The 144,179-nt window shown below is 38.3% G+C and overlaps 4 protein-coding genes across 4 annotated transcripts in view; all 4 read right to left on the bottom strand.

Moving 5' to 3' along the window:
* Positions 1-31,742, bottom strand: part of LOC134848725 (uncharacterized) — a 79,923-nt gene extending 48,181 nt beyond the window's left edge. Inside the window, exon 1 of the mRNA XM_063866237.1 lies at positions 31,585-31,742. Within this exon, the coding sequence (XP_063722307.1) occupies positions 31,585-31,742 (158 nt within the window). The remainder of the gene's footprint in view (positions 1-31,584) is intronic.
* Positions 31,743-59,590: 27,848 nt separating this feature from the next.
* On the bottom strand, positions 59,591-106,713 carry LOC134848174 (protein diaphanous homolog 1-like). Its single transcript, XM_063865538.1, has 25 exons — positions 106,690-106,713; positions 90,836-90,961; positions 90,202-90,417; positions 89,790-89,931; positions 89,234-89,411; positions 88,914-88,967; positions 88,389-88,739; positions 87,928-88,186; positions 87,331-87,450; positions 86,765-87,004; positions 85,864-86,018; positions 83,945-84,101; positions 83,018-83,095; positions 82,740-82,823; positions 82,608-82,659; positions 72,564-73,042; positions 71,664-71,805; positions 71,237-71,332; positions 70,722-70,882; positions 70,228-70,362; positions 69,592-69,747; positions 68,752-68,893; positions 63,885-64,105; positions 60,557-60,752; positions 59,591-60,242 (listed from the first exon to the last, which is right to left on the bottom strand). The coding sequence occupies exons 2-25, from the start codon at positions 90,857-90,859 to the stop codon at positions 60,037-60,039; spliced, it is 4,044 nt and encodes a 1,347-aa protein (XP_063721608.1). The 5' UTR covers positions 90,860-90,961; positions 106,690-106,713; the 3' UTR covers positions 59,591-60,036.
* Positions 106,714-110,253: 3,540 nt separating this feature from the next.
* Positions 110,254-116,282, bottom strand: LOC134847947 (uncharacterized). The gene is made up of 3 exons (XM_063865248.1): positions 115,898-116,282; positions 114,806-115,680; positions 110,254-111,453 (listed from the first exon to the last, which is right to left on the bottom strand). The coding sequence occupies exons 1-3, from the start codon at positions 116,262-116,264 to the stop codon at positions 110,341-110,343; spliced, it is 2,355 nt and encodes a 784-aa protein (XP_063721318.1). The 5' UTR covers positions 116,265-116,282; the 3' UTR covers positions 110,254-110,340.
* A 97-nt stretch (positions 116,283-116,379) lies between these two features.
* Positions 116,380-118,527, bottom strand: LOC134847860 (thioredoxin-related transmembrane protein 2 homolog). Its single transcript, XM_063865111.1, has one exon. The coding sequence runs from the start codon at positions 117,274-117,276 to the stop codon at positions 116,473-116,475; it is 804 nt and encodes a 267-aa protein (XP_063721181.1). The 5' UTR covers positions 117,277-118,527; the 3' UTR covers positions 116,380-116,472.
* Between the last annotated feature and the right edge of the window lie 25,652 nt (positions 118,528-144,179).

Raw genomic sequence — 144,179 nt, 5'->3', positions numbered from 1 at the left:
GATAGAAAAGGAAAGTTACAACCAAGACAAGCTGTAGTAGCAATTTTTAGAATGAGAAATTTAAATTCGTTAAGTGATAGCAAACAGGTTTGCTTAGTACCGAATCCAAATAGTCAGATTTCGGTGATTTTAGGCCGGAGTTTCTCGGTAACGCGAAACGGACTGTGTGTCAGTGTGTTATTGAACACACTGGACACCACGGTTTCAATCCAGCGTGGAAAGAAGCTTGGTTACGCTTTGCTGATGAGGACCGACTATGAGGAGACACAAAACTTGAAGAAACTTAGTGTGAAAGGCTGTTCTTATCATGCCAATAAAGATAAAATTTTAAAGAGGATTAATGAATTAAAATCTATTCATAAATTGTTTTCAATGAAATCCGAAACGGACAACGGCTTATCGAGCTGCTCGAATTTTCCGGAACGCCCCTCGTCATATGAACTAGAATCTGACAAACCGGTTTTGCCAGAGATAGAACATTTGAAAGGAAAAATAGGTGAGGGAGATTTCGAAAAATTGCGGGACCTCCTAGATCGGAACGCCGAAGTATTTTCAAAACATAAGGCGGACATCGGTTGCTGTAATTTCGTAGAACACGAAATCGAACTAGAAGAGGGCGCCGTTCCCCATAGGGAAGGCGCAAGGCGAATGACGCCACATAAATCGGAAGCGTGCCGAGCGGAAATAGAAATGTTGCTTGAATACGACATGATAGAACCCTCGAAATCACCGTGGGCTTGCGGGGTAGTCATGGCGAAAAAGAAAGGGGGGCAGCTTAGATTTTGTTGCGACTTTCGTTACTTGAACGCGGTAACGATTAAAGATGCGTACCCGATACCGCGAATAGACGAGAGCCTATCCAAACTTGGTGATGCAAAGTTCTTCACCACATTGGACTTGGGTTCTGCCTTCTGGCAGGTTCCTCTGCGAAAGAAGGACAGAGAGAAAACCGGTTTCGCGTGCGAATTGGGGTTGTACCAGTGGAAGAGGATGCCCTTTGGCTTGTGCAATGCAACAGCAACTTTTCAAAGGCTGATGGCTCAGGCTTTGACAGGAGTGACCAAAAAGTACGGGAATCTCTTGATGTGCTACGTGGATGATGTAGTCATAGCGACACCGACCCTGGAGGATCACATTGATCGGCTCGATGAGGTCTTCGGATGTATGAAAAGAGCAGGCTTGAAATGCAAACCATCGAAATGTGAAATCCTTAGGGATTCGATCAAGTACCTGGGAAGAATGGTGGACAGGCATGGTGTGAGGCCAGATCCAGAAGCAGTAGAGGCTGTGCTGACATGGAAGGCTCCGAGGACGGACACACAGCTAATGAGCTTCCTGGGGTTTGCCAATTATTACCGTGAATTCATTAAAGGATATGCGGACAAGGTGTACCCGATACAGAAGCTGATGCGCAACAAAGGGAAAAAGTTCGAATGGAACGATGAGGCACAGGTTGCTTTCGAGAACATAAAGCGGGAACTGTGCGAAGCGCCAGTGCTGGGCATGCCTACAGAAAAGGGCATGTATGTTCTCGACACAGACGCATCGGTGGTGGCCATCTCAGGAATCTTGCATCAAGAGCAAGAATGGAACGGAAGAACAGTTCTCCGTCCCATTGCATACGGCAGCAAGGTCTTGAGTGACACAGAGATGAAATATGGCGCACCAAAAGCAGAAATGTTTGCAGTAGTCACCTTCGTGCATACTTGGGGAGCGCTCCCTTCAAGTTACGCGTGGACAACAGAGCGTTATCCTGGTTGAAGACCTACTCGATGGATCAGAGTTATATTGGTAGATGGATAGTAAGACTGGATGGCTACCATATGATAATCGAACATAGGATGCGTGATAAACACCAGAATGCTGACAGCCTCAGTAAGAAAACTGAGTTCTATGAAAGATTGGAGCAGAAGCAGGCCAATCAGGCGGAAGTAAAGGAGGGATTCTCGTTTCTGGACAAAGAAACTTATGAAGCGCTTCCCTTAACGAGATGGTTGGATAAATCAGGACATCCAATTCCAGGGCACCCTGAGTTACCTGTAGAGAAAGCAGCCGAGATAAAGATCCTGTCCAAGGAGGATCCGGTCCCCTTGGATTTGTTGCTGCGCTCGAACCTGGTCCAGCAAGAACTCTCTCGCATGAAAATAAACAGCCTCTCATTATTGGATAAAACGGTGCAAGTCACACCACAAGTAATGCGGATGCTGGGTGGATTGTTAGAAAGAGAAGTGACCAGAGATGACCCCGAGTGGACAGTAGCAGTGGCATCGCTAACAGTCAGTGAGAAGGTGAAGATCATGCCGTCCAGACGACAGCACGAAGAGAACGAAAGGGATTGTAGGACAATAGTTCAGCAACTAGTATCCTCAATACCCCAGGAGATTTTAACCAGTACTTCTTACGGACAGAAAGGACAGGAGAGCGGCAAGCAAAAGAAAACTGTCACCTTTGTAGACCGGGATAAAGAGGGTGAAGTTGTAGAACAAAATCGGCTGCAAGACTATTTGTCCGGGGAGAAGGATAAGGAGAAAAACCAGCGATCACAAGATCAACACCCGGGACAAGTGAATTTGTCCGGGGAGTCCGAGATAGACGAGAAAGTTCCTGATGAGAAACAGGACCTAGAGAACAAGGTTTTGTCCGGGGAGTTCAGATGGATGCGAAGGAAATACAGACATGATCTGGAGGAGCGTGCAGTCTCCAGCACAACACCTTTGACGGGTGATGATTCCCGAAACTCAGGAATGGATACCTATTCCGACAGGAATTCGACCTCGGGATCAGAACTGTCAGAACTAGCGATACACACGCTACTAGTGGAAACTCGGGCAAGGGACCTGGACAGAGAAGTGTACCAGGATCCTGACAGTGATCGCTACCTAATACCAAGCGAAAGAGTCTTTGACAACGCAGCGGATGACTTAGAAACAATAGCAGTATCAAAGCGATCGATGAGCTTATTGCCACAGAAAGAGGCAGTCAGGACTGATCTTCAACCGTTTCAGCAAGAAACACAACCGTTGGCGAAGATTTGGTGCGTTAAGATGGAAGAAGACACACATCAGCCCAACGAGCTGAATAGTCAGATGAGGGTCATGAAGACGTACTTGAAGGCGAGATACAGACTCTCGGACCTTCTAAGGGCGCAGAGAAATGATCGCATGACAAGCAACCTAAAAAGGTGGATGGAAAACGGTGCACCTGACAAAGGTGACCTGGAAGAAGACAGCTATAGGATCCTGAGACAATACTTCATGCAGAAGGAGGGGAGATTATATCTGAACAAGGACGGGATCGTGGCTTGCAGGAGAAGAGAAGAAGACAAAGTCTTATACAAATATAACGCGATAGTGTTGCCGCAACTCTATCAGACAGAACTATTATTCAGGTCGCATGATCAGATGGGCCATCAAGGGATCGACAAAGTGTATCAGAGGATCCTGAAGCGCTTTGAGTGCCCTGGGATGAAAAAGGCATGCGAGAAATGGGTGACAGCGTGCCTGTCATGCCAACAGGTCAAGGATCCAAGGAAATTACGATTTCCTTTACAATCGATTGAGTCGTCTGAATTCAACGAGGTGGTGCAGATAGATCACCAGAAGATATGCATGACAGACAGCGGTTACAACCAAGTCTTGGTCATGATAGATCACTTCACGAAGTATGCAGAGGCTGTGCCCTGCATAACTGCCTCGGCGGAAGAGACATGCGACCACCTGATCAACACGTGGATAGCAAGACATGGTTGTCCGATGACGTTTCAATCGGATAATGGAACAGCTTTCGTAGGAGAGCTTACGAAAGAGCTTATGAGACGCTCACAGGTCGCTCAGGCTCACTCCACGACATACCACCCTCAAACGAATGGCCTAGTGGAAAGACAGAATAGGACGTTAGTGTCGATGCTGAGGGTATATTGTTCCAGGTACATGACCGATTGGGACAGATACCTTCCACAGGTGATGGGAGCTTATAATAGCACGCAACACTCCACCACTGGAGTCAGTCCACACATGATGCTGACGGGACACGAGAAGTCTTTACCCTTAACCTTCTTCTACCCAGAATATGAGGGAAAGAAAACGTCCCCACAGGTTTACGTGAGGGATGTGATCAAACGCCAACAGGAGTTGAACGATTTGTGTAGACGAAATACTCAGCAAGCACAGGCAAGGCAAAAGAAAAGATTCGACAAGAAAGCAGCTGGCGCAAAAGCTTACTCGGTGGGAGACTATGTATGGGTATTTCAGAACGTTATACCACCGAAAGGGACAAAGAAACTTCTAAAGAAATGGAGGGGACCCTTCATGATTACGGAGGTACACCAGGAGGGACGCTTTTATAGACTGAGTACTGGCCGAGCCGCCCACTACGAGAACATCAAGCCACACAATCCATCGACAGAAGACTGGTGTATACCTGCAGACATGAAAGAAGGGGATTATCTAATGATGGATCCTGCTTGTGAGGTCAATGAAAAAGGCACCAGGGAGAAGAACGATGGAAACGAAATCGTAGAGGAAGGTACGGATACACCGCTGGACCTGGATCCAAACGAAAAGATCGAAGCGGACGATGAAACCTTACCCTACGCAGAAGAGGATTGGCAGGATCCCGAACAGACAGAGGTTCCCAAGAACTTGGAACCAGATCTTCCGTTCACGATGCAGACTCGTCAGAAGGACGGGACGAGACCAAGAAAGAAATACAATCCTTACGGTGACGACTTTGTAGTGGATGGGATAGATCTAAAGAAAATAGTGGAAGAAGTAGTGGGTTTAGAAGAAATAACTATGTCACAAGACATTGACATAGTCGATGATCATAACGATGAGTGGGTTGACGACTGGTCGAAACCCGAGGTAGAATTTGACGATGAGCAACAGCAGTCATATGAACAAGACCAGACGAACCTGCGTGTCTTAGAGTGGCTGAACGAAATGACATCAGACCCTAAAGAGACCAGCGTTACGATTCAAGACGTAGATCGTGAAAGCGCGAAATACATTAAGACCGAACGAGATGATCCTTCCTGGGCTGCCCAGGAAGGACGACTACTCATTCCAGCTTCTAATCTTGACTTAATACCCGGTATGCGATCGACGGGGACGCCGATGGATATTTTTGTCCGGGGAGTGGGGGTAGGACTTACCCACACTGAAAAATTGATAATAAAAAAATTGAGAATAGCGAGAGAAACAGGAGACTTAGAAGCAGAAACAGGCGAAGAACCTAAGAAACCTGACATAGGCAGGGTAGTTGAGTCATATTTTAATTTACCAAATGAATATTCCAGTAACATAATACTAACAGACAGTGATTTCATACTCACAAACAGAACATGTGCGATAGCAATCACCGCAGACATGAGTTTTAGGACAGCGCTAGTGGCAGATTTTAAGAGGGAATACAAAAACGTGGAATTCCTTTGGAAGCAAAGACCAGGGATAGGGGGCGTAGCAGCCTTACCTCCGGCGGTGTCGCAGATACCGGGAAAGTACTTGTGCTTCTTGGTAACGAGGGCGACGGAGAAGCAGCACGTGGACCCAGAAAACCTAGTCTTGTCTTTGACGAGGCTGAGGGACTTCCTTGTGGAAATGGACGTGAAGGAGCTTTCGCTTCCAGTGTACGATCCAAATAGAGGAAGACTGCATCCACGGGAATTGTACGCGCTTGTACACGTGATATTCTCTGATACGAACATACAAGTATATCTACATAAGAAATATTATTTAAGTATAGGCTGAGTGATGTGCGAAAGAGTGTTAGGCCAAAGACCAAGTTGCATGTAATATGTGATATGTGTGTTATGTTATGTTATGTTATGTGTTAGGTTATTAAGATCATGGGTAAGTAGGGGTTAGTGACCATGAACAACTAATGACAATCTTAGGAATAGATCCAAAGTTTGGACTGTCCAATCTTAGGTCGAATTCCAAAATTTTAGAAACCAATTGATTTTAATAAATTTTAGGATAAATATCTTTTTATCTGAACTGTTTTAAGCAAATTTTAACGATATATGTTAAGGTGAAACTGACAAGTGTGACATTCGTGATTTCTTTTCTAGATCCTGATTGATCATTTAAATTACTCACTTGAGTCAAAGAATCGAATCAAACTTGAAAAGAATAGAATGGACAACTTCAACCTGGATGAATTGATGGACCTGGCAGAGGCATACGTAGGACCGATGGTAGATGCGATCTATCGTCGGCTGATCGAACGAGACTTCGCTCTGGAGGACCCAGAGGTGGTCATGTTGCTGACCGCCCTGATCAACATCTTGGGGCACGACAACCGTGGGGACCGCCCCACGGAAGTCCTGTTGATGGCAGCATATGGAGAAAGAGGAGTACTAGACCGCCCAAACATGAGAGTGATGAGGTGGAGAAACGGGGCTCTCTCAGGGAGTGACTTGGCGAATGAGCCTGGATTGGGAAGTTCTAGGACTTACCAACCAGGTGAGATGCCAATGCCCTCCAAGCCTAAACCTGGGCTGACGAGAATGCATCGGGAGATGAACAGCGAGGCGACCTCGTCTGGTTCACAACTGAGAGCAGCTGTGCCACCAAAAAGGGCGAAAGTAACACAGAAGGTTCAGACGAACCAAACCATACAAGATCTGGACGAGATGAACGATCAGCTGAGAAGTACGAAGAAGGAGTTAGACGATATGACGAAAACCATGCTGGCGATGGAGGAAGACCGGGACATGTGGAGAAAGTTGTTTGAAGACTGCAACAAAAAGCAGGGTCAAGAGATCGAACGCTTAAGGCAGGAATACAAAGAGCGATCGGAGCAGGTGGCGTTGACAACGGCCGTGGTGAAAGTAATACCTGCAAGGGATATTCCTCGTGGGCAGTCCCCGATGGAGCTCTTGATGCCTCGAGAAATGAGTCAAACAACGGAGACACGACCTCCAGTAGAGACAAATCGAGTAACGATCCCGGATCCTAGCGACACCTTGGGTGACCCCGTCGTAGAACAGACAGTGAGAAAACTGATAGAGACAGCTGGACGATTGGTCGCTAACAAGAATGCACCAGGTTCCGGGGTGACTGCACCCTATGGAACGATTGACGATACGGGCAGAGTACAACTCTCCCAGACAGTAATCAGACAAGGGATGAGTAAAGTGACACCACTCATGGGGAACTCGAGAATCCCAGAGAGGAAAGTAAGGAAGATGCCAGCGAAGAAAGTGTCTCGTGTAATAGACGTGCAGAAGAATAATCAATTGAAGTATAATTTCACGGGAGTTCCGGAGACAGATCCGAGGGCCTGCTTCAATCGAGCTACTTGGAGCCCGGCTGTGAACCTGCAGCAACCACCCCTCGGGACATCTCACCTGATGTTGGGAGACAGCTTAGTCAGAGTGCTGTCGAATTTGAGGACCTCTTGGGTCACCACGGTGATGGCCTTTGGAGGCGCGACGATTGCCCAATTATATCGCATGGTGGAGCTGATGAATCCGGGGAAGATACCCAATGTGATGATCTTAGTTGGGACGAATGATATCTCCAGAGGATCAGATGAGCAGGAAGCACTGTGGGAATCAATGATGGTGTGTTTGTTCACTACTCTCTGGTAGAAGTTCAGTTGCGCGGTACTGACCGTTTGCACGGTGCCAATGAACGCAAGAAGCCTGACAGCATCAGGAAGAAGGCACAACGAGGGAGTCATGAGATGGAATAACATCTTGAGAAACCTAGCAAATCGAAATGCCGGAAGAATGATCCTCATGGACATTGAACATGAATTGAGAGCCATGGATCAAGCCAGACTGACCACAGATGGCATCCACTTCGACAGTGTCGAAGGACAAGCTTGGTTGAATCGAGTCTTCCAAGAACGGTTGGATGAGCTGGAAGCAGAACTCTTTGACACAGGAGTGCTGAAGGAAGAGGGAACGGTGAGTGATACGGTGATCACCACCTTTGTGCCTCCTAACCTGGAAACACGCTTGGGTACGGTCCCAGCCGTCACAAATTACCGGCAACAAAGCTCCGGTGAACCAGGTCGAAGAACAGACGTACAGGATCGGTTGGGAGAAGCACCGATGAGGAGGACAATTCATCCTAGGAGAAGGATAGGACCTGTCAACCAACCAATCGAAGAAGTAGCAGGCACATCTAGATCGGACACTAGATCGGAGACGACGAGTACCAGTCGAGAGGAGAGACCGAGCAGAGGCTCATTGATGTGGTCGCGATCCATACCGTCTCCTTGGCATATATACAAAGACGAACTAATGAAGCTGGACCTACAGAGAGTGAGTTTCATCGAAGATGCAAGGAGGATGCTGAATGGAGCGACGCTATCCGTCAGCAGATTGTACTCGATAACCGGCGTAGACAGGTTGATAGCCGCTAGCATAAATTTCAGTTCCACGACGGCCTTGAGATTTGCCGACTTGGAGGGACTGCCCTCCAACAACACAATGGGACCTGTGAATGCAAGACCGTTGCAAGATGTGAGATTGAACCATGATGAGAGGAATCGTGAAGAAAGACCAGGAAGATTCCTGACGGCGAGAGCGCCGATTGGACAACACGTGAAGATATTTAGGCAACTGACGACACCACCTGGTCATGTGAAGGAGAGGCTGTACCCAAAACTAGTGAACCAAGATGGTGATGCCCAGAGATATGACGGATTGACAGCGATAAAGAAAGATGAGACCATCTTCGCCGCCTACGACAAAGCAGAGATGAGAAAGGCCAAAATCATGGTAGTAGCGAATTCAGAGTTCGTGTACACCTCTAAGTCTTTGTTTTGGCCGGACGTCATAATGCTGGCCGCAGTTGACCTAGACCTATTGCAATCAGTGTCATTGGCTATAGGGGTACAAAGGCAGACAGAAATGAACCCGATAACGATTGTGTTTGCTGGCATCAATGACCATCTGCACAGTAGAGGTTTTCTGAGCAGGCTCAGAGATTCTGCAACAGCAGAAAACGCAGTATGGCCAGCGATAAAAGACATCCTGGAGTCGATGGGTGAAGTGGTGGACGTGACGAAGGAGGGATCATTCAATAAAGTGACGTTGAGAGTAGTATTTGCGTTGTCTCCGGGATATGCACATCTCCCGGATGGACTGAAATTTGTGTATGCAATGGTAGCCTTACTTTCGGAGGGAAAATATGATGTGATCATATCAGCCCCGAATCGCATGATAGAAATGGAGAACCTGAGGCCACTTAAGGCTGAACTGCCTGCAGTATGGTCAGATATCTCAAACGCGATGAGAGGGTTCAAGGACCACGCGCTACACATGTTAGTGTTGGACGAAGTGCTGGGGTTGGAACTGTCCAACTTCAGTCGGCAACTCAAACTGAAACCAGGAATAGATGACGACCATCGAGTGATCACGGCAATGTCCAACGACTTGTGGTTCCGAGCAATGGAAGTGGCGAGTGAAGACACGAGAAGAAAGAATTCACTGGAGACGAGAGCTCATCTGGAAGCGATGGTGCTGAGAACCAAGCCGGAAGCAAACCAGTGGCTACACCTGAATCCTAGAGTAGCGGCATCGGGTGCAGATGCTTTTCAGCAAGGCCCAGTAATGATCACTAAGATACACGCCTACTTGTTGAAGGAGGTGAACCTGGCGGAAAATGCCGGAGAAAAGACAGCTGAGTTCGTGAACAGAATGTGTCAGATTACTCTGGAAACCTTCTGGACCCAGGAAGTGAAGGGACAGGAGGGATTTGAAAGGACAGACAGCATGCTAGAAGGGTTGGGAGCCGGATGGCCCCACGGAAGTCCTGTTGATGGCAGCATATGGAGAAAGAGGAGTACTAGACCGCCCAAACATGAGAGTGATGAGGTGGAGAAACGGGGCTCTCTCAGGGAGTGACTTGGCGAATGAGCCTGGATTGGGAAGTTCTAGGACTTACCAACCAGGTGAGATGCCAATGCCCTCCAAGCCTAAACCTGGGCTGACGAGAATGCATCGGGAGATGAACAGCGAGGCGACCTCGTCTGGTTCACAACTGAGAGCAGCTGTGCCACCAAAAAGGGCGAAAGTAACACAGAAGGTTCAGACGAACCAAACCATACAAGATCTGGACGAGATGAACGATCAGCTGAGAAGTACGAAGAAGGAGTTAGACGATATGACGAAAACCATGCTGGCGATGGAGGAAGACCGGGACATGTGGAGAAAGTTGTTTGAAGACTGCAACAAAAAGCAGGGTCAAGAGATCGAACGCTTAAGGCAGGAATACAAAGAGCGATCGGAGCAGGTGGCGTTGACAACGGCCGTGGAGAAAGTAATACCTGCAAGGGATATTCCTCGTGGGCAGTCCCCGATGGAGCTCTTGATGCCTCGAGAAATGAGTCAAACAACGGAGACACGACCTCCAGTAGAGACAAATCGAGTAACGATCCCGGATCCTAGCGACACCTTGGGTGACCCCGTCGTAGAACAGACAGTGAGAAAACTGATAGAGACAGCTGGACGATTGGTCGCTAACAAGAATGCACCAGGTTCCGGGGTGACTGCACCCTATGGAACGATTGACGATACGGGCAGAGTACAACTCTCCCAGACAGTAATCAGACAAGGGATGAGTAAAGTGACACCACTCATGGGGAACTCGAGAATCCCAGAGAGGAAAGTAAGGAAGATGCCAGCGAAGAAAGTGTCTCGTGTAATAGACGTGCAGAAGAATAATCAATTGAAGTATAATTTCACGGGAGTTCCGGAGACAGATCCGAGGGCCTGCTTCAATCGAGCTACTTGGAGCCCGGCTGTGAACCTGCAGCAACCACCCCTCGGGACATCTCACCTGATGTTGGGAGACAGCTTAGTCAGAGTGCTGTCGAATTTGAGGACCTCTTGGGTCACCACGGTGATGGCCTTTGGAGGCGCGACGATTGCCCAATTATATCGCATGGTGGAGCTGATGAATCCGGGGAAGATACCCAATGTGATGATCTTAGTTGGGACGAATGATATCTCCAGAGGATCAGATGAGCAGGAAGCACTGTGGGAATCAATGATGGTGTGTTTGTTCACTACTCTCTGGCAGAAGTTCAGTTGCGCGGTACTGACCGTTTGCACGGTGCCAATGAACGCAAGAAGCCTGACAGCATCAGGAAGAAGGCACAACGAGGGAGTCATGAGATGGAATAACATCTTGAGAAACCTAGCAAATCGAAATGCCGGAAGAATGATCCTCATGGACATTGAACATGAATTGAGAGCCATGGATCAAGCCAGACTGACCACAGATGGCATCCACTTCGACAGTGTCGAAGGACAAGCTTGGTTGAATCGAGTCTTCCAAGAACGGTTGGATGAGCTGGAAGCAGAACTCTTTGACACAGGAGTGCTGAAGGAAGAGGGAACGGTGAGTGATACGGTGATCACCACCTTTGTGCCTCCTAACCTGGAAACACGCTTGGGTACGGTCCCAGCCGTCACAAATTACCGGCAACAAAGCTCCGGTGAACCAGGTCGAAGAACAGACGTACAGGATCGGTTGGGAGAAGCACCGATGAGGAGGACAATTCATCCTAGGAGAAGGATAGGACCTGTCAACCAACCAATCGAAGAAGTAGCAGGCACATCTAGATCGGACACTAGATCGGAGACGACGAGTACCAGTCGAGAGGAGAGACCGAGCAGAGGCTCATTGATGTGGTCGCGATCCATACCGTCTCCTTGGCATATATACAAAGACGAACTAATGAAGCTGGACCTACAGAGAGTGAGTTTCATCGAAGATGCAAGGAGGATGCTGAATGGAGCGACGCTATCCGTCAGCAGATTGTACTCGATAACCGGCGTAGACAGGTTGATAGCCGCTAGCATAAATTTCAGTTCCACGACGGCCTTGAGATTTGCCGACTTGGAGGGACTGCCCTCCAACAACACAATGGGACCTGTGAATGCAAGACCGTTGCAAGATGTGAGATTGAACCATGATGAGAGGAATCGTGAAGAAAGACCAGGAAGATTCCTGACGGCGAGAGCGCCGATTGGACAACACGTGAAGATATTTAGGCAACTGACGACACCACCTGGTCATGTGAAGGAGAGGCTGTACCCAAAACTAGTGAACCAAGATGGTGATGCCCAGAGATATGACGGATTGACAGCGATAAAGAAAGATGAGACCATCTTCGCCGCCTACGACAAAGCAGAGATGAGAAAGGCCAAAATCATGGTAGTAGCGAATTCAGAGTTCGTGTACACCTCTAAGTCTTTGTTTTGGCCGGACGTCATAATGCTGGCCGCAGTTGACCTAGACCTATTGCAATCAGTGTCATTGGCTATAGGGGTACAAAGGCAGACAGAAATGAACCCGATAACGATTGTGTTTGCTGGCATCAATGACCATCTGCACAGTAGAGGTTTTCTGAGCAGGCTCAGAGATTCTGCAACAGCAGAAAACGCAGTATGGCCAGCGATAAAAGACATCCTGGAGTCGATGGGTGAAGTGGTGGACGCGACGAAGGAGGGATCATTCAATAAAGTGACGTTGAGAGTAGTATTTGCGTTGTCTCCGGGATATGCACATCTCCCGGATGGACTGAAATTTGTGTATGCAATGGTAGCCTTACTTTCGGAGGGAAAATATGATGTGATCATATCAGCCCCGAATCGCATGATAGAAATGGAGAACCTGAGGCCACTTAAGGCTGAACTGCCTGCAGTATGGTCAGATATCTCAAACGCGATGAGAGGGTTCAAGGACCACGCGCTACACATGTTAGTGTTGGACGAAGTGCTGGGGTTGGAACTGTCCAACTTCAGTCGGCAACTCAAACTGAAACCAGGAATAGATGACGACCATCGAGTGATCACGGCAATGTCCAACGACTTGTGGTTCCGAGCAATGGAAGTGGCAAGTGAAGACACGAGAAGAAAGAATTCACTGGAGACGAGAGCTCATCTGGAAGCGATGGTGCTGAGAACCAAGCCGGAAGCAAACCAGTGGCTACACCTGAATCCTAGAGTAGCGGCATCGGGTGCAGATGCTTTTCAGCAAGGCCCAGTAATGATCACTAAGATACACGCCTACTTGTTGAAGGAGGTGAACCTGGCGGAAAATGCCGGAGAAAAGACAGCTGAGTTCGTGAACAGAATGTGTCAGATTACTCTGGAAACCTTCTGGACCCAGGAAGTGAAGGGACAGGAGGGATTTGAAAGGACAGACAGCATGCTAGAAGGGTTGGGAGCCGGATGGACCGCGTCCTTCTTGGCAAAAGTTTACCCGAAAGTCTCGCACTATTTGATAAAGGAATTCCTCCAAGCAGTAGTGAAAGTATCGATAGTGGAATTAATAGCCTTGTTCGTGACATTCGGAGCGGAGAGTTTCGTGAAAGGACCGGCGATACTGCTTACGGATGGAATACAGAACCTGCGACTAGATGGACTTCTGACATTGATCGCAATAACCCACGGAAACTTGGGAGGACTGATGAAACTGGCACGTTGTCCAGAGCAGATGAAAGAGAGAGTGAGGAATCTGGATATGAAGAAATCCACAGACTCGTGGAACAAAATAAGAGACCTGAGACACACTCTTATCCAGTATCTCTTGCAGCAAAATCGCTTTGGAACCGGAGAAGACGAGACAATTGAAAGAGAGGAAGATGTTAGACGACATGTTGGAGGCATGCCGCTATTAACAGATTTGAGCTTAGCTATGAGAATCGATCTCTTGGCGCTGATCAGAGGAGTCACGGAGTTCGTGACAGTGATCTATGGACCAGCAGTCACCTTTGCGTTCCCTGACGTTAAAGTGGAAGCATATAGGAGGTCGGTGCTGCACCTGAACCTCATATCGGCAGTGGACGGTAGTACACTGAACTGGTGCGAGCAGCACGCATTGCGAGAGCTCATGAGTGAAGATCTGTTATTTGCGAAGATATCGGAGCCAGAGATGACAGTCATCAATTTTGACGATCACTTCTGTGACCGCATGGGAGAAGTAGAAAGAGGGCACATCGAGGTGTTTCCAAAGCTTTGGAATCTGAGGCCCTATGACAAAACGAATGGTGAAATGACCAGAGTGCCTCGTCTCACAGCAGCCTATCACAAAGTGAGAGAAGAGACGAAGGACTGGGGCGATTACAAGAAGCTACCGGAGGCAATCCCTGAATTCCCTCTGATAAGAAGGATGCTGCTCGGAGCAGTCTCCGTAGTACAAACTCCTAGATTGAGAGCATTCGAAACCAATGAAAGGAGAGTAGGGAATTTCATGGGAACGATGGATCCATACTTCGTTGGGAGAAATGCCGCCGTGTTACAGTACACACGATTTGCATACACGGATCAAGCGACGAGAAGGCGAATAAGCAACGCCGCTACTCCCAAGCCTGGAAGATTTGACGAGGAATGGAAAGGACTAGGCTTAGCTCCGATGAGAATGAGAGGCAGGACAGAATTGCCTGAAGCCTCATTGATCCTGACCAGTGTGAGGAAGGAGATGAAAGTTGGATGAGTATTGCAGACGAGAACTTTCCTAGCACCCTTCGGCTGCGAAGAAATCAAAGTGGTCCATGGAGAAGAGGAAGATAAATCGGCCGGTACATTGCTCATACCGAGATTCCATGAAGAAGCCGACAATGACGAACAAGGACCATCGAACTCGAATAAGGATAAGTCAGAAGGAGACGACGGACAGGGTGGAAGCCGTCAGACTGAAGAACCCATGCAACAAGATCAAGCTGGTGGGGAAGACGACAGGGCATCGACAGGAGGAACATCCAGCCTGGATTTCAATATCTTCAGTGATCTTGAGAATAATGCAGACACGTTGGAAACGACTGAGCCAGCGGATGAAGGCATCTCGACACTGGAACCTCCGTCAGCCTTTGAGGAAATGAAACGGAATTTGCCGGAGAGCAGCTCTCCTGGCAATTCAAGAAATAACGACCAGAGAATCCTCACGGAATCACCTCGGAGGAGAAGAATAGAGGCCTCAGCCAGAGTACCTTTCTTGGGAACGCTGCCCGAAGAAGAATGGGAAGTAGATCACCGAGACCACGAGAGTAGGACGGGATGTAAGCTGGACAGAGTGGCGTTCATGGAAGAAGTCTGGACTGTGATTCAGAGCTATGGAACCCAGTCCATCCTCAAAAGAGGTCTCAATCAACCCTTGATGAGAGAAGTACTTGACAAGCTTGATGAGTGTGAAGGGAGACTGAGTGAGTTGGTGATCGACTCAGCCACTGATGAGAGTGAAGCGAATTCTCCCATCAAGATGACACCGCAGGACGATGAAGGAGAGGTGGTGTACCTGTCAAGGACCAGGAGAGGAACGATGCGATCGAAAATGGTGATTGATAAAATCAATGCGATGAAAATGAAGTTAGGCAGCAGAGTGATGCCGAGGAGAATTGGAAAGACAAAAGTGGATTCAGAAATATCGATGAAAGCTGGTAACTCAGCGAAAAGGAAGCGAGTCGAAGAAGTCATGGATTTGGGGCAAGGTGATTATCAATTGTCTGGCACAGATAGAATATTAACTGATATAGCGATGGTGCCACCCATTCTCATGGCGGGAATAAAGTCAACCGGTTATAAATCCAAAAGGAGTGACCGCACTCTGACTGGAGCAACTTTAGAAATGGAAATACTCAGTCAATGTGGAGAGAGTAAAATGAGGGACTTCAAACCATCTCCCATGAATCATGGAAAGGGAAGTGTTGCAGGACAACTAACACCAGTGGAATACAACAGACTAACAGTGTCTGAGACAGTGTCGATAGATGAACCCACCGGTGGATACATGGAGATGTTGGAATACCGAAACTCGGCTAGAGGGTATGTAATGGCCCTGGAAGAAGAAAAAGCCATGGAGGGTTATCTGGAAACAATGTTGCAAGGCACCACCCTCAAGCAGAAGGCGTATGGAACTTTGGCGTCGTCTGACGTGCAGGCGGAGACGATCGAGCAGTTAGTGAGCCTTCCATGGAAAGCAGTAGTATTCAGGTATTTCGAAGAAGAAATGAGGACTACACCAAGAATACATGCTCTCGTGGCAGTACCTTACGTAAGGACAGAGTTACAACTCAGGTTCGCCTGGTGCATGATGGGACTGACTCGCGAAGAATATGACTCAGAGGAAAGAAAAAGGTCAAAAGAAGAAAAGGTGTTCCTTATGACGAATCTGAGGGATCTGATAGTCCAGGAGGGAGCAGCAGTAGCGTGTGCGAAGCGGAGAGATGCTCTCTGTTTTATTAGATTCCTGATAGAGCAGATTTCAGTACCTGCATTAAACACTTGTGTTAAAATCTTGAGGGAAGGCGATGAGCGAACGAAAGCCTTGTTCTTGCTAGCACTGCTGGACATGCAGCAAAGTAAACCGATGAGGGTGAACATGAAAGAACCTGAAGAATTGGAACCGATGAAAAAGATAGATGAGATCAGAAGATTCTCAAACAAGGAGCTGAGACTCACTAAAGAATCTATGGGAGCATTGCCGAAGTCCAGTGAATACTGTGGACCGATCAAAAAGAAGTCATATAGCTATGTATCTGGGATCATAGGGATAGCGTACAATCCTTTCCTGAGTGAAGACATACGTGATTGCTTCTTTGATTACGAGCAGGCGGTGTTACTAAGATTCTGGACGTCCAGAATTGTAACGATTAAAAGCGTCAACAATCCACAGGCCAAATTGGGACTGGTCTTGGAAGAAGAGGTGACTGCACCTTCAGTACCAAAATCCGACAAGAGAGTGGAGTTTGGGTTGGGATTCTCAGATGAGTTACTGAGAACGAGCTTGATGGCAGTGTGGGAATTTATGAGGCCATCATGGTGTCCTAGTCCCAACGCTGACTCAATATTACGGGCGACACAAGACGTACAGAGGGAACTGAATGCAGACTGTAACCTGCGTGACCTCAACATCATATATAATGTGATGATAACAGCCTCTAAGAGCAACGGAGAAGATAAAGTGGAGTTGCCTCGCTGGGGACCAGAAGACTGGGTCAAACCTGGTAGCTGTCTGGCGGGAGTCTGTGGACTAGAGGGTCACGTTTGTGGAAGTCTAGACTGTGTGAAAACCCTGGAGAAACAACACAAGCAGTTGACAGTATTGTTTGGAAATGTAGTGATGAAAGCAAGAACGGAAACGGAACTGATAGCAGATCGCCATGGAGGAACCGATGTGAATCTAGTGACTGCACTAGGATTCTACAGCATGTTTGGTTCTTTAGAGTCACTATTGAATCTAGAACAGAAACATGAGATGGTCACAGCCATCAGCGTAGAAGTATTCCCAGGAGTTCTGCAGACTGAGCAGAAGTATATAGGAAAATGGAGGGAAGCAATCGAAACAGAGATGAACATCAGACACAGCGAAACTTATTGTGGACCATCAGGAGCACGATATTTGGTGGGCTCAACGTTGGCTCCAATGTGCAAGAGCAGATATCCTGTACATTTCGTAGCTGTGGACGTAAAGAGTACAAGAACGATTGTGGATCAAGCCTTCTCAGTGCCGAAGTGTGTGAGATTAGCGAGGATGTCTGAAAAGTCTTACGAGTTACTATGTAAGATGTTCTCAGCAATTCCAGAGAGAACCATTGTTGGAGTTGGAGTCAATACCAGAGTTGGAGTCAATACTAGGAAAGAAGTTCATGGGATATGTGAGCGGGAATTTCAGTGACTTCGAAAAACAGAAACAGGGAGGATCAACTGTCACAGAATACAATGCAGTAGATGAGAATGATGAAATCCACCGAGTGATGATGGAAGTGGAACCATTGCTGGAAGCTTCGGGAAAACGTAATTGGAGGAGCATCATGTTGACGCATGATGAGTTTCCTTGCCACTGCTTGCTGCAGACCTGGTGGTATCCCAAGCGTAGTAATCTGATGTTGATCTGGGACTCTGGAGAGCTGCTCTCCATGGGTTTACCAGATTCATCACAGCCCGTAACAATAGTGATAGTGGGAGTTATGATGGCAATACAATGGCTGGAAGCTCATGTGAGAGAAAATAATAGACAGGAGGCACCGACGAGAGAACAATTGCGGAAATTAGATTGTCTAAAATATTTAGATCTTTTTGAGACAATGTGCAAAGTTCTAAACATTCCGATGGAAGTGAAGAAGATATGGGCAAGAAAACGATTGATGCCATGGTTCAGAGCTAACATGACTGCATGGTTGTACGAGTATGCGAAAAAGCATATGTCGAAACATGGCAGAGTGTACAGTGAATATCAGCTGGACATTGGGGCAGTAGATTTCAAGCGAGCTTTCGTGACTCATCGGAATGCAGTGACCACCGCTGTGAAAAGAATTTCCAGGACGAGCGAGCGTAGTGGAAATGAGAAGGCAGAGATGCTGAAAGAAGATTTGGAGAGAAACGTGACGTTGTGTCTCCACAACAGCTTCTGTAGAAACAGAGAATCAAACGTGGATCCCCTACCTTGCTGTAAACAGAGGGTGGAAGAGCAGAAGTGTTGGAGGACGGCTTCCAACAGCGTCAGGATAGTCAATGACGTGCTACAAGACACGGAAACCGAAAGTGCGGAGTCAGTGTCACAGGAGGAGGAAATGGAGCATTGACGAATGGTCGAGAAAACTAGAGGCAGCAAGAAAGAAAATTAGAAGAATTTAGAAGTTTTAGAACTTCTAAACGACGAAAAAAGAAGAGAACAAAGGGATGATGAAGAAAAGTCAAAACTCAGAAATGTTTTGTGTGTGTGAAAAACTCAAGTGAGAAACCAAGCAACCAAGTTGTAATTGAAAACTGAAACATTTAGTTGAGTTTTGAAATTGTTGCATTTATAAATTTGCATTTTGGTTTTAGTTGAAGTGGCTTTAGAGACACTCACTTATTATTTATTTAGAAAGGCTTGAGGGAAGAGTATATTTAAATATTCCAGCCTGCATGATTGTTTTTAATCACTTAGGAAGACTGATCACTTTCTGGTCATGTGGAAGGCTTGAGTAATCTCTCGAAGAGGGAGATTGTTGCATTGTTCTTTCTAACCACAAAGTTTCTTAGTTTTAATATTCAGGACAATAAACAAGCAAGATTTCCGAAGGGAAGGAGCATAGTAGGAAAATTTTAGCTTGTTGGTTGGCAGGACTGTCCTGCAAGCCAACACCTTTTAAATCTAAGAGAAAAAGTTTCAATTGGGACATTGACACTGGAAGTCAGAAAATATGTTTTATCTTAAGTCATATCCTCAATGTGCAGATTAATGAAAGAATTTGAAGGCTATAATGATGTAGTATGATGCCATTTATATTCTGCAGTGAGTCGATGTGACGTAGATAAAAGTAATTTCGTGCATTTTGTAAATTCTGTTCGATGACACTGTAACCATTTAGAACATTGCGCGATTCAATGAGGACATTGACCGGACTGTCCGGGGAGTATGTGACATTCGACCAGAATGTGAAAAATGCAATCTCTGCAGAATTCGGAATTTTAGCAGTAAGCCTTCCGGATTGGTGGTTTTTATGAACTAAGGGCGTTATTGGAACGTTTAGCCAAACGGTGAAGGCTAGAATATTCTAGTATTTTAAAATTTCAAAAATCCGAATGATGACGTCACATTTCTGAGAAATGCTGAAACGGCCATTTTTAACAAAAACGAGTGAAAAAACACAACAACAACGTTAGTTGCGCTGACGAGAACAACTTTATCGAAATTGAAGAAGTCGAAATTGAAGAAAAACAGCAGCAGAGTGCAGAGAACGTTCCGAGTTGCAACTATTGTGCTGCTACAATAGTTGCAAGGCCGTTGCGAACAACGGTGAAGGGTAAGAAACCAGCCTTCCGTGTTGTCGTGAAATCGAACTTAAGGAGCTTGATTCACCGGATTCAAGAATCCGGAAGGGTCTCGGGACGGAAAACTTTTATTGACTCATATGAACTTTTAGCATCCTGTCATGTCCTGACTTGAATTTAATTGATATTTGGATTAGTTTTGACAGGGATGAGGTGCTAAGAGTTGGGGGAAAGGGTTGATCCATCTTCGATGGAGATGATGATTTTTATCTACTGAACAAAAACAATATTAATATAATAAATAGTAGCCCTGTTTTTAGGAGTGACCTCGTGGTCTGGGGATACTGAGACCCAGCCATGAGCTCACTATTTTTGCATGTAATTCAGTTAATTTGAGCGTTCTGGTCGAAGCCGGAGAACAGTAACGTTTTTGTCGACCCGATGTAAGAAAGACCACCGAAAAGTACTGGCTTGGTAGAGACGGTGAAAAACATGCAAAGCTCTGTTTAGACGCTAGCCAGTCGTCTTAAGACTTAGTTTTGTTATCCGTCGATATGTATCTTCCGGGCGAATGTTACAGTGCTCAAATCGTGTATTTTATCATATACTAGTAGATTTGCTGCTAGGCATCCTGATGGCTTTATTTGTATTTGCGGCGACTTTAATTCCCCAGATATCTGTCGGACGTCTTATAACGCTTGTTCAGACTATTCAAATTCAATCATTGATTTGTTTGAACAGTTTAATCGCGTTCAATTAGTCAAGAACAGTACTCATATAAACGGCAAATTTTTAGACATTTTTGTTACTAACTGTCCAAATCTTTGCTCTGTATCTGTCCTTTCGAGCACTTTTTGTTCAGATCATTATCCAATTTCTATCAACATTCACATTAATTACTAAGAACGGACATCCAGTTCCTGCGATGTTCCCGTTTACTCTAAAGGCAGTTTTAATCTTTCTAATTTTGACCTTGGTCTGATGTATTTCAACAATTTTCTTCCGTACTATTATCAAATAGATGCTCAACCTTTTTTAATAGTTAGTACAACATCCTAATAAATGCAGTTTACATGTCTGTTAATGTGAAGCGCAAGAAAAGGCAGCTTTTACCCTTTTATTTTTCTAGCCACTCTGTTCACGTCACTAATATGGTTGCTATTGAGAAGAGACGGTTAAAGTCTGTTGGGTTACTTAGCTCTCACAAGCTTGGTGATTTGCAGGCTACCCTTATGGAGTCCGTTGAGCTTGACAAATTAACATTAGTATCTAATTTTGAAACTCTTGATATAAATAATTGTTACAAACTTCTTAAAATTTATTTTGGTGATGGTATGCTACCTGCTGAAATTACTTACATGTCAGTAAAAGCGTCAAACGACCATGGCAAAGCGAATTTATTCAATACGTTTTTATCTTCGGTTTTTAAACAGGAGTGATTTTTCTACGCCGATGCCTGAAGTGAGCGAAGACACTGGTATTAAACTAGATGAAGTCAATTTTAGTTCCAGTGATGTTGAACTGCTCTTAAAGAAAATTCTGGACACTGCGTCGGTTGCAGCTGATGGTATCCCCCCCTTCATTATTAGAAAGAGTGCCAATAATTTTAGTGCCGCTCGTTTACGTTCTTTTTACTTGCATTATTTCTACGCGTCTCTGGCCAAATATTTGGAAACAAGCGTATGTTATACCTTTTTTCAAATCTGGCAGTAAAATTGATGTGTGTAACTACAGAGGCATCAGTATTTTACCTCGATTGTCTCTTGTTCCAGAAAAAAATCCTCTTTCATTTTATTTACAACCGTGTTCGTGACGAACTCTCAAATGCACAAGTAGTAGATGTTGGAGCTGATCAGGGGGAGGGGACCCTGAAGACCCACATGTATTAAGATAGGGAATAGAGCATCCGGTCTTCAAGCTATGTATTAAGATTGGGTATAGAGTCTACAATGTATTAAAATAGGGAATACCGATGGTAAGGTTTCAGTGTGATGGTAAGAGAAAGAAAAACGAAAATTTTTTGGTTTTTGTTCATTTTTTTCGCAAAGTTTTTGGAGCGCGTTATCTAATTGGGAACAGTTAATTGTTAATTACGTGTAGAATAAAGGTTATGTATTTAGTTTTTTGGTGCATGGTAAGTCAATGGTAAGAGTTTTTGTGCAAAAACTTGGAAATTTTATCAAAAAAAATTTTTCGAAAAAATTCAAAACACGATAAGGTTAGCTATTATTTGACCTAATTTATTAAATAATCTTACTTTCTATCTAACTGAAACAATGCTGAAACCTACTGAAATTTCGAAAAAATTCATATTTTTTGAGAAAAAATTTGCAAAAATTTCAAGTATTTGGAAAAAATTGCAAAAATTTCAAGTATTTGGAAAAAATTGCAAAAATTTCAAGTATTTGGAAAAAATTGCAAAAATTTCAAGTATTTGGAAAAAATTGCAAAAATTTCAAGTATTTGGAAAAAATTGCAGAAATCTCATAATTTTGGCTAATGTATTGTTGCTTTTGATCTAATTTTAAACATACTTTTACGTATAGATTTTAAAAATAAGCTAAGACTGTATGTTAATTGGCATTATGTTGAGACAATGATACAAAATTTTGAATAAAAAAATGTCTTTTTCAACAAATTTTTCTCAAAATATTGAAATACGATGAAATTTACCTTAATTTGAGCTAAATATTTGGTTATACAATGCTCTAAACACTGAAAAGAAGGTTCATAGTAGCAGAATCAATATTGAAACTTCCGGAAAACAGTGAAATTAGTCGTAATTTTCGAGAAGGTAAAATAAAAATTAATCAAATTTACATGAAATTTTCCATTTCGAACCTTTACTTTGGTTTTTAACTGTTTTTTTTGTCCAGTTCAGGGAGTATTTTTAGGAATCTCAATTCAAATGAACATTAAGGGTAATATCCTATGAAATTTCTAAATCAAACTCCATGATTCAACTCCTCCTCATTTTTTTCTCATTGAATTACCCAAAGTTGTACAAAAATTACAACTTGTGAGCAATTTTTCATGTTAAAAATTAGCAATTTCTGATTATTGATAAAAATGAACAGTTTATTGCTAAATTTGTTTAAAATGGGATAAATGTTTCTTAAAAATTTATTCGATATTGGCTCAAATTCAACAAAAACTTCTTCATAACTGATGATTATCTCTCTGTTGCTTCTGCAACATAACTTTCAAGATTTTCCGTAGAGTTTTCCATGTTTTAAAGTTATCCTTGCTTTCTGTTTAAAACATGTTTTCGCTATTGAACACACTTTACTAGAAAATTTAGTCAAAACTGGAGAATTTAGGAGGAAAATAGTATCAATTGAACGAACAATTTGCTAGCAGAGATGAAATTAGAACTGATACCGTATGATTATTACAATAAAAAATGTTAATATCTTCCTCGAAGTTCCCCTGTTCAGTTGCTATTGTAAACTATTTAAGCAAAAATACACATTTTGGAATCATTAACTATCACTTTTCTTGCAAAATAGTTATTAACTCGCTTTTTTTCTTAATTTATGACGGAAATTTTCTCAAAAATATCCAAGTGAGAAAGAATTGGTGCTAGTTAAAGCATTCAAAAATATATGTACACAGTGAGAATATAAAGGTGTATTTTTACGATCTAAGAACAAATTAGGAGCAGCTCTATTAGTTATAATCTGAAAATTTCCGGAAATACGCAAGAGAACCTAGTTCCTAACATCTACAATATAAAAACTTCTGAAAGAGCGAGTCTCAAAAAATTGATTTAGCAAAGCAAAGCAAGGTGCAAACTGGAACAATTGTGTAATTTTCTGATTTTTATTAAGAAAAAAAAAACTCTATGTAGTAAAAATGTAGTAATGTATTGTATATAGTGTTGTATATTCTATGTAGTATTGTGTAGCAAGGAAAAGTAGATCTTGAAAGCAAGTTTTCGATTTATGCTTTATGTATTTTCTTCCAAAAGATGTCGAATTGGGTTTGCTTTTCAAAAATTATCTTCAAAACATTTGATCTTTCATATAAAGTACCAAATATTTCATATAAAGTACCAAAAGTACCAAGGACTTTGAGAATTTTTATGTCGGATTTTTTCACAAGATATACTTTATAAGCTAAATTTTAGTAAAAGAATGTAAATCTCTTAAGGATTAAATTGAGTTTCTATCTCATTTTAGCATTTTCTCAGTTTCTGCTTCATCTACTATCTACCAAATGAATCCAATTTGAGCAAATTTTTACTTGAAAATTGAATTTTAGATGGAAAAATGTATCGTTTCAACGAACGATCAATAATCCGAAGCTGAATTAAAACCATAAACCCTTTACTGATAAGCTTTAAAGGATTTTCTCAAGCTCATAACTGTATAATGCTGTTTTAAATCTGAATTTCTATTTTAGACTAAATTTTTAGTTGGAATGATGTATATCATTATCTTGAAACTTTCAAAGTTTAGCAAAATATACATTTTTCCAGGTCATTTATCAATTTCTTTTCTGAAATCATCAAAAGATCAATAGAAAAACATAATTCTTAATAAGTCAAACCACATTATCTGCTTAAAAAGCTCTGCTCTATGAACACTTTTACAAGCACTAAACAAGGAAAACTTTAAAATAGCAACTACAAAAAACCTTTCAATTAGTTGATGTTTTCCAAATATCCAAGTTTTACAATTTTTAGGCGAATACTTAAACACTCATTAGCAGATGTTATGCACTTTACTTCAAATTTATCACAACAAATCTCCGCAAGCTTGCAACCAAGGGAGTTTTTACTGTTGATTAAAAGTTTTCGGATCGAGTTCCATGGAAAGCTTCACGACGATTTGAACTTTTAAAATATCAACCAATCAGAATCGAGCAATAATTACAAGGAAACTTTTATCTTTTCTGATATCAACCAATCAGAATTGAGCTTCAATAGTCATGTGATTTTTGACAAATTCAATGTCCACCAATCAGAATTGAGCTTCAAAAGTCATGTAATTTTCAACAAATTCAATGTCAACCTATCAGAATTGAGCTGCAAAAGTCATGAAATTTTCAAGAAGTTTAAAGTCAACCAATCAGAGTTGAGCTCTTCTTCTCATGAAGTTTTCAACAATTTATTTAAAATTTGTAGATTTTGAGGATACTTTCACAGTCATTATTTGTGTTAATAACCAATCAGAATGAAGTAATCACAGATTTTGAACACTTTGTAGATCAGAACCAGACTATGTTTATGAAATTTCTTAATCAATACATTTTATTGAATTTTTCCAACATAACTAAGATTTAAAGTTTGATACCATAGTGGGATAAATGAGACTTCTTGTCTAGTTTATATTGTTTTTTCGATATTCAATTCAAATTTTGAAATTTCGATCAAAACTTTTCCGATTTGTTCTATTTCTAACCAGTGAAAAAAAAAATTACCAAAATATACGTTTTTATCGTTTTCTTTTTGGTATATTGTAGTATAAACAACCGGAAGTCTATTAAATTTGGATAAACGATCAAAAGATATTCTGACAAATCTGGAATTTGTATTTGTATCAAATTCAAAACAGTAATCGAATTGATGTTCCTTATCTCCAATTTCTGTTTCATAGGCTCTTCCCTTGTTTTGTTTTTTACTGATCGACCACCCAATCTGAGTTAACTCTTCTAAAAAAAACATTGTTGATAAATATGACAGTACTCTTCTTTTTTGTAATCTCCTCTCCATCTTTTTAACAAAACTATTGAAATTTCTGTGTGTCTATACAAATTAAAACTAATACAATCTCCATCAATTTCATCTGACCACCACTCTTGTAGTTTTTTGTAGTAGTTAAATTTTAAAATCTGATAAATGTTCAATTCAGACATTGAAAACGCTTTTGATGGAAACATTTTTCTTACTGAAATATATGAAGAAACTTAAAAAACTCGAATTGTTTTATCATTTTTAAAGTATTTTGAAATAACAGTCACCGTAAATATTTTTTGATTATTTAGAGTCTAATTAGTTTCAAGGAAATTCATGTAGCCAATAAAAACCTCAAACTAAGGCAGAAAAAAATTGAAAACAACCAATGAAATTCAAAAAATCTAAGAAAAATAATGACAATGTTTTCAACTAAATATACATTCTTGTTTGTAATTTTCTTAATTTGAGGCAAAATTTAGCTAAACTTTGATGAAAACAGTTATTAAATACATTTATCTGTAATTTCATAAATAAATACTGGAAAATCATTTCATAATTGGTTAGTGTTTTATGTCAATTTCGATAAAATTGTATGTTTTGTCTGACTTTTCCTCAGTTATTATAGCTCTAAATATACACTTTAGTAAGAAAAATAGTTTTGAACCAATAATATCTCAATTACTAAACATGCAAAACATCACAAAGCTTTACTGAGGTTTACAATTATCAACAAACATAAAATCTCCCAATAATTGGGACAGTTCTTTGAATTCATTCAAAGTATAGTTGACATATGCAACTTGCTTCAAGTCTTCATTTTCCTTTGCAGTGAAGAGTCGAATCTGAATGTAGGGTGGCTTGCTCATGTTGTACTTCTTGATTGTGACACACACCCTCCTCATGTTGTACATTGCTATTTCATATACTCTATTACAGATGTCGAGCTCCTGATCCATAGTTGATTCTCTGCCAGATTTGGCTTCATATATAGGTACGAGTCCAAGATTTTCAGCATCATGAATAATAGTATTCCGTATTGCGGATATTGCTTCGCCTTCTTTTTCACTAAGATAGACTTGTTGAGACTTTTCAAATTGTCCCAAATCATTTATTTTTAATAGTTGAAAGCACGGTTCCAAGCATATTTTTCCCTTGTAGGATTTTTGGAACCAAACAAATCTCCCAATTCTTTTTTGATTTTTTGAAAATTCAATATAGTTGGAACTATCAACTTTTCTCGAGTACATTTTGAAGAACAAACTGATCAGATGAGGAGAAATGAGAGAAATGACTTTGAGTTTAAATGAAAATGGAAGTAAGCAGTATGAGTCATCGCCATTTCCATATATGGAAGTAGTACCAAATATGGAAGGATTTCCCTATATGGAAGCTGCGTAGGCGTTACTACTACTATATAACTCCACCATTTTCTGCGAAAATCATTTTTCCCAATGGCAGCTGCTATGTGTCAAGCTCTTCCCAGCTTTTATTCAGATTATAATAGTAAATCATTGTTTATTTCTGTTTCCAACAATTTTTACGAAAAATACATAGTAACCCAAGATTATTGCGTCTCTACTCACAATTCTTTCTGTTCCTTGGGAAATTGCAAATTTCATATAATTTTAATTGGAACTTCCCTTAGCCAAATTCTTCAGAGATTAGACAAATATCAATAAATTTATCAAGAAATTGATTGTCTTTACACTTTGAACAAGCACAGATTCTTTTCGAGTATTGTCACATCAAGTGGGGAAGTCTTCAATCAGCTTAGTTGTGGAGTGCAGCATAATTTACGATGGAAAGGAGCAGAAAAAACACCAAGCGTATCAAGGAAACGACTTGTTCGCAAAAAGTTCAAAAAAACATTATCTAAGTTCTAATCAAAAACTTGCATCTACGCAAACTCTTGGCTCAGCATTTTTAGACAGAATTCGTAAAGTACAAAACTCAATATATGAACATGATTTGTTAAAAATAATAGACTGTTTTATTGATGGTTATGGATTTGTAAATAGTGATCATGTCAATTTTTCAATAAAAAACTTCTGATATTCCATCTATTTTCTCTCATATGTTTAAAAAGTTTTCACTAATTACCGAAACAAAAATCACCGTTGTCAAAAACATTTGCAAAAAAATTTTTCAAACATGTAAGAAAGATGTAATATTTCTTTTGATTTTCAAAAAGTTACCAAAAAACATTTCAATTTTTTTAACAAGTTGTAAAAAGTGTTTTAATTTTTTTTGACATAATGCGAAAAATGTTTCAACTTTTTTGAGAAGATGCGAAAAGTGTTTTACTTTTTTTAACAAGATGCAAAAAGTGTTTCGCTTTTTCACTACAAATGCGAAAAATATTTCAATTTTTTTCGACAAAATGCGAAAAGTGTTTTACTTTTTTCGATAAAATGCGAAAAGTGTTTCAATTTTTTCGATAAAATGCGAAAAGTGTTTTACTTTTTTCGATATAATGCAAAAAGTGTTTTATTTTTTCGACAAAATGCGAAAAGTGTTTTACTTTTTTTCGACAGAATGCGAAAAGTGTTTCAATTTTTTTTACACAAGGCTAAAAGTGTGTTCATCGATGAGGTAATTTTTTACTTGTGTACAGTTTTTCTAGTGTTTTTCCGAATTTTTGTACAAAAATTAATCAAATTTTTTAACATGTGTGCGAGTTCGGAGCACTTAACTAAGTTCTAATTGTTTTTCAATGGTTTACCTTGAACCTTTCATCTATTCTCATAATTAAAATGAAATTGAAGAAATTAATTACAGAAAACGAAGTCAAAACCAAACAACCTTTATTTACAAAAACATTTAATCAAAGTACTGTCGAGCAGCAGAAGAGTTCTGGAGGTTCTCTATAGAACGCAGAGCTGGACGAGGTTCCATTGCTGGTGGTTGTTGTGGAACTGGAGGCGTCATTGTTTCTGAGAAACCCTCATCTTCATCTATTGTGATGGGGTTTTCGACTGATCCTGCCTCCTCCCAAGGAAAAAGGAAGTCGTCGACTGGTTGAGCTACAAATCTTGAGTCAGGAATCTCGGGGTAGTTCATTCCCACATGCTCAGACGATTCCGCCATCATTTGCATGGTTCCAAGTTGGTTTTCTGTGATGGGAACTTGCATCATATGATGCTCGCTGAAATCCCTTCGCATCACTTCCACCATGTGCCAGACTTGGATTGGGATGTCCATTCGAGCCAGAAAAACTCCAGAGACTGTTTCTCGCACTTGAATTTGTACTAGATCAGGCGAAAATTCTACAGAGTACTTGAGGTTGCTGTTTTGCACTGAGAAGATCATTTTGAGCAATAAGATGACTAAAAGAGCAAAAACAAGAAAGAACTGAGAGGAGGGGGAACCTTAAAAAAATAAGTTGAAATTAGGATGTTTAGAGCTGAGAGAGTAGGTAGTTGATGGTAGTTAAGTTGAAAATGAAATGATTTTTAGTTAGGAGTGAGGGGTATCTTCAACTGGAATGTTTAGGTTCAACCTATCAGAATGGATTTTCCTTATTTGGATTGTAGTCGTGTCCAATCAGATTTTAGTTTCCTTTTATGGAATTCTTATAGAAAACTCGTGTCCAATTGGAAACAAAGCTCCATTTTACACATTGTCGTTTCCAATCACAAAAATGTTCATTTTTGTTCAAGTTGTCGTATCCAATCAGAGGAACCTTTCAAGGACTTAAGTCTTCCAAATAAGTAAAAATATACACGAAAACAATCGCAAAAATAAATGACCAAAAGTTGTGTGCTGTCAAAATAAGAAATATTGCCGATACAAGTAACAAAAGAAGGAAAATTAATAAAAGTAGCCTCTCTGCAATTTTTTCATTTCTGATCAGGAACTTGCGTCCACTCAGACTCTTGAATCAGCTTTTTTGGAAAGGATTCGAAAAGTTCAAAACTCAAAGTATGAGACTGATTTGTTGAAAATTGTTGATTGTTTCATTGATGGTTTTGGTACTGTAAATAGTAGCGTATCAATTTTTCTATAAATAGTTGAATATTTGTTTGAAAAAATCTTGTCAAAATTGTTTTTATTTAAATCAAAAAATGTTTCAACGAAAAAATATGCAATTTTCAACACGTGTGCAAAAATTAACTTAGAGTTTTTTTGCAAGATGCAAATTTTGGTTTGATTTTTTCAACACGTTTGCAAAAATTTAATTAAACTTTTATACAAGATGCAAAAACTGTTTTTGTTTTTTCAACAAGTGTGCAAAAATTTTCAACAAAATTTTGTGTTAGATGTAAGTTTTTTCGTAGTTTTTTTGAAAACAAATCCAAAAATCTAACTTATTTTTTCGTATTTATATTCAAAAACTGCAAAATTTTATTGTAAAAAACTTGTTAAACTAATGCTAAAATTTTTTCATAATTGCTGACTTTGAGTACTATTCCCTATCTTAAAACATTGTTTTTCCAGTATTTTTGATCAATATACATGCAAAGAGGAAATTTTTTTAATGATCGAAATTAAAACAAAGATTTTCATTTTATTTAATTATTAACAGTGCAAGAAAATCCTCTGTCTGTTTTCTTTAAAAAGCGAAAAAATTTAATGAAATTTTTCTTAATTTGCGAGATTTTCTTTGATTTTTTTAACAACTGTGCAAAAAAAAAATTATGAAAAGTTTTGCATGGTGCAAAAATTAATGTAAAGTTTTTAACAGGCTTGCAAAAATTGGTTTAATTTTTTTGCCATCTTTCTAAAAAAATTCTATAAAAGTATTTACCAGATGCATAATTAGTTTCATTTTTAACAAATTTTTACCATTGAAATTTCCTAATAAACTTTTCTATGATCTCTTTGTTCCTATCTCTTGAAAATAAATTTACTAGATGTAAAACAATTAAATTACAAAGCAAAAGACAGTAGCCAATTTATTTACAAATCAAAGAGCTGTCGAGCAGCTGAGTTCTCAAAACTTTGCAAGTTCTCAATGGAGCGCAAAGCTGGTCTTGCCTCCATCACTGGTGGTTCGCTGACTGGAGTTCTTGGCTCAGAGAACCCCTCATCCTCTTCGATTGTAATTGGGTTGTCCACAGATCCCTCTTCCCAAGGAAAAAGGAAATCGTCGAACGGTTGAGCCACATATCTAGAGTCAGGAATTTCGGGGTAGTTCATTCCCACATGCTCGGCCACTTCCACCATCATTTGCATCTGATGGTGGAAGTGGCCGCCATCAGATGCAAATTTTTTTCGCAAGATGCAAATTTTGGTTTGATTTTTTCAACACGTTTGCAAAAATTTAATTAAACTTTTATACAAGATGCAAAAACTGTTTTTGTTTTTTCAACAAGTGTGCAAAAATTTTCAACAAAATTTTGTGTTAGATGTAAGTTTTTTCGTAGTTTTTTTGAAAACAAATCCAAAAATCTAACTTATTTTTTCGTATTTATATTCAAAAACTGCAAAATTTTATTGTAAAAAACTTGTTAAACTAATGCTAAAATTTTTTCATAATTGCTGACTTTGAGTACTATTCCCTATCTTAAAACATTGTTTTTCCAGTATTTTTGATCAATATACATGCAAAGAGGAAATTTTTTTAATGATCGAAATTAAAACAAAGATTTTCATTTTATTTAATTATTAACAGTGCAAGAAAATCCTCTGTCTGTTTTCTTTAAAAGGCGAAAAAATTTAATGAAATTTTTCTTAATTTGCGAGATTTTCTTTGATTTTTTTAACAACTGTGCAAAAAAAAAATTATGAAAAATTTTGCATGGTGCAAAAATTAATGTAAAGTTTTTAACAGGCTTGCAAAAATTGGTTTAATTTTTTTGCCATCTTTCTAAAAAAATTCTATAAAAGTATTTACCAGATGCATAATTAGTTTCATTTTTAACAAATTTTTACCGTTGAAATTTCCTAATAAACTTTTCTATGATCTCTTTGTTCCTATCTCTTGAAAATAAATTTACTAGATGTAAAACAATTAAATTACAAAGCAAAAGACAGTAGCCAATTTATTTACAAATCAAAGAACTGTCGAGCAGCTGAGTTCTCAAAACTTTGCAAGTTCTCAATGGAGCGCAAAGCTGGTCTTGCCTCCATCACTGGTGGTTCGCTGACTGGAGTTCTTGGCTCAGAGAACCCCTCATCCTCTTCGATTGTAATTGGGTTGTCCACAGATCCCTCTTCCCAAGGAAAGAGGAAATCGTCGAACGGTTGAGCCACATATCTAGAGTCAGGAATTTCGGGGTAGTTCATTCCCACATGCTCGGCCACTTCCACCATCATTTGCATCTCTCCAAGTTGATTCTCTGTAGGGGGTACTTGAGTTATATGATGTTCGTTGAAATCCCTTCGCATCTTTTCCACCATATGCCAGACTTGGATTGGGATGTCCATTCGTGCCAGAAAAACTCCACAAACTGTTTCTCGCACTTGGATTTGTACTAAATCAGCCGAAAATTCCACCGAGAACATAAGGTTGTTGTTTTGTACTGAGAAGATCATTTTGAGCAATAAGTTGAGTAAATGATTAAAAACAAGATTTACAGTTGAGAGGGAGAAAATTGCCGGTAGTTATGTTGAAATTATTGTATTTAGAGCTGAGAGAGGAGGTAGTTGACGGTAGTGAAGTTGAAAATAAAATGATTTTTTAATTATGAGAGAGGGGTACCTTCAACTGGAATGTGTGGGTTTAACCAATCAGAATGAATTTTCCTTATTTGGATTGTAGTCGTGTCCAATCAGATTTTAGTTTCCTTTTATGGAATTCGTATAGAAAACTCGTGTCCAATTGGAAACAAAGCTCCATTTTACACATTGTCGTTTCCAATCACAAAAATGTTCATTTTTGTTCAAATTGTCGTATCCAATCAGAGGAACCTTTCAAGGACTTAAGTCTTCCAAATAAGTAAAAATATACACAAAAACAATCGCAAAAATAAATGACCAAAAGTTGTGTGCTGTAAAAATAAGAAATATTGCCGATATAAGTAACAAAAGAAGAAAAATTAATAAAAGTAGCATCTCTGCAAGTCTTCTCATCAAGTTAACTGAACTTTTTGTTTAAAATCGATGAGAAATTGCTGATTTTTCAGCAGATATTCAAGTTCTTTAATTTTGATGTAAATTTGAGATGATAACTCAAATTTGATGAATTTTTCAAAGCAAATCTCTGGAAATCTGATACCAAACCTGATCATGCAAGATTTTGAACTTTGAAAGTCCTTAAAAACATGGAGGAATAAAGAACTTTGCTGGGGAGTTTTAACAAATTTGGGAGTTGGATATGGAATAAAAAGAGTCTTTGAAATATTATCGTACGATTTTTTTATCAACTTCAAATTTTCTAAAATAAATAAAATTTCCTTTCTAGTCAAGTGTAACTCAGCTGTAAGTTTATAGCTTTGATACGCAATACGCTTAGTCGGAGAACTCTATTTTGGACAACATAAACGTCCAAAAAGTTGTGAAAAAAGTAAGAATCTACATCTATTTCATCAATAAGGAAATCACACGGAATATTTTCTTTTTTCTTGTAGAGTAATTCGAGGAAGTTCAAATGCTTTTTGATTGACATTCTTCAAAAATGAATATTTTGGATCCAAAGTTATGTCTAGGAACTGCTTAGTTCTGATTGGTTGAAAATTTTTCTGGAAAATTCTAGAACTTTCAAAGCAATGACGTCATTACCATAAAAGGAAAATTGCGTGGGTGTTGACGTCATTTCTATTTATAGAATGACGTCATTATCATAAAAGGAACATTGCGTGGGTGGTGACGTCACTTCTAAATATAGAATGACGTCATTACTATAAAAGGAAAATTGCGTAGGCGGTGACGTCACTTCTATTCAAAGAATGACGTCATTACCGTAAAAGGATTATTACGTAGGCGTCATTGATAGTATAAATACACTTATTTTATTGAGTGAAATCATTCATTTTGTTTACACATCAGAAACAGTCAATTGAATTTTACTTCAAATTTTACATTTCGTTACTTCACCAAAAGTAAGTATTTTTATTCAATTGGTACTTTAAGTTTTTAAATTTGGAACATTTCAAAAGTCCCAATTTTTTTAGATAATGCACGCCCTTAACGGAAACGAGAAAGTAAAGTGTGGAGACTGTGGAAATATGTTTACTCGTCAAAACACAGCTCGACACCGGAAAAATTGTTCTAAAAGAGTTATTTCTTGCCCTGATTGTAAGTATTTGACTTATTATCAACAAGAAATGAGCTATCATATGGCTAAGAAGCATGCTCAACCAAGTTCGAAGCAGTCGACGGTTTGTTCTTCTTGTGAACAAGAGTTCCCCAGTTACTACTCTCTCCAACAACATCGGAGAAAGGATCATGGAGCAAAACAACGGAAACCCAGTGATACGGTGGCCGACTTGAACAAGATTGTGGAGGAAGAAGGGGAAGATGGTGAAAAACCAAAGGAAGAACTTAGTGCTTGTCAACATTTTCTGGTGGATACGGAGATGGAAAATGGGAGACATAAGGTATTTAACTTCCAAATGTCCAAGTTAGATAATAAAATCATTGACGAGAAACTTGAAGAAGTCTTCAACAAGCTCGATTTTGCAGCCAAAATCAACATTGCTCTGGGTTTTGTTCTTCGAAATATTGAGACTGGTGAATATCGTTATTTCTACGCTCATGAAAACAATACTCTGTTTGAAAAATCCCACTTACTTTGTACGAAAGCGGATTTGATAACAATCTAAGGAAAAATAGTAAAATTTGATATTGTGGAGCAATGTACCCAAGAACGTCAAGACACAAAATGGAGATTCAAGTTAATTACTTACGTCACATTTTTCGCTGCTTTGCTGAAAAATATCCCCATGGGATGTCCGGACTCTGTCTTACCCGAACCTCTACTGAAAAACCATTCTGTTAACTGTCTTTTATCTAACAAGGACAAGGAACCTTACAAAGATCATTTGTGTCTTTTCCGCGCATTGGCAATGTACATGAACGGAAACAGAGATCTCGACTCTCACACTTCTAGATACTTTACAGATTTTATATCAAAATCTAGTTATGATCCTAAAAATTTTCGTGGAGTTTCTGTAGAAGACTTACCTGTTGTCGAGGAAATTGTGCAAAGAAACATTTTTATATACGATTTCGAAATCCAAGATGGAGAATATGTAGGAGAACTAGCTCGACGAAGTATCGGAAGATTTGATGAAACAGTTAAGCTACTGAGATTTAACAATCATATCAATCATACAAATGATATTGATTCTTTCTTCAAGTGTTTCCGTTGTTCTAGTTGTGACACTTTTTTTTAATAAATCCGACAATTTTAACAAACATCTTCTGAGATGCAAGGACCGAGTGAAACATATTTACCCAAAAAACATCTATGAGCTTCGCGAAACCTTGTTTGAAAAGCTAGAAGGTTTCAATCTTCCAGTTTCTGAAGATAACAAACTTTTTAATAACCTAGCAACTTTCGATTTTGAATCGATTTGTGTTCCTACAGAGGAACTAAAAGAGACGCAGACTACTACCTGGATTGGAAAACATGTCCCCATTTCAGTCTCTATATCATCAAATCTGATTGATGAACCCATCTTTTTGTACAACAAGGAACCACAGAACTTGATTATTGATTTTGTAAGCAAACTCGCGCTGTTGGCTGAGAAAAGTAAGCTGGAGATGAGAACAAAATTTCAAGATATTGAAGTAGCTGTCAATGAAAGAATGAAGAAGATCTTTGATCAGCTAAACGAACGTGGTAAAAATTATTCAAGTAACAAATTCGAGTACGAAGACGAATGCATTGAAGATTCGGAAGAAGCAGATATGTCAACACAATTTTTGCGAATTCAGAAAAATCAACTCATCGATTTAAAACAACATCTGGAGAGATATATAAATACTCTACCTGTTTTTGGATTTAACAGTGGTAGATATGACTTAAATTTGATCAAGTCCTACTTAATCCCTTATTTGATTCGCGATAAAGAGCAAGAAACATCCGTTATCAAAAAAGCAAATGATTTTATATCTTTCAAGTTTGGAGATGTACAATTTCTTGACATTATGAAGTTTCTGGGTGGAGCAACAACTCTGGACTCATTTCTCAAAGCTTATGAAGCTAATGAAACAAAAGGATTCTTTCCTTATGAGTGGTTTGACAACCCTGACAAACTTGATTTTCCAGGACTGCCCCCATATGAAGCATTTTTCAGTAAACTTAGAAACAACAATCCTCTAGACAAAGACTTTACTGATTATGAAAAACTGAGGAAGAGTGGACTTGATGAACAGCAAGCGCTGAAAAAGCTTCAAATAAAGACTGTACCCCCATCTCGTCTAGATAATTACAGTTACTTACAGCAAACTTGGCAGAAAAACGGAATGACTGTGTTCAAAGACTTTTTGCAGTGGAACAACAACAAAGATGTAGTTCCAACCCTGGAAGCAATGCAAAAAATGATTCAGTTTTATCATAACAAGGGGATAGATATGTTGAAACTTGGATGCACACTTCCAAATCTAGCAAACATATGTCTACACAAACCTACAAATTACAAGTTTTATCCAATTTGCGAAAGTGATAAAGATTTGTGTGAAAAAATACGAGAAGACATGACTTGTGGGCCTTCGATTGTGTTCACTCGAAAAGCTGTAGTTGATGAAACATACATCAGAAGTTCATCAAATGTTTGTAAATCAATCGTTGGAATTGATGCAAGCCAGCTTTACCCCTATTCAATGTGTCAAGATATGCCAACAGGATTGTATACGAGATGGGAGTTTGACACTGATATGCAAAAATTCAAGGCTAGACATAATCGAACTCGCAACTTTGAGAATATGGTCATATCTTTCTATCAAGAATCAAGACCAGAATGTAAAATTGAGAGCTTTTTTACATCTGGAAAACAGAAGAAAATTGTGATCACTGTAAAACAGTATTCGAAGCAATGGGATGTTACTACCACTTCTGTTCCTGTCAAGAAGCTCGTCCCTCCTTAACAAAACAGGATATCGAGCGAGGAAACAAGGAGAGAGAAATGGATGATATGCGACGAGAATACATTCAAGAGAAAGGATACAAAGTTGAAGAAATGTGGAAGTGTGAGTGGTGGCAAAATTTCAAAACCAATGACAAGATAAAAAATCATGTTCGAACCCTCTTTCCCAACAAAAGACCCCTTTCTACAGACTCTCTTCTAGCAAAGATAAAAGATGGATCTCTTTTTGGTTACGTTCAGTGTGACTTAGTTGTTCCAGATGAACTGAAATCGAAATTTGCGAATTTTCCTCCAATTTTCAAAAATACTGAGGTCGGAAGAGATGATATTGGAGATTACATGAAAAACTATGCGATCGAGAACGAAATGTTAAAGCATCCTCAGAGAATGCTGATATCTAGTTTCAAGCTGGAAAATGGAACAGTTATAACTCCTCTCTTCAACTTTTATATGGAACTTGGATTACAGTGCACCAAAATTTACCGATTGCTTCAATATTCTCCTCGGAAGTGTTTCAATAATTTCGTTCAATCGGTGGTTGATGCAAGAAGAGAAGGAGATGAAAACCCTTTGTCAGGAGTTGTAGCAGAAACAATGAAGCTCTTGGGCAATTCCTCCTATGGATATCAGATCATGGATAGATCGAGACATACAATCACAAAATATCTCAACGATGAAAAAACTCATAAGGCAATCAATGAACCACTGTTTAAAAGACTTAACACAGTTGAGAAGGACTTATATGAGGTGGAGTTATTGAAGTCAACCATTGAGCACAGAGAACCCATCATTGTTGGTTTTTTCATACTTCAGTATGCAAAATTGAGAATGTTGGAACTCTACTATAACTTCTTTGACAAGTTCTGTGATGTGAATAAATTTGAAGAGTTGGAGATGAATACAGACTCATTTTACTTGGCACTTGCAGAAGAAAATTTGTACGATTGCATCCAACCGGATAAGAGAGCTGCTTGGGAAAAAATGAGGGAGAGTGATTGCAGAAATTCCTTCAAGGCGGATGCAAAATCTAATTTCTTTCCTCGAACGTGTTGTAGTATCCATAATAAACATAATAAGCGGGAGCCGGGACTTTTCAAAGAAGAATTTAGGTGCACAGAAATGCTCTGTTTATGTAGTAAGACATATTGCTATGACAACAAGTCAGACAAATTCAAATTTAGCAGCAAAGGATTGAATAAGCGGGTTCTAGAAGATTCTGGAGATGGACCTTTAGCAAAGTATAGGTGAGTACTCGATGAAGTTATCAACTTAACATCTACTAATAGAGGATTCAGAACTATAAATCATATGGTTGCTACATATGAACTGACAAAGAAAATACTAAGTTATTTTTATCCTAAAAGACAAGTGCAAGATGCTGGAATTCATACAAAACCATTATATTTATAAGAACCCTTCTGATGTATTAAATTATATACGATGTCATATTATTATTGTTTCATGATAATAAAATGTAAATTATGGCAGTAAGTTTACTATACGATGCAGTGATTTATATACTTTCTTTGTAATTTAATTTTTTTCTCTCAAAAAATTCGATTTTTTTTTCGATGTCTCTATAGGTTCAGAATAGATTCAAATAGGTAGAAAGTAAAAGTATCTAATAAATTTTTATTATATCAAATTAAACAAAATCTTATCGTGTTTTGAATTTTTTCGAAAAAATTTTTTTGATAAAAATTCCAAGTTTTTGCACAAAAACTCTTACCATTGACATACCATGCACCAAAAAACTAACTACATAACCTTTATTCTACACGTAATTAACAATTAACTGTTCCCAATTAGATAACGCGCGCCAAAAACTTTGCGAAAAAAATTAACAAAAACCAAAAAATTTTCGTTTCTCTTTCTCTTACCATCACACTGAAACCTTACCATCGGTATTCCCTATCTTAATACATTGTAGACTCTATACCCAATCTTAATACATAGCTTGAAGACCGGATGCTCTATTACCTATCTTAATACATGTGGGTCTTCAGGGTCCCCCCCCCCCCCCCCCCCCCTGATCAGCTCCAACATCTACTACTTGCACAGCACGGTTTTAGATGCCGGCGCAGTACGTTTACTCAGTTTTTAGACTACATTGATAAAGTGTACAGCTCTTGTGATGGTACTATTGATTATTATTCTGTTTATTTTAATGTTTAAAAAGCATTTGACACTGTGTCGCACAAGAAAATGTTATTCAAACTACGCGCTTTTGGTTTTGATGATGCGTTTATTGAGTTGTTTTCTTCGTATTTTTCAGGTCGCACTCAGAGAGTCCGCATAGATACTTCTCTTTCATCCTGTTCTGATGTTCCCAGTGGTGTACCACAGGGCAATATTTTGGGCCCTTTGTTATTTTTAATTTTTATTAATGATTTACCTGATTGTGTGAAGTCGTCCAGTTGTTATCTTTTTGCATTTAAAGCTTTTCTCAAAGTATAGTCCAGAGTTATTCCAAAATGATATTAGCTCAGTTGCAAATTGGGTCAAGGATAATAGTTTAACTTTTCACCCCAGCAAAACTTCGTTACTCACAAAAGTCACAAACAGTTAGTTTTTTCTTAATGATACTGCCATAACTATGTCCAATTCGGTTAAAGATTTGGGTGTCAATTTATGTCCAGGCCTTAATTGGAACAACCATATCAATAATAAATACGGCAAAAGCATGCGGAGCTTTTATTATATCAAACGGACTGTTCCTTTTAGCGCCCCGACGAAGACGAAATTATGTTGCCTGTGTTCAAAGTATTCTTTTGTATAACTCATGTGTCTGGAACCCAAATGAACTTTGCTCAAAAAATGGAAAAACTTCACAAGAAAGCTGTAAAATGGGTTTCTAGGAGAGATAATTATGTTGCTGCCCTTTTGACTTTACGTATTTTAGCCATTTGCTATCAAATTATCCCGAACGACCTTGTTCTTTTCAGTAAACTTCTGCAAAACCGTTATGATTTTAAAATTTTAAATCATGTTTCCTTTTTTTACTCACGAGCGGGTAATCGGTCCAGCGATAGAACTGTGTTTGCGCTACCGAAAGTCCGCAAGATCACCTCATGGGGAAGCTATTTTTATCGGAGTGTGGAGAACGCAAACTATGTTTAAGGAACGGGGATCAACCTGTTGCAGAACCCATCAACTGTGAAAAAAAACTTCCAGCAACACTGTTATTCAACAAACTGACGGATTTTAGTTTGAACTCTTCATGTTCCTTTCTTTAAAAGTGTAAATGCGCGACTTGTCGCGCTTAGTGCTGTTTTTACTTTTTTATTTTGTCATTGCCCATTATCAGGGAATAAAGTCTTTTAGTAGTAGTAGTAGTAGTAGTAGTAGTAGTAGTAGTAGTAGTAGTAGTAGTAGTAGTAGTAGTAGTAGTAGTAGTAATAAGAAACAATCGAGCTGAATTTTAAAAACTCACACTGATTACCCAACTTTCTCGCTGAGAATATTTCTTGTCTGATGTAACATTCGCCTGGAAACTTTACATCGACGGATAGTAGATAAAGTCCCTATAGAAGACTGACAGATACGGACCAGATATCCTAGTAACACGCGTGACCAGCATACTGGACGGTGCATTCGAGCAGCACACCGACCTGAAGCTTGGACACGGAATCCTGGTTCCCCTCCAGAAACCCGAAAAAAAAGAAGGGAATCGTCAAGAACCTCTGACCAGTTAAACTGTTTCCATCAATCCGCAAACTGCTGTCACTGATTACACTGAATCGAATCCGCTCGACCACTGAACAATACATCTCCGACTCTCAGAGTTCAAGCCGACAGGACAATTAGGAAAAATCATTAAATGTGAATTCGAACGTCTTCGATACTATGTCTATCGTCATGTTAATAAAATTGATAAAAAATTATTTAGAGACGTTAAAACATCATAAAGAGATAATGAAAGGCTGTAAACAAAAAATAAAATCTTTCCACCAATCAAATTTTAGTATGATTACATTACGTAAGAATTTTGTAGCCTTCACTTTTGCTAAATTTTTTCAGATTTTAAACCTTACTTAGCGTTTTCTTACACTACCTTTTCGATTGACACGTTCGATATTCTGAGCCAAAAATATTTTTGGACAAAAATCAAAGTGATAGCTCCATAATCCTGAACTCATCCCGCGTGTTGATCTCTGGCCTCAACTTCGTAATGGGCAGCGCTTCCAATGTTAAGAGTTTCATTGCGTTGTTTGAATGATCTATTGCCTCCCAATTCAATTGTGCTGTGGTCGCTTCCTCCCCACACTGACGTATGCGAATGCCTACGGGCGAGTCTTTTTTTTTGTGTTCCTCAATCCTTGTGGCCAAATGTCGAACATAGGGGGAATTACATCTACAACAAGACAGTTTGTAGACCATAATGTAATTCAGATCACAGGAGAATGACGACTGATAAGAGAGAAGAGCAGTTTTCGATATCCGGGATTTACACACAATTTGTGCGTTGCTGATGCTCCGCACCTTGTTTGAAAACAGTTGACGTTGATTTCCTCGAAATAGAAGCTCGAGCATTGGGGGTTTCTCGCCTCGCTTGTCATTGGTTGCCCGAGTTTCTGTCTTAGTTGATATTGATTTTGCTTCCGACTCAGCTTTCCGACTCATCTTTGGATGACCACTACTCTGGGTACTGATTTACCTTCCATTGCCGTATATTGATCACCAGTGCTTCTTAGTGAAGTTACCATGTAGATGGGCTCCTATAAATCGTGTGCACAGTACCCTCTTTATATTTCTCTTAAACTGCAATGGTGCGCAACTTCTGAAGTTCAGAAGCGTGCCAGTATCCGTTGGTTTTTGGTACCATCTACATTTAACTTGCCTGTTGCCATCTATATTGATATAAATGTCTAAAAAAGTCAAGTCACCTTTGTCATCTGGTGTTTCAAGTGTGTAATGCAAGTTAGGGTGCAATTTGTTGGCAGCTGCCAATACCACTCTCGTGTCGCCTTTAACAGCCATTAAAAAATCATCTACATATCCTTAGAAAAGATTCACACCTGTTATGTTTGTCAGTTCACCTTAACGCTTCTCATTGCACAATTTGCAGAGCCCAACTTTTTCTGTTATGCCTCCGTAATCCTCATTCGAAATACCACCACGAATCAAAAGCATTTTAAACGTTCACCGTTTGTGAAGGCGGGTATTCGAATAACTGTGCAAAAAATTTTTTCCTGACGATGGTAATTTTTCTTCAATCCTTGAGTTGCAATTTCTAACAACATTTGGAGAAGTCGAAAAAACCCATGGAGATTTAACCTAACGCAAAGATAAAAGTCTAGAAAGAGGAAGACCAAACGAAATAAGAAAAAAAGACAACCAAAAAACAGGTGAAAAGTAGAAATGTGTTTTTGTAAGTTTTGAGGTTTTAATTACACTGGAGCGGCGAAACGGATTTCTGTTTCACCACTTTTGCCCTAGTTGGAGACATCCATTTTGCTGTTTTAATTTTTGCGGTTTTCCTAGACTCAAAATGATAACATCCGTTAGTAACATAGAATCTGAATGGAAAAGTTTGAGGGGCAATGAAACGTTCGGGAACTCTGCTGACATGGCAGAATCATGCCAGAATCTCAACATGCCAGAATCAGCATATAATTACATGTGCCAGCCAAACGGTCTTTGGTGCTGTACTGATTGTTACCATCGAATGAAAATTCTTATAAACAATGAAGGAAAGAGATCAGAAACGGAACCTTATACTATAAAGATCTGGCAAGGTTTTGATACAACGATGAATAACATAAACAAAATAATGTTTTGAATCTGCAAACAAGATTAATGATTTTTTACAACGACGGAAGGAAATTCTACATCAACGGAGACTAGATAAAATCCCTATTGACGACTGACTGACGTCATATACCTTATTTCTACGTGTTGATCATCAGCGTCAATTAATTTTAGTCTCCTTAGGGGTCAACGAACGTTTTACGTTCAGTACATCAGCTGAAAGAATCTTACTTAGCTTTCTACAACGGATGACAAAAAAAGTCGTTACTTTTGAGGATAGAAATTTCACCAAGCTACAGAAATATGTCAAGAGTACCCGTAACACAACGAGATTACCACCAAATTTATACTGGGACAACAAAATAGCCTATAACGACAAAGATATTGCAAATCTATTCAAACAGTACTTACGAAGCGTGTTCAATAAACCAAATGAAAAAATTTGGAATTTGAATCAAACCAATATTAGCTTCATTGAGAGTATTTATTTCATGGAAGTAGAAATCAAAAGAACTATGTTGAACCTAAAACGAAAAAAGTTATGGGGTCCACTAAATTTGAAACCAAAATCTTAACAATTTTTGTATTATGCAGCGCTTCCAATAATAAGAGTTTCATTGCGTTGTTTGGTTGATCTATTACCTCCCAATTCAACTGTGCTGTGGTTGCTTACTCCCCACAGTGAAAGCTGAATCAAACCAATATTAGCGTCATGAGAGTATTTATTTCATAGAAGTAGAAATCAAAAGAATTATGGTGAACCTAAAAAAGAAAAAGTTATAAGCTTGGAAACCATATACTGATTAATTTTGGCAAACGGACTCAAAAAATTGTTGAGACTTCTTTTCGTTACAATTGCAAACAAATCAACTTATCCTACCATGTGGAAACGTAGCGAGATATGTCCAATTTACAATTACGGTGACAAGCAATCGGTAATTAGTTATTGACCAATAAGTCTGCTCTTCTCGGTCTCCAGAGTACTCGAAAGACTCATTTTCGACAAAACGTCATATCAAATTTTCAAATAGGTTCACGAAAGCCAGTTTGGTTTTCGACCAAAAAGGTTGAAAACAAATCAAATGAACAAATACCTAGACAAAGTCTATTGCCTCGTAGACGAAAGTGAGGACAAAATAAATCCATGCGGCAGACACTGATTTTGAAAAGCCCTTAGACAAGGTCGAACATGATTTTCTGTTCTGCAAATTTTCAAATTTTGGGACTGGTGGTAACCTGATAGAGTTATTTAAAAGCTATCTGCAGAATCGCAAGCAGAATGTTCGAATCAAAAATGAGCTCAATAATTGGCTTGATATTACTAGCGGAGTTCCGCAAGGTTCAATAATGGGCCCGTTACTTTTTCTTTGCTTCATAAACGATCTACCTAGTGGCTTGAAATACAGTTGCTTTGACTATGCGGACCACTACAAGCTGTTATCAAAAAATTCTAAAGGTCTACAAACAGAAATAAATCTTCTCAGTAAGTGGTGCTGTGATAACAACATGAGTTTAAATCTATCAAAATGTCATTATTTAATCTTCAAATCAGATTGTACATCGCATAAAATTCATATAGGTGAATGAGAGTTTTCAGAGCCTGATACCGAGAAAGATCTAAGAATCAGAGTATGGAGAGGAGAAGGTGAGGAGAACACATCTGGAGACGATCACAAGTTTCGGTTATTGTGTGAACAAAGTCCTTCAACCAAAAAGTTTTAGTAACCCATTGTAATAATTGCTTATCGCCGGTAGTCAACAGAACAAGAAGAATATGAACCGATGGTCTGTTAATAGCTGAGAAGTTCGTTTTCGAGCCAAAATTCTGCTTTCAATTGTTTTGGTTTCGATGCTTTTTTCACATCTCCGTCGATCTTCGAATCCGAAATTATTAATTCCATCACTTGTCAAAAAAAGCGTAAATTTTCTCCTGTGGGTCCTTGATCCTTTCTCTTTGTAACGCTTTTTTTTCACTTGTGGCTTTCTTTTTGACCCCCTGATACATCATGACAATCACTCAATCTAAATCTAACTTAACAAAAAAACAGGCGTTTAATAACAATACATATCAATGTAAAAATTTTTAAGTACCAACTTTAATATGAAGATTTAAAACATTTTGTTTGGAAAACTTGTAAATTCAAAACAACCACTTGGTTAAACATGCATGTTGCTAATAAGTGAAATCATCATATTTAACAAGTGCACCGTCGGCATGCAAAAATACAGCTAAAACATAGTATAAAAGTGAGTAAACCAATATTAAAATTAGATATGTAAAATCACCAAAAAAAACCCAATGGATCTACCAATGAAATTTGTTTCGTGTATATCTATCAAAAACTTAAGTTCAAAATTAAATTTCAGCGTGTAGATTTGAAATGTTTCAGCTTCAGGCCTAAGACTATTAAACGATGTTTGATTTTGAGCATGAATTTTTTTAATCTGTGGACGAAAAAGAATTATAAAAGAAGGGAAAAAATTTGTTCGACTATTTTGAAAAACATTGAAGTTTCCTAATTGAGACACAGATTTTAAACTTGAGAGGGATTTTTGTAAACCCTGAATTTGAGCAGAATTTGAGACTTTCTTTCAGACCTTTATCTTCAAACACAAAATTCGCATTAAAAGAACGCAAAGAAAAACCCTTTGAACCAGGTTTAATGAACTCAACAAAGAAGAGACAAAGTTTAGAAATAAAAAATGAAATCGTAACTTAAATTCGTTCAGCGGGGCTGGAAAAAATGAAAAACTTTCAAACCCATTTTAAACAAAGAAAACAAAGATTATAACAGAGGAACGTTAAGGAACGTTGCCATTGTATCAAAGTTGGTACATGATTTTAACTTCATTTTATGAGTTAAAGGAAAAGTGGCTATGCCAGAAAATGGCGAAGATTTTTTCATGAAAGCTTGAAAATAGTCTGGCCAATCAATATTCAGTATTCTAGAACTGAGAAAATTTATGCGTAAGCTCGGTCGGTTGTGGACCGTTTGAAGGGCGCCAAGTGGCTGAATATGTTTGAGCTTTCGGTTGTGAGAAAAACCCCTGTTCCGCAATACTTACAGGTGGTCTTGTCGTTTGAATTTTTTCCCACAAAGCAGACAGACAAACTTGCGAACGTGACTGTGAATGACCTTATGCTTAGTGAGCGCAGAAGAAGATCCGAACTGCTTCTGACAAAAATGACATGGAAATCGATTGGATGTGCCAGGTTTAATCTTTTGATCAACATGAACAGGCGTTGAAGTCGGCTGATGGCGGCTTAACGCATAAGAGCGACCAATAACTAATTTTTATTCTAAAATGTAAGAACTGTGAGATTAGGGGGTTGGAAGAGAGTAGTATTTTCAAGCTAATTTCAACACATACTGACGATGGTAAAGACACCACACAGGATTGAATTCATCGCACAAGAGTGCTCAGCGTTTCGCTTCTTTCTTCACTATTTGTTAAGATACACATGTACTTTTGATTTTTCTCAATAAAAAATGTGCCCTTCACTCAGTTAACAAGCACGCGGCCCAAAGTAGCCCTGGAAACGTCCCATTTTTCATTTTTTCACCAGAAAGGCAGCGGTACCAGCAATCAATTGAAAGGCGAGGAGAGGAGGGGAGGGGAGGGGAAAAGCTCTGTAAAAGAAATGATTTGAGAAAAGTTTTTTAAACCTTTTGATTTTTAGAAGTTTTTGAAATTTTTTGCCTTTTTTGGAGAACAAGAACCTAAAACTTTTTCCAAATAATTTTGTAGAGTTGGTTAAAAAAAGGTTTAATTTAAATTTTTAAAAGTTGGAGTGACTCTTCGTCAATACCGCGATGAATTAGTATCAAAAAAGGAAGCTTTCAAACCCTGTTTTCTACAACAATGAAAACAGTATTATTTGAAGAGCCTGCAATTGCTGAAAAACCCATTTCTAGGCCATAGTTAATCTTCATCAAAACGAGTTCGGAACAGTAATATAAAACCCCCGCATCCCCAAGTCGCAAAAATTCGGGTTGGAAAATTGACTTATTTTTTGCACCCTAATACGGTATCTAAGGTTATCTATAAGTATAATATAAACACTTTGGTCACCCTAAAGCATTGTCCGCATTTCCCAAAGTCCGTGATTGTCTTTCGGCTGTTTGAAAATGGAGGGCTCTTCGGATCAACTGCTGAGCATGAAAAACTGAGGTTGCGTATTTCAGTTGCAGTAGGTGCAGGTCGACACCGCTTTCAAACGAGGTCTGGTTCCAGGGTGCTGACAGTCCTAAAAAAGGACAGCAATCCTTAAAATATCTGCAGAAAAATGGGTTTGGTGATTTCTTTGTAAAAACGGAAATCTATGCTAAAAGTCGATGATTAAGACCAGTATCGATTAGAGAAAGTCTCGACTTCGTTCACTTTCCGCCTCCCTATAATACGAAAAAAAAATTCCCACTCATACAGTAGCGGCCCCCCTTCAGGAATTAATGAATTAGGAAATCATAAATTCGACCCCCTGCCGACCCAAAGGGTCCCCCTTTTATACTATTTTGAGATATCCATTTTTGGCTGACTTAATTTTTCTATAGGCGCCTTGAGCGACAATCTGTACTAACTTTGAGGGCTGAGCGCGCGCCAAAAATACACAACTTTTTGGTCGAAATATTCCAAAAAGTGCCTAAAAACGTCTTATTTGGCCAGTTTTTTCAAAGTTTTGCCTGCGGCGCAGAAAACTTTGTCAAATTAGGGTCTTCATAGTGGTTTGGGAGAGCTCAGAAAATCAATTTGGTCGACCTAAAAAAGGGAATCCTTTTTGAAAATCCGCCAACCTCGAGAAATTCCTAGATCCGCGCCTGCACTCATATAAAAGAATTTTTTACGGCTCAGCAAAAGCAAAAGAGATTACAATTGAGACAAAAAAAAACAAAAACAAATTTAAAAAATTAAGAAAATTCGGCACTGCCAAAAAAATTAAACGTATCAAAATGAACAAAAATGGTGTTATTAAATTACTGTTTTGAAAAAAACACAAACCGAAACAACAGAATGTGATAAATTTAGAAGTTGAAAAAAGTTTACCAAGCAGTAACAAAGCCGAAAACACCTTAGCAGAAAACTTTTAAATTGAAAAAAAAAACATCAAGACTTATAAAAATTATTGAGTCCGACTCTTTCTCTAAACATACAAACACACACCACACACACACACAACACAAAACTTTATATGCTGGTCAAAAGAAGCATAATGAGGTCACTAGGCCGCCATGATATAGGTCGAAACCTATTAAGCCAAATAAAAAAGCCAAAAAAGTTCAGCAATTTTTAGAACTATTAAAAATCCCTTCACCCCAAAAATAAGCAAACACGCAGATACATTTTTTTGCTCCTTGATAGACGCAATATGAGGCCATGAACTTGAACAACTAAAGGCGGAAACCTATCAAGCGGAACAAAAAGGAAAAGACAAAAACAAAGCCAGAAAAAGTGTTGCCATGATAAGATTTCGAGCATTTCATGCAATTCAGAGTCGAGCATTGAAGTTATGTTTACCTTAAAACAACTTTAAAAAAGTCAGTAAGGCGATAAAATAAGCCGATATCATTCGGGCAGAACAAAGATTTTAAACAAAAAAAAATAAAGAAAAAAATACAAAAGCAAGGTTAATCAAAACACTAAAAGCAACTCAATGTAACTTGAGTACAGCAATAAAACAATTCTAAGATGCGACAACAAAACCCTGCAAAGCCGACAAAACATAAGCAGACCAGTAAAAAGCCGCCAATTTTTTTTGGAACCGAATATTCTTCGTTTGAAAAAAAAAGAGGTCCTGTCAGAATCGAATCAATGAATTTTGCCAAGTGTAATTGTTACTTCCTGACCAAAAAAGACGAGACGCAAAAATGTTTGATTTTTTATGAACTGAATCCAAATTTACCATTTATATTTTAACCATTCTGTGGAAAAAGTTATTTACGGGACGAAAATCTACTACCCGATTGCAAAATCCTTTCTTAACGCAAGGTTGAAAAACCGGCAGCCCAAAAAACACCCAAAGCAATTCGACAAACAGGTTTTGTCTAAAAAAGCGTAAATTTTGTCTTGTGGGGCCTCGACCCTTTCTCTTTGTAACGCTTTTTTTGCACTTGTGGCTTTCTTTTTGACCCCCTGATACATCATGACAATCACTCAATCTAAATCTAACTTAACAAAAAAACAGGCGTTTAATAACAATACATAACAATGTAAAAATTTTTAAGTACCAACTTTTACATGAAGGTATAAACATTTTGTTTGGGAAACTTGTAAATTCAAAAAAAACATGCATGTTGCTACTAAGTGAGATCATCATATTTAACAAGTGCACCGTCGGCATGCAAAAATACAGCTAAAACATAGTATAAAAGCGTGTAAACCAATATTAAAATTAGATATGTAAAATCACGAAAAAAAACTCATTGGATCTACCAATGAAATTTGTTTCGTGTATATCTATCAAAAACTTAAGTTCAAATTTAAATTTCAGCGTGTAGATTTGAAATATTTCAGCTTCTGGCCTAAGACTATTAAACGTTGTTTGATTTTGATCATGATTTTTTTTCATCTGTAGACGAGAAAGAATTATAAAAAAAGGGAAAAATTTGTTCGACTATTCTTAAAAACATTGAAGTTTCCTAATTGAGACACAGATTTTAAACTTGAGAGGGATTTTTGCAAACCCTGAATATGAGCAGAATTTGAGACTTTCTTTCAGACCTCTATCTTCAAACACAAAATTCTCATTAAAAGAACGCAAAGCAAAACCCTTTGACCCACGTTTAATGAACTCAACAAAGAAGAGACAAAGCTCAGAAATAAAAAAGAAAATCGTAAATTAAATTTGTTCAGCGGGGCTGGAAAAAATGAAAAACGTTCAAACCCATTTTAAACAAAGAAAACAAAGATTATAACAGAGGAACGTTAAGGAATTAGGGGAATATTAACTTGTTTGTAGGAAATCAATTATTTTTGACATTTTCAAGAAAAAAACGCAAAAATTTTCAGAAAAAAAATCGAAACAAATTTTTTAAGCTATTTTATCAATTTAAAAGAATGTAGGGCACGGTGAACCCCCGTATAGCTCCAAACAAAACAGAGTACGACAAATCAGTCAATTTGAACACAAAAAGCATTTGTTGACAATTTATCAATTTATTCAAGTATTCTGAACAAAAAACTCAAAAACTCTGCTATAAAAATTAACAAAAAAGAGCCGGTAGCCCAATAAACAATTAGGAAAGTTTCGACTAAGGTTATCCTTGTCAAACTTATTCCTTAAACAATTAAGAAAAATTAATTTAAGAAAATTGAAAACGTCATCTTTATTTTAAGTAGATTTTAAATAAAAATCGTATTCAAGAGGTACCTCCTCTCAAAAATGTCTTGTAAGAATTTGAATGTAACCACTCTCAAACGGTTTCACTCAACACAAAAAAAAACAAATAGATAATTTTGCTGGCATAGTTAAAATTAGCAACCAATCAGAAAAAATTATGTCAAATTTTTTGGCAATTAAAAGTTTGGTTGTTGGAACGCAAACCGAAAGGCAAGTAGCAAAATTTCATGAACTCAGTTGCAACTGATTTCAAGTAAAAGAAGTGATTATTCTGAAAGAAATGATTTTGATAAAAATTTTGCTCAACTATTGCGATAGACAAGTTAGTTTTTCATGTGAAAAATAAAAAACAAATATGACACAAAACTTAAGCAATGGCAACTTTTTTGAGGATTTTGCTTCAAAATGTTCGTAAATTTAAATGTCTTCCGCACAAATAACATCATGCAAAAAATTTATTGCAGACTGATTTTACTTGAAACGAAGCAAAAATTTGGTGCAGTAAAAGAGTGGCTAAAATCGAAATTTAGTTTAACAGTGCTAAAAATTAATTTGAATACCATTTTACTCATCTCAAATCTCTTGAATTAATTATATTCAAATGGATGGTAGTTTAAAACGCGTCCAGACAATTCGGCCAAAGACAATTCAACTGATTTGAAATTCAGACAATTCAGCCAAAAGTAAGCACACAATTCAGCCAAAATAGGGACCACCGCAGTCGCGCCAACGTGTTGCGAGCTTGCTAACAGACGGTAGGCCTCTATACGAAATTTAGAGCCGGTTACCCACCGGCGACCTTAAACCGAGAAACAACTTCAATTCCGATTTTTTCTGCCGAATCTAGCGTTTCGTAAAACTAGTTGAATTGTCTCAGGCTGAATTGTTTGTATGCTTTTGGCTGAATTGTCTGAATTTCAAATTGGCTGAATTGTCTTTGGCCGAGCTGTCTGTGCGCCAGTTTAAAAGACAAAAATGGCTTTTTCAATTAGTGCCGCTTGTTAAACAAACAAAAATTCCACAAGCTTGGGGTCATAAGCAAAAAATTAACTCAGCAAAATGTGATTGTTTTTCTCGCTTTCACTTCAAACAAAACAGTATTCAAACAAATTGCCGACAATTTGTATCAGAACTCAACATTTTCAATGTTCCTCAGTTTTCAGTACAGTTGAACACAATTTCAGTTTTGGCACTAATGTACTTCAGCACTGTTGTACTTCGGCACTGTTGAACGTCCCTAAACGTTTCTTTTTGAGTAAAGCATCAATTGATGATATAGCAGATACAACTTTTGAGTTTTTTGTACAAAAACATTTATAGAAAAAACAACTGCAACAAACAACCCGTAAATATTTTAGCTTCATTACGATACAGTTGTTGGGCGACAGTTCTTGAGGTCGCGCAGTTTGAAACAGGCCACATTTACAAATAAGCAACAATAATAGAGCGCCTGGATCAGTATATGTCGCGTATTGATAGGAAAGACCCCGCCTATGGCGAATTGTCGCCTGTTACAATTGTCACTTTTCACTACATTTCGTCTCAATTGATACAATTTTTACCGTTTTTAGAGTGTTATTATTTTTTAAATGGCGCTTATCGTTCATCCTTCGAATAAAAACAAATTGTGTAATTATAGTGTAACAGACAAAGTAGAGAAAACAAAAAGCATACTCGAAGACAAAAGAAAACCGTTTTAAGGCCGTTTTTTTTAGGTTTTGGTATATAAAGAGAGAGAGCCCTTTTTATAGCCAATAGGCTAACAAATGCAGTTAGAAAAACTTCAAAAGTTTTTTGTTGAAAATGATCCCCCCACTCGCTACTTTGCTGATCGCAAAAAATGTGATAATTTTTGCGTTTGGCAAAGTATTAAATAGAACAAAGAGCATGCCTCAATCCAATTTAAAGCAATCTATGAGACAGATTAAATCCCGCTTATGCGTTCATGCGTTCATAGCACGAAATAGATCGCGTGTTAATTGTTTAAAATTGCCAAAACTAAATTACGAAAAATGAACACAGGCATACTAAACTTTTTAAATTTGAGCTCAAGACAAGGAAAGTTTTCGAATGATTTGAAAAATTTTTGCCAAAATTTGTTAGTTAAAAGGTCAACATTTTTTGGAGAAAAAACCCCACCGAGCACAAATATTCCGTCATTTTCATCAAAAACTGTCACCTAAAAGATTATTTACAGAAATTTATATAAAGAAAGTTTTTTCACTCGACAAGTAAAATCCATGATTGCTACTATCAGCCTAGAAATTGATTCAAATATTTAGGTGGAATGGTTATTAACAGGCTTATTTTTAATGGGGCTTTCAACAGTACCAAAACTGAAAATATGTTCAACATTGTCAAAAATTGATGATATTCGAAAATTTTGAGTTCTGTTTATAAGTTGATGGCAGTTTTGTTTTAAAACTGTTTTGTTTTAGAGCGAAACCGAGAAAATTGACAGTTTTTTGAGATAATTATTTGTTCAGAACTATTTTTGACTCCGCGCTTCGGGACTTTTTGCTTAATTAGCAAACGGCACTAATTAAAAGAGGCAGTTTTTTCTTTTCAACTACCGTCCATGTGAATATTATAAATTAACAGAGATTTCAGATGACCAAAATAGTATTCAAAATAATTTTTGGCACTGTTAAACTAAATTTAAATTTTTGGCACAGTTTTGCCTCGTTTTATTAATCAAGTTTCACTAAACGCATAATATAAATAAGATCAAGCACTGTCGATTGATTTCAAAACTAAAAAAATTCAGTACAAAATGCATGATAATTGTAAAACTAGAAAGACAATATCAAACCCAATAATCAACTTTGCTTATTGGTCTATGTCTATTAGTTACATAGCAAAATGAAAACAAAACAAAAAGTAGACAAACCAGAAACCAGACACGTCATAAAGTAGACAAATACTGTATTAACCCATCATAATCGAACAAATAAAGTAAATAAAAAATTCTTGTCCGAGTTTGCTTTTCTATCTCCATTCTGATTGGTCAATACTTGTATTTGTCTATCTTTCGAGCAGTTTGAAACAAAGGTCTCTTTTTTGGCAGCAATCCGTCTCTATCGTTGTTCTTTTTCGAACAGTTTACAAAAATCAATCAATCAATCCGCTTCTTCCCGATAATTTTCTTATTACTTTGCTTTGCCCAAAAAAATTTGAATTACACTAGACGCAAAAATGCAGCACAAAATAGACAAATTTTCTCAGTGGGAACTTATTATTGCCATCTGAAGTTGGAGAAAACGAAAAATCACACAGAGGCGACGCCGAGCTTTGCACCACTTGCGATACAACCGAGTCATAAACAAAACCTTACTAAACAATTAAAAAGTTGAAAAAACTAAGTGAACCAAAATTTCCACATGAATTTTGTCTCGATGAAGACATCTAGGGCTCAGCTAAAGCTAGAAGTACATGTTTGAACTTTTTTGAGTTTGTTATACTGATGTGGGACAAATTGCGTAATTTCAAAAATTGATTTTTGCAAAACCTTTGTTGTTTTTCTAATAAAAAAGAGAAGAGTAAAAATTTTCGAATATGAATTTTTTTCAAAGACATAAACTTTCTCTTACAATGACTAAGGAGTAGTCGATTCAGCAGAAAAAAATTGGGCAACCATTTCTTTTGATTGAAATTTTTATCTCAGATTTGATAGGGTAGTTTTTTAGTAGAAAAAGTTCTCTAATGAACACTTAACTTGATAAATGGCACGGTAATTTTTGAGTGGAGTCAAAAAATTTCCAAAAAAACGGTCAAAATAATCACTTCTTCGAAGGACAAAACTAATTAAAAAACTGAGTGTAGCTGGGTGTAGCAATTTATAAAATTAATCTTCCAACAACCTGTTGTGTCGATTGAGCAGGATAATTCAGATTTGGCAGGGTAATTATCGAAAAAAGTCGAAAAGCTGTCAACAAATCAGAAAAATGAATTTTTCGATAATTATAGCTTTTCCTTTGGCAAAAATCGTCCGAGCGACTTACGCCGAAGAAAGTCACCTAAATTGTAATTTCAATTGAACCCAAAAACCCAGGTTTGGCAGGGTAGCGAGAACAAAATTATTTTGTCAAATGAGTTATAAACCTGAAAAAATTATATAATTTCCAATTTAATAATGTCTTATCTCCGCAAGCGTTGAAAAATTCAAAAATCAAAAGGCAAAAAATCAAATTTGCCGATACAAAAAGATATTTTTTGTGAAAAATACCGTAGCAAAAATCATAATGACCTATAATAGCTTCTTCACTACGTTTATTGACGCGTAGTCAAGTTTCGAGTTTCAAAGAAAATTTATGTTTTTAAATTTTTTTTGAATTTCTTGAACCATTTATCATGGACACCTTTTTGAGAAAATTAGCCCAATCTGAGAGATCTGGGTCAAAATGTCTATTTTTAGTCCGCTGAATATAAAATTCCACTTTAGAAACTAGAAGTCGTTCACGTATTGTTGCACCAATTCTACTTGCCTAAATGAAGAGCGTACTGGGTCAAACAAGGAGACAATTTTTTTGAATTTGAGCGATCAAAAAGACATATATAGATATTTCGAGACAATTAAAAAACCGAAAAAAAATCCTAAAAACAATATTTTTGTTTCTATCAGAGCAGATTGAATTTTCATTATGGTTTGATAGGTTTGTATTTTTTCTCAAAATCTGTGATATGAGGTTTCGCAGGATAGTTATCGGGAAAAGTCCAAAAAACGGTCAACAAATCAGAAGGATAACATTTCTGAGAATCATAGCTTTATGTTTAGAACATGGGTCTAGCTGCTAATGCAGAGAAAATTCATCGAAGATGTAAATTCGGATGAACGCTTAAACCCAGGTCTGGATGGGTATTTTTCGAGAAAAAAAATAAAAAATTTTACAGTACCCGTTCAAAAATTTTTTATGTAGTTCAAAATGTTCTGGTGTAACAAAATTTGGGCATAATTGCGTGTTCAAAAAAAATCCCACAACCCGTTCTTTGGATTGAATTCAAAGTCCCAGACAAGGGAGGGTATTTTATTGTAAATTTACAAAATTTAGAAGAAAAATGCTCCAAAAATCAGAACATTGAGTTTTCCGAGGACGATAACTTTTTGCGTATAAAATGTGCGTGGCCACTAAGATACGGGGATTTCCACTGCCTGTTATCTCCATTGAATCAGCAACCTTGGGTTTGGAAAGTTAGTTTCGAAAAATTAGGACCTTAGGTTTGGAATGTTAGGGCATTAGGTTTGGAAAAAAGATAAAATTTGACTTTTCCGAGAGCCATAATTTTATGTGTAAATAGCTTGGTGGTAGCCGCCTATTAAGGGGAGCTTTTCAAATTAGCAACTAAACAAACTTGCGAAGCGGAAAGAAGGCAGACAATCTTCGACCAGACACCAGTTTGACAAAAAAAACGGATTTTGTAAAAACTTTAAAAAGTTTTAAGTCTCCCTGAAACTACCATGTAGTAACTACTACCCACCCAGTAGTTGAAATTGAAACTTCAAGAAACTGAGCATGTCAACAGCATAGCAGCATCATAAGTGATAGCAGCATCATAAGAGATTCAACTGATTTTGTTAAGCTACTTGTTGACCTGAAAAAATTCTGCATTCCGATTTGATAACGCTTGTAGTCGCAAGCGTAATAGTAATGTCAAACAGGTGAATTACTTTGTGAACAATCATAATTTTTAATCGGGTATTTTGTATTATTTTGTTTGCTAATTCAATTTTTGAACTCAGGATTACTATCTTAATTTAAGATATGAGATTCTATATTTATTCATTTTTGGTTTTAGTTTAAATGTAGTTTTTTTTTAAAAATACGTTTGGTTCTACGTCCTCTTCATGCTGCTGTTACTTATTTGGAACGACTTATTTGAAATGTACTGCCCTTTTGTGAACTCCTCTGAGTGCGCGTCAGTCGTTAACGTGCAATTAGCAAGAACGCTAATAAAAAACTTGTTTGGAGACCAGCCTATTAGCATGTGTATCGTAAAAGGTGCCGAATGTTAAATAGATCTATTCAAAATAATATTTTCTGATAGTAAGAATTAATTTTTACCCATTTTTTTTAAAAAAATTATTAATTTAGTAGGAAAATTACCTTCGATGAAATTCTTTTTTGATGGTATTGACTATCTGGGCTAGTTTTTCAGTGGGCACATTGTCAGCCTTTTATCTACCCTCTAATGCCTAACAATAAATTTTTTTAACTCATAAATTTATCTCATAACTGACCTCGTCAATACTGAAAGAAATGTCTTATTTCTCTCCTCTTATGATATTTTTTCTAGTGTTTGGTTGACGGCAACTATCGACTGAACATACAAAATTGAGAGATTTGATATGATTTAGTAATCATCCTGACTTTTAATCTTTAAATTAACAGTGAACTAAACTCTAATTGGCTTTAGATCAAACGATTTTTTATTCAGCAGATATCTTTCAAAAACGAAATAAAACATAGCCAGCAAACAAAACGAAAAATGTCAACGATCCTAGTAAAAAAAAGTAAAAATATGTCTTCTTCGGTTTTTAGTTCATTTCATAAAAGTTACGTAAAATCATGTGTCACTGCAAAGACCCTGTTTTGACCAAAAATTCTGCGCCGCATGCAAAGTTTTTTAAAAAAAACTGATTTTTTTAGGCTTTTTTGCAAAAAGGGCGTTTATCGGCACTTTTTAGAAAATTTTGACCAAAAAATCGCGTTCTTGGCGCGTGTTTTCCACTCAAAATTAGTAAATATTGGCGCCTTTAGAAAAATTTAGGGCCCGTTTCTAAAAATGGATACCTTAAAATAGTACAAAGGGGGTACCCTTTGGGTCCGCAGGGTCGAATCACTGAGGGGAGGGGGGTCTGCTCCCCCTAAATCCTCCCCTGCATATAACCCTTGCTAATCGCAAGTTTAATCAACTCACATTCAGTCTTGATTCAAGAATTTGTATTTTGTGTATTTGAATGGAAATAAAACCTTATTTGCTACATAACACAATGCTTTTTCGCTTGCTTGTTGTGTAAACAAAGAATTGGGATTCTCGATAACCGCAATTAACCTGAAAACCTAAACAATAGTTTTTAAGGTTAACTAAGCTTAGTAATTTATTTTTTACTTTTTTGTTTTCAATTATTTCCATAGAAAACCGCGCTCGGAAAACTCGATCCTACTAGCACAAAAACAATTTTTGTTTTTCAAGTTGTATTGCAGTGCTACGGCTTCAAAAACCCCGTTTTTTTCTTAAAACATACTTTAAAAACCAAATCAAATAGCATCTGAAAATTATTCTGATTATTCAGAAAAGCGAGGCTTTAAGCAATTTTACGTAAAATGCTTTCGTAATCCAAATAACACCAAAATCTTTTTGAAGTTGGTACTTAGATGCTACGCTGGAACTTTGCCGATGCAAGCAAGAAAACAGCAAAAAGCAGCTTGAAAGCAAATACAAGCACAAACTTAGCATGTAAAAACTAAGAATGTAATAAAATTCAGGCAACACAATTATCTGACATGTAATGGATTGGAACGCATAAAATTAAATTGTGCATAAACTATGCATTTCAAAAATATTGCAAAATTTATTTAGAACATTTTTGAATTGGGGATTTATTTTCACACTGGAGCATGAAACTAATTGATCCATTTGATGAATTAAGATTTAACCAACAGATAGATGGAGAAAAATTCAACGAATTCAAAGAAACTAAAACATAATTCATTTTTTCTTGTAAAATTTCAAAAAATTATATGACCTTAAAGCTCTTTTGATTTACAAAAATCTCTGAAAGACAACTATTTTGATAAAATAAGCCCAATTTTAGATACAGAGGCAAAGCTTCGCAAACACTCGCGAGAACACGACAAAAAGCAGCTCTATAAAACGCAATAACAAAAAAATAGAAATAAGCTTCGAATTAGTAAAAATTCGGCTACCTCTGAGATTCGAACCTGCGACCTAGAGATTAAGGTTCTCATGCATTAACCAATCACGCTAATCGCACGCTAATCGCAAGTTTAATCAACTCACATTCAGTCTTGATTCAAGAATTTGTATTTTGTGTATTTGAATGGAAATAAAACCTTATTTGCTACATAACACAATGCTTTTTCGCTTGCTTGTTGTGTAAACAAAGAATTGGGATTCTCGATAACCGCAATTAACCTGAAAACCTAAACAATAGTTTTTAAGGTTAACTAAGCTTAGTAATTTATTTTTTACTTTTTTGTTTTCAATTATTTCCATAGAAAACCGCGCTCGGAAAACTCGATCCTACTAGCACAAAAACAATTTTTGTTTTTCAAGTTGTATTGCAGTGCTACGGCTTCAAAAACCCCGTTTTTTTCTTAAAACATACTTTAAAAACCAAATCAAATAGCATCTGAAAATTATTCTGATTATTCAGAAAAGCGAGGCTTTAAGCAATTTTACGTAAAATGCTTTCGTAATCCAAATAACACCAAAATCTTTTTGAAGTTGGTACTTAGATGCTACGCTGGAACTTTGCCGATGCAAGCCAGAAAACAGCAAAAAGCAGCTTGAAAGCAAATACAAGCACAAACTTAGCATGTAAAAACTAAGAATGTAATAAAATTCAGGCAACACAATTATCTGACATGTAATGGATTGGAACGCATAAAATTAAATTGTGCATAAACTATGCATTTCAAAAATATTGCAAAATTTATTTAGAACATTTTTGAATTGGGGATTTATTTTCACACTGGAGCATGAAACTAATTGATCCATTTGATGAATTAAGATTTAACCAACAGATAGATGGAGAAAAATTCAACGAATTCAAAGAAACTAAAACATAATTCATTTTTTCTTGTAAAATTTCAAAAAATTATATGACCTTAAAGCTCTTTTGATTTACAAAAATCTCTGAAAGACAACTATTTTGATAAAATAAGCCCAATTTTAGATACAGAGGCAAAGCTTCGCAAACACTCGCGAGAACACGACAAAAAGCAGCTCTATAAAACGCAATAACAAAAAAATAGAAATAAGCTTCGAATTAGTAAAAATTCGGCTACCTCTGAGATTCGAACCTGCGACCTAGAGATTAAGGTTCTCACGCATTAACCAATCAGCCACGGAAGTTTAGTAGACACCAAACACTAGCCACAAATAAAGCAGCAAACAGATGCTATGCAATTTCCAATGCTACGGTGAAACTTTCAAATAAGTGAATACTTTTATTTGCAAGTTAGGTTAGAAATGCAGAAAGTTCGTAATAAAACACTACGCTGATCGCAAGTGTAATCAGATTTCACAGCATTTGATATTAAATTGACAAGGCCACATCAGCGATTAAATTGCCACCAAAACTTAGAGCACTTATATTTTCTTGTAAAAGTGGCATTGTAGTATCATTGTCAATGATACTACAAGGTATCGCTAGTGTTATATCTTGCAATCACCGGTCCCAAGTTTCATTCGGGTAAAAGAAATCCCCCAAAATAATTCACAGACTAGCTTTTAGTTAATTTACATCACTTTCGCGAATGACTCACTTACCTGCAAAGTTCTCAAAATTGATAGAGGGTAGGTTCTGCAAGCCGGAGAAACCGGACAACAACAAAGCTGTTAGCTCTTTCTTATTTTGAAGCCACTGGCTCATTTTTTCTTTAAGATATTGTTCTGTCTAATTTTATTACGCTGCTCAAGCTGAAATTTGCATATTTTCAGACCGATAAGTCAACACAAAAGGTGTTTGAATAATTAAGATCTCATCTGGATGAGAAAACCACTGGATCTGGTATTTCTGGTAGTCACAATTACTTTCTGTCCTTCCCCTTCTCGAAATACGTTCATTAATTTTTGATTGGAGGCATTTCCGAAACGGCATAAAAAAGGTGCCAGAGATTTGCAGGTGCACAGAAGTCGGACAGTCCCACAAGAGTTATTGCTCCGTTAAGTTTAACTTTTTTAGAGTTGACATTCTCTGGAGCAAAATTCCGTCCAAGATCCAGTTTTTAATTTTATTTTTGCAGCTGTATTTACAAAAAATCTATCGGGATTGTTTCAGTGGATATTTTTGCAATTCATGTAACTCTTGGATTTCACGGTTCCTAATAAAAAATCCTAATATTTTCACTTAGTAATTTAAGCTTTGCAGACTGAGTAAAAACGAATAGATTGAAAATAAATGTATTTTTACAACATTTGTGCCATGAGAGCCAGTAGTTTATTCAAATGGAAGATTGATTTAAATTATTAGAAATAGAGTTTTACTAATCCCATCTAGCAACTGTATAAACAAGCTCATTAATAAAGAATAATCTACGACAATGAAACCAAACAATGAAACGAAAAGCTATGGAAATGTGTCTGATCATATGAGCCTTCAATTGGTCAATTTAAATGTCGGAAATACAAGGTTTCAACACGAAATAGTAAAATAGTCTTATTATTTTTGAAATTAAATGATAAATTCATCTGATCTACAGAGAACATTCCGATGTGTCATTAATATGATGACGTCACGTGATCCTAGTGAGTACCAGGGGGTTATTCATTGAGGTCATGTCCCCTGGAAGCGAGGGGGTAATTCCTCGTTAATACCCAGGATATGTTATCCTCAGCTCGCCATGACCATTTGTTTGCTGCCTCCCGGAGACATTCCTAGCTGGCTCTGTCGACGGGTCAGCACGGCCCTCTTGTTCGCCGCACTTCTGCCGCCCCCTGCCCCTCCCCCACCACCTGACCTCTGGGCTCTCTTGGCTCTGGCCTGGGGCACATTGCTGAGCACGTTATCCAGAATACCAGTCTCGCTGTCGCCCATAGCTGAAAAATAAATGAAAAATAATAACTAATTAACAAATCGACCATTTGGAATCGATTAAAAATGATGTTTAAAATTTGCTTAGACCAAAGATAGCCATCAGACAGTTGCATAAGTAAGGAACTCAAGGCTACCGAAAAAAACACTGATATTCGTTGAAAAATTGTTCCTTTGATATTTATAGAATAAATTCATCACCTTGATGATCTTTCACAAATAAACAAATAGCTATGGTTGCAGGGGTTAAGAAATCAGATAAAATACAGCAATGAACGAAGTGGATATTGACCACATAGTTTATGACTAATCAACTGACCGTCAATGTCGTTAAGGTTTTTCTTCTCTGCCTTCTTCTCCTCTTTGCGCTTCTTCTCCTGTTCGGCCTTCTTCTGCTTGGCCTCCTCCCTCGCAGCCGCCGCCCTCTCCTCCTCCAAGTCCTTCTTGCAATGCTTCAGACTAGTCAGGAACTGGCTCACATCACGCACATTTTCGATCGACACATTCGTCCCTTCCTAAATAAAACGATTTTTTTTTCTAATTTTGATGCAAGTTTGACAGTTTGGTCCCTAGAAAAACCAAGTAAGCAATTTGGGTCCCACCAACAGTTATATGAAATACTAAAAATTCTGAAGATTTGAAGGCAAATAAATATTTCTGCAGAGCCCATCTTCATTTATGAGAAACAAATATCATACTTGTTCCCTATTTTCACTTCAGTTTACGATAAAAAAATCGGTTTTGGTTCGTTTCACTAATAAAATTGCTCAATTCGATAATAACTTAAATCATGCATTTATTTTTTGACCACATGGTCGCGGAGTAACTTTCGGCGTCAACTTTTCGTCACGAATCTAGATGAGACCATGAAACTTCAGGTCAGATCGAGTGATATCTAATAGTTTTGTTTTAAGTTTTGCGAAAAAAGGTTCGAAGCATCTGCCTTTTAGACAGTTGGAAAAAATTGCTTCGAATTTCATATAATAAAAAAACATATCACCTTTTTTCGATATAATTAACCAATTTGAGGAAACGGAAATTTGAAAATAAAATCTACTTTCGAAATTAAAATTCGATTACATTTGCAGTTTAATAATGGAGTTTTAACAAAAGAAATTAACTGAACAAGGAAAAAAAACAGAAATCAAACCACGAAAAAAAGATATAGCGTGAACAAAATTATGAACAAAAAACATCATGGCCTTTGTAAGAGTGTTCACAGCGTTCATTGACTCTTAATAGACAATTAACTGACAAAATAAAACAAAAATGAATTTCGACCCATAACAGACCGTTCAAACAGTATAAATCAACTCATTGAAAAAACGCCGGAAAAATCTTTGAATTTGCCATGAAAAGCTAGAGGTTTTTGAAACGACTGATGCTTTCCGATGCAATAAATTACTGTTTCTGCGAAACAAAAAACCAAATATTTCTGAAACATTTTCAATTATTTTGAGTAAAAACGTTATTTCTTCGATTAAATTATCCAATTGGAGAAACATGGATCAATTCCAAGAACTCGGATAAACACTGTTTTAATAGAGAAAACTGTTTCAATAGTTAAAATTTTATCGCTTGATTATCTAAACATAGCCAACTGACAGTTGGAAAAGAGTAATGAACGCAAGTAAACAGGAAAAAAACACTGACTTTGTTGGAAAAAACTCAATCTTCGAATTTCCAAGGAAAAAATAGATACGATTTAAGCTCTTTTAATTTCTAGCAAAATTTATGATTGGCGGTTTTTGATAATAATAAACCAACTTGAGAACACTGGATCACACAGAGACGAAGCCGCGCTTCGCAAACACTTGAGAGAACACGACCAAAAATTAGCTCTATCAAGTGACATAAGAAAAAGAAGAAATATAAGCCTCGAATTTGCAAAAACTCGTGGCTTAGCAAAAACTCGAATTACCTAAATCTGCGACCTAGCAAATTTGAGACTCACGCACTAACATTGCAGCCACGGATGCTTAAAATCCCTAAAAACTAGCCATCAAAATTACAACTTCATATGCTAAAAAATTGACAATTCGATGCAGCAAAAGTAGCATCAAATACAAAAAGATACAATTTCGCAAGTAAAAAATCGAAAATCATAAAGCCACATTATGGATAAATTATGCATTTCAAAAAATTGCGAGAAACATTGAGTAAGAACATTTCTGAAAGATTTTATTATTGTTATGTTTTTTGAAACAAATAGCTTTCTTCGGTTCACTTGATGACTGTGTAAACTTATAACTATTAGATTAAAATGTAGAAGCACATGTTATCAATAAGCTGTAAAGGTTCAACTAAAAATCAAAGGTGCAACAAAATATCTTATTGCCAATTCGATGCAGCAAATAATGTTGTTTTAAGTTGCAACAATAATTGCGAATTAGTCGCAACAAAAGCCGCAACAATATTGCGACTTAGGTTGGAAAAAAAAAGAAAGTTCTTACAATAACACATTGCTTCGCAAGTGTAAATAGGTAAAGTTTTTATTCCGCTAGAAATCTAAAAATTATGTTCCACTACAAATCGTTCACGTTTTTTCGCGCCATTTCCACAGTTGTATTTGGAGTGTGCTATTTACCTCACTTTCAGATGAATTTCAATTTAACTCAACCAATGAATATATACCTAAGTGTATTCATAAATGTATGAATGCATATCTGTAGTCATTAGAACATTTTCCTGGAAAAAAAACACCAAAAAAATCACCAAGACCTATATAACAGTCTTCACTACGTCCATTACTCTTAATAAGTACACATTTCAAAATTAAAGTAATTCAAGTTTTTTTTTCGCACGATATCCTGTCTAAATTGGGAATCAAAAGTTGCCTTCTTTCTAGCAAATAAATTTAAATTGAACCTAAAAAGAACTCAAAATCAAGCAACGAAAATTCAAATTTAAGCGTGACCCAAGTTTGAACATTTTTGCTGGAAAAAACATGCGACCTCAATCAATGTCTTCATTGCATTCAACAAATCTTAAAAATATAAGTTGATGCTAATAGGAAAACGAATTGGGCAAACTTGGACTAATTAACTGAGCTGAAAAATATTCCGCGTTTTTGCGTTGAACATCAAAAAAAGTACAAAAACTGCATAATTTGATCCAGCGAAAGGAAAATTGTCCACTTTCAAACTCCCCAAACTTAACGAGAAAACATAGCCAACAGACAGTTGTGATTGACACTTTTTTGATAAAAAAAAGAACCTAATTTGAAAAAAAAAACTGGATGAAAAGATAAATGTTTTTTTTTTTACTCCGCTGGGAAACCCTAAAATCGAAACCAACTTTCTAAGTCGACCATGTTTTTCATGACCCTTACAGTTGTGCTGTTCGATAGTGGAATTTGTTTTCTTTTTAACAAAGGAAATGAACAGAACTTCAAAAGAAATCGAAGGTCAAGCTACCTGAAAAAAAATTTAAAAAAAGTTATCGACTCAGTTGCATAGTAAATATCTCTTAAAAATTGAGCTAAACTGTTTTAATAGTTAAAGGGCCCTCAAAAACTATAACTCTGATAAACTGCACAAAAATTTAGCAGTAAAATGTGCTACTTTGGTTTGAAAAAGAAGTGAACTGACAGTAAACATCAGCTAAAACCACAAAATGCAGCTCCAGTACATTAAGTGAGAACTGACCTCGAAGAACTGGAGTCGCATGGTGTCCAGTTCCTTCTTGTACTTGTCAATCATGCTCTCCACTAGTTTCAACTGCTTGCACGCATCCTTGTGGAACTTATTGAACACAGGAATAAACGCATCCTTGTCATTGATTACCTTCTTCTTCTCTAGAGTCTTTCCCAGTTTCTCACTCTTCTTCTTCAGGCCACCCATGCGAGAGTCAATTGAAGCCTCGTCCACTGAAATAGAACTCTCATCACTATCACGTAATAACAAGTTAAGAGACAACATTAAGTTCAGCACATTTAACCGCGATAAAAAGGACCAAAATAGGATACCAGTAACACCAGGCACCAATGCCAATTGTTCAACATTTATGATTGATCATTTGGAACTAAGACAATATGTCAACTGTTTCGACTATCGAAGAAAATGAGGAATATATATAGCGGTTTTTTTTCATTCAGACTAATTTTACAAGGAACGTTTTGACAGCTTGGGAGCAACTGGAATCCTCTTGGGAGCATCTTGAATAGTGACTAGAACTTCTCCTTCCGTTTATAATGCCTTCCAGCTTGGGATCATCTGAAACTGTGGCTAGAACTTCTCTTTCCGTTTATAATGCCTTCACACAAGCGAAGCTGCGTTTCGCAAAGACTAGCAAGAAAACGACAAAAAAGCAGCTCCATAAAATGAAGTAAAAAGTAGAAAAAAGTAATAACTTAGATACGTCTCGTTCCGAACCAGTGATCTTGAGAATTGAAGTCTCACGTCCTTCCCTCTCAGCAACGGACGTTTAAGGATCAGCAAATGCAAGACACAAACAAAGCAGAGAACAAATGCTATCAAGTTTCCAATGCTACAGATCGTGATTATAGTACAAGTGCCACCAAATGAGCATTTTATTTGCGAGCTAGGTGAAGAAAAAAGTGTGTCCCACTCTTTAAATCCACGTTATTTAACCCTCTCTTTTTACACCCCCTACTTTAAAACCCCGTAACAAGATAACCCCACATTAATTCAACTCCCTTCAAATACCGATAATTTGTTTCAAATTTACTCCTTTAATAATCATAGTAGTATTCCAATTAAGTTAAAAATTGAGACCAGAAAGGCCATTAAAAACAGAAAGGCCATTCTTAATTCACTTGATGCCTCCAGCATCTCAAAGTTAATTGCATTTCGATCAAAGATAGAAATAAGCCCTCACTCACGCGTTTAATACATAGTGTTTATTAAAGGCGAATTTAAAGAATTTTACATTAAATCATACTTCCTTACACTTAAACTATTGGTCTATCATTCTCTGAGCGATTATGTTTGAAGCGTCCTCGCATTTTACTTTCAAAGACAAACAAATAAAAATGGTATCAGGCATATAAGTGGATTTTCCTGTAAAAATATCATGTGTGTGTTCATAAGTTCCAATAAAATTTTCGCTCGGCAGGATAATACTTGAGGCTTGATACCACTAATATTTGTTTGTCTTTAAAAGATAAACCTGCCAAGCGACTCATAAATGCCGAGCAACAGCAATAACGACAGATGGCGAATATTTTATTGAAACTATTGGCGAGCATGATCATGACATTTCTACGGCAAAATCCGATGCTCGACTACAGAAAAAAGAACGAGGACTTGAGCTAGCGAGTATTACGCTGACTGTCGCAGTCGTAACATCAATTCAGCACATAACACGATATTGCTACTAAATTAGTCGTGCCAATTAAAGAAAACCTAGTGCGAACTGCACAACGCATGTTCAAGCAACGAGAACAGATTTCTACCAGTCTCCCCAGCAACCAGAACCTTCGAAACACCCGAGCTATTCAAAAATTTTGTAAGATTTGACCAAAAAATGATCACGAAAGAATTATTTTATTCAGTGAGCCGGGAATGATACGTGTGCCGGAAATGCTACGGAAATCTCAAAAAAATGGCAAAAACTGCGAAACTCGGATTAAGAAATGTGACAGAAACAAGCCACGGGTTTTTATTGGCACTTGAAATATAACCCTCAATGGCTTTTGAAGAATAAGGAAATTTGTACGATAAAATAGCCCAGGAAAATCAAATAAAATGCTATCGCTCGCACCATAACAGACTCGGAAAAAATTGCTAAAGCGTAAGAGCTCTGCCTTTATTTCGGATCAATTACATAAAAAGTCTGGTACCAAATCGAGAACTCCAATTCCTCCCTTTCGCTATAGAATCAAAGAGATGCGGCAGCATACAGCTTAGCCAGAACAACAAATACTGTAGAGGGCAGGCATTATTGTAAACAGTCATATATTAATGGTTCGCATCCCAGTATATTACAAAGTAAATTGCAAGAAAGTAATTGCAAATTTGCCAAAAGACGCGAGCCTTCAAAAAATCAAATTAAAAAACGCCTTGAGTGGACACCATTTTGAAAAAAAAATACCGAGTCATAGAACAAGAAATTCAAAATATGCGTGTTATACGAAAAAACCGATTGGGATTTCCTTCGCGCCATGGCGAAGTTAGGCTAAATATTCGTTAATTTGTTCTTTGTGTATATATTTTCTAAACTTTGTTTGTATATCAGATCAACAACCAGTCACAACCAGTTTCCATTCTATATTTCATTTGAACCCAGCGAATTAATCTATTATTAGCAAGAAATATTTCAAGATTGAGAAATCTAATCATTTTCGGTTAATAATTTGAATCATACCGGTCGGATAAGTTTTCAAGCTCATATCAAAGTCTAGACTATAGGCAAGGTCATTTCTGTTCAAATCTAAACCGCATTTAGCAGCGTGCATGGTACTTCGTTTTGTTTCGCGAAATTTTCGCAATTGCACCTTTGATGTTCACCGACGCTATGAACCCGAATCGCTTTCAAGTAACTTTCACTTTGATTCCACTAATTGGTATTAAAAAGGAGGTAAATTGTAGTGGATTGATTTAATTGTGGAGTTATATGAGAGAGGACAAAGGAGGTTAAAAACACGTGTTGATAAGCTTGGGAACCGAAAAAAAATTTAGGTTGGAGTCATACTAATACACTACGCTGGCTAGCGTAAATACGCGAACTAATTATGCGTCGCTAATTATCCGCAAAAACAATCCCAATTGAAATGAGGCATACTTAGTTTGTTTATTCCTTTCGTATACGAATCTAATTTTTGCATCGAAAATTTGATATTGGCACTCCATTTATGCTTTATCAAATTTTATTTACAAAAAGTTATTCTAGACCAATTCAGGGGAGTCAAAAAACATTCAGGGCTTATACACAAGCAGTATTGTAACCATTCAAAAGGTTTTTGTTAACAACTACTGACAACCTAAGTGCCGATAGGTTGTACTGGAAAATTGTAAATTGGGAAATCACGAAGGTTGGGAAATTTTAAATTGATGAACAGATTCGATAATAGATACTTGATTGATCAATATAGCTCACTTTTCAAAAAAAAATTAAAATTATATCAGCACTGCTCATATCAAGGCAAATCCCTGAAAGTTCCGACTGCCCTAAAGGTCTTATAATAATGTCCCTGAATGTTCCGACTGCCCTAAATAAATCAGTTTTTTAAGAAATTAACATTTTTATTAATCAAATATTTGTTTTGAAAATATCCCCCCAACAACTAGGTAAAATACAAAGTGATGCAATCAGCGTCTAGAAAAAATACTAATTGTTTCAAACAGCTTGCCTCAAACATTTACCATAACAATTTCTGAGCAGGATTAAATCGCCGCTCACGCGTAAAAAGAACAGTTTATATCGCGCAAAACTTTTCCCAATTTAGCCATATTGGCACTCTTTAAAACTCCCATAACTTTACAAAACATAATCACATGTAAAGTATCCTTTTAAATTGACCTCAGGACTTCAATACTTTTCAGATGGTATAAAAACGCTATTCAAAAGTGGCAACAAAATAAGACGAAATATGTCGAAAAAAACCACACCGAGCACAAATAGTCGATCCCTTCTTCGAAAGTCAGAAAAATCATATTTGGGCCCTACAAGTATCTATCTACTTACATTAGACACAGGCGAAGTTGCACTTCGCTTACACAAGCAAAAATATCACCAATAACGCCACTGGGAAAAACTGAATGAGTAAAACTTCGAGTCTTCAAAATTTCTTAAGTGACGCACGCCAATTATGGCGCATTAGCAGTCAATTTGAAAAAAAAAGAAATCTACCAACTAACATGCCTCAATTTATGAAGCGGAGGCATTTTAACTAGTATACGAAAAAGTGCATTGAAAACATCCGACCCTGCCCAGGTTCAAACCCTATTATTTTGTTGCTGGTCTCCTTCCCTATCTCTACGCTACATATCCATGATACCTTGAAGCTTAAGTGCTATTTGAAATATAATAGTCTGTCTTGATATGCTTAGCATTGGCTGTACTTAATAGCCGGATCAAAATGAACGCTTTTAAATTGAACATTTTGTCGCAACAATATTTGCGACTTAGGTTGGAAAAAAAAGAAAGTTCATAGTATAACACAAGCTATGCTTGTGTAATTAAACCAGAAAGTTATTAATATTTCGCAAACTTTCGAAGCATAAATTTTATTTCGTCGCTTTTTTCCGCATCAATTCAGGATACTTTCGAAAGGATATCCTCATTGATTAACTTCAACAATTATTTTTGGCTTTTTGATAGACTCATTGTTCTAATGGTGCAAACACACCATCCATTGCAACTGAACATTAATTTTGAGCTGCGATCGCGCAAAAAAAATTCTTGATCACAATACCAGGGACTGCTCGAAAAGATTTATAAGGGCGTAATCAAAGCTTAAGATCAAAAATTTTGACAATGACAATCAGTTTTCAAAAAATTAGTCGCAGTTGGAGGAATAGACATAATTGACATCGCAATGACGTAGAGTACCTTTGCAGGCTGGCTCAATGTACTGCAACTCCCCAATGAGACTGTCGACTAGTGTGCTTGTTTCTGGCTTCTTCTCGAGGATCATGAGGAACACGTGGATCACACTTTTGCTCTTATCCGCCGAACACTTGATGCCACCCAGCTGCAGTTAACACAGATAAACACTATTTGAACATGAGTTGTTTAACTTACACATCAATTCATACACATTTCCGAACAGTTCCGATTGAGATACAAATTGAAAACAAAACATTATCAAAATTAATATTTGGGAGATGACTTAACAAGGAACCCTAATCTAAGGCTATTTTGCATCTTCACTTAAACTAGATCTTGTATGATGTCGAATAGCTGCTAGTCAATTTTTTCAGCTCGGATCTAAGACTTTTTCTGTAGAGGCCAATAATTTCAGTCATAAGCAACATCATCATTCTCATTAGCGTGCCGATAACAAAGGCGGTGGCGAGCGCCTCTCCAAAATTTGGGCAGCAAACTTTTTCCAACGGGTGCACTTTTTTACCATTTTGCGATAGCCTTTTCTGGCCGACCCATTCTAAAAATCTTGCAATGGCACCTTTGGCGTAGCCCGTATATGCTAAATTTAAAGGATAGTGCTCGCCGAAAAAAAAACGCTATTTTTTGGTCCACACTTCCTAAAAAATTTGCGAAATGTATTCAATAGTCATTCCAGGGTTTCGCCAAAGCTCGAAAAATTCTACATGAATGACTTTAAAAAAGCGTTGTCAACCCTGCCCCCGTCAAAAATTCCTGCGCACGCCAATGATAATTCTGCTCACTGATTCATGAACCACAATTTCAGAAACAATTAGTTTAATTAACCTCTTTGAGGTAACTGATGTCGAAACCCATGGCCATGCTCAGTCTCTGATTTCCTGTGTTAAGGATGTTGCCCAGCTCCAAAATCATGCTGAGCACTTTCTTGAATGAGGGTGAATTGTTGAGCTCCCTTATCGCCTCGTAGATTATAGTCACGTCCTATATACAGGATATTATTGAAACATAGAATGTAAATATCTCAGTATATTAGTGCCAACTTCGACCATAATTATCATGATTGAAGTTCAAAAAAAGTAATCAATTCTACAGCAAAGCTTTTAAAATTCAAAGATACATACGGGTAACAGTTACAAAAATTGAGCTGTGAAGGAGGAGCAGTTACTTAGTGAGAGGACCAGCTCTCACTTAAGTTCTAGCTTCAGGTCTAACCACAGCTTGACCGATTTCGGCTGCACTAGTGGTACCACGTGAAAGTTCTTGGTGCAAAAAAAACGAATTGATTCGCAACAGAGGAGCATTGTTCATTAAATAACTTGAACTTGGGGAAATAATGTTATTGGACCATGTTTAGGGAGGCTTGATAGCTTTTCATATATCCTATGCGAATCGCAGAAACATCAATTAGGTGTGTGTTTAGAGCTTCAAGGAGGTTTAAAAAGATTATATTGATGGGCTTACAGATTTGATGGGGTCCAAATTCTCAGAGAATGTGTTCAAGAAGAGGAGGCTGTCCAGTCGAACAGGAAGGTCCTTCAAGTCACTGAACTGCAGTAGAATCTTTTCCGCATTCATCAGTTTTTTATCCTTGTGTTCCTATCAACAACAAAACCTCTTTCAGGATTTTTCGATTTCGTCCAAAATCTCGGAAAGTAAAATCTCGGAAAGTTTCAAGCTTCAAGCAACGTTGAAGCTTGAAACATTTGGACCGACATTAATATCTTGATCTAATACTCATTTTTATGAAAAGCTGGAAACATACACATTAGAAAAAAATACGTTTAACATAAATGCCAAATCTGCAGCAATCTGCAACAAATTAGAACAGTTTGCGAGTAGAAAGAAAAGTTTCTTCGAAAAAGTTCATCTTTAAATGAAAAAACATCAGACGTCAAAAAGCGACTGAAAACAGTAGCTCGCTTGATAACCGGTTTTGCATTTGTTGTCTATCTTACGATGATTCCGGAGCAGAGGTTGATGACTTCCTCGTCAGTGGTCTGGATCAGGATTCCAGTGAGGGTGTTGATGTAGCTTTCGCTGATTACATTCACGTCACACTTCCACAGTGCATCAATCACAGCATCTGGGGTTATCTTGGAGGCCTTGAAGAACACCTCTGCAACAGAACAACAAGGTTTCAACAAAAAGTTCGAACAAGAACAAAAAGTGTGAAAAAATTGCTGTTCGATGTAGCTCTCACAGTATCCAGGAGCGCGCCTAAATCATAAAAAAAGAGCAGAACATTTGTCCTAAAGGCTTAATTTGGGGCGCCATCATGTGCAATAGTCTTGTAAAAGAGCAAGCTGTTAGAAAAAACTATGCCAAGCATAAATCTATCACACTTTTAACAATTATTTTTAATGAAAAAAACTAAGGTTGACACTAAAAATTTGGCGCTAGCTTCGAGTGATTTCACAATTAAATTTTCTTTTTTGAGGATTTAGGTTAGGGAAGTCTGAATTCATCTCACCTAGAGCTTGACCACTCTTTGGATCCAAGACGTAATAGCGAGCCTGTTCTTCTTCTTCTTTGACAGAATCGGTCAAGTCCGCTTTCTTCTTCTTGGCTAACAAAAACATGCATACTGTCTTCATACACAGTTGGCTTTTTCAAACTATGGCCTCACGGAAAAATTTTCACAACTCCCCCCCCCCCAAATTTTCTTTCTTTTTATTTATCTTTGAGAGGGAACTGAATTGGTCAATAAGTTAAAGAAAAGGGTCAAGAAAAGCTATTCTGTGGTAAAGAATTCGGCTAGTGGTCGGAACAATCAAGTCTACCGTGTGCAGGTAATTACAGATACGGGCGTATTTTTCTCCATATTTACGAAAGAGGAAACATTGTCTGGCGATTAAGTGGCTGGCTAGCACTTAGAATCCTTCGTATAAATATCTTACCCGGGTCCGCTTTCTTCTGGGAGAAGTTCTCTACGATGAGCTTGAAGCTCTCTGCGCTTTCACCGTCGCTCTCTGCATTGGAGAACTGGCCCTCCTTCACCGTTAGCCAAAATGACTTCTCGTTCAATTTGTCCGGAACCCACTGAAAGCAATTTAAAACAAGGATAGCCGGTTGCTGTGCAAATAGCACAGAATGTTCCAACCACATTAGTATTTTTTTTTTCAAATAAGCGTCGTTTCTTCTGCGTTGTTGATGATAAAACTATGCAATACAAACCAGGTGCCCCTGATACAAACCAAAACCCTATAGAGGATTATAGAACTATACAATCGCGTAGAAATTCAGTGAACTAGGCATGAAATACAACAATTGTCTTCAAAAAAAAATAAATGAAAAAATGAAGAAAAAAAGGCTTAATTTTTTGCACTAAAAATTTTATTATTGTATGAAAATTTTCTTAGCCAAAAAAGCACTTAATGAAGCTTCCAAAATGAGTTTTATTTTTAGTAAAATCAAGTTGTTTAGCCTAAATGGACAATACTTATATATAACGAACATCTATACCATGGAGGGATAGAATGCTGCAACAATAATTGCACTGGTTACCGATCAAGAAGACGAGTTAATTTCTCATTGTTACATACATCAGTTCATAAACCATATTAGCAAATCATAAAGGACAACCGACGAATCCATTGGGATTGCAGGGTCTATCCTAAATTCATATACTCAAACAAATATGACTATGCCTAAAGCATACCTCAAAATTAAATCCAAAATCTTCACAAATTCCAAACTATGAACGCAATAAAATTTCGCATAATATACCAAGCTGCTAGTTTATGAAACTAAAATAAGTGGAAGACTTCTTTGGGAAAACTGAAGCATATTCTCCTCACCTTTTTCCAGAACATCTTTGATGTTGCTGTGGGCAGCTGATAAGCGACTCTTTGGGGAGCATCGGGATGTCTTTGTTTTTTCACAGGGGGTCTAAACCCTCCCATTCCAGGCGGGGGCGGGGGGCCTGGTCGTCCACCTGGTGGCGGTGGAGGTGGAGGACCTCCCCCTCTTCCTGGCATCGGGGGCGGCGGTGGTGGGCCTCCTCTTCCTCCAGGCGGGGGCGGAGGCGGTGGTGGTCCTCCACCCATCCCAGGCGGTGGAGGCGGAGGAGGTGGTCCCCCACCCATTCCTGGTGGCGGGGGTGGTGGTGGTGGCCCTCCTCCCATCCCAGGCGGTGGAGGCGGAGGAGGTGGCCCCCCACCCATTCCGGGTGGCGGGGGTGGTGGTGGCGGCCCTCCGCCCATTCCTGGAGGCGGGGGAGGGGGAGGCGGTCCACCACCTGAACCTGGAGGCGATGGAATGTTTGACGACTTCTTTGCTAAACAATGAAACGATTTCTAATTTGAAGCGAAATGAAATTTTGATGCTCAAGTTGGTTTAAAAAATTCATTAGTTTGTGGAGAAATAAGCAAACAATAGGTCAGAAATCAATAAGACCTTAAGTAGTATTTTTTTTCGAGAATGACTTCAAGTCGCATCTATGTTAAGCTTAAGTAATTAACATTCAAGCTAGGTCACCGACTTAATTAAATACATAGCTATCAGACAGTTGAAAAACTAGCAATGAACCCAAGGAAACCGAAAAAAAACACAACGCAAGAGTAGCATTTCAAGCTAGCAAATGAGACGGAAACAACTTAGTCGAAAAATTGAAAAACTCAAAGTCAGGAAAACTGTCGAGAAACAGAATCAACAGTATTAAAACATAGGCGCTACGCGCAATACACCGAAGGCATAGAAACTGAAGCAAAAACCAAAGAACTTGAACAACTAATAATTGAAGAATAACAGTTCTAGAACAAAAAATCGTACTCATACATGTATACACCAAAATTTTGCTATATCGAGAAAGAGCCTGAAATAACAGTTCTAGAACTAAAAATCGTACTAACACATGTATAGGTTAAATTTTTGATATATCAACGAAGATCATAAAATAACACTTCTAGAACTAAAAATCGTACTAACACATGTATACACCAAAATTTTACTATATTGACAAAGGGCCTGAAATAACAGTTCGTGAGCTAAAAATCGTACGAACACATGTATACACCAAAATTTTGCTATATTGGCAAAGATCATGAAATAACAGTTCGAGAGCTAAAAATCGTACTAACACATGTATACGTCAAATTTTTGCTATATTGACAAAGATCATGGAATAACAGTTCTAGAGCTAAAAATCGTACTAACACATGTATACACCAAAATTTTGCTATATTGACAAAGATCATGGAATAACAGTTCGAGAACTAAAAATGGTACTAACACATGTATACAATAAAATTTTGATATATTGACAAAGATCATGAAATAACAGTTCGAGAACTAAAAATCGTAATAACACATGTATACACTAAAATTTTGATATATTGACATAGATCATAAAATAACAGTTCGAGAACTAAAAATGGTACTAACACATGTATACGCTAAAATATTGCTATATTGACGAAGAGCCTGAAATAACAATTCTAGAGCTAAAATCGTACTAACACATGTATACACCAATATTTTGCTATATCGACAAAGAGCCTGAATAAACGTTGTAGAACTAAAAATCTTACTAACACATATATACACCAAAATTTTGCTATATTGACAAAGAGCCTGAAATATTGAAAAAGGACCTGAAATAATAATCGTAGAGCTAAATGTCGTACTTACGCATTGTAGATCAATTTCTATAGCTATAATAAAATACAAAAGATTGTGTTTGTATGTGTAGCAAAACGCCTCCTGTCGTTTCAATCGGCCAATCGTATAAATTGGCATGTAGACTCATATGGGTCTCCGGAATAACTAAAAATCGTACTTACACATATACTTACAAGAAAGAGCTAAAATGAAAAAAAGCTATTAGTCTTATTATATTGAGAAATTGTGAAGCAGTCTCAGAATTGACAGTATGTAGCAGTAAAACAATCCGAAAAACAAATCCAAAAAACAAAAAAATATATATGAACAAATAACCAAACAAACAGACCCATAATATGAATAAATGAAAATAAATAAATGAAATAAATACACATACATAAATAATAAAAGCAAAACTAAATGAAAGAAAGAATAATTAAATAAATATAGAAATAAATATCAACAAATAAACAAAGCACACCTGATAAATAAATAAGCAATAAAAAAATAAATCAATACATAAATAAATAAATAAATACATAAATAAATACATAAATAAATAAATAAATAAATAAAAGCAAAAGTGAAATGTACAAATAATTAAATAGACATGAAAAAATATATATGAACAAATAACCAAACAAACAGACCCATAATATAAATAAATGAAAATAAATAAATTAAATAAATACACACGCAGAAATAATAAAAGCAAAACTAAATGAAAGAGAATAATTAAATAAATAAACAAAACACGTGATAAAAATAAACAAAAATAAATATGTACATACATAAATTATAAATAAATATAAGCAAACTAAACATAATTAAATAAATAGAAGAACAGATAATTAAATAAATAAAGATGAACAAATAAAGAAACAAACATACGCAATCACGTGACATAGCGCGATATAGTCCAGCCCACATGATAATTGATAACTGTGGACGTTATTTGTCGACACTTGACAACAGACAACATTAAAAAAAAACCCGTTACACGATACCATAACACCTTGACTAAAGTCTTCGGTGTAATTAAGTTAAACTATTTTATTTAATTTTGTCAAATGAGTTTTATAACTTCAACTTGTACTCCACAACCGACTACATTTACGTTTTTCAACACAGAGGTTAAGCTGAGCTTCGCACCACTAGCGATACAAAATAGAAAGCCGAAGATCAAAACACAATGTGTCGCAAACGAAAAAAGAAAAACTAAATTCTGTTCAAGAAATCGAAGGCTAAAAATGAAAAATTGTTATTGTTATAAAAATTGTTACAGCATTTGTTATAAAAATTAACTAACTTTAACAAAAGGAGGAATCGGGATACATTAAATCCACTTCTCAAAACCAATAGATGAAACCGATAAGAAAAAAGCGTCGGTCGAAACATCGAGATCCAAAAACTCCTAAATTTACTGAAACAATTTGCTAAAAACTTTGCACACAAACAACCGGCATATCCTGCAGGAGCAATTAGGCATTAAAAAATTCCTTTCCATTATTCGATATAAACTAGATAGAAAACTTTTTTAAATAAAGAAAAAAAATACAGCAAAACGAATGCACATATTTCCATCAATTTCCTCGTAAAACACCTGCAGAAATTCCAAAAACTCTCAAAGCGTATAAAAGTTACCCAATTACAACAAATTATTGAATGTGAAGCTGATACGCAACGTTATAAGAATTGGATCACAAAAAAAAGATTAAAATAAAAAAGGAGACTCGAGAGAGAAACTAAACACCGGCAATGATGAGCTTCGCATCACTTGCGATACAAATATGAATGACTATGATTAAAACTAAATGTAAAAAAATGAAAAAACTTCATAAAATCGTTTTTATCAATAAAAATAGCAATAAAGCCCAAAATATTCGGAGCAAAGGTGCCTGTGCCATTAGAAACCCAACAAGAAGCTTTGGGAAGGCTACATAGAAAGCACAAAAACTATAGTTGCAAAAATAAGGCTCGGCTGGATTCGAACCACAAGCCTTTGCCGTCTCAAGCTGTTGTTTAACCGCCGGATGGTGAATTCGATTTGAATTTATAATTACCAAGATGTAACAAAGCCAAAAATACCTGAGCAGAAACCCTTCATGCCGAAAAAATCAAAAAGACACGCTATATCACTTCAGTAGCTCTAGACCAACTGTTCAAGAATAACTGTTAAATGTAGAACTCGGGTAGAAATGGAAATCTTGAAATTGCCGATATGATACTGTGAACAAAGTTATATACGCGGAAAGAGTCTAGCGGCCGATTTCAAAACCCTTGTTTATCGAAAGGGTAAATGAAAATCAATTTTTCCCTTCAAAAGACACAGACTAAACTGACTAACCCGGTAAAACATAAGCCGAAACTATTTAGACCGAATGAAGTACGGGCTAGTATATTTAAAATTACAGTAGTAAATTAACAACACATGGAACTACATAATTGCTTGCAACTAAAAAAAAGTTTGCAGCTTTAGAGAAAACCGTGATGCGGCAATTAAACCGACACCACGGTTTAAGCAGACTAACAAAAAACCGAAAACTCAATTTTTCCAGGAAAAAATTTTCCAATTTTATACATACTGAAAAAACAAACCCCAGGTCTTGACAACCGCATTTCATGTAGACCAAGAGGAAAGGAACCGGGAAAATGGCAACATCCAATAACAAAGCAAGTTCAATTTCTTACAAATAGGTAAGAAAAGTACGGGGAAAATCTAGCTCCCTAGAATACACTTGCACCCGCAAGTTTAAAGAAACTTCGAGCTTCAAGAAAAAATATATCACCTTGAAGCTGCTAGATCTCAACAAATCTTTTAAATTGAAACTTTTAAAATCGAACTTGACTTTTTCTTTTCCCTCACTTCTCTATTTTTACTGGTATAAATTTTGTCCATAATTTCCGAGTGTTTTAAAACTTCACATGATAACTAAATGATCGATTTTCAAACCATCTCGTTCCACCTTAAAGAGAGGAAAATTCGCTTTCCTCAAAAAAAAATCAAATTTAGGGGAGAATAACTTCCAAAAATTTCCATAAGAAAACGTCAAATGAGTGTCTTCACGTCGTTCATTCAGTGGGATCAGGCGCGAATTTCTCGAGGGGGTAGGGCGGATTTTCAAAACATTTTGAAAATTTTGTCGACCTTTTCTTTAGGTCGACCAAATTGATTTTCTGAGCTCTTCCAAATAACTATGAAGACCCGATTTTGACCAAATGTTATTGGCCGCATGCAAATTTTTGAAAAAAAATATGCGTTTTAGGGCACTCTTTAGAAACTTTTGACCAAAAATTGCGTCTTTTCACCGCGCGCTCCCCCCTCAAAATTAATATATGTTGGTGCCCAATGCACCTTTAATAAAATTTCTAGATCAGTCATCCAAAACTGGATATCTCAAAATCCGCCCCTAAATCCGCTACTGAGTGGGATCAAGAATTATGAATTTTGTGATAAAATAAGGACAATACGAGAAAGCTGGAACAACAAGTTTTTTCAGCCGGGAGCGTCAACAAAAAAATCATAGCAAGTCGTTCACATTTTTTCGTGCCATTTGCATTTGTTATTATAAAGCGTCACTTGCCTTCCACTTACATCAGAAATTGAAGTAAATGCTAAAAGAAACTGAAAATCAAACAGCAAAATAAAAACAGCAATTTTAGAGAAAAAAGCTACACAAATTCACTACGTTCATTAACACTAAAAACATTAAGTCGCAGACCCGGTAAAACATAAGCCGAAACTATTTAGACCGAATGAAGTACGGGCTAGTATATTTAAAATTACAGTAGTAAATTAACAACACATGGAACTACATAATTGCTTGCAACTAAAAAAAAGTTTGCAGCTTTAGAGAAAACCGTGATGCGGCAATTAAACCGACACCACGGTTTAAGCAGACTAACAAAAAACCGAAAACTCAATTTTTCCAGGAAAAAATTTTCCAATTTTATACATACTGAAAAAACAAACCCCAGGTCTTGACAACCGCATTTCATGTAGACCAAGAGGAAAGGAACCGGGAAAATGGCAACATCCAATAACAAAGCAAGTTCAATTTCTTACAAATAGGTAAGAAAAGTACGGGGAAAATCTAGCTCCCTAGAATACACTTGCACCCGCAAGTTTAAAGAAACTTCGAGCTTCAAGAAAAAATATATCACCTTGAAGCTGCTAGATCTCAACAAATCTTTTAAATTGAAACTTTTAAAATCGAACTTGACTTTTTCTTTTCCCTCACTTCTCTATTTTTACTGGTATAAATTTTGTCCATAATTTCCGAGTGTTTTAAAACTTCACATGATAACTAAATGATCGATTTTCAAACCATCTCGTTCCACCTTAAAGAGAGGAAAATTCGCTTTCCTCAAAAAAAAATCAAATTTAGGGGAGAATAACTTCCAAAAATTTCCATAAGAAAACGTCAAATGAGTGTCTTCACGTCGTTCATTCAGTGGGATCAGGCGCGAATTTCTCGAGGGGGTAGGGCGGATTTTCAAAACATTTTGAAAATTTTGTCGACCTTTTCTTTAGGTCGACCAAATTGATTTTCTGAGCTCTTCCAAATAACTATGAAGACCCGATTTTGACCAAATGTTATTGGCCGCATGCAAATTTTTGAAAAAAAATATGCGTTTTAGGGCACTCTTTAGAAACTTTTGACCAAAAATTGCGTCTTTTCACCGCGCGCTCCCCCCTCAAAATTAATATATGTTGGTGCCCAATGCACCTTTAATAAAATTTCTAGATCAGTCATCCAAAACTGGATATCTCAAAATCCGCCCCTAAATCCGCTACTGAGTGGGATCAAGAATTATGAATTTTGTGATAAAATAAGGACAATACGAGAAAGCTGGAACAACAAGTTTTTTCAGCCGGGAGCGTCAACAAAAAAATCATAGCAAGTCGTTCACATTTTTTCGTGCCATTTGCATTTGTTATTATAAAGCGTCACTTGCCTTCCACTTACATCAGAAATTGAAGTAAATGCTAAAAGAAACTGAAAATCAAACAGCAAAATAAAAACAGCAATTTTAGAGAAAAAAGCTACACAAATTCACTACGTTCATTAACACTAAAAACATTAAGTCGCAGAAGACATTAAGTTTTAGCGCAGAAGAGCCAGAAGGCGGTTAGATAAGCTACAGAAATCATTGACAGAAAAGTTTTTCATTCAGTCTTCAAAAAAAAACTTTCCTGGAGTTGGAGGTGCAGGTGGTGGGGGAGGGGGAGGCGGTCCACCAGCTACTACAGGAGGTGCCGGTGGTGGGGGAGGGGGAGGCGGTCCACCAGCTACTACAGGAGGTGCCGGAGGTGGGGGAGGGGGCGGCGGTCCACCAGCTACTAAAGGAGGTGCCGGTGGTGGGGGAGGGGGAGGCGGTCCACCCACCACCTCAAGAGGTGGAATTAGTACTGGCGAATTTTTTGATGACTTGAAGCCAGTCTTTTCTAAAAATTGATCAACAATTCGGGTACAATTAATAATTTCACAGGAGAAAGATGTTATTTCCAAAAATTAATGCCATTTAATCCATTCAAAAAAACCCTAAGCTCTTTATATACGATTTTGTTTTGTTTCGCTCGATAAATTGCGAAAAGCGAATGATTTTAACAGCCGATTTCAAAAAAGTTACAAAATATTCGGGATTGCACACACACACAATAACGAGAGAAATGAAATATCGATGGAAGCTTTTGACAGAAAATGAAAAAACGAAAAAAGACCCGACAAATCTGTCGAGAAATATTAATGACAACGTATTGGATTCAAGTATGACTGTTGCGCCAGAGTACAAAAGTCTTAAGTCCAGCCTTTACAACAAAACGTGAAACTTTTTTTCCTCCAAATTCAACAACGGTGACAAAAGTTTGTACACAGAGGCGGAGCTATGCTTCGCTAATACTAGCGAGAACACGACAAAAATCAGCTTTATAGTGCAAAAGGAGAAAGAAGAAATAAGCCACGAAATAATAAAAAGTCGGCTACGTCTCGGAATCTAACCAACTGCGACCTAGAGATTATGAATCGCATGCACTAACATACTAACCACGGACGCTTAATTAATCACAACACTACACACAAATAAATCAGCTATAGAGAACTTTCCATATAAGTGAACACTTTCACTGAAAACTTTTATTTGCGACTACGTTAGAAAAAAATGCGCACTAATACACAAACGCGACCAAGCTCGCTAGTGAGATACCTGGAAAGGGGCGATTAACTAAAAAGCAAATGGCGCTCAAACGGCTTCAAACAAAAAGTCAATCATTCTTGCCCATGATAATGATGCTGGTCTTACCACATTCGCTTCAGACAAAAAATTTGACACTTTGTGTTTAATTCAGATGCAATATTGAGCATCGAACATTCAAATCAACAACACCTCATACGATGAGATCCATGTATCGTACAGGATATACGAATATCGATCAATGTTTGCCGTTAGTTTTCGGACTCTTGATGGAAAATCAGCCTGTCAAAACCAAAACTTTTTCAAATAATCGGCGAACAAAACCAAACGCTTGACAAGTCAAAGATGGGCCCCACCAGCCGTTGTGACAGACTACAAACGAGACAAAATTTCGGTCCTTGAACAGATTTTCCGAAACAGAGCATTTCGAGTGCTATTTTCACATCACTCCGGCGATTTTCAGAAATGTATTGGAAATTGGTCATCCAAAATCCTAATGGAAGACTTTTTCCTGTAAAAAACTAACAAAAAAATCAGCAAGACCTATATAAGAGTACTAAATACGTTCATTACTCTTAAACACTGACTTTCTTGAAAAAATCTCAAAGCTCCAAGCCTTCTAAGCTCTTTGAATTTCTAAAACAGTTTATGATTGGCGGTTTTTTGATAACATTAACCCATTTAGAGAAAATTGGATCAACGGGTAAAGTGTTTATTCCGCTGGGAAACCTTGAAAACAAATTCCACTTTCGAAACTAAAATTCGTTCACGTTTTTTTTGCGCCATTTCCACGTTCGTATTTGCATAAAGCTATTTACGTAATTTTCAGCGGATGAATTTCAATTAACTCAAAAAGTGCATATATACCTAAGTGCATCAATATTTTACGACTTTTTCCTGAAAACATAAAAAAATCATCAAGACCTATAAAAGAGTCTCCACTACGTTCATTACTCTTAAAAGCATACAGCCAATTTCTTCTTATAAAACGGTAGATATTTAATTTTCCTGCTATTTGAGAAAATACTTATTAAATGCCTAAGAGAACTAAATACTTTCATAACTCTTAAACACTGACTTTCTTGAAAAAATCTCAAAGCTCCGAGCCTTCTAAGCTCTTTGAATTTCTAGAACAATTTATGATTGGCGCTTTTTTGATAACATTAGCCCATTTAGAGAAAATTGGATCAACAGGTAAAGTGTTTATTCCGCTGGGAAACCTTAAAAATAAATTCCACTTTCGAAACTAAAACTCGTTCACGTTTTTCGCGCCATTTCCACGTTCGTATTTGGAGAAGGCTATTTACGTCACTTTCAGCAGATGAAATTTAATTGAGCTCAAAAAGTGCATATATACCTAAGTGCATCAATATTTTAAGACTTTTTCCTGAAAACAAAACAAAAAAATCAACAAGACCTATATACGTTCATTACTCTTAAAAGCATACAGTCAATTTCTTCTTATGTAACGGTAGATATTTAATTTTCCTGCTATTTGAGAAAAATAGTTATTAAATGCCTCTGCGACTTCGTGTTTCAATTCAGTAACCAGCTCGTTGGTGTTAATCATTTCACCTATATCTGGCATTGTCCTACCAGACTTTCAAATGATTTAAAAATTTATAAAAATGTCTTTATTCGACAACTTTCCTAAAAAATAGTTGATTTATTGATCCATATTTCGCTGGACCTTTTCCTTTAGCTGGGTATAGTCAAGTGTGATATGGCTAATGCTATTCGAAAGACATGAAAATGGATACAAGAATTGAAAACAGAAAATTGCGATTTTGCGTTAAGAAAAAAGTATACTGATCTTATACTTATACTACAACACTACTCTCCCAAACTCGCTTGTGCAATAAGTTAAGTATATATTTAACAAGCAATCAGCGCCTGATCAAAATACCACTAAAATTATTACGTTCATGAAATCAATGCTGGCGAATATTTCCGCTACAAACTTGCTTTTTGAGCATTTACAATTATATCTAATTTCTCTATGACCTGCTCAAACTGAGTGTACACACAAAGCAACACGAAGCACTTACTCTGATTCAAATAGTCTTTGGCAAGCTTGACATCTACATTTTGTTTCTCACACTAAAACCACAACAAAAATTCTTTTTGAAATAAACTTTTACTTGGTACGATTTGATAGAAAACATGTCAAATGATCCAACCTTTTCCACCAACTCATTCAGAATTTTTTCACATTCAGACAATTGCACTTCCAGCTCAAGTGTCCGTTGCGTATTGGCCGGAGCCTGTAAATGAAGCAAATAACATTAAGCCAGAACTAAACATCGGAAATTTATTTCACCAATTTCGTTGAAAGTTGAATTTAGTTTCCGAAGAATGATGAGTCCGTTTGCTTGTGGTAAATAAAAGAAGTCTGTTGAAAATATCGGCTCAAATTGTAGAACTTGTAGAAATAGATTCAGAACTTGGTAAAACTCACTGATTTGTCTTTGCTTTCTGTGCCTTCTTTTGCCTGTGCGGCTCCAGCAGTCGACCTTCCACTTGAAACTCCCTCAGACTAAAAAAAAAAAACTTTTTTGTTTGCATATCTAAGAAGAAAATTTGTTTTTAACATGAACAGTGGATCAAGTTAAATGGAGTAACTAAAATCTAAACACGGTCAATTTAGCCTACTCGGAGCAGGGTTGGGAAGTTTTTTAACGTGGTTATTTACCATTCAATTTGACTTCAATGTTATTTATGTTTTCTAACAGTGATTTTAGCTATTTCATAGAATGCGGGTATTTCTTTGGAAATTACTACGCATATAACTGTTTTTTGGATTGAATATCTTTCCGCTGTGGGTTGGGGGGGGGGGAGGGGGGTGATATGAATTTTTGAGTGCTGAATTTTTTCAGTTCTGGAATTTTGGTTTATTTTCGGAATTCTTCAACGTGATATATTCACGTATGGGAATCTCAGAGCCCAACTTGGCGTCGAGAAAGCTGGGAAGCTGGCATTTCTCTTCAGGAAAAAAATTAATGCTTCTTAGTGAATTATTTAACAATTTTACATAAATAACATGTTTTTTTTCAACAGTTAACTGTTACTTTGTTATTTTCAAAAACATAATACAATTTGCCAACCCTGACTCGGAGAGGAGGGGAGGTTTGGGGGTTCTGAGGTTGTAGATTAACTGTGATACCCCGAACAATTTTTCGTTTTCGTCACCTGCATTTTTAACTTTTCATTCCCTAGTCAAGAATATCCACCCATGCAATGGACTGGTTCAACTATTAAGCATGTACAAATTTCGTACCTAGTAACAAAAACGCCCTTTGAAATTTAGGAAAGATAGTGAAAGAGAATATAGTCTAATATAACTTCAACAGCCATCATTTAGAGACAAAACTTCAGTATTCTTTACCTCAAGTTCTTCTGCACGTTTGCATATGCTGTCCATGAAATCCTTCATGCTCCAGTCATCCTTGAGCAGGATGCCATTTGAGAAGTCGAGGTGCTCTCTCTTCCTGTTCACCAGGAGCTGCGATATGCATTCTGTGATGACTCGGAAATAAGCCAATCTAAACAAGAATTGCCTATTAATATGCATTTTGCACAAAAAAAATTCCGACCAAAGTTAATTTTAAAAAAAGTTATCGTTTTTCGCGCGTTTGGGATGAACTCCTGAAAAAAAAGTCAACATACATTTAGACAAGAGTCAATGAATGCAAGTGAACAGCAAAACATACAGAATTATTTAAAAAAAAATTTCAACTTTCGAATTTCAAAGAAAATATAGGACCTTGCCTTTTAGCTCTTTGAATTTCAAAAACAAATTAAGATTGGCATTTTTTGCTGGGTCATCTGATTATTTAAATTCGTTTTTGAAATTGAAAGTCGGTAACATTTTTGTGAACTTTACATTTTCGCTGCTCAATAGTGGAGTTTGTAAAAGAAATGAACTGACATTAAAAAGAAATCAAAAACCAAACCACGAAAAAGAAATTTCAGCCTGAACAAATTTTAAGACTTCTCCTTTTTAAAAAATGAAAATAAATCATCACGACCTATATAAGAGTCTAAAATACGTTCATCGACACTAAAAACAAAAACAGCAAGACTTATATACGTGTTTTCGTTTTTTGCATAGACCATTCTGAGCTGTAAAAACAAAACAACCACGAAACTCATTTCTTTTAGGTTTAGACCTTTTGAAAATAATAAAAATTTATTGTATCCCTGTTTTTCTCTCTGTAAAACATGAATTTAGTAGTTTAGAACGTTTTTAAAAAGTTAAACAAGAAAATTAACACGTCGCCGCACATTTGATTGCGTAACGGCAATTTTTTGCACTTTCAACAGCTGTTTTTGTTAATTCATTACAGTATTTCATACAGAAAGTGGAAGCCTCGCTGCTCAAACACTAGCTAGAAAAACCAGCTCTATTAAATTGAAATGAAAAAAAAAACGAGAAATAAGCCTCGAACTAGAAAAAACTTTTGCTATATATCAGATTCGAACCTGCTACCTCGAGATTCGGGGTTTCACGTTCTTGCATCTGCGCCACCTGCCCTTGAAAGTTTGCTAACATTAGCCGCTAATGATGCACGAAAAGAGTCAATGAATGCAAGTAAACAGAAAAACAGTGAATTATTTCATGAATGCAAGTAAACAGAAAAGAGTGAAAAAATTTCAAATTTCGAATTTCATAGAACAAAATACATGGCCTTGAAGCTCTTTGAATTCCAAGAAAAAAATATGATTGACATTTTTTTGAAGAAATTAACCTAATTTGAAAAAAAAACTGGGTCAATAAGTAAAATGTTAATTTCACTGGGAAATCTGATCATTCAATTCCAATTTCGAAAGTTGAAGTCGATCACGTTTAGCAAGCCCTTTACATTTCTGCTGTTCAACAGTCGAGTTTGCTTTCGCTTTAACTTGAAAAGTAATCAAGTCAAACCGCGAAAAAAAAACTTTCATGACTTTTCCTAAAAAAAAACTTTAAAAAAAATCCCTACCTACATAAAAGTCTGAACTACGTTCATCTACATTTTACCAGTATATAAGAGTCTCGCGTCTTTTCATCTGTGTCGCGGTCGCTTAGCGCTGGCATTAACTAGCCACAAATAAAGCAGAGAACAGATTGACACGATTATAGCAAAATACCAATGAGCACTTTTTTTGCGTTGGAAAAGTATGGAAAAAATAGTCACACTAATACTCTACGCTCGCTACGCTAGTGTTACCATATATTGAAGTTTTAATCCTGAAGTTATGAAGTTGATATTGAGAAGAGTACACGATGATCCTAGCAGGCCACTTAGAAACAATTAATCTAACCTCGTGTACTCATCGTCATCTTTGAAGAAGAGCATCAGCTGAAGTGCTGTGAGGAGGTACTTCTCACTGTCTGTGTTCTGGAGGGAAGACCTCAACAGTTTGAAGGTTTCTTCTGAGCTTTCAAGACACTTTCTAAGACTGTCGTGATGACCATCCTATCAAAACATTACTGGTCAAATGGAGAAGTTAAATTATAAGAAGTTTTCATGTTATTTGGGGCTTTAACTAGAAAAAATGTTATATATGATGTTATAATTCTTGCTGATTGCTTTTCACGGAATAATTTTACCCGATAAAGTTGTGAATTCAAGGTTGCATTGCGTAAAAACGAACCAAAAAGTTTTGGAGATTAATTTGGCCTTCTTCGTAAAAATGTTGCTTTGAGCAACAAGATTATCAAGGTTGGCAAGGCTATCCGAATCACAAACAAGCTCAGATAATTTCAAGATTCTGGTTCGCCTGAGATCCGTACTTTGCTAATTTATGCAGAAAAAGGAATAAACATGGTTTTAAACGCATTTATAGATATAGCGTTCCGTTCATTTATAGTTTATCCTGGACAGGCTATCATATAGGCACAATGCATGTCAATAAGAGATGTCTCGAATTCAGCCATTTCGGGTATCCTAGCTCCTCTTAAATGCAAACTTCTATAACCAATTAGTACAATCGATCGAATTTACTAGACCAATAACTATTGAAAAATTTCAAAAGCCTCCCCTGAAAATGACTACAGACAAGTGATTCCTGAAAGTGATCTCATTTCGAAAATCACAAGGGATCCCATTTCGGACATCCCAATTCTATTTGAAGGCACACTTCCAAAACCATTTAGTACCATCAACCTAATAGGCTAGATCACAATCTCTCGAAAAAGAATTCTGTGAAAGTGATTACTGACCAGCTTCTCCGATAGTTTCTCTGGCACAGTGAAGCACAAATGGTAGACTAAATTGGCAAGTTCGTCATTACTGTCCACGACTAACAAGTCCGGGTACTGGTCATACAAGTCCTGTCTCTCTTTGGCCTGTTTGTCGTTGCTGTTCCCCTCCCCGTCTGCACCTTCACCTGTCGTGTCGTGATCCTCACGCAGTTCTTCCTCACGGATACGCCTTCGATTCACCAGCTCAACTCTTAGTCTCTACACCATCGCACACAACAAATTAATTTCAAAAGACTGGCTAATTATACTTTGCATCATCTTTCGAACCGTAATGGGAGCGAACTTAAAGATAGAAACTTTTTTTTTAAAAAAAAACTTGAGACGCGCTCTAAGACCTGAAAAACAAAGAAAACGCAGCACAAGTAATTGTTCCTGAAATTGTTTTCGCATATACTGTGGCATAAAACAAATTATGTTTTTAGAGCTTTTGTGAAAGGATGGAGACAAATAATGAGGGAAGGGATTGAATGCGTTTGAACCCGTAATAATTTCGAGTTTTCAAAATATTTCGAAGTAGTTCTTACTTCTAGCTGGTCGTTAATTTTGAGGCGGGAGAACTCGGCCTTGATGACCATGAGGTACTCTATCTGATTGCGTTCTAGTAGCTTGTCGAAGAACTTCTGAATGCATTGCAAAACGTAGAACTAAAACAAAATGAAAGCTCAAGAATAAATGAAACTTTTCAAAGTTTTTTAGAGAAAACCTCGCTGATGGATGATGCAATCGTTCTTTTAAAGTCTGGAAAAAAGAATTCATCTTAAAACTGAATGCAGAACTCAAAAATGCGGACAAAACAATTATCCTTACTGATCTTACAACAAATCTTTCCTTTGTCAATTAATTTGTCAGTGTCCAAAATAAAAGATCTAGAAAACAAAATTCATATCTTATATACGCATGTTGAACTCAATCAATTTGATAAAATTCATAAGCTCTACACTTGCTACCTGCTGCTTCATCCACCAATTTTTAAAAAAAAAATTTGATTAAAAGGGCGGATGTTCAAGACCCACCATGATCGGTGCTCGTTCCTTGAGGGTGAGGCAATATTATCCAGCCCAGAAAAACAACCAAAAAAGGCATGTAAGTCTTAACCAGAAAACCAGAAAACAAAAACTCACAATAATTTTGAGTCCATTGGGGTATCTTTTGATCTCGTTGGCGTAGTCCGGTTCTGGCGGATTTGATCCGTCTTCTGGTTTCTGATCCGGAAAGGGCTTCTCCATGAGAGAACTGTCGTTCACATCTTTGGCGTATATGTCCAACATGTTTGCTAAGGGTGTGAATCGCTCGTATTTTTCCAAATTGATCAAAAAGTTGTCGTCGTCTCTTCTCCTGATTGTCTCAGCAGCCGAAAATGCCTCCAGTACAATAGGATACCTGCAAATTTTACCAATTTTGTTCAAAAGAAAACGAAGTTCGAGCCTTAATAACCCCAAAACTTGCGCTAACTGCTGTATGGCAGCAACTGCAACACACAGAGATACCGCATTTTTGTTTTTTCATGTTATTTCGCATCACGATGAGCCATCAAACGCAATCTTTGGAAATTATCGCAAGGTCCTTGAAAATGAGTCATTACATGTATTGGTCACTGAGTTTGATTCCCATTAGCGGTGCTAGGAACTGTAGCGTCTCCAGAGTAAGTGTCTGTTTTGCCTCGGACGTCGGATCCCAGCCCAAGCACATCACGATGTAGCCCAGATTCAAAAACATCCTCTCCCTTTCCTGTTCCCGCTGTTTGCTCATGTTATCTGTACCCAAAGCCACGCTCTGGGAGAGTCCAGAGTACGTGTCCAGAAATACGACTAGACCTGCTTTGCAGTTACACATGCATCGCAGGGAGCGGAGAGTGTTCAGTTTGGTCTCTGTGAAGTGGTCCTTCTCTTTTTTTATAGGCTTTTCTTTTTCTTTCTCTAGTTCGAACGCACGTCTGAAACAATCAGACCATACGTAAACCCATCAGTCAAAAAAATACCGGATAGCGTGGGCCTTTATATAATCAATTGACAAGCAACGGAGCAATATCTCCATAACGGCAGACTTTGATACCATCGAAGCATTAGAACAAATGACAATAAAACAAGATATAAAGATATGTACTAACTTGAGTGCTTTCATGATTCCAACAAGCCCGTCTTCACCAAAATTGCGTATCCAGCTGAAACATATGCCAGTTTTCGTAATTTGTAGTATTATTAAATCATCATCATATATATGTATGCGGCCCTATATCTTTTTCGAAAAAACAACGCGACAAGAAAAAAAAACGTCACATGTACTTCAAGATGTAAAGCTACACTATTTTCTGACGCCAAGCATTCATAAAAACCCTATAAGACCTTGTAAAAACCCAAATCTATAGTGCTTAAGTCTTTCAGATCATTTCTCCGATTTCACGATGAATGATTATTTCTGTCTACTTACTCGACTGTGCAGTATCTGAGGACCTGTGAGAGTTCCTTCATCAAGTCAGACATCTCCTCTATGCTTTTGTTCTTGATGGTGTGCAGCTGATTCTTGAAGTGCTGAGGGGCATCCTTCCTCTCTTCGTCCCCTCCCTCCGCCCCAACTGCCACTTCACTCGAGTTCGCATTGGCCAGACCTTCAAGTAGTAAAACTCATCAATAATACAAAACACTCGCTTAAAGTGCTAATTAATAAAGTTGATGTGAGTGAGTGTCGGCAAATAAAACTCCAGCTAGTCAAGTCAACAACTGTTAATGAAATTATAACCGTGTCTAAGGGGCATTAAATCATTTCTCATCATTCTCCATCTTTTTCATTCATTGGCCATATTTTACATCGTCCAACGAAAATCTAATTGGCTTTTTCCCAACAAAAAATATAGAGCCTTTAGAAAAATCGCATGTCCGATCAATAGAAGATATAATTGTATAAAGAGTAGCAAAGGTTCTCTCTTTTAATCTGCTCCTGCAGTTTGGACAATTTCTCGCGTTAATTATCGTCTCGTAACACCGACCTTCTATCTTTAGGAGCTCGAGTGGTTTCTGAGTGGCAAATGCGAGTACGAACTTGTCCATATCTATAGCACTAGTCGTAGCACCTCCCCCTTTCTTGGCCTTCATCAGCTCCTCCAGTTTGCCCCCGAGATTCATGCTCTCCTGTAAAAATCACACGAAACATCACATGTTATGATTTTATTGTAATTACTTTGTGATGAAAAAATTACAGAACCAATGCTTTGTGCATTAACACAAAAAAATTATCATTTTCGACAGCTGATTTTCTCGGAGTTCAAAAATTTGCAGGTTTTTCATAGCAAAAACGTAAACATAAGAGCGCTCAAACCAACTGAGCATGATACTATGAATTAATTAGCTTGCTTGATTCATGGCAAAAATGAACAATATTATTTCTTTTAATTGACTTACGAATGCTCTTTTCAGCAGTAGAGTGTACTTTTCCTGGTCATTCTCCTGCAGATACTTGATCCTCTCACGAATGCTCTTGCCCCCACCCACATCACCTCCCCCTCCTTCTGCAGACCCATATGCATCTGATATTCCGAACACAGTCTGGTTCCTGGACTCCCCCTTGCCATCTCCATTGAGCGCCTCGGGGATACCGACTAGAGTGCTTTGATTTCTCTTTAACCAACAGAAACAATTGGATAACACTTTCCACTTTCAAAGGTTTACTTTTGTTGTTAAACTCAAACTCAAAGTTGGAACTTAGAATTTAAAATCAAATTTTGACTTATTTTCAGTTGAAATTCAGAGCATTAATTTATTACACTATACAGAGAGCGCGGATTTCATACATAGTAAAATCAAAAAGGTGTTTTCTTTCTAACTTATTGAAACTTATAAAATTGAAACTTACAAAAAGTTTCAACTTTCCTGGAGACAACTTGACTAAGTTAAGTTATGGTCCTTTCCATAACTCATATAAGTGTTCTGGAAAATAAGCCAACATTATCTACTTATTGCCAGATAAAAATAAGCCAAAACTATCCTTTATTGCAGATTAAAATCGATGAATGAACGCACTTCGCACGATACTCACATTCTTATCTTTCCGTTTCTTCATTTTAGTCGAAGCCTTTCAGATTATCCACTGCACATCTTCAAAAATACTTTGAAATCTAAGTCAACTCTCGTTTGTTGTCATGAAAAATGGGCCATACTATCTGAAAGACAATTAAAATGAAGCACAAAAAACTGAATTGAATGACACAACATTACCCATCTTTCCTGTAATGTTATTTAAAACAGCCATGGCACTATTGCAAAAGCGTTAGTTACATGATTCATATTACTTTTGATATCCTGATAATTTCCTTCAATTTTATTATTATATCTGGACAGTCTTGCTCGAATCCATAATGACAGATATTTAAAACCCTGGCATATTGGGAAGGGGTGATCTGAACAGAATAGTCCAAGATCAGAAAGGGTCTAAAAGCAGAACGAGCTAATTAGCCGAAGCTATAATTAGCAGACTATTTTTACCCGCTTGTAAAAGTTAGCCGTGAACATTTGTGCAACATTTCTCACAGTACCAGACATGTCGGTTTGTCTAATAAGGCAGGCCTAACAATAACAAGGATAGCGGGTTACTTTGCAAGTAGCACAGAATGTTCCGACCAGAGTCTAAAAAAAGATATATAATTTTTTCAAATTAGTGTGATTTTTCTGCGCGTTGTGATAAAACGATCTAAGCAAAAAAACTTGAAATTAGCAATATTCGACAGTCTCAAAAAAGGCACACTGAACTTTTGTAGAAAAATGAATACAAAAAAACTTTTGAGTAAGTTTTTTTGAGTTCAAAGTTTTCAATTCCCAAATGGCGCTACAAAAAGCTTCCAAAAACAACTTAAGTTGAGTATAACTAAATTTTCACGGCCTAAAAAAGGCAAAAATAAGCAATTGTAAGCCTGCTCGCTTACATTATATGCTCGAATTAAGACTAAAAATCGGAATTCTTAAACCTGTTTTTCTCGATATTGGGACAACTTTTTGGAAATTTTTGAATGTCGTTTGAATCACCACTGAAAGGGCTTTATTATGGTATATCACTCGACCCATTATTATTTATGGTACCTGATTTTGCGTGGAAAATAAAAATACACTAAAACACACCCGAATACAAAGTTCCTCTCCATTTTTCAAATGGTCGGAACAAAAAAATGTCTGAACATATATGAACCTTCTAATTGCACAAAAAATTTCAATTAAAGTTGATGTTCAACTTCGTATTGACCAATCAGTTTTTGTCTGATCAGCTCTTGAGCTTCCTGGGTCTTTTTTGTGATCAATTTTACTAAGAGCCTTACCAGAAGCAACTAAGAAAGTTTCAAAAATGCGAGTTCAACAATTAAAAACATAGCCAACAAACAGTTGAAAAAGAGTCAATGAACGCAAATAAACAGAAAAAAATCCTTTCTTGTTTTTTTTTGTGAAAAATTCTCTACTTTAAAATTTCCAAAAAAAATGCCTTGAAGCTCGCTGAATTTCTAGAGCAAATTATGGTTGACACCTTTTTTGATAAATTCCATTTTCGAAATAAGAAGTCGATCACGTTTTTCGTGACCTTTACACTTTCGCTTTTCGATAGTGAATTTTGCCTTCCTTTCAACAAAGAAATTGAACTAAAATTACAAAGAAATCTAAAGTCACATCGCAAAAAAGTGAACTTGAGCCTGAACAAATTTTAACTTTTCCTGGAAAAAAAATCATCGAGACATATTAGAGTCTGAACTGCTCATATTAAAGTCATAAAAAATCAGTTCGAGGCCAACTTAGATGAAATTACTTCAAATGCAATTTAGACCTAGCATGGCAAACTGACTGACAGAAGATGAGATGTAAAAGCAGCAAAGCTGGAAAATGGTTCTAAAAAATTTTCATTCAATGGAAAAGTGATGAACCCAAAAACGATTAATATTTTACATGTCAATTATCTTTTATGATTGACACTTTTTCCATTCAACTAACCCAATGAGGGAAAAATTTGATTAATAGGTAATTTTTTTCATTACTCTGGATTTTTGAAAATTTTAATCCCTGTCGAAACTCGAACACACTCACATTAAAATTCTGCTTGTAATTGGAAAGCATAGTTCACCTGCATAGTTAATTGGAATGTCTAGTTTGATAAATGCCAATTCCATACAACAAAATTGTGACCAAAATGAGCACTATTTCAAAAGCGTTTGCTCGGGGAAAAGATTTTTGAGCAAAACGTATCAATCCTTTTCTGTCCGCGTCCAAGCAGAGGGTCCAACTCTCAACAAGTTACAAAAACCTTCCAGTTAGGTAGCTTAATTGAAAAAAAATTGTTAATCAAGAAGATTTATTAGGCAGATCATTTCACAGAAAGGATTCGTTATATTATTTACAAAAGAGAAACATACAAGCGAAAATTACATCTACTTAGGAGAAGTCAAAGTTATTCTGAGAGAGCAATGAGGTATGAGTAGGTAGACTTCGAGTAGTTGGAAAATTGACAAATTGTGCGGAATTATGAAAGCTTACTTTCAATTCTTCATTGGCATAGATTTCATTCTACATTTTGTATTAAATATATTTGGGTATTATAATAAAATTAAATATTAATTTCTAATTCAAATAGTATAGGCCAAAAACCTGTAAAGCAAAAAAGATAAATACATACAAACTGAATCATTTCAAGCCTACTTAGTGAGTAAAGTACAAGAAACGGATACAAAACATTTGCGGATGAGGTTTGAACTCAAGTATGAGTCTACAACTGAAATGCAAGGCGTTATAGAAGGGGCAATGGCCGAGAATTAAAGCTAAATGCAAACAGTTCGACAATTATTTCAAATCATCATATTTTTACAGTGTCATGCGCAGAAAAGTTCGTCGACCTTTCATTTTTTAGGTCGCTCAATTTATTTTCCAGAGGCAATTTTTTAGAAAAAAAAACAGGCTCAATGTGACGCTTCTTGGCAAAATTAAAAAAAATTGACTAAACAATTGCTTTCATGACAAGCACTCGCCCCTCCAACTTTGTGTTATTGGCTCCTAAGGCGACTTAAGAAAATTTTTGAGGTTGGCAAGCCAAAAATGGATATCGTAAAACTATCCAAAGGGGGAATCTTTGCAAATCTTTAGCAACAAAAATTGAAGGTGTGCTCGCTAGCCCTGTATAGTTTGTTGACCTTGTAAATAATTGCCTGCCCATTTGCTTTTGTAAGCCCATTTAACTAGCCAGTCCACTTTTTACATATATTTTAGCTATTGCCAGAGACTTCAAACTTCAGTATCCGGAGTATCCGGATGCAGCTGGGTTAGCCGGTGGAGGTCCACCAGCAGCTCCTCCATCAAAGCCTTTTTCGGCGTCCTGGTTGTTAGACTGGTTCCTGGACGCATACCACTGGTAGAAGTAGAGTCCAGCTAGACCTGCCAGAACTATGAACAGGAATAGAGACCATAGATTGAGAATGACCATGAAAAGGAGAATCAGGGTGGCCACGAGATAGAACAGAGCTCGCTTCCAAGTGTTAAGCCACAGCAAAGCCTGAACAAAACGTAGCTTTATGATAATCAATTTACCGGAAACTAGTTTTTTTTATGATTCCACTACTTCGAAGATCACCCGCGTCAGAACAGACTCGCCGGATTTTCTACAAGCTACAAACAAACAACTAGTAAAAAAGACTATCTGATATAGAATCACGATATGTCATGATTAGTAACTGCAGATCATTTATGTTGAGCTAAACATCTGATTGAATTACATTTAACCATTTGCTGCTATTCATTTCAGCAAATCTTTCGTTCAGATTTCAGCCAAACATGCCTAAATTGGCGAAATTAATATGAGACGCTTTTGTAAGGTTAACTGCACAAATTTTTAAAGATAGTAATAGCATTTCAAATTTCATTTTTGTTTCCATTAAAACTGCTTATACTTTAAGTACTCACTTGGAACATTTTGTAGGGTATGCTGGACTCTGGACAGCACATGAACCTCTGGACGAATTTGCTACACTCGATAGTGGTTGTACATAGGGCCAGCAGCAACAGATAAATACCCAGAATGGAGAAGTCCACCAAACATAGGATGGTAAAAAGCCACAGCATCCCTATAAACCAAAAAAAATCATAATTTATGCAATTCATTAAATTCTAATTCTCGTATATCAATATCGCATTATAAATTTGTCAATTAACTTAATTCCAATATAATAAAAACTGGATCTGGCTATGCTTCAATCTCATCGAAAACGAAAATCGGAAACTTCTAGTGACAATATTGGGGAGTTTTTTAGAAGTAAAGATCATCTTAATGATCTTTGAATGTAAAGTACCCGCAAAAAAATTGATTATCCGCCCTTCAATGTTCCACAATTTCGAGGAGATCCACAAAAATTGTTTTTCAAGATCTCTTGGAAACAGTTCCTTGAACCGTTAATAAAATATTTATTGCTAGGTTTTTAATATTTTGACTGTACCTAAAAACTTGAATTGACAATAAACATGAGAATAGGATTCGGTGTAAGGTACCATTTAACTAGAAAAAATCCTAAACTTCAGTGGTAATTTTGAAGAAATAAATTTTTTCCGTCTACTTGCCTATTGTGACAAAGGACCACACTGTAATGACCATCTCCAAGTTGGTCTGCAAGAAAAACAGAATCTCAGCCATGCTTGTATTCACTCTCTTCACACTAACAACGTCTGAAAGGTAAACACTTGTCCAAATCAAAATTCGAAATCAAACTTGAAGTATTGCACTATCTGAAAAGCAAATTACAGATATAAAAACATTTGGAACAAACGGGTGATAATACTCTGATTGTTCAAACTGTTTGTGCAGATATTAAGAGTATTTACTTTTAGGGCTGAGGTGGTGAAGCATCCTGTACCTACTTACAGAGCCTATACTTCAACTCAAAATTTGTTGGTATAACGTCTTATATAATCAGTGCCTGTTATTTGAGAAAGGAAAAACACTTTTGAGCCCATAAATTTACGAGACCAAAAACAAAACAGAAACAGAGCTTCTCAGCAAAGAACCTTGTCGCTCCTTCCCTTCAGATTTCTCTGATTCAGCCAAATAACGATTATTTTAATCCAACTTTCGGAAGAGCGTGAAGGAACTAATATATAGCGAACAAAAGAGCTTGTATTAATTTAAGTTTTTTCCCGAAGAACCGAAAGTTTTCATGAAAAACTTGGAACCAAAAATTCTATTCCAAAAGTTTCCTTATTTTGTGCGATCCGAAATGAAGCCTGAGACATACTCTTCCCTTGAAATGACCCCATATTAGTTCACCAAGCAAATAAAATATAAGCTGAAATCGTTTGCGCCGAAAGTAAATTTTGAAAGAAAAAAAAACAGCTAAAAATAAGAAATCAAGGCTAGTAAAATTAAAAATTGCAGGAGTAATTCAAAAAAACTAAAAGCAACTACATTGGAAATTGCGCAAGAAAATCAATTCTACGATGTGGCAACCAAGCCGACAACACATTCCTGATCAGATTCAAACCCACGATCCTGGGCGTCCAAGCCGTATTCTTCACCTCCAGGCTAAGAGTCAGACACGCATAGAAAATTGAATTCATTATAAACCAATATTCCAGGGATTCAAGTGATTCTGTTAAACAAGTTGTGAGCACGAAAAAAACTTATGTTCCGATTTGATAACGCTTACTAATCGCAAGCGTAGAAAAATTGGGCATGTCAGCGAATATATTTAACACTCCTATTAAAGTGACTATTCTTTGAACAAAGTTATTTACGGGACAAAGTCTAGCACCCGGTTGCAACACCCTTGCTGATCGCAAGGTTTCGTTAAAAAGGTTTTACTGAAACAGAAACAATTAAAAATGGCCAACAGACAGTTGGAAAAGAGTCAACAAACGCAAAAAAAATGACTCGTTTCAAAACAAATTCAACTTCTGAATTTCAAAACAAAAAAATATGGCCTTCCAGCTGTTTGAATTGAACAAATTTGAGAAAACTGAATAATTAGGAAAAATGTTTCTTCAACTGGGAAATTTAAAAAATAAATTCCATTTTTGAAACTAGAAATCGATACCTTTGTTGCGCCATTTCAATTTTCATAATTGGAGAGTGCATTTTGCTGACTTTCTAGCAATGAATTGAACTTAAAAAAATCATATCTACCTAAGGGCATTTATATGTGCATTCCTCATGAGTATGAATGCACTCCTTTTGCTATTAGATATAAGAGTATTTTAGGATTCAATGACACTTAACTAAACTTTAAGCCAAGCTCCATTTTCAGGCAATTTGCAAACGGTCTACTAAAGAATGTTATTTGCCTTTCCATAAACCAATGAATTTAGAATGACACTAAAAAAATCATATGTCAAATTGCCCAACGAAACTGAGCGAGAAGAACATTTCAAAGGTTTTCCGGTAAAATCAACGACAAAAACTATTCGAGCCAAGCTTTGCAGGTGAAAGTTCAGTTCCTTCATTAACATTGAAAACCACACCTTTGAAGGTGGCAGCTGCTAGAAGTAAAAACCGTATATTTGCGTAATTTTTTTTTACTAGTAATGATCTAATCACAGTTTATATCAGAGAATTTACGAAATCGGTTGGAGGTCCGAAATTTGACAGATGAGATAATTTCCAGAATTCTGAAATTTGCAGCTTACATGCATACAAGATTGCAATGTACACTTTGACTTTCTCTTGCGGCATTTCTTCGCAGCAGCTACTTTCTTTGAAACAGATATGAGTTACATTCTTTCGAGACTAGCTTTTAAACATGAGTAGCTTGGTTAAATCTTCAGCTTCCTCCTTCTACGTGACTTCAATGATTAACTACCTCAAGGTTTCATTGTCAAAGTCCTTTCGCTGTTAAACATGATCTAACATAGCTTCTTCTTGATCCTGTTGTTGTTGATAGCAGTCATAGAAAAAAAAGAAAAATTTATATCTCTCAAATCAAGTTTTATACAACATCGTCAAACATGATGCAGAATCAAAATGACTAAGGATAGGATAGACGAAAAGCAAAGTAAAAACCCACTGAGAGTCTACCCTTGAAAGTGAAGATTATAAATGCTTCTTGATTTAAAATAGAATTTAAGTGAATTATTTTTTTAAATCTGTTTATTTATGTTAAAAAAATGTCTGTTATTTAACAGTTTATCAAGGTTAGCTTAAGGCTAAACTGTGTATACGTCTCGCCATAAATTTAGTCTTACATTTTTAAAATTAAAAAAATCAATTAAGAATTTGAGTTAAAAAGAAATCCTAACTTACATGCTCAGTATTTTCAAACCACGACAAAAGCGCAATACATCTTATATACTATCATTATAAACTAAAATTTAAAAAAAATTAAAAATCACTCAAATTTCACAAAAAGTGCAACTTCTCGCAAATACATTGTTTTAATTCATTTTTTAAATATGAAAAACATAAGATTAAAAACATGGCGAGACGTTTACATAAAGCACCCTTAGGCTAACATTGATATACTGTTAAAAATAAGAAACTTCCTTAACTTAAATAAATTCTTTCTATGATGACTGCCATCAACAACAACAGGATCAAGATGAAGATAAGTCAGAACATGTTTGACAGCGAAAGGACTTGAACACTGAAATTTTGGGGTAGTTAATCATTGAAGTGACAAGGAATCTAAGTGTTAACTAAGCTATTCAGGTTCAAAAGCTAGTCTCGAAGGAATGTAGCTCATATGTTTCAAAAATAGCTGCTGCGAAGAACTTCCGCGTGAGAAAGTCATGAAGCAATTTTTCGAAAACAAAGAAGAATTAGACAGCCGTGTTTTAAGGATAGATTTGCAACCTCTAATCAGCTGATAGCATTTATTCAAAGGTTTTAATTTTCTTTTTATGGGAAAAAACATTTGAAAAATTCGATGTAGTAGATGATTATTGCCAAGTAGGTAATTATCCTTTAACTTATGAACAAATTTCTTCATTATTGGACATAAACCCAATTCGTCAGGAAGTAGATTTTTGACACTTAAAAATAGAATAATTTGGAACCTCCATATGTCAATGCGCATTACTTTTTATTGTTACAGAATGGAAGCTCAAATGTACGAAATTCGATTTTCTTGTTAGATGAACAAAGGTTTATACTGAAAAAGTGGAACTCAAAAAAGATGTCGGGTGTCGTTTTTTCAAAGAACGAAAACAAAGTTTTAGTAAATCATACGCCTAGAGCTCTTGAACAGTAAGAATTTTTTGTCGATAAATGCTCGAGCGATAGTTTCAATTTCTTTTGGAGTAAGTCATTCTGAGAAGTTTCCGTTGCACCATTAAAAGTTGGTTCAAAACAGCAAAGCTTATACCAGCGTAAGCCGATAAGCCATTTTGCATTGTTGGCTTCACGTTTGAATTGTAGTACTTCAACACCACTAATTTAGGAACAAAATGTCTCATTTATGAAATGCCTCCGCAATTTTACATTTTACTTTTGGTATAGGATTGTGAATGATAAGTAAGTGTCAACTAAAACACCATGATATTTGCAAAATACGCCAGGATTATAAACAGTGTTATTTAGTAATATATTGAGGTTGGGAGCACTATTATCAAAACTAACTAGCGTATAACGCACCCTCCGTGCTTCGAATTTTAACAACTCAAAAAAATCCGACTTTATCGGAAAAAACATCTGCATCCTTTGAGGGTATTCTGACAGCACCACTTTACAGCGTTGGTAATTTCAGAAGTTTTTTTATTAGTTTTTTTCAATTCAAATTTTGAAAAAACCATAAAACCTTGAAACTTTTTATTAAATCTAAGTTTATAAAAAATAAAAAAACGTCACATCTCGAAAGCTAAAAGCAACTGAGCAGTTGCATTTGGACGCAAGATTTGCAACTCCTGAGAGTTCTCTGACAGTCCCCAACTATAGGGTTCGGAATTTCAAGTTTTGGAAAAAAAATTCAAATTTTCTGAAATTTTTTTACAAAAAATCACAAATGTCACATCTGGAAAACTACAAATATTTGAGAAGTCACAGAGGCAAGATTGGCAACTCCTGAGAGTACTCTAACAGCCCCCTACTCAAGAGTTGAAATTTGAAATTTTGAAAAAAAAATTTTAAGTTTTCTGAAAATATTTTGAAAAAATAAGAAAAAATGTCATATCTCGAAAACTTCAAGAATTTGAGCAGCCGTATTTGAAGGCTAAAATCACAACTACTGGGAGTGACCGACCTAACAGAGCCTCTTTAGAAATATGGAAGTTTCAAGCTTTGTTTAAGTTTTTTATCTAAATTTTCTGAAAAATTTAGAGAAAAAAATCCTTAAAAAACGTCATATTTCGAAAACTACAAGAATTTGAACATACATATTCAGAGGCCAGATTTGCAAACCCCTGAAAGCACTCTCACAGATTCCAATAACAGGATTAATAATTTCAAAGTTTTGGAACTTTTTAACATCTAAGTTTTTTTGAAAACTTCGGAGAAAATCATAAAAAGCGTCAAATCTCGAAAACTATATGGATTTGAGCAGTCATATTAGAAGGCAAAACTTACACCTACTGAGAGTACCGTGACAGAGCCTCACTACAGAAGTAATAATTTCAAATTTTTCCAAATTTTTTATAGCTAAGTTTTCTGAAAAATTTTGAAAAAATCCTAAAAAAGTCATATCTCAAAAATTACAAGAATTTGAGCAGCAATATTCAGAGGCATGATTCGCAAACCCCTGAGATTACCCTCATCGATTCCAATTAGAGGATTGAGATCTACAAAGTTTTGGAAATTTCAACATTTAAGTTTTTTTGAAAATTTCGGAGAAAATCATAAAAAGCGTCATATCTCGAAAACTGTAGAGATTAGAGCAGTCATATTGGAAGGCAAAATTTGCACCTCCTGAGAGTACCGTGACAGAGCCTCACTACAGAGGTAATAATTTCAAAATTTTCCAAATTTTTTTATAGCTAAGTTTTCTGAAAAATTTTGAAAAAATCCTTAAAAAAGTCATATCTCAAAAATTACAAGAATTTGAGCAGCAATATTCAGAGGCATGATTTGCAAACCCCTGAGATTACCCTCATCGATTCCAATTAGAGGATTGAGATCTTCAAAGGTTTGGAAATTTTAACATTTAAGTTTTTTTGAAAATTTCGGAGAAAATCATAAAAAGCGTCATATCTCGAAAACTGTAGAGATTAGAGCAGTCATATTGGAAGGCAAAATTTGCACCTCCTGAGAGTACCGTGACAGAGCCTCACTACAGAGGTAATAATTTCAAAATTTTCCAAATTTTTTTATAGCTAAGTTTTCTGAAAAATTTTGAAAAAATCCTTAAAAAAGTCATATCTCAAAAATTACAAGAATTTGAGCAGCAATATTCAGAGGCATGATTTGCAAACCCCTGAGATTACCCTCATCGATTCCAATTAGAGGATTGAGATCTTCAAAGGTTTGGAATTTTATACATTTAAGTTATTTTTTGAAAATTTCGGAGAAAATCATAAAAAACGTCATATCTCGAAAACTACAAGAATTTGAGCAGTCATACTTGTCGGCGAAATTCGCAACTGCTGAGAGTACCCTGACAAAGCCTCTTTACAGAGATAATAATTTAACTAAGCTATTCAGGTTCAAAAGCTAGTCTCGAAGGAATGTAGCTCATATGTTTCAAAAATAGCTGCTGCGAAGAACTTCCGCGTGAGAAAGTCATGAAGCAATTTTTCGAAAACAAAGAAGAATTAGACAGCCGTGTTTTAAGGATAGATTTGCAACCTCTAATCAGCTGATAGCATTTAGTCAAAGGTTTTAATTTTCTTTTTATGGGAAAAAACATTTGAAAAATTCGATGTAGTAGATGATTATTGCCAAGTAGGTAATTATCCTTTAACTTATGAACAAATTTCTTCATTATTGGACATAAACCCAATTCGTCAGGAAGTAGATTTTTGACACTTAAAAATAGAATAATTTGGAACCTCCATATGTCAATGCGCATTACTTTTTATTGTTACAGAATGGAAGCTCAAATGTACGAAATTCGATTTTCTTGTTAGATGAACAAAGGTTTATACTGAAAAAGTGGAACTCAAAAAAGATGTCGGGTGTCGTTTTTTCAAAGAACGAAAACAAAGTTTTAGTAAATCATACGCCTAGAGCTCTTGAACAGTAAGAATTTTTTGTCGATAAATGCTCGAGCGATAGTTTCAATTTCTTTTGGAGTAAGTCATTCTGAGAAGTTTCCGTTGCACCATTAAAAGTTGGTTCAAAACAGCAAAGCTTATACCAGCGTAAGCCGATAAGCCATTTTGCATTGTTGGCTTCACGTTTGAATTGTAGTACTTCAACACCACTAATTTAGGAACAAAATGTCTCATTTATGAAATGCCTCCGCAATTTTACATTTTACTTTTGGTATAGGATTGTGAATGATAAGTAAGTGTCAACTAAAACACCATGATATTTGCAAAATACGCCAGGATTATAAACAGTGTTATTTAGTAATATATTGAGGTTGGGAGCACTATTATCAAAACTAACTAGCGTATAACGCACCCTCCGTGCTTCGAATTTTAACAACTCAAAAAAATCCGACTTTATCGGAAAAAACATCTGCATCCTTTGAGGGTATTCTGACAGCACCACTTTACAGCGTTGGTAATTTCAGAAGTTTTTTTATTAGTTTTTTTCAATTCAAATTTTGAAAAAACCATAAAACCTTGAAACTTTTTATTAAATCTAAGTTTATAAAAAATAAAAAAACGTCACATCTCGAAAGCTAAAAGCAACTGAGCAGTTGCATTTGGACGCAAGATTTGCAACTCCTGAGAGTTCTCTGACAGTCCCCAACTATAGGGTTCGGAATTTCAAGTTTTGGAAAAAAAATTCAAATTTTCTGAAATTTTTTACAAAAAATCACAAAGGTCACATCTGGAAAACTACAAATATTTGAGAAGTCACAGAGGCAAGATTGGCAACTCCTGAGAGTACTCTAACAGCCCCCTACTCAAGAGTTGAAATTTCAAATTTTGAAAAAAAAATTTTAAGTTTTCTGAAAATATTTTGAAAAAATAAGAAAAAATGTCATATCTCGAAAACTTCAAGAATTTGAGCAGCCGTATTTGAAGGCTAAAATCACAACTACTGGGAGTGACCGACCTAACAGAGCCTCTTTAGAAATATGGAAATTTCAAGCTTTGTTTAAGTTTTTTATCTAAATTTTCTGAAAAATTTAGAGAAAAAAATCCTTAAAAAACGTCATATTTTGAAAACTACAAGAATTTGAACATACATATTCAGAGGCCAGATTTGCAAACCCCTGAAAGCACTCTCACAGATTCCAATAACAGGATTAATAATTTCAAAGTTTTGGAACTTTTTAACATCTAAGTTTTTTTTGAAAACTTCGGAGAAAATCATAAAAAGCGTCAAATCTCGAAAACTATATGGATTTGAGCAGTCATATTAGAAGGCAAAACTTACACCTACTGAGAGTACCGTGACAGAGCCTCACTACAGAAGTAATAATTTCAAAATTTTCCAAATTTTTTATAGCTAAGTTTTCTGAAAAATTTTGAAAAAATCCTAAAAAAGTCATATCTCAAAAATTACAAGAATTTGAGCAGCAATATTCAGAGGCATGATTCGCAAACCCCTGAGATTACCCTCATCGATTCCAATTAGAGGATTGAGATCTACAAAGTTTTGGAAATTTTAACATTTAAGTTTTTTTGAAAATTTCGGAGAAAATCATAAAAAGCGTCATATCTCGAAAACTGTAGAGATTAGAGCAGTCATATTGGAAGGCAAAATTTGCACCTCCTGAGAGTACCGTGACAGAGCCTCACTACAGAGGTAATAATTTCAAAATTTTCCAAATTTTTTTATAGCTAAGTTTTCTGAAAAATTTTGAAAAAATCCTTAAAAAAGTCATATCTCAAAAATTACAAGAATTTGAGCAGCAATATTCAGAGGCATGATTTGCAAACCCCTGAGATTACCCTCATCGATTCCAATTAGAGGATTGAGATCTTCAAAAGTTTGGAATTTTATACATTTAAGTTATTTTTTGAAAATTTCGGAGAAAATCATAAAAAACGTCATATCTCGAAAACTACAAGAATTTGAGCAGTCATACTTGTCGGCGAAATTCGCAACTGCTGAGAGTACCCTGACAAAGCCTCTTTACAGAGATAATAATTTCAAGTTTTGTGAAAATTTTTATATCTAAGTTTTCTTAAAAAAAATTGAAAAAAATCCAAAAAAAAAACGTCATATCTCGAAAACTACAAGGATTTGAGCAGCCAAAATCAAAGGAAAGATTCGCAATCCTGAGAGTACCCTCAGAATATCCAACAATAGGATTGAGATCTTCAACGTTTTGAAATTTTTTAAAATCTAAGCTTTTGAAAAATTTTTGAAAAAATCATAAAAAACGTCATATCTCTAAAACTACAAGGATTTGAGAAGTGAGAATTGTAGGCAAGATTCGCAACCCCTGGGAGTACCCTAGCAGCACCCAACTACAGGGTGAGAAATTCAAAAGTTGAGAAAATTTTTCAAAATTAAATTTCTAGAAAGTTTTAAAAATCTCCAAAATTGCCTATCTCGTAAAACTAAAAGGATTTGGTTAATCATATATGGAGGCCAGAATCGCAAAACCTGGGATAACTATAACAATTTCCTACTATTGGTTTGCTATTTTCAAACTTAATGAAAAAACACTCAATTTAATATGGAAAATCAAAAAAAACTTAACCATTGCAATATGCGATATAGCTTAAACGTGAAAATATACTATCGTTGAAAATGCAAAAATAAAACGCTGAAAAAGGTTAAACATGGCAAAATAGTGAAGCCCGACATTAAAAATATGAGAAAAGAGATGAAAGTTTAAAAATTAGGCGACGGGTAGACAGACAATCAAATTAATTTAAAAAGCTGGTATACAGAGAGACAGACTTAATTTGGCCTAGAACAAAATACTGAAAAATTATTGACCTTGCGGAAAACCAATTGAAAAACTTTCTCAAGCATTGCAATATTTGATATAGCTTAAACATGAAAAAAATTCTTCCGTTAAACATGCAAAATTATTATGCTTAAACATGGGAGACAGCTGTCACTCGAATTTAAATATAGTATAGATTAAAATAGTTTAACGTTAGTTTGTTGCAATTCAACCATTAACTCTTCTAGATTTGCGCTGTTGAAAGCAACATTAGTATAATCAGCAAAAAGAAAGATATCAGCGCTATCGGCTGCAAAATGCTTATCATTGTTAGGAACTTAAAACAGAGGGGGGCCAAAACAGAGGGGGGCCAAGCACCGAGCGCTGTGGAACACCTGTGATGATAAGTAACCAATCAAATGGAGCATCAGTGACGTACACATATTGGCATCGTTCAGATAACTAACTACGAATACAATTATTATTTTGGCCTCGAAAGCCAGTTTTCAAATTAGGATTTTGTGATCAAGCCTATCAAAGGCCTTTTTAAATCAATGGAAAAACTGCATTTTAAATTTCTATCATTACCAAGCCTTAAGCATTCAGTCATTACAGCTAAACCATTTACTGTGGCATAATCTTGACGAAGCCCAAATTGACTTTCAGAGAGCAGGTAGATTTTTTCGAGATAGTTGATTGAGCAAAGATAATGGTCGGCAGTTGTTTAAACCCATTTTGCTCTAGATTTTTAAAGAGGTAACACTTTTGCTTACTTGAGTGAATTAGGAAACAATCCTGTTTTGAAGGATAGACTAGTTATAAATTTTAGGTAGAGATCAAAAATGAAGCAACTCTTCAGTAAGAAGATATTGCTTGTATCGTCAATGCCGCAAATTTGTTTCGGTTTCAAATTTTGAATGATACTGATTATTTTATGCACTGAACTATCAACAAGATATATAGACTGACTTGCACTTTCAAAATTAAAATTAATACCAACGCTTTCAATATCTTCTAAGGTGTTTTCTATAGAATGAACATTTGACAAAAATGAAATAGAAAAAGTATTAGCACTCTTGAACGACGAAGAATTTATGTTCATTCTTGCCTTGATGGTTGGAAAAAAAACACTATTAAAACAAGCTGCCACTTCATCAATTGGAAAAGCCCAAAAAAATTTTCCTCCGTCGTAGAGACTTTCAAATTGATAAAATCTTCCATCTTTCTTCCACACAAAAAGAATGATTCCGTCTCTCGTTCAGCAAGAGCTGATTCTGCTATCATACGACGAAAATTTGCTCGAGGTCCTGATATGTCTTCAAAATTCCTAACATTCTGAAATTGGCCACTATTCATCACTTTTATTTTTTCTTTAAAGGTTAAATTTTGCAATCCGCCGGGTGAATCTGAGTTTTATTAGTTTGACTCTGCCAGACTTTGAAGAAGTCGGTGGGCCATAGATATATCTCTTTCATCTATACCAGCATCTATATTGCCTGCAATACTCAGAACTTTGCTCAGAGTTGTTTCCTTTGGTTCTCGACTTTTTCTTTGTTCTAGAGTTTCGGGAACATCTAAAATTCTAACATTATCACGCCTGTTGTACATTTATAGCTGCACTGCTTCACATTGGGCTTTTAGGTTGTTTCGAGTTGGTTCATGTCATTAGACAAAGATTTCTGAATATCTTCTTTGATGCCAATCACTGCCTGGTCGATTGTAGTTTTGAGCATGGTTCCGATCTCCTTATTCAGTTGATCATGATGGATGGCACCAGCTCACTCATTGACGTAGAAACAATATTTTATATCTTTTTGGTCAAACTGACTTGATTTGCATATTCATCATCCTCCGTACATGGACTGAGACATTTTTTTTTCGATTTTTTTAAAGTCAGGTTCCGTGATAGGGATTTGGTCATGAAACCATAGGGTTGGCACTTCTATTTTTGCTGCATTGCAGTCATCATTAGTCAAATTCATTTGCAGTCTCTGAAGCTATTTAATAAGTTTATCACAACAATGAGGCTATCATCATCTGTTACCAGGTCAGCAACTGTGGAAAAACAGGGTGACCACAGTGTCTATCAAATCGCAGGCGCTGACGGCACTGAAACTCGCACTGAAAAATAGCCCTTCGTTAGCTTTTTGACCCAACATTTTTTCATTGGCTCAACTCATTGCCTAATTTTTTTAACGAAATTTTTTGACCCACCTAACTTTTTTCTTCTCAGAGCTGCTTCTACTACCTGAAAAAAAAACTTGAAATACTGTGTAAGCCTGCTTATTTTGAACGATTCAGTAACGAAGTGCGATGAAAAAAAGACTGGGACTGATATTCAGTTGCTTGCACCGATGTCACTCACAGATCACGCTTGTCACTGACCGCACTGATACCGCGGCCACCCTGAAAAAGCGGCCGCTTCAACTTTTTCCTGCAACATTATGAAAAAAACTATGGAGTGATCCTTCTGGAATGTTTTTACAAACATCTCAGCACATGACACATACTCATATATATTCATGATACCATCTAACATAAATTATCAACCAAAATTAACCAGTCGCATTTTTGCATTTTTATCACTAATATTGAACAACCTGAGAATGAGTGTAGCCGTACGGTAATTATTTGATGGCTAAGCAGAAATGAAACATTAGTTAAGGTTTGTCATTACAGGGCAGATATTTTAAGAAGAAAAATTTGGGTGAAGATTTGAACTTTCAGCTAAATTTAACATTACTAAATATAACTTTCATATATATTTGAAGTTACTTTACACAACTTTCAGCTATGTTTAACACTAATTTATATTTCCTAAAACGCATAAAATTTTATGGCTTAATTTTACTCGATTGCGATATAAACCAACTTGGCTGAGAAACCAATTAAGAACGTTACTTCGTTTTAATCTACATAACTGATTTAAACTATCCGGACAAACTGAACAAAATTAGATATCTCAAACGTGTTTTTCTCCAATTGGGCTGAGATGAAACAAAAAAATGAAGAGAACATAAATTTCTTAGAAGTTTACCAGAATTGATATGGTGCAAATTATGGTGCGGACTTCGGAACTAAATTAAAGCTCAAAAACGGGTCATTTCGGCTTCATTTTGATCAATTTGGAGTTAATTGGTAACAAAAATATATCAAAAGGAGCCTCTTACACAGCGCAACAAAATTCTAGAAGTATAAAATCTCGAAAAACTTGTATAAGAGAAAATATTAAATGATACCATTTGTTCACTCGCCTGATTACTTTCCGTGATGTCCAATAGAAGCTTTCTTTTACCAGATTTATAAGAAAGTTGCTTAACTAAACTATTTCAATTTGTTCAGCCAATTTGGTTTCAAACATACCTTATTTAGCCGACTAAAATAAGTTCAACACAGAGCCAAAGCTGCACTTTGCCAATACAATAATGGTAAAATGGCTCTTTGAAAGTGCAAGAAAGTACGAAAGGAAAATAAATGTAAAAAACATAATATTCTGAGTTCTTTGGCCGTACGATTATTTTTTGCCGCCATCAATCGTTTAATCCAGCGTAAAAAATTAAAAACAATACTTTTTATGAGAGTCACGCTTGAGATTACCCTGGCAACTCCAAGCTATAGGTCAAGAAATTAAGTTTGAAGAGTTTGGTTTAATCCATTTATCATTAAAAAAGCCATGTCTCGGAAACCTAAATGATTTGAGCAGTCATATTTGGAGGCAAGATCTGCAACCCCAGAGAGCACCCTGACAGCAGCCCAATATAGGGCTGGGAATTTCAGAGTTTGTCAAGTTTTTTTTGTATGTCCAAGTTTTTTTGAAAACTTTTGAAAAATTCATTAAAAAACGTCATACCTCAAAAACTAAACAGACTTGAGCAATTAAGTTTGAAAGCAAGATTTGCAACCCGAGAGCACTCTAGATTTGGTTATTTGGTTTTTGGGTAAGTTTTCTAAATTAAGTTTTTTGACAACTTTTTGAAAATCAAAAATGTTAGATCCCGGAAACTAAAAAGGGTTTCAACAGTCATATTTGGCGGTCGGATTTACATTTGAGAGCACCCTGTTAGCACCCAATTGAAAACCCTGACAGCGCCCCACCATAGTGTTGACATATTCAAAGTTTGTGAATATTTTTTATATCGTAATCTCTTGTAAACTTAAAGGATTTGAGTATTCAAATATTCAGGCAAGATCCGCAATCTTTGAATGAATCCTGACAGCACCCCCAGTACAAAGTTGCTAATTCAGAAATTGGCTGAAAAAAAAACATTGCGTTGGGAATAAAAAAAGAACTGAGTTCAAGATACGCGCCCCAACAGATTCATTGTGAAAACACATAAGCTCGGAAAATTGCAACCAATAGCTCGGATAGATAAAAACGCCCATTTTGAACACTCGTATAGAATATTTTAAAACTTCGACTTCAGCTAGCATTTTAAACGTTGCAAAACATATAAACAATTTAACATGTCAACATAGTGACTTCGTTAACGTGTGTCAACTTAAACGCCCGTTAAATAATTTATGGACAGATAGAAATTGGATCGATAAGAAAATGTACGAATAGCATGCTTAATGACTGGATGACAGGCCGTCAGGATGGATGCATGACTGGGTGGAACCCCTTGCACTACCCTGCTTGCATTCTGCCGTGCCATCCCCACTCCCCGCCCCCCTGCTGTTATAGCTACAGCGTTACATTCGGGCCGTGATTGGAGCCAACAGACAGTTGTAAAGAGTCAATGAAGGCAATTTAACACAACAAAAACTGACTGGTTTTTGAAAAAAAATCTACGAATCACTGCAAAGTTTCGCTGTACAATTCGGGCACATACAAAAATGTTTTGTTTTGTTTTCAAAACTTGGCTGTGCAGCTTAAATTACTTCCTGTTAATTTTAACTTCGAGTTAGTGCAAAAACCATTGAGCAAACGTTGTAGTTGAGTCTATGGACAATTGCAGATTCTTGGAACCCCTCAATCACACTAATTATGAGTAAGGCCAGAGTATTTGGAGTGTTTTTAAGAGAAGTAAATTAACGAAAATTTTTAAAATGTATCTTGTGAAATAGATAGATGTCATACCGTTACGTATAATTAATCCTAGATTCCGTACGGATTGGTAATCTAACTCAATAATTTAGAAGCTAATGAAAAGATAACTGAACGATATTCTGTATTACGTCTTTCTGAGCATTTATGCTCTCCGTTACGCCTGACGTTCTGCCGAAATAACCATATTTATAGGGTGCGCTTAGCCGAAAAATAGTTATACGTGCGCTCTGCCGAGAAAATTCACAAGTCTCATTCTTCTGTCAGTAATCCAAAATTTGCGCATCTTACGACGGGAATCTTTTAATTAGTATAATTTAGAAAAATTTTACTTCATCAAAAATACGTTTGTTTTTTTTACACAAACTGTTAAGTATTTATAAGTGCGCCCTGCCTTAAAAAACCTTAATTATAGATGCGCTCTCTGCCGAAATGACTTTTGAAAACCCTGTTGGGCTAATGGGATGACAGGAGACTTATTACAATTCGTCTGCTCATTGTTAAAAAAAAAATTGGTCACACCAAATTGGTTGAACTTATATCGCATATGTTAATGCTTAAAAAATTCTTTAACTGACAAATCTTCGGTTATTTTCACTTTTTTTAAATGAAACTTTCTTTTTCAGAACTTAGTGGGTCCAGTTTGGCCTCGATCAATTCCTGCAGACCCAAAAGACGGGATCCAATCAGACAAACATCTGGAGACTTCAGAAGACATTCCTCGTGAATCCATATGGAAAGAACATCTGAAAAACCCTCGCTCGACGTCACAGGTTCTTCCGAGGGCCATTCTTTCTTAAAATTATAGGGCCCATAAAGGACACCTTTATACTTATTTCCAGTTTCATTACAACAAAAACAAGCTTTCAAATTAATCCCCAGTTCATCTATTCTTTTCCATAATTCAAATGGTATCGGTGTTGAAAAGTAATTCGAGTTAAACTCGTATTGTATCACGTGGCTTGCACGTTCAGCGCCTGGAGGGTAAGTGACTTCGACGTTGAAATCTTTTTTGTTCCGTCCTTCAAACATTTGCGTCATTGCATGTGATAACTTCAAGGTCGGCCGAGACCCAGTGCCACTTTTATCTTCATCATCTCTCTCGACCTTAAACTTTTTAACTAGCTTGTCAACTATACTTTTCGCCTTTTCCTCGTCGCTGTCCATGCTAGTATCCATTTTAGATTTCCGTTTCCTGCCTTTTGCTTGTTTCGGTTTCTTTGGTTTGGACGCTGTTCTTTTCTCTGACTTATAACTTTTCGCATCGCTTTTTTGGTTCTTCGAACCCGCCGTCTGATCACTCATATTTGAACCACCATGTTTGGAGTCCGCTTCGCCTCGGTCTGGTTGAGGTTTTAAATTATTTTCTAGCCAAGTATTTGTTTCATCTTCCTGCTTATCTTCATCTTGATTCTCGTCTCCACTAGAAGAACTTAATTCATCTCGATAAGGTTTCAACTTCAGGACAGATTGAGCGACGTCTAGGCACTTATAGGCATCTAGGTACTTTCCTTCCTCATTTTCATCCTGGTTCTTGTTTGAATCGTCTTCAGTAGCCTTGGCTTGCTGCTGTTGTTTCTGTTTCTGCAGGTGTACGAGGAACTGCAGCAGCCTGCAGGGACTGCTTCCTCCAGCAGCACTATGATAATAGTCGAATTGAATTCCACTCCCTTTCTCCTCTCTTCTGCTGGTAATCAACTTCGTCCGAGAACTCACCTAGGAGGTAAAAATATTCAAAAGTAAATTCATAAAGTGTAAGGACAGCTGATTGCTATGAATGTAGTAACAAAACGTTCCGATCAGTCAAAACTGCGCAGAAAACAAAACAAACGATCAGAACCATTTTTCAAAATGAGTTATTAGTAATATAATATTAATGAATCCCTTTTACATTTGAAAAATTTTTGCCACTGAAGCGAGAATGAAGACTTTTGCTTTTAGATAAATTTAGGTCTGAATAGCTAAAAACGCAGAACAGTTTTTCTCAACAGACAATTTTTTAAATTTTTGATTCCGAAATCCAAATCACGGCTCTAGGCTCGTAACAACAGGAGTAACCGTAACAACAATATCGCCCTACAAGTATCACAGAAAGTGGTTACAATCACCAGCGGATTTAGGGGGGGGGGGGGGCTAACGCCTCCCCCGCTCACGGATTCGACCCTGCCTATCTAAAGGGTCTCCCTTTGTACCATTTTGAGATATTTTTGGCTGACGAACCCTAAAACTTTTTCTAAAGGCGCCTTCGGCGCCAAAATATAGAGGGTAGCGCGAGGGGGATCCAACCCCCCCCCCCACGAGAAAATCCTAGATCTACCCCCCGGTTAAAATGAAAAACCGTTTCAGTTATAAAACAATCTCCATCCTAAATGGATTTGATATTTCAAACAAAGTGTTTCGTTAAACTTTCATGTCCTACTTAAAGCTTTTATTTTCAGAGACATTGAAATTTCCGTCATTCTGAATGTCTAAAAAACCCTCTTCATACTTTTCTCTCCCCTAAGTAAAACGGCTTCGGATTGACGCAGTTGAACCGCGCAAGCAAAAAACGTCAAATATGCCAATACAAATTTATCGGTGATCTAACTTAACAAACATCAACAACGCAAAAACATAGCCAACAGACAAGCTCGAAAAAAAATCAATCAACGCAAGAAAACAAAGCAGACTTTTTAAAACAATCTCAGCTTTCGAATTTCATAGAAAAAAAATAGATGTCCTTTAAGCTCTTTGAATTTTTAAAAACGGTTTATGATTGATGCTTTTTGATAAAAATTAACCCAATTTGAGAAAACTGAAAAATAGTTAAATATTTTATTTCGCTGCGAAATCTGAAAATTAAATTTGTGACCTTTACATTTTTGCTGTTCGATAGTGGAATTTGTCTTCCTTTTAACAAAGGGAAAAAACGAAAAAAAGCAATAGTCCAACACCGAAAACTTAGTATGAAGAATTTAGATTTTTCCTGAAAAATAACTAACTAGGAGACCACATAAAGCTGTGGCTACCAGTTTAACAATTTTAAATTTGTTTTACTGATGCTGGATGAAATAAATAGGAGTGAAAATTTTTGATATTTTGGAAATTTCACAAGGACAATATTTTTATTCAAATTTTAAGCCGTAGCCGCTGATGCACGAAGGCTTAACACAACCTGTTTCCTCGATCAAACCATCGCTATCAGATTTGGACGGGTAGTTCTCGAGAAATATAAAACACCCAACTTTTCCGAGGGCAATAATTCGAGACATATGCTTATACAGGGGAGCTTCACTTAACTCTTTCTTTTGATTGAACTCAAAATCTCAAATTTGGGAGCGTAGTTTTGAAGACAAATCAAAAACTTTCAGAACAGGGTCAAAAAATCAAAAACTTGACTTTTCTCAGGGCCATAACATTTTATGTAAGCAAAATTGTGCGTAGCTGCTTGTACAGGGCGCTTCACACAACTAGTTCCTTCAGTTAAACCCAAAACTTCAGATTTGGGAGGGTGGTTTCTGAGATGTCAAAACATTGCAAAACACGTTCAAAAATAAAAATTTGACTTTTCCGAGCGCCATAATTTTTATGTGGAAAAATTAGGACGTAACCGCGTATGCAGGGGAGCGTCCAACAACCAGTTTTATGCATTGAATGGGAAATCTCAGATTTAAAGGGTAGTTTTTGAGTAAGAAAACATTCCAAAAATAAGGGTGAAAATTCCCCCCACAGAATTTTTCTTAGGCTGTAGATAGCTGGATACAATTAAAAGAGACTAGGCATATATGCAGGCACACAGGGGAGTAATCTATCTTTCAATTGGTCTCACTTTTTTGGGAATCGAGACAGTAGTATTTGTGAAAAATTAAAATTAGTGAAAATTAATTAAGTAATATTTGCGAACCGGTTTTTTTTTTATCAAACACTATTCTTTTGAAAAACTAATATCACATAAAAACTATTTGAATTCCATGAATCTTTTAGGTATCCCTACGTTTTTTCACGCCATTTCATCTTGGATAATTGGAGAGCGAATTTTGCCTACCTTTCAGCCAATCAACTTGAATTGAACTCAAAAAGTTAACACATATCTATGGTTATTAACAAATGCAATAATGTGTATGAATCAGCTTTCTGTGGCCATGAGAGCATTTTAAGACTTTTCCTGCAAAAAAATGAAAAAACTCACGACCTATGTAAGAGTCGATGAAGGTAGATTAAAATGAACTTTAAAAAAATCAGAGCTAAGTCTATTACCTTGCTATCGACATACACTAGCTAACCAAAACAATTATTGAAAAAAAAAATATTAAGCTATGTATGTGGCTGGGGGTCAAGAATTTACATTTGATCATATGATTAAGTTATTTTGGTCGCGACAAGTTGCTAATTTGAAAAAATCTTGTTCCGATTTGACACCGTTTGCTAATCGCAAGTGTAAATATTACTAAAACCAGCAAACAAGAAAACACATCACTTTTGGACACAGAGGTAAAACTGTGCTTCGCAAACACTAGCGAGGCGAGAAAATGAGAAAAAAGTAGCTCTAACGTGAAATCAAAACAAAAGGTAAAAGTAAGTCTTGAAATTAGAAATTTTGCTGTGGCGAATTCAATCCTACGACCAGGAAAGTTAGAGTTCCCTGTCCTTGCATCTGCACTACGGACCCTTGACAATTTAATAACACTAGCCATTAACAAAGAAGCCACATATACTAAGAAATTACCAGTGCCATGCAGCAAAACTGGCACCAAATGCAAATAGACACAATTGCATGTAATAATTTAGAAAATAACTAAGGCATCCACACTATTTTTACATATAAAAAATTGGAAAGCATAAAGCCAAAATATGCATAAATTATGCATTTCAAAAAATTGCGAGATATATTGAGTTGAAACATTTCGGAGATCAAGTTTTATTGCTTTTTTCGGTTCATTTGATGAATTAAAAACGCATTAACTGTTAACTTATAACTAATCGAAAAAAAAGAATAGTCGTACTATTACACTACGCTCGCTAAAGCGCGCAAAGGAAAAAGTACTGCGCCTTTCAAAATTCATGCCGGTCAAAACAGACGTCAACTAACTTTTGCTTTTTGTATTCTCTGCTTTTCTTTTTCAACCGATGCTCCCGCATGATCACCCTTAGCCGCTGATTCGCCATGAGCAGTAGTATCTTTTATTCCGACATCTTGAGATCCTTTATTAGGTAAACTGGTAACTTCTAAACGCGATCCTTTGTTTTCACTTATCGTCGCTTCAATTTGAGTCACAGATTTTTCTTTTTCAGACGTATCAGATTGTACACTTCCAATCGTTAACTCAGAGCTTTGTTCTGTTTTTAAATCACTATTTCCAATTAATACATCAGATGGTTCAATTTCAATGGTTGCGTGTGATTTTAATGCTGATTTGGTTTCACTCGTGTCAATTTCAGACTCATTTCTAAAATCGGAAACATTCACGCGTTTTTCATTATCATCATTTTGCTTCAAATTGAACTCCTCGAGTTGCGCTGGTGTAAACGAGCCAACAGGCTGTCCATTTTCATACTTCACTATTATGTCCTCTTTTGAAGTTTCGTCGCCATCGTAGGGCTTGTAAATCTTCTCTAAAATGACTCCGTTTTTATCTCTGCGAGTGATAATTTTTCGTTTTCTTTTCACACGCTTTACTGGTGACGGTGCCACTGCTGTGTTATTACTTTGGTCTATCGCGTAATTCGAAGCGCTTCGTTTGCTTTCGTCCTGCTGCTCCTTTTCGGTTTTCTTTTCAACTGTTGTAACAACCTGTCCGTTGTTTCTAATCACCTTCCTCAACAGCCTTCGAAACAGCTTGGACTCAATCTCACTGAAGGAGGCCATATCTTCTCGTCTCAGTCGGAAATTCCAAGTACGACTCTCCTCTCTCTCGCTTTCGCTGTCAGTATTTGCGCTTCTCTCTGTACATACCGTTTCACCACCTAAAATTTGACTCAGGTAAACTTCTTTTAGGAACGACATAGTTTAATCTGGCTTCGAAAGCTTCTTTATCAGAGTGATTTATGATTAGCATCTGCAGATCAAAAGGTTTTCGCAAAATGGATGCTACCAAATATTTTTTTAAATTGTGCCCTGTAATTTCAAAAAGACCCTTTTTTCCAAAAACAACTCTTAGACACTCAATTCAATTAGACTGACCGGAAGACATCTGTACTCTCTCCTCTGTTGCCTTATCAGTTAGTTTTGGAGTCTGTATTAAAGAGCCAGTGTATTTTTGCACTAGGTCTACATGGTCGCTTTTGTACTCATGAGCAGGTTCTTCATCTTCCATATGCTGTGACGAAGAAGACGACTCTAAAACTCGTCGTCTCATCGGGTACGACTTTCTGCCTTGTTCTCTGTGACTTTTATCTTTTCGTTTCTTCGTGTCACTGACTCGCATCGTTTGTTGGTTTTGGTCATTCTCAGATACTGACGAAGTACCATTAACACTCTTCTTCGGTTTTGCGTAACTCTGATTTCTGTACTCCTCGTAGCTATTGTATGGATATCTCGCATTACTCATTGTTATATTCAAACCATAAAATCTGGAAAAACAACAGACTTTTACTTCATCAATTAATTGTTCCATCTTGGGTGTTTAAACTGAGCTGCTCAGGGGCAATTAGGACATTTTAAAACATTGTCAAGAAATAATTGATTATCAAATATCTGCTAGCAAACATCTGGTACAAATATTGCGTGCTTATAAAATTTTAGGTCTTATTCTTCAATTATTGAGACTTTTTGCAGTTTTGGTAGACGTTATTCAGATCAAAATTAGTCACAATACTTTTAGTAGATGGTAGCACAATCAGAGCAGTGCCTTTCAGAGTCTTAGCAGGTCTTCTTGTTATCGGTTCACCATTCTCGAAGAAAATCATTGTCGGCAGGTCATTTCGCAGCAAACCGTTGTGGATTTGAAATCTTTCGGCAATTTGAGGGAATCGGTACACATCAATCTTTCCAAATTTAAGGTTTTTGAGAGAATAGGAGTTGCTAACTTCGGAAAAATATGGCGACATTTTTAAACATGGTTGAGAGGAGTTGGAGTAAAACTCAATCAGCCATGAGATCTTTTTAGACTTCGCTAATTTCAAAGCCTCGTCAAAAGTTTGTGCAGTGAAATAAGTAATGTTCTCCGGACCCTTGTAGACTGGTTCAGGGAAAACAAAGAAAACTAGCACTGTTGCAATCATGTAAACACAACAAGCAACCCCGTTTTGGAAGTAGAATAAACCTGCATTGGCAACTTTAGTAAATAAGAAGCAAGTACTTGCAAAATCTTGCCAGCTACCAACTTTTCGGGTCTTCACGCAAATCACTATTCCGAGAAACATAAAAATTTGATACTCTTGCATACTAAGGGCTCCACATACATCATCTAATGGCCCAGGGGACTTAGGAGTGCCAATCGGACCATCTTCACTTTTCAGTGCTACCCTACAAAACGGAGTAAACAATTTTATGAATATATAGGCCATGCAAAAAATTGTATTGCCAATATAAAAGCTAGTAAGGGATCCATACAATTTCATTTTGAAATCTGAAAACAAAACCCAACGTTTGATGACACTTTGCTTTAATAAATACGATTGTTGTGATAAATTTATTAAATAGTTTCCGGTATGATGGTTGCAGAACCCGGACACTGACACGATCAATATCACAGCAGGACTGCTCCAGCAATGCCGAAAACCTGGAGGTGTGCATCATGCTCGAGACTGATAGGGAACGAGTACAGTATCCGATGTTGTGATTGTGGAAATTGGTTTCACATAATTTGCGCGAAAATGACTATAAAAGAAATCAAGAAATGGACTAACAGTAAAGGGGCACTGTGGATGCGACAACCCCGTGGATGCAACAATGAGTGAAGGACATGATGCGACAGTGAATCAGCCAGATGTGGCCCAATGTGGAGAAGATATTGCGGACTCCCGTTGTCAATTACTCGTATGGAAGGCTCTTAGTTTAGCCGCGTCAGTCGCCCGGCCCTCTCAGATGGCCGTTGGGTGCAGAACCTTACTTCATGAGTACTCCAGCGATGGGAGATGGACGGTCGAGGGATGCTGGTGACCCCAGCACCTTCCCCGACGGTGAGGTGGACCTGGAGTTGGAGACGGCGGCGAGCAGCGAGGAGATAGCATGGTGGAGAGACGCTGACATTGATTTGTTGTACAAAGAGCTGTGACATTGTACCAGAATAGGCGAAAATGCAGATTCGAAATTTTAGCAGCTAGCCTTCCGAATTAGCAGTTTTGAAGGATTAGCGGTGCTATTGGAACGATTGGCCAAACTGTGAAGGCTAGAATATTCTGGTGTTTCAAATTTTTAAATTTTCGAAGTATGACGTCATATTTCTGAGAAACGTCAGAAACGGCCATTTTGGCAGAAAAACCAAAATAAAACACAACAACAGTAGTTGCGACGATAACAACGGAAAAACTTAGAATCGGAATTAGAGACGAGCAGAAATAGCAGATACCGTTCCTAGTTGCAACTATTTTGTCGCTACAATAGTTGCAAGGCCGTTGGGAACAACCCTGAAGGGTAGAAGACAGCCTTCCGGAAGGAAAATAGAGGTCTTCTTTCCCCGGATTCAAGAATCCGGAGGGGTCTCGGGACTGAAACTCATAGCATTTAATATAAACTTTTAGCTTCCCTATTATGTCCTGAATTGAATTTAGTTAACATCTGAATTCATTTTGCTAGGATGAGAAGCTAGGAGTTGGGGGCAAGGGTTGATCCATCTTCGATGGAGATGACGATTTTTATCTACTGAACAAAAACAATAATAATTGAAGAAGTAGTAGTAGCCCTGTTTTTAGGAGTGACTCCGTGGTCTGGGGATACTGAGACCCAGCCATGAGCTCGCTGATTTTGCATGTAATTAAGTTAATTTGAGCGTTCTGGTCGAAGCCGGAGAACAGTAACGTTTTTGTCGACCCGATGTTAGAAAGACCACCAAAAGAACTAGCTTTGGTAGAGACGGTGAAAAACATGTAGAGCTCTGTTTAGACGTTGGCCAGTCGTCTTAGGACCTAGCTTTATTTTCCGTCGATATGTATCTTTCGGGCGAATGTTACATAGATGTTTTTATGGCGCTCCTGGGTATTATTCTTTTTAACATCATGACCGGCAGAACCGTTAACGAGCACTCCGCGCCGAGCGGATGCTCACATCAACGCCCTTAATAGGCCAAAATCGCCGGGACGGAAGGGTAGTTCGGAACGCGGAAGCCTTCCGGATTACCGTGAATAGCTTTTTAACCTAGTTAAGACCGAAAATTCACGAACCAGGAAGGGTGGGGGGATCGGCCATCCCCTCGTTCGCTGAGAGGTCTGTGACCAAAAACACTTAAAAATATATATAAAACCAAACAAAAAGTAGTATAGTATCCAAGAAAAACAAAAAACATAAAAAATAACCGAAAAAACCAAAAACAGTAAAAAAAAAAGTAAAAATTCAGTAGAAATCATCCCCCCAGACAAGATGTTATCCGACCCTCCCGTTTGTTGTTGATAGATATATTGTTGTTACAGGCATTTATATCAGTCAGGATTGTTACGATCATTACTGTAGCTCGTTTGTGAGGCTTGTACTGTAGGGTTGTTTGAGCATTTAAGCACGTTAATGCTAATTTGCGCTTAATCCGGAAGGGTCTGCTGATTTGCGCTCAATCCGGAGGGGTCTTGGGAGAAGACTGATCCGGCAAGCAGTACAAGGAGCAACAAGACAACCGACTGTTGGGTATCGTTAACAAGTTTTGTATCCCTTTTGGTACAAAAATTAAGATAGTAATCTGTGGGGGGCTCGACAGTGCTGCACTGTAGTGACCCTTCACCGAACTGCGAATATCCGAGTTAAGCACCTTAATTCGGATATTAAACAAACCCGGAGGGGTATAGAATTCCTAAAATTATTGATTATAAAGTCTATATTAATACTCCTATATCGTTTTTCAGTGAAAAAACTAACAAAAAAAACAGACCGGTTTTTAAGGTCAGAATAGCGATATTTTGATCCCCCCCACAAATCGGAATTTTTGACATATCGATATTTTTTGAAAAAGAAAAAAGCGCTAAATTAGTGCGTTACATTGTAATTGCACTACTATAGTAGGTAGAACCGGTTAAGTTTAGTTCGGAAGTGGTTGGAAATATTTTAGTACCAAAAACCGAAATTTCGCGAATTTTGAGAAAACGGAACACTATAAAATCAGAAAAATTTTTTGAAATTTTTTGCGTTAGGACAGTAAAAATAGTTGTTCGGACAATTTCCACTAATGAATCTACAGATTCTAAAACCCGCTTTCCGAAAGCCTTCCGGGTTACAGAGAAATCGAACTTAACGTGTTTGATTTAGTGGATTCATCAATCCGGAGGGGTCCAGGTAGCAAGTTTTTCGCAATTTTTTTCAACTAAAGCGTTTTAGATCGGAAGCGTTTTTGCATTGAACTAGAAGAATAGAGGCCTTCTGAGCTCGGATCAAAAATTTTTAGGTCGAAGAGAACAGAATTGCGGAAAAAGTTCGGTGGAACCTATACGAGAGAAATTTTTTGACTTAAGAGAAAAGACGTTTTGGTTAATAACTTTGGAACTACTGGACAGATCCAATTGATCTTGGTACCAATAGATCAGAAATTAGCTGAGCTTACTAATAGGAACAAAAATTATTCAAAAAAAGTAATCGTGAAAATTTGTGAGATTGTTTTTAGCAAATTCACCAATTCGCGAGGGTAGACCCTTCACGTTTTATAAATTTTTTTAGGAAAGCCCTTACACCCCTACCAAAAAGGTGATAGCGGTCGAATAAATTAACTTTAGGCTGTTCTAGACGAAAAAGAAAGGCTAAAGGCACAAGAAAACCTTAATTGAGCCGAAGTTAGGCAAGCGATAAGACCCTTCATCGTTAGCGTGAATTGTCAAATAAGAGGCTTAACTTCAATCCGGAAGGGTCTAGGAAAAGATCACATACCCTTTCTAGTGAATTCAAACAGCATATAGCATCGGAGAACGTATCCGGAGGGGTATAGGTTGAAAATCAAGGAAATCTCCGAAAAGCTACTTTTACAAAACCAGAGGGCTCCCAATCCGGAGGGGTCCAAAATTTTTCAAATTCGGAGGGGTCCCAATCCGGAGGGGTCTTGTTTTCACGAAACCGGAGGGGTCCTAATCTGGAGGGGTCTTATATTTGCTAACTCAGAGGGGTCCCAATCCGGAGGGGTCTCAATTTTGCCAATCCGGAAGGGTCCTATTTTTGCCAATCCGGAAGGGTCCTATTTTGCCAATCCGGAGGGGTACTGTTTTTGTCAACCCGGAGTGGTATTATTTTATTAAAGGACTTAGGTAAGCAGAAGATAAGATTATAGTGAGAGGTATTAGGTTATTAACAGACAGGCTAGGAATCAGTGACTGCACTGGTAACTTGCCTTTCAATAAAGACCAGACCAAAACAAAACAGGTCCGAACTCGGATATTCGCGACACTAAGTCTAAATTAAAAAAGAGTGTAACTCATTGGTGTGGACTGAAACCCAATACGTTTTTGCGAAAAGTGACTGCCCTGAGGATTTTAGTAGGTCTAGCTCGGGCAGTCCGAAGGCAGATAGGTAACACAGTACTCGGTGGGTGCAATAGACGCCCACTTGAGAAAATTACTGCCTTCAAAGTTTTGTCTGTTTGGTGCAGCACCAAGCAGTGAAAGCTTTTTCGTTAAAATAAAAGTTCGACTATTGTACTGCGACTGACTAAAAGTACAATACACATACGTTTTTCATAAAATTATTCTTATTTTGTTATATCTGGTTTTATATCAACAATTTGTGCTTGATTGGGCAGTGAGTAAACTATCTTTTAAATTGACTGATATCATCATATTATGCTAGTTCTCAAATCTTACGACCAATAATCGGTTAGTGTGAATAAATTATGTACAAGCTGTACTTTGATAACATACAGGGATTCGTGGTCACTACTTAGTAGAATTTTTTGGAAATTTTTGCGTTGTGTTATTATTATCGATAGTCAAACTCGAAGGTCACTAGCAATCAAATTGAGTGTTTAGGCATTAAGAAGTGACAAACTGAGAATGAGTCTAGACAAGTCAAGGATACCTAAAGGAGGCAATAGCTCTAGGAAATTCATACCTAAAAAGCAAAGAAGAGCAAAGACCGAACCTTTTGTGGAACGGATTACACGAGCCCGGACCGACAAAGGGGAGACGGTTTCAGACAGAATGGTTGAAACTAGGAGTCAGAAGTCCTCAGAAGAGCGAAAAGCTATGTTAGAAGGGGAGGTCCATACGGACCAGGCCATGAATGAGAACCAGGAAATACATGGACCGGAGGGGAGAGACAGAAGGCTGGCGAGTGAATCTACTCCGGTAGAACAAGGCCAAGATTTTGCCACTTCCACCGGGACACTGGACCGAGAGGAGATGTCGGAACTGTCCGACATCTCTACTGAAAGAGTGGCAACTAGAAGATCTCCAACAGACAACACGTTAAATGATGCGCTTCGAGAAACGGAGGAAACGAGAAGATGAAACGATAGACAAGTTCCTGGACGACTTGGAAATGCTGAGAAGACGCAGCAAACCGGATGAGTCAAACAGAAGGATGAACCTGGCAGTAGCCTCAAAATTCATCGATGGTGTGAAGAATGATGAACTTCGAACAATGCTAGCGACGCATTACACACCACTATCAACCAATGCGCCAACACCAGAGGAGTTGAGGCTCAAGTCAGAAGAATATCTTTTGTTGAAGTCTCCTTCGAGATCGGGATATTATAAGAACAGTTATGGCAATTTTAACAACGGGCCAGCAAGCCAAGGGAACAACTGGTACAAACCGAGGGATGATATGGACAAGAGACGCTCTTGTGCCAATTGCAGTTCAACGGACCATTATGTGTCAGCATGCCCAAGTTACAAACAAGGCATGAAAGCAATAGGTTTTAGCCTCGAGGACGAAGATGCGTCAGAAGTTGACCATGAGGATTTCATGAGAGGATTAATTGCAAAATTCGGCCCGAGATGTTTCTTTTGCAACTTGGAAGGTCATTATAAATCAGGTTGTCCGCAATTCTGGGATGCAGTGACAGACATCAAGCATCCAAGGCATGAGGAAGCCTTATCAGGAGTGAAAGCCAGCAAGGCTCGCCTGTTGAGTGAAGCGGAGGCGCGCAGAAAAGACAAACCGCAAGAGCTGGCGACGAAGAAAATGCAAGCGGTAACTGAAGAGACATGTGAACCGGAACCAGTGACTGCGGCCGATGACTTCAAGATTGATTATAGGGCAGCCGCGAGGGATGCTCTAAATAGAGTGCAGCAGGAACTGGTGACGAAAGATATCGAACAAAAAGTGCAACTCGAACTGGAAAATGAGAAACTACAGGAGCAACTGAATACCTTCGAAGCAACGGAGGTCGAAGAGACTAAAGCACCAAGCAGTTTGAGCATGAATCTTAATGTGATCTCCGGTCAGAAGTTTAGCATGGTGCCGCATGGAAGCAAGTTACAGTCGATAATCTCGGTGGCTGGACACCAGGTAATCAGAAATCTGAGTGAACCATCCGAGTTCACTTTGATGCATTTGGACACATTTTCAGATTATCTGAGGCAGGTGGAGCCACGCACTGAGTCGAGAGCTGTGCGAGCACTACTAACAACGGGTGGCCCTCGCCGCTATGTGGAAGTCTATGTGCCGTATCAAGTGATGCTGAACGTAGATGGAATCAGTATCTACACTAGGACTTATGTGACAACAGATAGTGACCAAATAGGACAGATCTATTTGGGGGAGGAGGAACTCAAAGTCCGCAGGATAGGCCATGACGCTATGATGGAACAAGATGCGGTACACATTGAATACAAAGCTGAAGTGACAGCACATCTGCTCGACACCAATGGCAAGAAAATTGGAGTCACAGGGCTTCTGGACACAGGAGAGGTAGTGAGTGTGATGCCGATAAAAACTTGGGAAAGAATGGGCTTCACGAGGGAAGATCTAATTCCGACGAATCTCCGACTGGCCGCCGCCAATCGAGGAGCGTTTTACGTAACCGGAAGAACGCCGATAACAGTTCTCCACATGGGAGGACGAGATCTATGGATGAGCTTCCTGGTAGTAGAGAATTTAGACGACGCCGACCAATTCATCTTAGGCAGAGAACTTGTCAGGAATTTTGACGTGATTATTGACTTGAACAACGGTCTGATATGGATTAGAAACCCGGACCGGAAGTATGTTAAGAAAGCAATTAATAGGATAATAACAGACGAAAACAACGTGCCAATTTTTTTAGATAGAAAAGTGAAACTTCAGCCAGGACAGGCTGTGGTGGCAATTTTTAGAATGAGGAATTTGAATCCGTTAAGCGATAGTAAACAGGTTTGTTTCGTACCGAATCCAAATTGTCAGATTTCTGTGATTTTAGGCCGGAGCTTCTCGGTAACGCGAAACGGACTGTGTGTCAGTGTGTTTTTGAACACACTGGACACCACGGTTTCAATCCAGCGTGGAAAGAAGCTTGGTTACGCTTTGCTGATGAGGACCGACTATGAGGAGACACAAAACTTGAAGAAACTTAGTGTGATAGGCTGTTTTTTTCATGCCAATAAAGATAAAATTTTAAAGAGGATTAATGAATTAAAATCTATTCATAAATTGTTTTCAATGAAATCCGAAACGGACAACGGCTTATCGAGCTGCTCGAGTTTTCCGGAACGCCCCTCGTCATATGAACTAGAATCTGACAAACCGGTTTTGCCAGAGATAGAACATTTAAAAGGGAAAATAGATGAGGGAGATTTCAAAAAATTGCGGGACGTCTTAAATCGGAACGCAGATGTATTTTCAAAACATAAGGCGGATATCGGTTGCTGTAACTTCGTCGAACACGAAATTGAACTGGAAGAAAGCGCCGTTCCGCACACAGAAGGCGCGAGACGAATGGCGCCACACAAGTCGGAAGCGTGCCGAGCGGAAATAGAAATGTTGCTCGAATACGACATGATAGAACCCTCAAAATCGCCATGGGCTTGCGGGGTAGTAATGGCGAATAAGAAAGGGGGGCAGCTTAGGTTTTGTTGCGACTTTCGCTACTTGAACGGGGTAACGATAAAAGATGCGTACCCGATACCGCGAATAGACGCGAGCCTCTCTAAACTTGGTGATGCCAAGTTCTTCACCACTTTGGACTTGGGTTCTGCCTTCTGGCAGGTCCCGCTGCGGAAGAAGGATAGAGAAAAAACTGGATTCGCGTGTGAGTTGGGGTTGTACAAGTGGAAGAGGATGCCCTTCGGCTTGTGCAACGCAACGGCCACTTTTCAAAGACTGATGGCTCAGGCTTTGACCAGAGTGACAAAGAAGTACGGGAATCTTGTGATGTGTTACGTGGATGATATAGTTATAGCAACACCGACCCTGGAAGACCACATTGATTGGCTCGATGAGGTTTTTGTATGCACGAAAAGAGCAGGCTTGAAGTGCAAACCATCGAAATGCGAAATCCTTAGGGATTCAATCAAGTACCTGGGAAGAATGGTGGACAGGCATGGTGTAAGGCCGGACCCGGAAGCAGTAGAAGCAGTGTTGACATGGAAGGCTCCCAGAACGGACACACAGCTCCTGAGCTTCCTAGGTTTTGCCAACTACTACCGGGAGTTCATAAAGGATATGCGGACAAGGTGTATCCGATGCAGAAGCTGATGCGCAACAAAGGGAAAAAGTTCGAATGGAACGATGAAGCACAAGTTGCCTTCGAGAATATAAAGCGGGAACTATGCGAAGCTCCAGTGCTAGGCATGCCTACAGAAAAGGGCCTATATGTTCTTGACACAGACGCATCGGTAGTAGCCATCTCAGGAATATTGCATCAGGAGCAATAATGGAATATAAGAACGGTTCTCCGTCCCATTGCATACGGCAGCAAGGTCTTGAGTGACACTGAGATGAAATATGGCGCACCAGAAGCAGAAATGTTTGCAGTAGTCACATTTGTGGAAAAATACAGCGCATACTTGGGGAGCGCTCCCCTTAAGTTACGCGTAGACAACAGAGCGTTATCCTGGTTGAAGACCTACTCGATGGCTCAGAGTTATATTGGTAGATGGATAGTAAGATTGGATGGCTACCACATGATAGTCGAACACAGGATGCGTGATAAACACCAGAATGCTGACAGCCTCAGCAAGAAAACTGAGTTCTATGAAAGATTGGAGCAGAAGCAAGCCAATCAAGCTGAAATAAAGGAAGGATTTTCGTTTCTAGACAAAAAAACTTATGAAGCGCTTCCCTCAACGAGATGGTTGGACAAGTCTGGACACCCTGAGTTACCTGTAGAGAGGGCAGCCGAGATAAAGATCCTATCCAAGGAGGACCCGGTCCCCTTGGATCTGTTGCTGCGCTCAAACCTGGTCCCGCAAGAACTCTCTTGCATGAACATAAACAGCCTCTCATTATTGGATAAAACGGTGCAGGTCACACGGCAAGTGATGCGGATGCTGGGTGGATTGTTAGAAAGAGAAGTGACCCCGAGTGAACAGCAGCAGTGGCATCACTAACAGTCAGGGAGAAGGTGAAGATCATGCCGTCCAGACGACAACACGAAGAGAACGAGAGGGATTGTAGGACAAAAGTTCAGCAACTAGTATCCTCAATACCACATGAGGTTTTAACCAGCACTTCGTACGGACGGAAAGAACAGGGGAGCAATACGCGAAGGAAAACCGTTACCTTTGTGGACCAGGATAAAGAAGGGGTAAAGGTAGAACGAAATCTGGTGCAAGATTGTTTGTTCGGGGAGCTGAACAATGAGAAGAGCCAGCGAGTACAAGAACAACACCCGGGACAAGGAAGTTTGTCCGGGGAGTCTGAGATAGATGAAAAAGTTCCTGAAGAAAAACAGGACCTGGGGAACAAAGTTTTGTCCGGGGAGTTCAGATGGATGCAGAGAAGGCACAGACATGATCTGGAGGAGGGTGCAGACTCCATCACAATCTCTTCAACAGATGACAACTCCCGAAACTCAGGAATTGACACCTACTCAGACAGGATTTCGAGCTCGGGATCAGAACTGTCCGAACTAGCGATACACACACTACTAGTGGAAACTCGTGCAAGGGATCTGGATAGAGAGATGTACCAGGACCCTGATAGTGATCGCTACCTCATACCAAGTGAGAAAGTCTTTGACAACGCAGCGGATAATTTGGAAACAATAGCATTCTCGAAACGTTCGATAAGTCTGTTGCCACAAAAAGAGGTAGTCAGGACTGATCTTCAGCCGTTCAAGCAAGAAACACAGTCGTTGGCGAAGATTTGGTGCGTTAAGATGGAAGAAGACACACACCAGCCCAATGAGCTGAATAGTCAGATGAGGGTCAGGAAGACGTACTTGAAGGCGAGATACAGACTCTCGGGTCTTCTAAGGGCGCAGGGAAATGATCGCATGACACGCAACGTGAAAAGGTGGATCGAGAATGGTTCTCCAGATAAAAGAGACCTCGAGGAAGACAGTTACCGTATCCTGAGACAGTATTTCATGCAGAAAGAGGGAAGGTTATACTTCAACAAGGACGGGATTGTGGCTTGCAAGAGAAGAGATGAAGACAAAGTCCTATACAAGTATAACGCGATAGTGTTGCCGCAACTCTATCAGACAGAACTCTTGTTCAGGTCGCATGATCAGATGGGCCATCAGGGGATCGATAAAGTGTATCAGAGGATCCTGAAGTGCTTTGAGTGGCCTGGAATGAAAAAGGCATGCGTGAAGTGGGTAACAGCGTGCCTGTCATGCCAACAGGTCAAAGATCCAAGGAAATTGCGATTTCCTTTGCAATCGATCGAGTCGTCTGAATTCAATGAGGTGGTGCAGATAGATCACCAAAAGATATGCATGACAGACAGCGGTTATAACCAAGTCCTGGTCATGGTAGATCACTTCACGAAGTATGCAGAGGCCGTGCCCTGCAAAACTGCCTCGGCGGAAGAGACATGCGACCACCTGATCAATACGTGGATAGCGAGACATGGTTGTCCGATGACGTTTCAATCGGATAAGGGAACAGCTTTCGTAGGAGAGCTTACGAAAAAACTTATGAGACGCTCACAGGTTGCTCAAGCTCACTCCACGACATACCACCCCCAGACGAATGGCCTAGTGGAAAGACCGAATAGAAAGTTAGTGTCGATGCTGAGAGTATATTGTTCCAGGTACATGACCGATTGGGACAGATACCTTCCACAGGTAATGGGCGCCTATAATAGCACGCAACACTCCACCACTGGAGTTAGTCCACACATGATGCTAACTGGACACGAGAAGTCTTTACCCTTAAACTTTTTCTACCTAGAATATGAGGGAAAGAAAATGTCTCCACAGGTCTACGTGAGGGATGTGATCAGACGTCAACAGGAATTAAATGATGTGTGTAGACGAAATACTCAGCAAGCACAGGCAAGGCAGAGGAAAAAATTCGACAAGAAAGCAGCTGGTGCAAAAGCTTACTCGGTGGGAGATTACGTATGGGTATTTCAGAACGTTATATCACCGAAAGCAACGAAAAAGCTCCTAAAAAGTGGAGGAGACCCTTCATGATTACGGAAGTGCACCAGGAGGGACGCTTTTATAGACTGAGTACTGGCCGAGCCACCCACTACGAGAACATTAAGCCACACAATCCATCGACAGAAGACTGGTGTATACCCGCAGACATGGAAGAAGGGGATTATCTAATGATGGATCCTGCTTGTGAGGTCAACGAGAAGGGCACGAGGGAGAAGAACGATGGAAACGAAGTCGTGGAGGAAGGAACGAATACACCGCTGGACGTGGATCCAAACGAGTTGATCGAAGCGGACGATGAAACCTTACCCTACGCAGAGGAAGATTGGCAGGATCCCGAACAGATGGAGGTTCCCAAGAATTTGGAACCAGAGCTTCCGCTTACGATACAGACTCGACAGAACGTCGGGACAAGACCCAGAAAGAAATATAACCCTTACGGTGACGACTTTGTAGTGGATAGGATAGATCTGAAAAAGATAGTGGAAGAAGTAGTGGGTCTAGGAGAAATAACTCTGTCACAGGACATTGACATAGTCGATGATCACGACAATGAGTGGGTCGATGACCGGTCAAAACCCGAGGTGGAATTCGACGACGAGCAACAGCAGTCATATGAACAAGACTTGACGAATCTGCGTGTCTTAGAATGGCTGAACGAAATGACGTCGGACCCAAAGGAGACCACTATCACGATTCAAGATGTAGATCGTGAAAGCATAAAATACATGAAAACCGAACGAGAAGATCCTTCCTGGGCTGCCCAGGAGGGGCGACTACTCATTCCGGCTTCCAATATCGATTTGATACCCGGTATGCGATCGACGGGGACGTCGATGGATATTTTTGTCCGGGGAGTGGGGGTAGGACTTACCCACACTGAAAACTTGATAATAAAAAAATTAAGAATAGCAAGAGAGACAGGAGACTTGGAAGCAGTAACAGGCGAAGAACCTAAGAAATCTGACATAGGGAGGGTAGTTGAGTCATATTTTAACTTACCAAATGAATATTCACGTAGCATAATACTAACAGACAGTGATTTTATACTCACAAATAGAACATGTGCGATAGCAATCATAGCAGACATGAGTTTTAGGACAGCGTTAGCGACAAATTTTAAGAGAGAAAATAAAAACATAGAAATTATTTGGAAGCAAAGACCAGGAGTAGGGGGCGTAGCAGCCTTACCTCCGGCAGCGTCACAGATACCGGGAAATTACCTATGCTTCTTGGTGACGAGGGCGACGAAGAAGCAGCACGTGGACCCAGAGAACCAAGTCTTGTCCTTGACGAGGTTGAGAGACTTCCTCGTAGAAATGGACGTGAAGGAGCTCTCGCTTCCAGTGTACAATCCGAACAGAGGACGACTGCATCCTCGGGAATTAAACGCGCTTGTACATGTGATATTCTCTGATACTAATATACAAGTATATTTACATAAGAAATATTACTTAAGTAAAGGTTGAGTGACGTGCGAGAGGGTGTTAGGCTAAAGACTAAGTTGTGTGATGTGTGTGATATGTGTGTTATGTTATGTCATGTGTTATGTCATTAAGATCTTGGGTAAGAAGGGGTTAGTGACCATGAAAAACTGAATGACGATCTTATCTTAGGAATAGATCCAAAGTTTGGACTGTCCAATCTTAGGTCGAATTCCAAAATTTTAGAGACAGATTGATGTTAATTATTTTAGGATCAAAATCTTTTATGTGACTGTTTTTAAATGAATTTTAACGAGACGTTAAGGTAAAACTGACAAGTGTGATATTCGTGACCTCTTTTCTAGATCCTGATTGATCGTTTAATTGCTCACTTGAGTGAAACCTTGAAATTAAATCAAATCGAACCTGAAGAAAAGAATGGATAAATTCAACTTGGATGAATTGTTGGACCTGGCTGAGGCATATGTAGGACCGATGATAGATGCGATCTATCATCGGCTAATGGATCGAGACTTCGCTCTGGAGGACCCAGAGGTAGTCATGTTGCTGACCGCCCTGATAAACATCTTCGGGCATGACAACCGTGGGGACCGCCCCACGGAAGTCCTATTGATGGCGGCATACGGAGAGAGGGGAGTACTAGACCGCCCGATCATGAGAGTGATGAGGCGGAGAAACGGGGCTCTCTCAGGCAGTGACTTGGCGAATGAGCCCGGATTGGGAAGTTCTAGGACTTACCAACCAGGTGAAATGCCTATGCCCTCCAAGCCCAAACCTGGGCTGACGAGAATGCATCAGGAGATAAACAGCGAGGCTGCCTCGTCTGGTTCACCACTGAGAGTAGCTGTGCCACCAAAGAGGGCGAAAGTAGAACAAAAGGTTCAGACTAACCAAACCATGCAAGATCTGGATGGGATGAGGGACGAACTGGAAAGGACGAAAAGGGAGCTGGATGAGATGACTAAGACCATGCTCAGTACGGAGGAAGATAGGGACATGTGGAAGAGATTGTTCGAGGAATGCAGCAAAAAGCAGAGCGAAGAGATTGAGCGCTTGAGGCGGGATTACAAAGAGCGGATAGCGTTGACAACGGCCGTGGAGAAGGTGATACCTGCAAGGAGTGTTCCTCGTGGGCAGTCTCCGATGGAACTCTTGACGCTTCGAGAAATGAGTCAGACAACGGAAACGCGACTCCCGACAGCAACAGGTCGAGTGACAATCCCGGACCCTAGTGACACCTTGGTCGAACCAGTCGTGGAACAAACGGTGAAGAGGCTGATAGAGACAGCTGGACGACTAGTCGCCAACAAGAATGCACAAGGTTCCGGGGTGACTGCACCCTATGGAACAATCGACGATCCGGGTAGAGTACGGCTCTCCCGAAGCGTGATGACCAGAGAGGGAGTTAGCGACACAATGCCACCAATGGGGAGCTCTAAGGTCCCAGAGAGAAAAATACGGAAGATGCCAGCGAAGAAAGTGTCTCGAGTAATATACGTACAAAAAAATAATCAGTTGAGATATAACTTCACGGGAGTCCCGGAGACAGATCCGAGAGCTTGCTTCAATCGAGCGACCTGGAACCCGGCAGTAAACCTGCAGCAACCCCCACTGGGGACATCACATCTGATACTGTGAGACAGCTTAGTCAGAGTATTCTCGAATTTGAGGACCTCTTGGGTCACCACGGTGATGGCTTTTGGAGGCGCGACGATTGCCCAGTTACATCGGATGGTGGAACTAATGAATCCAGGGAAGATCCCCAATGTGATGATCATGGTTGGAACGAATAACATCTCGACATCTCGAGAGGTTCGGATGAGGAGGAAGCACTATGGGAATCAATGATGGTGTGCTTGTTTACTACTCTCTGGCAGAAATTCAACTGCGCGGTACTGACCGTTTGCACTGTGCCAATGAATACAAGGAGCCTGACAGCAACAGGGAGAAGGCACAACGAAGGAGTGGTCAGTTGGAATAATATCTTGAGGAATCTCGCAAGTCGGAATGCCGGAAGAATGATCCTCATGGATATCGAACATGAGTTGAGAGCTATGGATCAGGCCAGGCTGACCACGGACGGCATCCACTTCGATAGTATAGAAGGACAAGCTTGGTTGAACCGCGTCTTCCAAGAGCGGTTGGATGAGTTGGAAGTAGAATTCTTTGACACAGGAATGCTAAAGGAGGAAGGAGCGTCGAACGAAACGGTGATTTGCACCTTTGTGCCTCGTAGCCTGGAAACACGCTTGGGGACGGTCCCGGCTGTCACGAACTATAGACAGAAGAGCTCCAGCGAACCAGGTCAAAGAACAGACGTTGAAGATCGATTGGGAGAAGCGCCGGTGAGGAGGACCATTCATCCTAGGAGAAGACTAGGGCCTGTCAACCGGATGGAAGAGACAACTAGCACGTCTAGATCAGACACGAGGTCGGAGACGACAAGTAGCAGTCCAGAGGAGAGACGCCCGGATAGAGGCTCTTTGATGTGGTCAAGGCCCAAACCATCTCCCTGGCATGTGTACAAGGACGAACTAATGAAGCTGGATCTCCAGAGGGTGAGCTTCATCGAGGATGCCAGGAGGATGCTGAATGGAGCGAGGCTATCCGTCAGTAGACTGTACTCGATAACAGGCGTAGGGTTGATAGCTGCTGGCATAAACTTCAGCTCCACGACGGCCTTGAGATTTGCTGACCTAGAGGGACTGCCCTCTAATAACATAATGGGACCAGTGAACGCAAGACCATTGCAGGACGTGAGGTTGAATCATGATGAGGGGAATCGAGAAGAGAGACCGGGAAGATTTCTGACAACGAGGGCGCCGATTCGACAACATGTGAAGATGTTCAGGCAGGTGGCGACACCCCCGAGTCCTGTGAAAGAAAGAACATACCCGAAACAAGTGAGTCCAGATGGTGACGTCCAAAGATACGGCGGATTGAAAGCGATAAAGAAAGATGAGACTATCTTTGCCGCGTGCGACAAAGCAGAAATAAGGAAGGCCAAGATTATGATAGTAGCGAATTCAGAGTTCGTGTACACTTCCAAGTCTCTGTTTTGGCCGGATGTCACAATGTTGGCAGCGGTCGATCTGGACCTACTGCAAGAAGTATCTCTGGCTATAGGGGTACAAAGACAGACGGACATGAACCCAATCACGATCGTGTTTGCTGGCATCAATGACCATTTACACAGAAGAGGTTTTCTGAGCAGACTCAGAGATCCTACAACGGCAGAAAATGCTGTGTGGCCAGCAATAAACGATATCCTTGAGTCAATGGTTGAAGTGGTGGATGCGACGATGGAGGGGTCGTTCACCAAGGTGACACCGAGAGTAGTGTTCGCACTGTCTCCGGGGTATGCATGTCTCCCGGATGGGTTGAAATTCATGTATGCGATCGTGACCTTGCTTTCGGAAGGGAAATATGATGTGATAATATTGGCCCCAAATCGCATGATAGAGATGAAGAACCTGAGATCACTCAGGGCTGAACTATCTGCGGTGTGGTCAGATATCTCGAACGCGATGAGAAGATTCAAGGACCATGCGCTGCACATGTTAGTTTTGGATGAGGTGTTGGGTTTGGAACTGTCCAATTTCAGTCGACAGCTCAAACTTAAGCCGGGAATAGACGACGACCATCGAATGGTCATAGCGATGTCGAACGACTTATGGTTCCGAGCAATGGAAGTGACAGGTGAAAAAGCTAGAAGAAAAATTCCCAGGAGTTTAGAGCTCATTTGGAGGCGATGATTTTGAGGACCAAACCGGAGGCCAACCAGTGGCTACATCTAAATCCTCGAGTAGCGGCATTGGGTGCAGATGCTTTTGAGCAAGACCCCGTAAGGATCAAGAAGATCCATGCCTACTTGTTAAAGGAGGTGAACCTAGCGGAAAATGCTGAAGAAAAGACAGCTGAGTTTGTGAACAGAATGTGCCAGATTACCCTGGAAACCTTCTGGACCCAGGAAGTGAGGGGGAAGAAGGCTTTGAACGGACAGATAGCATGCTGGAAGGGTTGGAAGCCGGATGGACCGCGTCCTTCTTGGCGACAGTCTACCCGAAAGTCTCTCATTACTTGATAAAGGAATTCCTCCAAGCAGTAGTGGAAGTATCGATTGTGGAACTACTAGCCTTGTTCGTGACGTTTGGAGCAGAGAGTTTCGTGAAAGGACCGGCGGTACTGCTCACCGAAAGAGTTCAGAACCTGCGGTTAGATGGGCTTCTAACATTGATTGCGATTACCCACGGAAACTTGGGAGGACTAATGAAGCTGACACGTTGTCCAGAGCAGATGAGAGAGAAGGTGAGGAAATTAGACATGAAGAAAGCCACGGACTCGTGGAATAAGATAAGAGACCTGAGACACACTCTTATCTAGTATCTCTTACAACAAAATCGCTTCGGAACGGGAGAAGATGAGACTATCGAAAGGGAAGAAGATGTAGATGTGAGAAGACACGTTGGGGGCATGCCCCTACTAACCGATCTGAGCTTGGCTTTGAGGACCGATCCCTTAGCGTTGATCAGAGGAGCCACGGCGTTTGTGACAGTGATCTATGGACCAGCAGTCACGTTTGCGTTCCCTGATGTTAAGGTGGAGGCGTATAGGAGGTCGGTGCTGCACCTGAACCTCATATCAGCAGTGGACGGTAGTGCGCTGAACTGGGGTGAGCAGCACGTGTTGCGGGAGCTCATGAGCGAAGATCTGTTATTTGCGAAAATATCAGAGCCAGAAATGACAGTCATCAATTTTGACGATCATTTCCGTGATCGCATGGGAGAAGTTGAGAGAGGGCACATCGAGGTGTTTCCGAAGCTCTGGAATCTTACACCCTATGATAAGATGAATGGTGAAATAACCAGAGTTCCTCGTCTCACTGCAGCATAAAACAATGTGAGAGAAGAGACGAAAGACTTGGGTGATTACGAGAAGCTGCCGGAAGAAATACTTGAATTCCCTCTGATAAGAAGGATGTTGCTCGGAGCAGTCTCCGTGGTACAAACTGTTGAGAGCATTTGAAAGCAATGAAAGGAGAGTAAGGAAATTTGTGGGAACGATGGATCCATACTTTGTGGGGAGGAATGCTGCCGTGTTACAGTATACACGATTTGCCTACACGGATCAAGCGACGAGAAGGCGAATGTGCGACGCCGCGAATCCCAAGCCTGGAGGATTTGATAAGGAATGGGCGGGATTAGGCTTAGCGCCTATGAAGATGAGAGGCAGGACCGAACTGTCTGAGGCCTCCTTGATCCTGACTAGTGTGAAACCGGAGTTGACAGTAGGAGGAACGCTGCAGACAAGAACATGTCCACGGTGGTCCATGGAGAAGAGGAAGATGGATCGGGCGGCACACTGATCATACCGAACTTTCCGGAAGGGACCGACACTGAAAAGCAAGGACCCTCAAACTCGAAGAAGGATGCGTCAGAAGGAGATGATGGGCAGGGAGGAAGCCGTCAAACGGAAAAACCCATGCAACAAAAAGCAAATCAAGCTGGTGGGGAAGACGACAGGGCATCGACAGGAGGAGTATCCAGCCTGGATTTCAATTTCTTCAGTGATTTTGAGAACAACGCGGATACCTTGGAGGCGACTGAGCCAGCAGATGAAGGCACTTCGACTTTGGAACCTCCGTCAGCCTTTACAGAAATGAAACGGAATTTGCCGGAGAGCAGCTCTCCGGGCAATTCGAGAAATAACGAACAAAGAATCCTCATGGAATCACCTAGGAGAAGAAGAATAGAAGGCTCTGCCAGAGTACCTTTCTTGGGAACGTTGCCCGAAGAAGAGTGGGAAGTACATCACCGAGACCATGAAAGTAGGACGGGATGTAGATTGGACAGAGTGGCGTTCATGGAAGAAGTCTGGACAGTGGTTCAGAGCTATGGGACCCAGTCCATGTTGAAAGTAGGTCTCAATCGACCATTGATGCGGGAAGTCCTTGACAAACTTGATGAGTGTGAAGGGAGATGAGTGAGTTGTTGATTGACTCAGCCACTGATGAAAGTGAAGCGAACTCTCCCATCAAGATGATACCGCAGGATGATAAAGGAGAGCTGGTATGTGTGTCAAGAACCAGGAAGGGAACGATGCGATCGAAATTGGTGATTGATAAGATCAACGAGATGAAGCTGAAGTTAGGCAGCAAAATGATACCGAGAACAGTAGGAAAGACGAAGGTGGATTCAGAGATATCGATGAAAGCTGTCAATTCAGCGAAAAAAAAACGAGTCGAAGAGGTCATGGATTTGGGACAAAGTGATTATCAACTGCCTGGCACGGACAAAATGTTAACTGATGTAGCAATGGTGCCACCCATTCTCATAGCAGTGATAAAGTCAACAGGTTACAAATCCAAAAGGAGTGACCGCACTCTGACTGGAGCAACCGTAGAAATGGAAATACTCAGCCAATGTGGAGAAAGCACAATGAAAGACTTTAAACCATCTCCCATGAACCACGGAAAGGGAAGTGTCGCAGGATAACTAGTACCAGTGGAGTATAACCGACTGACAGTGTCGGAGACTGTTTCAATAGATGAACCCGCCGGTGGATCTATGGAGATCTTGGAATACCGAAACCCGGCTAGAGGGTATGTGATGGCTCTGGAAGACAAGAGTGCCATGGAGGGTTATCTGGAAACGATGTTGCAAGGCACCACCCTCAAGCAGAAGGCGTACGGGACTCTAGCGTCGTCTGAGATGCAGGCGGAAACGATCGAGCAATTAGTGAGCCTTCCATGGAAAGCAGTGGTGTTGAGGTACTTTGAAGAGGAAATGAGCACTACGCCGAGAATACACGCTCTCATGACAGTACGTTACGTGAGAACTGAGTTACAACTGAGGTTCGTCTGGTGCATGATGGGATTAACTCGCGGGGAATATGACTCAGAAGAAAGGAAAAGGTCAAAAGAAGAAAAATTTTTCCTTGTGACGAACCTGAGGTATCTGATAACCCAAGAGGGAGCAGCAGTAGCGTGCACGAAGCGGAGAGACGCTCTCTGTTTCATTCGGTTCATGACAGAGCAGATTTCAGTACAAGCATTGAACACCTGTGTCAAGATGCTGAGGGAGCGCGATGAACGAGCAAAGGCCTTACTCTTGCTAGCACTGCTGGATATGCATCAAAGCAAGCCGATGAGGGTGAATATGAAAGAACCTGAGGAGTTAGAGCCCATGAGAAAGATAGACGAAATCAGGAGATTTTCAATCAAAGAGCTGAGACTCACTAAAGAATCTATGGGGGCACTGCTGAAATCCAGTGAGTACTGTGGACCGATCAAGAACAAGTCGCACAGCTACGTGTCCGGAATCATAGGGATAGCGTACAACCTTTTCCTGAGTGAGACATACGCGGTTGCTTCTTTGATTACGAGCAGGCAGTGTTGCTAAGATTCTGGACGTCAAAATTGTAACGACTAAGAGCTCTTATAATCCGCAGACCAAATTGAGACTGGTCTTGGAAGAAGAGGTGACTGCACCTTCCGTGCCAAAATCTGACAAACGAGTGGAGTTTGGATTGGGATTCTCAGATGAATTACTGAGAACGAGCTTGATGGTAGTATGGGAACTGATGAGACCATCATGGTGTCCGATTCTCAATGCTGATTCGATACTACGAGCGACACAAGACGTGCAGAGGGAACTAAATGCAGACTGTAACCTGCGTGAACTAAACATCATATATAATGTGATGACAACAGCCTCTAGGAGCAACGTGGAAGACAAAATGGAGTTGCCTGGCTGGGGACCAGAAGACTGGGTCAAGCCTGGTAGCTGTCTGGCCGAAGTCTGTGGACTGGAAGGTCACGTTTGTGGAAGTCTGGATTGCGTGAAAACCCTAGAAAGACAACACAAGCAGTTGACGATATTGTTTGGGAACGTCATGATGAAAACAAGGACAGAAACGGAACTGATCGCAGATTGTCATGGAGGAACCGAGGTGAATCTAGTGACTGCACTAGGATTCTACAGCATGTTTGGTTCTTTAGAGTCACTATTGAATCTAGAACAGAAACATGAGATGGTCACTGCCATCAGTGTAGAAGTGTTCCCAGGAGTTCTGCAAACTGAGCAAAAGTACATAGGAAAATGGAGGGAAGCGATCGAGACGGAAATGAACATCCGACACAGTGAAATTTATCGTAGACCACCAGGAGCACGATATTTGGTGGGATCGACATTATCTCCAATGTGTAAGAGCAGATACCCGGTGCATTTTGTAGCTGTGGATGTAAAGAGTACGAGAACGATCGTGGATCAAGCCTTTTCGGTGCCAAAGTGCGTGAGACTAGCGAAAATGTCGGAAAAATTTTACGAGTTACTGTGTATTATGTTCTCAGCAGTTCCAGAGAGAACAAAGGAGAAGTTGGAATCAATACTGGGAAAAAAAATCATGGGATACGTGAGTGGGAACTTCAGTGACTTTGAGAGACAGAAACAGAGAGGATCAACCGTTACAGAGCTGCTGGTTCAGTAATTCTATGAATTGGAAACCGGGCTTGTTCTTGCTTAGAACTATGAAGCGCGGTTTCCAGTTAACGACATTTTTGTATATGTCATTTATTTTAAATTCAACTTCTTGGTCGAAAAGTTTCTAGGGGTCGAAAGCGACTGTAGTGATTGCTGGGAGCGATGGATAAGATTTGTGTTGCGTTGGGCAGTGCGTTTGTTTCAGGTTTTGCCGGTGATGTTTCTTTTTGAGTTGTGATGGGGGCTGTGCTTGTTGGTCTGTTTGTGGAATTAGGCCCTTTTGCAAAGTTCTCGGGAGTGCATTGTATGCAGGAGAACCCATCGTAAGAAAGTTTGCTGCTCTGTAGCCCGCTACATGAGACATGGATGTATGCTTTGCAAATGACACACCATATGCCTCCTTTTCGGAGGTGGCCTTTTCAGAGGACTCCCGCTGTCAATTACCCGTAGGGAAGGCTCCTAGTTTAGCCGCGTCAGTCGCCCGGACCTCTCTCAGATGGCTGTTGGGTGCAGAACCTTACTTCATGAGTACTCCAGCGATGGGAGATGGACGGGCGAGGGATGCTGGTGACCCCAGCACGTACCCCGACGGTGAGGTGGACCTGGAGTTGCAGACGACGGCGAGCAGCAAGATAGCCGTAAATCCGAGTGGCGGCGAAAGCGGAACATCGGGACTCTCACAGGCGATGGCGGAGATGCAGATATCCGACGAGCCACCAAATATGGATGACCAACATGACCATTTCGCGACGATTGCAGCACCAACTCAGAACCTGGCAGCAGACACATGTGAGGAACTCCCTTCATTTGTAGAAAACAGTGCAGCGATTGAAGGTCAATGGGGTAAAATATCAACAAGTACTTTTGCGAGCAAGGTCAATGAGTACTACGATATTGCCATACACTGGAAGAGAAATGCCTTCGATATTCCACGTGAAAATGCCGTCAAAGTTCTCACTGAGGAACTCACAAAACTGCTTGACATGTTCAATGAAAAAAAAATCGATGCAAGGATTTCCAATAAAAGCTTTCCATTTCCTGATAGTTTTCGTCTTGCAGAAACCTTCCAAAGATTCTAAAGCGAAAGATCATTTGAAAAATCTAGAGAAGCGTTTAGCATGGTGGAGAGATGCTGATATTGATTTGTTGTACAAAGAGCGCCGCGCAATACAAGGCGAGTTATCAAAAACCTTTAGAAAGAGTGACAACAAAATGAAAAGTTTCTGCAATTTGGTTCTCCAAGGTAGACAGAGCGCTGCCGTGAAAGTTTTATCACAAACGGATGCTACTGGAGTGCAACCTCCCACAGAGCACGTGAGAGCAAAGATGGCTTTGTTACATCCGATTGGTCAAGGTGTAAACCGGGAAGAACTGATACAAGGTATTCCTCCCGAAGTCCATCCCGTGATCTTTGAGAATCGGGGTGCGAAGAGGATCTACTCAGTGGCTCTTCGGAGTCATGGATCCTCAGGTCCATCAGGTTTAGATGCGAACAATAGGAAGAAGCTCTTCTGTTCCAAGAAGCACAATTGAGACTCAGAAAGTCTTTGTGAGTCCTTAGCCGCTCTAGGAAGGAGAATATGCACCGAGTTTGTCGACCCAAAGTCACTAGGATCATATATAGCATGCCGAGCAATTGCACTGAATAAAAACGATGGTAAAGGCGGCATAAAGCCAATAGGCATTGGAGAGATAAACAGAAGAGTTCTCGGGAAAACAATAACTCAAATTTTTGGTGCCGATGTTTGCCATGCAGCAGAATCAAGAAGGTTGCGTTTAAGCAGCAATTCGTGCAGTCAGGGAATCATTCCAGACGGAGTCCACAGAAGCCGTTCTATTGATTGATGCTGAGAATGATTTTAATAGACTGAACCGTCAAACCGCCCTTCTTAACATAAGGCATATATGCCCAAAAATCAGCACTCATCTTATTAATACTTATCGGTTGCCAGCCATACTCATTCTAGACGAAGGAGTAGAAATTTTATCACAGGAGGGCACCACTCAAGGAGATAATTTAGCGATGTCATTTTATGCCCTGAGCTTGAAAAAACTCCTTGTCCGTCTAAACGAAATTTGGTGTCATCAAGAGTGGTTCGCTGACGACACTGGAACACTGGAGGCCTTGGAAAGCTAGTTCAACTCCGTGAGTGGTTTGATCAGTATCGGCCCCAAGCTTGGTTATTTTCTGAAACCATCGAAATGCTGGTTAGTAATAAAAAAAGCGAGGGTCTCCGAGAGCAAGCCGAGCAGGTTTTTGAGAAGACAAATATCAACATCACAAGCGAAGGACGTCCATACTTGGGAGCGGCAATTGGCGGCCAGAACTTCACAAACGACTATCTACGAGACAAACTTGAAGAATGGTCAAATGAGTTGTCTTCGCTGGAAGCAGCGGCCAAAACGGAGCCCCATCTTACCATTATTGCTCTCTTCAAGGTGATCGAGAGTCGGTGGAATTTCAAAATGAGGACTATTCTTGGTTCTGAACTGCACATGTAGCCACTTGAAGTCAAACGCAGGAACGTTATTTCTATTTTAGTCGACAGAACTCTCAGTGATCTAGAACGGGATATCATAGCATTGCCATACTCAGCTGGTGGTTTAGGTCTGATAAATCCAACAGAATGAGCGTCTCGTTTCTACGAAAACTCTGTCAAGCTGACAAACAAACTGAAAAACGCAATTATTGCTAAACAAGATCTTAATGACTACACGAATAGAACTGGATGAGCAGAAATTTCAGGATCGAACGGTAAACATGCAAAAGAAGCCCTCGAAATTGCGTAGTCCCAAAGTGAGAATGAAACGAAGCGCACACTAGACCTATTAAAGCCAAAAAGAACATCCGCATGGCTGACGTGTCTGCCATCAAGGGATCAGAGTTCTTACATGAACAGAGACGAGTTCCCGGATGAGCTATGTCTCCGATATGGATGGCACGCGAAAAGAATGGCTCAAACTTGTGATTGTGGCGCGGCAAATGATATCGACCATGCCTTGATTTGTAAGTTGGGTGGTTTCGTCATAATGCGTCACAACTCTGTCCGCGACGTCAAAGCCGACTTTTTACGTAACGTGTGCAAGTATGTAAGCGTTGAGCCCGGTCGGATCCAATTCACGGGAAATGAAGAACTTGCAAGTGGAAGCAATCTGGAAGACAATGCAAGACTGGATATTTCTTGTCGAGGTTTTTGGGCGCCGCTGCAGAAAATGTTTCTTGACGTCCGTTTCACACACCCGAACGGTCCAAGTAATAGGAACCGAAAACTGAATCCACTCCTAAAGACTCATGAGAATCGGAAAAAAGTCAAATACAACGACCGCGTTCTGCAGGTAGAGCATGCCTCTTTTACCCCTTGATTTTTGCGACCAACGGCGCCATGGGTAAGGAGGCAGAGCGATATCATACTATACTGGCGGAAAAAATGAGTGAGAAGCTGAACTGTACGTATGCGGACACTATGAACTATAGCCGGAAGAAGCTCTCTTTCACCATCCTGAAAACTGCCGTGATAGCCTTGAGAGGACACCGGAAGAAACAACAATACACGTCCTCTACTACCCGAGACACCGACATAATCATTTTGTGCCACAACCAATAAACATTCCTCATTGAATATCATCCCAACATAGATTGTACATTTTCAATTTTTCTCTATACTTTATACCGATTGTTAATTCATTTTTTTAAAATATTTTTATATAAATACGATGAAATTTACCCAAAAATTGCCACCTACAACTTGACATAGGCGAAGCAGCCGGTAGCATTACTTGCTATAAAAAAAACTTCTGAAAACAGAAAATGGATAAGCCCTCAACAATGATAGGGATGCCGAACATTGAGCCGACAGTGATTCAGCCAGTTCAAAAAATGGATGCGCCTAAGTGGCTAGAACAGACATTACGCACCCTGGAATGTTACAGTCGTTCATATACAGCACATATGAATCTGCTTTATATAACAACACAAATGATGAACCGAGAGGCAGTTCTTCGGTAAAATCACTTATTGGTTACGTTATAATCGACGATGACACAAATTGAAACTACTTTTGCTTTGATACACCAGCATATCACTTTCCTTCATTTTTTGAGAAAAACATACGCAGAATTATTTCTACAAAAACCTATTTTCAAGGCCTTATTGGATTCAACCAAAAATTTTTACGTTAACGAGACAAGACACAAGACACATCTAAATCCGTTTTTTCGCTCGACGAGATTGTCAAAGGTAAGACAGTAGAACAGAATCTCATAGAGAAACACCCACCATCTAAACCAATTGATGAGAACTATATTACACCAGTCTCAGACGAAACAATTCCTTTCCATCCATTGATATTTGATCAGATAAACGGTCAACATATCAAGAAGGCAGCCATGAGAACGCACGGATCGCATGGACCATCTGGCCTCGATGCAAAAGAATGGAGACGTATTCTAACACACTTCGGGCAACAATCAGTTGAAATTTCAAAAACAATTGCTAAAATTGCCAAAAAATTGGCCACAGAAGAACTAAATCCAGAACTAATGGAACCATATAACGCATGCTGATTAATACCCTTAGATAAGAATCCAGGGGTAAGACCCATAGGCATAGGAGAAGTTATGCGTAGGATAATAGGGCGAACAATAACTAAATGCCCAAAAAACGAACTCATGTCGCTCGATTTAAACTACCAACTCTGCCTAGGACAAAAATGTGGCATTGAATATGCAATCCACACGCTAAGAGATCAATACAGCAAAACTTCCGCCAATGCTGTTTTACTGATAGATGCCGAAAACGCTTTCAACTCGCGTGCAGATCGCTACGCAAAGTTAAATTTATCGACAACTCCATAAGCGCTATTGCAGAGGAAGGACGGCTAAGATAACTTAACATTACAAAGATGCTTTTAATGCTGATTTATGACTTCATTGCTGATATATATGCATTTTTATATCGCTGGTATGGCCCTATCTAGCCTGTGCACTTACTGTAACTAAACGGAAGGGCCTCTTTTGTAATTTAATTCATTAAAGGACAGCAAATGGTACGTGCTGGCCTATACAAAATTATCAATATTGATTTCAAAAATTGACCAGCTTCCTCGATGCTCGCATAAGCGTTTTCATTGTCTGCAGTACGTCTTCTTAACGGCATCTCAATAACTCAAGAACGCCTTCTTGACTGGGGACCGACCTTTTACCAGACCGACCTTTTACTAGAAAAGTTATCTAAAAGTAATCAGAAGGTCAAAGGTATCATAGTAACCGAGGTTACAGTCAGGAGTCCCTTCATCACGTATTCCAGTCAAAATCGTTGCAATTTTCTAGATATGGAAGTGATAATGATTAAAGAAAAAGACAAGTGTTGAGGTCGTTTTCAAATAAAATCGATACGAGTTACGTTTCTTCAATAAGAACACGCACCTCGACACGAGAAAATATGATATACAAGTGTTACAAATAAAAAAAATTTGTCGAAAGTTATTTTGTCATTTATTGTTCCGAGTACGCAAGCAGCGTTGGCATTTGTATTGCCAAGGAGATTCTCCGTTTTCAAAAGCTGCCTGCTCTGGGTTCCTCAGTGCATATGCTTAGGTTCTTACGGACTGCAGCCAGTATTTAGACAGCCGCGTATTCATTTTTGTCAGTATTTCGTCAGAATCGAGAAAAGACATAAATATTCCAAAATAAATAATAATTATTTATTACTTTGTTCTTTGTCTCGATTCTGATTGGTTGATACAGTATTTGTCTAAATATTGACCAGTCTGAATACGCGGTTGTCTAAATTCTGATATGTAACCGGTTCTTACAAAGCTTGCTCAGAAAAATTTCTATGCTGGGGCCGGCCGCGCCCTGAATCTCAAAAGCTACTACCGTTACATCCCACAAGAGCTGCTTACCAACAGCCCATGGAACGAGCGTAAAACCGTCTGGTCGCT

This window comes from Symsagittifera roscoffensis, chromosome 6 (assembly GCF_963678635.1).
Source record: "Symsagittifera roscoffensis chromosome 6, txSymRosc1.1, whole genome shotgun sequence".
Classification (NCBI taxonomy): domain Eukaryota; kingdom Metazoa; phylum Xenacoelomorpha; order Acoela; family Convolutidae; genus Symsagittifera; species Symsagittifera roscoffensis.
The sequence above is the reverse complement of the archived record's forward strand: the minus strand, read 5'-3'. Positions and strand labels throughout refer to the sequence as shown.

Bases quoted from the DNA above. Each gene is read 5' to 3' on its own strand.
- LOC134848174 (XM_063865538.1), bottom strand. From the start codon at position 90,859: ATGAAGAAACGGAAAGATAAGAAT. The intron at 70,363-70,721 runs GTAAGATAGACA...TGTTGTTGATAG, and splicing joins ACCTCTGCTCCGGAATCATC to GAACACAAGGATAAAAAACT. The intron at 60,753-63,884 runs GTCAGTTCTCAC...CGTTTTATTTAG, and splicing joins TGCGACTCCAGTTCTTCGAG to GAAGGGACGAATGTGTCGAT.
- LOC134847947 (XM_063865248.1), bottom strand. From the start codon at position 116,264: ATGAGTAATGCGAGATATCCATACAATAGCTACGAGGAGTACAGAAAT. The intron at 115,681-115,897 runs GTCAGTCTAATT...GTCAAATTTTAG, and splicing joins GAGAGTACAGATGTCTTCCG to GTGGTGAAACGGTATGTACA. The intron at 111,454-114,805 runs GTTAGTTGACGT...TTTACCTCCTAG, and splicing joins AGAGAATACAAAAAGCAAAA to GTGAGTTCTCGGACGAAGTT.
- LOC134847860 (XM_063865111.1), bottom strand. From the start codon at position 117,276: ATGAAATTGTATGGATCCCTTACTAGCTTTTATATTGGCAATACAATT.